At 40.3% G+C, this 117,941-nt stretch overlaps 1 protein-coding gene across 1 annotated transcript; it reads left to right on the top strand.

Moving 5' to 3' along the window:
• Window positions 1-35,724: 35,724 nt before the first annotated feature.
• Window positions 35,725-111,489, top strand: LOC146613021 (zinc finger E-box-binding homeobox 1-like). Its single transcript, XM_085377562.1, has 8 exons — window positions 35,725-35,793; window positions 86,701-86,886; window positions 101,323-101,475; window positions 102,471-102,673; window positions 103,033-103,159; window positions 104,453-106,248; window positions 108,461-108,638; window positions 110,265-111,489. Exons 1-8 carry the CDS (start codon window positions 35,736-35,738, stop codon window positions 110,969-110,971), a joined length of 3,408 nt encoding a protein of 1,135 aa, XP_085233688.1. The 5' UTR covers window positions 35,725-35,735; the 3' UTR covers window positions 110,972-111,489.
• Window positions 111,490-117,941: the final 6,452 nt, after the last annotated feature.

Below are 117,941 nucleotides of genomic sequence, written 5' to 3'. Positions count from 1 at the left end.
TCTTCACAGGTTTTAACTATGTGTTATGCACACGTCACATCGCAACTAGCTGCATCTTAAAATTTTGAGGGATTTTTATTTTTTTTCCCTAGAAAACTCTGTTGTATCTATGTCTACAAAACAAACCAAAATGTCAAGTTATGTATCATCCAATACAGTCATTGGTATCAAAGCTACATTAAAGCTAGTAAAGCTAGGTTCATGCTACAGCTGTTAAATCAGTCATTCCTAAAATGTGGGTCACAAAGGTATTCCAGGTGGTCCGCAGTAATAACAGATGTATAGTACATAGAGAAGTATGTACAGTTGCATATCTATATAAATTTATCTCTTTATATAAAGAGTTAAATAAAAGTGGAAATAGAAGGTTGTTAGTTTGTGATATTATTAATTACTCTGATCGAAATTTGCTGGCTTTTTATTAAAGTTTGTGTCCCAGTGGCCGGTGTGTCACCCTCAGGCCTCAATATTTGGCATATGAGTGGATAGAATTAGCAATTTATAGCCAACAACGAATGTAGGTTAGGTTTTTTGGATAAACCTTTCAAGGAAATACATCACTTTTTCTTGTATTTTAATTAAAGTGAATATTTAGGATTGGCTGGGCCTTGTGGGATTTTCTGGTTTTTAAGGGGCCGCAGCACTCTTGCCGTTGGGAATGACCGCTCTAAATGTTTATAGGAGACTAAACCTACCCCAGCTGATGATGGCAAGGGAGCACATTACACCCAAGATGTTTCTGTTGAGTCTGTTGAAGTCTCAGACATGATAACAACAGCACTTACAGCCAAGTAGCAATTAACCTCTCGCTGGATCACCTGGAGATAAAAGCATGCAGGTCCAGGGAGAACAGGTTAATGCACCAGCCAATCAGATGATTTTAAACCTGAACGTTCTTGCTCCGAGACGACAGTTCTAATCACTGCACCAGTGACACAGGATTGCATGTGTGAAAAGAAAAAAAACCCATTGTGGCATATTTAACCACTGCTGAACTTTCTATGCTAGATTATCTTATGGTAATCATGTGAAATTATTAGATAGTTACTGTAAACTGATTGAATGTTTTTCAGAAGAATCCCAATTAACAATTAAAAGAATTGTATTTCTGTTCCAGCTCCTTATTTGTCTGAAAAGATCAAAGATCATGCACTAAAACAATATATCCTACATAGGCACACAGATGCCCCCCCCTCCACACACACACACACACACACACACACACACACACACACACACACACACACACACACACACACACACACACATACAGGGTCACACCCCAGGCTGGCTTTAACAGGAAAAGCCAATCAATACAACACTGGCATTTTCTTCTCCATCAGCCTTGTGTGCATATGCGTGTGTTTGTGAATGTTTGGGTGTAGACTGAGAGGTCTGGAAATAATTAAGATAAGGGCGGGGGGGGGGGGGGGGGGGGGAGGCTGACAGACAAGAATCTCTTTGCTATATTTAGCTGAGTGAGGTATTCAGAGACAAGTCACTTCTTCTGTTGCTGCTGAGGTGATTTTTTTCTCTCTCTACCAACTGTATCAACAACTGTACCTGAAGTGATTCAATAGAGTTTCCATCATCGCACATAGGGAATACAGGTTCCCACAGACTCCTGCATTAAACAAATGAGCAGATGAGCTCAAACGTTACCCTCTGATACGACCTGAAGAGCTTAAAAAGTATCCCCAAAGTAAAGGTGTGTATTAATAGGGGCATCAGCTCTTTGATAGACAGCCACAGGGCCCTACCAGTCTAACACACATTGTTGTGTGATTAAACGTATTCTCATTTTATTTGTATGTTAAAAACATGGTAACTTGTGGCTTCTTTTGTGTAAGAAAAAGTGCATATATATTCTGAAAACATTTACAACAAAACCAGTGACCAACAGCCTGAAAAAAAGTTCAAGGAGAAAGTTTCAATACTCTCTTGGGTTTTTGCATTTCTGTTTTTGCTTTAATTGTTGCACTTTATGTATTTTTTCTTTATTCATTTGTATTAAAGATCATTTTTGCCTCTCTGCTTTGCATTTGTGTCCTTCCTCCAGCTATTTTTGACAAATCTGTTCTATTTTATTTACTGGAAAGGTTACTTGGCTTAACCACCATGTGTTATGGTAAGCCATAGATAATGTCATAGTGAAAAGCCCAAAAATGTAGCCCTCCTCCTCTGAAACATTTACACTCTACAAAACTGTCAAGTCCTGACTGGACCATTCAGGACTCTTTGTTTAGCATGAATAGAATAGAATAGAATAGAATTCAACTTTATTGTCATTGCACATGCACAGGTACAGGGCAAAGAAATGCAGTTTGCATCCATCCAGAAGTGCTTTAGTGATATAGATATATTACAATATATATTAGCAATAATATAGATATGTAAGTATATTACAGAAATGGGTCTATTATGGTATGTTATAATGTACATGGTATGAAGTATGTTGTGAATATTCTATAACTATAGGTATGTACAGGCTGTAGTGAGTACAAGCTATGTACAGGCTATGAACAGGATATAAATATGAAAAACTATACAGAATATGAAATAAATAACTTTACAGAATCTGGGATATACAGCTATACAGAAATGGGAACTATGCAAGTTGTAAACAGTTGTAGGATTAAAAATTATCGAATGTACAGAATGATTATTTACACAGAGCTATACAGTAGTGCAGTTAAGATAAGTGAGATATAATTCCTACAGAGGCTATATAAAGTGCTAGTGGTTGTGAGTGGTGGTTCAGTCCATGTTATTATTGTGTGTTTGAGGGTACAGTTGTCCATTGTGGGTGTGTGTGTATGTTCAGTCCATGTGTTAACGTGGGTCAGATGTCAGGAGGCAGAGTTCAGGAGTGTGACAGCTGTGGGGAAGAAGCTGTTCCGGTACCTGGTGGTCTTAGTCCGGAGGCTCCTGTAGCGCCTCCCAGAGGGCAGGAGGGTGAAGAGTCCATGTGATGGGTGACTGGGGTCTTTGATGATTTTCCCAGCCCTTTTCAGACACCGCTTCCTGTAGATGTCTTTTATGGCAGGAAGTGGTGCTCCGGCGATGCGCTGGGCAATTTTCATGACCCTCTGCAACGCCTTCCGGTCTGAGGCAGAGCAGTTCCCGTACCAAACTGTTATACAGTTGGTCAGGATGCTCTCGATGGTGCAACGATAGAAGTTCACCAGGATGTCTGAGGACAGGTGGTTCTTCCTCAGAGTCCTCAAGAAGAGGAGGCGCTGGTGAGCCTTCTTGACCAGCTTGGAGCAGTTGGTCGTCCAGATGAGATCCTCGGAGATGTGGACTCCCAGGAACTTGAAGCTGCTCACACGCTCCACAGCCGTCCCCTTAATGTGGATGGGTGGATGTGTTCTTATATGATTGTTTTTTGGGTTTTTTTTTTAAGAAGACATTTTATAGAGTAGGTAGAGTCTTTCATTATAATAGCCACACTGCTTCAGAAGGTTTAAATTCTCACCTCTAATTAAAAAACATTGATGTTGAACTGCACCGCAGTTGCTGCTGTCAGCCCTGGTGTCTCTTCCTCTCACTCATTTAAACCTTAAAAGAGTAAGCCTGCAGCTGCTACGCTGAACATCAACACAGCTACTGTAAAATGATTTGTGTAGTTCCATCCCAACAGTATTTTACTGAAACTTGGACTAAAATGTTTAGCTCCTACATTCCCAGTCCAGTCTTCCGCCCCCTCCAAGTAGTTTGCTGCAGGCATGCTGAGTTCACTCCTGAGTGTCCCTATAAACTGTAGGGACTCTTTTCTACCTAATTCAGCACAATTCTGGTCTTTTTTAAAAAGAGGTTGCAGGTATTGTAATACATCATTGCTATCAGATATTGTGCACAGCAAAGCATGTCTGAGTCTGTTTTGAGGAGCGGATCAACATGGAAATGGAGCGCCCTAAGGCATCATAACCGGCACATCGTAAAGACAGACAACTCCGCCTCAGCAGCGTTGAAACTGAATATAAAAGAAACTGAGTGAACAGGGAGAAGATGAAGTAAACAGAAAGAGGTTATGGAAAAGATGGGAAGACAAGAAGACAGGTAGAGCTTGAAGGAAGAAGGGGAAAACAGACAGAGGCAGAAAAAAAATGCAGACAGGCTGCAGCTCAACACCAAATCCAGGTAGAGTTCATGTGTTTTCCATCTGGGAAGAATTTTAGTGTTTCTACGGTATAAAGAACAATATACAGAAACAATAATAGTTAGATTATGTTTTCAAAATCATTGATTTGCAGACATGAATTTTTACCAGCTAATGAATGAGAAAAAGGTCAGGACCTCTTTCCAAGGCCCATTACAGCCCTATATGGTTTTTTTTAATTGGCTTTGAGAAACTGTTGTCGACACAGCCAGACAGAATTTAATTACATGATAGGTTGCTGGATACATTTCATTTCATTGTTAGTTCTGATTACTCAACTATATCCCCAAATTAATCTGTAAATTTGCAGCAAGTTTGCAAAAAAAAAAAAGAAAAAAAAAAAGGCCCACATACCTGTCTTTGCAATAGAGAAAGGTAGTGGAAAAACATTGAAAATAACTGCTGGAAAGAAGGTGAATATAGGAGATTTTCAATTTCCCAGTGAAAACATTAGTTTCCAGCCACACACTCACCTGGGAGCTGCAGGAAATGGGGAACGTTTCACATCAAGGCATGAGCCGAGAGTGGGGAATACAGCACAGGAAACGCAAAACTCAACCCCTTCCTGTCCAACTCTGAGTGTGTGTTAGTGTGTGCAAGTAAGGGAGAACAAGATTATATCATAACCATCACATTTCTGGGTCTTTGTGTGAATAAACTGTATGACTACGACATACATTTTAAACACATCTGTGCAAAAACAGAGTTCTTTTCTTTTTTTAATGTTTTCACCAAAAAATAAGAACCAACATGGTTGCACGCTCATATTTCATTCACCATTCACAAGGGCAACAGAGGCAGGTATAACGGGCCATTTAATCTACAGCACACAGCTGCATCTTTCTAATGACCTGGAGAGGGAGCTGTTCTGGTTGCAAAAGCAAACCTGCTTATGTAGAGTTGGATGGAAATACCCCCTTTGGTCCGTTTGAACTATGACCTCAATAAATTCTTTCCTCGGAAGTTCAAGGGTGTTATTTAATAAAATATTATGTTCATTTTGTAAATGATGGTCCTCATTAGAGTCAAAAAGGTAGATGAATATGGTTGGGCCTACCTTATGATGGAAAAGTTACTGTATGAGGGTGCATCATCCTTCAGTTTCACAGGTGCCTGCTCACACTGAGGCGTAAAAAAGGTACCGTAACACACCCCCAACCCCATACATTCGTTTGCAAACTTTTCTGTCCGCTAATGGGCAAAAATATCCGTTTTTGCAGCTTTATGATTTAATTTTGCGTTATGAAACATTGCAATATTTTATAGGCACTAGTGAAGACTTTTATTGCCAGTTTCTTTAAGTGTATGTTCCCTAATAAATACATGCAATGTAACTGGTGCATTTGGTAATTTTTTCCAACAATTACCATTTACCTCACCTGTTCTTTGGAGTCATCAAAGATTATACATTTCAAACAGGCTTCACGCACCTATAAATGTTTATAAAACCTCTGTGAGTCATCTAATCTTTTACACTGAGTAAGATCATATGGACTCATGAGGTTTCCATCCTAAGACAGCATTGTGCACATGTGCCAGTATGAGAGCTGCAGGTATCACATGCCTGTAGGAAAGAAAAACATAGACATGTGGCTTTAATGTGGAGCAGGCCCGGAGCAGGGACCTCCATGCAGCCTGAGACCTTGAAAACACACCTCAGGATAGAAATCAGCATGGCACACACACATTCCTCCAGCCAGATATTTCAGATATGCATTGTGGTTTGACTTCAGCTCTTACCTGCAAGAGGCTGAGAAATGCAGCCAACAGTGCACAGGTCCTTTAATGATTTCAATATGGTTTCATTCCCACTCTTTGAGTAGATCTGACCAGGGAAAATTGTTTTTGCAGACCTTGTAGGGCAATGAACAGGAATTCAAGCAATAGGAGCAAAATATCTAAAAGTCTACATCAAGATGCGCGATTGTGTGCTAACCCAACACTTTAAAATGAATACAAGGAATTATTTCCATCTGTTCGTCCCGAGGAACACTAGGATGCATGTTTGAAAGAGAAATGTTTGTCTCTGTCCCGAGAGAGATCTGCAGTTTTTCCTTGTCTGATCAAAACAGTAATTTAAGAAGTGACAGGACTCCATGGATGTCTGTGCTGTGAAACATACACAACAGGATTACAAGAGGAAGTTCTCACTTGAATAGAAAAAAAAAACTTTGATGAGACTGAGATTGTTCTGGATCAAGGATTCAACAAAATGATAACATGACAGCATCACATAGATCTGTTGGCTACACATCAATGATGGGAATCTCCTGTTCTGCTACATTCCGTGGTCGCTCTACTGGACTGAGATCTGGTAACTGTGAAAGCAATTTGAGTACATGGAACTCATCGTCATGTTTAAGGTCATGAAGGACATGATCAGCAGCAGTAATCATGTAGCCTGTGGTCAGCTGGTACTAAGCTCAAAGACTGTGAGGAGATATTTCCCAAGGGAAAAAAAACAAAACAAAAAAAACAGCCCCAACTCTAATCCCACTGATAGCGAGGAAGGATCCATGCTTTCATGTTGATTACTCCAAATTCTGATCGTACCATCTGAACATTGCAATAGAATTTGAGATATATCAGACAAGGCCATTTCCCCCCCCAACTTTATTTTCTGTTGTCCAATTTTGGTTACCCCATGTGAATCGAGCTCTTAATATCCTGTTCTTACACGATTGACACCCGGTCTTGCGTAGATGTACTCCATCTGTTTCAAGGTTCAACCTATTGTGCATTCAGAGACTCTCGTGCATAGCTTTTTTGTAATGAGTGGTTACTTAAGTTACTTTTCCTTCCTGATAGCTTAAAGCAGTGTGGCCTTTCTCTTTTGACCTCTAGTATCAACAAAGCATTTTTGCCACTCACTGGATATTTTCTTTTTCTGACATCTTCAAATGCCAGCATATCTGCAGTTTCTGAAATACTCTGACTAGAGCTGAGTTGGTGGATGTGACAGATTGCTTATGGTCAAAGTAAAGTGAGATAATCCAATCCAATTTTATTTATAAAGCACTTTAAAATACCCAGCACAGGAACAAAGTGCTGTACAGAAAATAAGTTAAAACAATAGAATAACAGAAAACAGCAAAATAAATAAATAAAACACATAAAACAAAATTAAAACAGCCCTATGTTAAAACAAAAACAAGATAAAACGGCATCAAATCACCTAAAAACAACTAAAATAAAAAACCAACATCTCACGTGGTGTCAAAGGCCAGGGTAAAGAGGTGGGTTTTCAAGAGTGACTTAAAAACAGATAAAGTGGCCTGTCTGATCTCTAAAGGAAGCTCGTTCCACAGTTTTGGAGCTGCTACAGCAAAAGCACGATCTCCTCTAAGTTTACGCCCAGTCCTGGGTATCTTCAGGAGCAGCTGATCAGCTGACCTGAGAGAGCGGGTGGGTGTATAAGGCTGTAGCAGCTCAGAGAGATAAGATGGAGCTAGGCCATGGAGAGCTTTAAAAGTAAATAAAAGAATTTTAAAATGAATCCTAAAAGAAATGGGCAGCCAGTGAAGTGAAGCTAAAGCAGGGGAAATGTGCTCAAACTTTCGAGTGCCTGTTAAAAGACGAGCTGCGGCATTTTGCACCCTCTGTAGATGACTAATATATAATGCACTGACCCCAATATAAAGTGCATTACAGTAATCCAGCCGAGTGCTAACAAAGGCATGGATCACTGTCTCAAAGTGCTGCCGTGAAAGAATTGGCTTTATTTTTGCCAGCTGCCTGAGGTGAAAGAAGCTAGATTTTACCACTGCCTTAATTTGATTATTAAACTTCAGATCACAGTCCACTTTGACCCCCAGGTTTGTGACAGTTGGCTTAACATACTGTGCCAGGGAATCTACATACACATTGGGGGTCTCAGTGGAGCTACCAAAAACCATCACCTCTGTCTTTTTATCATTGAATTTTAAAAAGTTAACAGACATCCAAGCCTTAATGTCATCGAGACACTGAAGTAATGGCTGTGTAAGGTATCTGCCTTTTTTCTTTAGAGGGACATAGATCTGACAGTCATCAGCATAAAAGTGGTAAGCAATGCCGTGCTTTCTCAGTACAGAACCAAGAGGAAGCAAATATAAAGAGAAGAGGAGGGGGCCTAGAACTGAGCCCTGTGGGACACCACACAAGAGGTGAGCGGAGGACGACACAGTCACAAGGCTGACACAAAAAGTTCGCCCCGTCAAGTAGGACCTGAACCACTCCAGTGCTGTGCCCCTAATGCCCACCCAGTGCTCCAAACGAGAGAATAAAATGTAATAAAAATTCAGTAAAAGGATGTTAAAAATAAATTGAATCTGCCACACAATAAGTTCATGTTGCACCTCAACATATAACAACTTGTGCATCACTTTGAAGTTAAAATGTTTGTGATGCAGTGCAGCTGATCCATAATCATTAAGTGAGGAGAATATATTATTTATTGGTTTCCTGAACTAATATTTCTAAGTTAGAATTTAATGGAAGACACACTCCTTTATTTCATAGCTAATCAAAATGTAATCAGGTCAGTACGGGCTACAACATCTAAAAGTTTAAGGATAAGCATTAGATTGTTTTGAGTCAGTTAGAGATGGTGCAGCACCTGCATCTGACTGGCAAATGTGGAATATAACAAAAAGACACTGAGAATGGATACAGTTGTTGCTATAAGTACACAACACAAGGTTAGGCATTAATATATTAAGAATTGTGGTCTTCAGCTGAATCTCCATACCATAATTTTAGTTTTGGTGTCCAGGAAACCAAGTGTTGCATACACAGAGAGTTTCTTTTAAAAACCTTAGCTTAAAGGCATGCTACACTTGGAAAATACTAATAAAATGCTCCAGAAGGCTGGAATGACTGAATCATTTTATGACCTGTGTCCCTTCAACAGCAAGGGACAAAGTGCTGCAGCACATTAAAAATCCATATAAATCCATATAAATCCATCCAAATATCCAGTGCAGTAGATGCTTTGACCCAGAAATAAGAGACATGGTCTTTTTCTACAGAAAGAAAAGTTTGTCCAATTTACAGCAGGTTTCGTTATATTCAGGGATTAAGTGTGATACAGCAATAAGTGCATGCAGTCAATTACAAAATAATGACCAGAAAAAAGCTTCAAAAAACAAAAAGAACCAAAGTTTGATGAGTGGAAGTTGGCCGTAAGAAGTTTGTTACAAGTTTAGGATGCCATCAAGGAAAGGTCACTGTGACTAAAGGTGAGTGTGCCTCGTATAACGGGAACAACCTACACTTAACTTTTACAGCATGCGCTCTGTCTTACCTCTTAAATTTTTCCTTGAGTCTTCAAAACATCTTCAGTCCAACCTTAATATGCATCTTTGCAGAGCTATAATTAAAAGTTTTCACATTGTAGAGTCTCATTCTTTGTTAGTTATCAAAGAAGCTCCAGTGGTGAAAAGTGCAGCTGCTAATGCCATTTTGCTGGCTGCAAAGACAGTTAATGAGGCACCTGTGCTCCTATAATATCTTAAATATTGACCTGAGAAGGTCACAATCACTCAGATTTGATTCTATGTGGTTAATCTAGCGACACACTGCCCCCTTAGCAGACAGACACTATCAATAGGGCAAATGATTATAATGTGACTGAGATGAACTTTGAACTTATCATTGGTCCAACAGGAATGACTGATTGATATCAGGTGTGGTTAACTGCACAGTGTTTGGGATTGTAGGATTTGATTAAAAGGGCATTTGGGAAGTGTGTGTGTAAGAAGGAGCAGGAAGCTACATGGTGGGACTGCATTCACCTTAGAGGAGGGTGTCGTTCGCAGCTGGTTAGGGCTGCTGTGAATGAAGGCAGATAATGAAGGGGTCAGTGTTCCTGTATTAGGATGGGAGGCTTGTTGCCTTGCTTAGTTAATGTAGGGCTCCGGGTAGTAATGCATATGGGGCGCCGTTTGTAAAGTGAAACATGCTGAAATTAACGGCAACATTTTTCCACAATTAGCTCAAAACCTTACAAAAACATGTTTTTTCAAGTCATTTTTTACATTATTTAGTAAAATATTTGTAACTTTTCATATTTAAAACACAATTTTAAATGTTAAATCTAAATATATTTAAATCTAAATATAATATTGTATTTAAAACTACATGTTAATTGTTAAATCTAAATGTTACAGGAAACTAAATATTTAGCTAACATGCAAATTTACTGTACGGCTCAACGGAAATACCAAAATAAAAGCTTTACAAAAACCTCCAGTGGAAAAGTGTGCCGGTAGTGGTCAGATTGTGTCTGCTCTCCAATGATGGTCACTTCTCACCACCATGAGCTGCTTCACTTCTTGCCTACCAGCACGTCCAGCAATTTAGCTAAAACATCAGAAGATCCGTTTTGTCAGCCATTCAAAGGTTCAGCAGTAGTGCACTCTCAGCAGCTGCAGTCTCCACTTCACTATTGCTGCAGCACATGTCCAGCGGCAAATTGATTGCTAACATGAAATCAATTTGCATGTTAGCTTTAGTTTCCTGTAACATTTAGATTTAAATATAATATTTAGATTTAACATTTAAAATCGTGTTTTAAATATGAAAACGGCGCCCCATAAATGCAAGATACCATCATCAATGCTCCTTACTAGGCCTCGTCTGCTGCTTCCAAAATGCTGTCCTTATGCATTAGCACTCAACACTTTTTTAATGTGGGAATTCATATCTCTGACCATTTTTTAGTAATGCTAGAAAATGCTAAAAACCTGGGGGCGAGGTCTTGCATTTAACCAGGCAGGCAACATGTCCATCCTCCCCAACCGCTATCTAACGTCTCCAGTTTAAAGTGTGACAGTTGTGAAATAAAGTGTGTTGTCATACACAAATTTCTTGTGACAGTGTTTTGTTTTCAGTTCTCTGACAGGTCGCTGATTGTTGCATTATGTTTTTGGTTAAAAAGCCTCCCTACTATTAGTGCCCATCGTCCCTTAGTTTCTCCGCCAGATACTCCCTTTGCTCAGCATGTCCTGTTTAAAAAAACAAGCTGGTCGAGACTGGAATTCTTCACCGACTGACGAATGACGCCTTTTTTTTTTCCTGTTAATGTGGTCGATGTTTAAAGCCTATAAGAGATTCAGTTTGATAAAAAAGTTCAACTCTGCTGCTCGAGTCCTCACTAAGACCAAAAAAGTGGACCACATCAGTCCAGTTCTGAGGTCTTTACACTGGCTGCCTGTCCGTCAGAAGATAGTTCTGATGCTGGTCTATAAAGCTCTGAATGGTTTAGGACCAAAATACATCAGTGACCTCCTGACCCAGTATGAACCTTCCAGATCCCTCAGGTCATCTGGATCTGTTTTTTTATCAGTTCCCAGAGTCAGAACCAGACACGGAGAAGCTGCATTCAGCTATTATGCTCCATATATCTGGAACAAACTCCCAGAAAGCCTCAGATCAGCTGAAACACTCAGTTTATTTAAATCCGGGTTGAAGACTCACCTGTTCTCAGCTGCATTTGAATAAAGCACCAAATCCGCACTGTTTTACTTTTAAGCTTGAATTTTGAAACTTACTCTTTTTTTTCCATTTTAAATCATGCTTTTTATTTGTTTCTGTTTTTTAATGTCTCTGTAAAGCACTTTGAATCACCTTGCTGTTGAATTGTGCTACATAAATAAACTTGTCTTGCCTTCAGATACTCTGATTGCGCCTCACCGTTTTTCCTGTGTTGGTTCAGCTAATGCTAGAATTTTTTTTACATTTGTATTTTTTAATAGCAGCAACCGAGCAGTTAAACTGTTAAATCTACCCTGTAAGACTGTTTCATACAGCTGTGTGAACACATCTTTTCAGGTATCTTGGCCGACTTTTTCACAATATACCCGCCCTATTATTTGCTCATCTCATAGCTGGCTCTATAATAGTAGTAGACAGCTTTGGCAGTCTGTAAAAAATAAGATACGGTTTAGCCAAACCTCCACAGTCTTATCGACCTGACAGCAGGGGAGAAATCCCCAGCATGTGAGAAAGTGTAGTAATCATGAAGTCACCTCCGATTTTATTCTCAAGCTCTTGGAGTTTGACCAATCGTTTCTTCCTCTTTCCAGAAAGTACGGCATCAGGTGAACACATATGTTCAAGTCATCCACTGACCTAACGTAGGTGTAAGGTTTCCTGCTGTTTGAAGCAAACACACACACACACACATTGAAGATTTCTCTCCATCCAGATGGAGATGATTAGTGTTTCTCCAGCCAGCAGGAAGTGAGCCATCATTTCAGGCTGACAGGTACATGGAAGGATCTCGCAGCTTTCTGCTCTGCCGTCCTGTTCGGACATCAGGTCTTTAATTCTTTACAGCATCCTGGCATTGACGCTGATCACATGGGTGATCAGCTGAAGGAGAACGGCTTGCTTTATGGAGTCATTTCTGAGAAGATAGGATGTAGTCCAGCTGAAGCAGCCTTTTTTTAAACACATTTATCTGAGCAGTTCACTCACAATTGCCAAGTTTTACATCCATCCAGATCCCCACATGCCAGTAAAACATAATCTTTTGCTGCTCTGTCAGTGAAGCAGTCAGGGGTTATAGCCTAACTTTTCCACACATTGTTCCATCAGGACAATGGATTTAGTTCACATAACATCATAAATTAAAGCTAGAACATGCCCAAATAGTAAAACTAGAACACTGACACGCAAGAAACTAAATGAACACTGGAAACAGATATCAGACACCTTTTGTACAGATACTTCTTCACACAGATTCACGCTTTGCCTCTCACACTCATGGTACACAGATTCTTACTTTACTCTACATGTTTCCTACAGTATTGCAAACAGATGAATATATTTGGCCTTCAGTGTCATTAAATCCAGCACAGCCAATGAGCACCAGAGGATGAATCTCAATGATTCAGTCATTCATATTTTCTATGTACCTAAACTCCTCCTTTAGATATTTTGTTATATTGATTTTATTAAGCTGTTTTTTACTTTTTGCTTTTGGGTTAATATATATTTTTATGTTATCTTATTATGGAAAATTACTTATTGTAATTACATAAATTATTGTATATGTTAATGTAATCCCTCAGTATCCAAAACCCACACAAACTAAAGTCATTAAAAAGTCTGGGCTTGAGTCTTATTTCGTACTTACTGCTGTGTGGCTCCACTTCTTAGAAAGTCAAAGCATTCATGTCCCGAGAGCAAAATACAAATACAAATTAAGGTAACAAAATCACTCTGTAGAAGTGCTGAGGAGGAGCTTTTGTTAATACTGCTGTGAAAGTTACTTAACTGAATTAACATCACAATGACCAATGCAATTTGAATCAGGTATAGTTACTACGAAAGTAATTTAAGGCAATAATCAAAATACTGGTTACATTTTTGGACATGCAGTTATAATGCAGTAATATTCAGTCTCTCAAATAAATTTCAATTTATTTATCTAAAAGGAACAGACCATATTGATGGACACATATCAATGTAAATATGATGATTGGATGAAAAGCAATTCTTCAAAGGCAGTGCAAGAGTACAATGGCTTGAAGGAGGTTTTCCTTTGGCTACGCAGGATCCATTTAGTTTACCTGTTTTAATTTGCACCTCGGCTCATCTGCCAGTAACATTGCGTTGCTCTAAGCAACCCGAGTCTGTAACGTGAAGTGTTTCTAACTGTTCAAATAAGCCCAGAAGTGTCCTATACAGGCTTTAAGTTTGTCCTCAGGTTTGACATTTTATCAATCAGTCTTGCAGGGATTGCCAGTATTTCCTTGTAATATGATATTCAAACTCTTCTCAGATGTCATGAGGACAATATTGTTCATATTGTTTATAAGACAAACCACATAAATCCTCAAAAGTTATCATATTTCACAAGTTACATTTCTTTGATCAAGGAACTAAAATAGTTACATTAGTAACTGCATGATTATTTTGACAGTTCGGGACACTCTTGACTGTTTGGGTCAGTAGTTCAGTGTGTTTGTATTCTACAGAGTGAAGCTTAATTTAAAAAAAAGGCAAATTAACTCACTGAGTACAATGTTATCATAACTTATATAGCGGAAGATATGAAGTAAAACATCAGTATTAATAACTCAGAGCTCATTTTTTAAACACAGCCAGTTGCTCACTTTGTAATGTAATGTTGAAATATAGGTTTATGAATCTAATCCATTCTCCTAAAAGCTCTTCTTCATGTAAATGAACTGATCTGCAGCAACATGTTGACACATATAATATTACTTCTGCAGTTTAGTTGTTGTTCTGTAATCATTAATTTTGTCACAGACACTCCTGTGGCCATTAGGCAATGTCATTAAGAGAAAAAATATAACAGAGCTGAACAGAAAGGAGAAAGAGGGAGAGGACATAGAAAAAAAATCATGAACAAGCAGAATGAGTCATTTAGCAAAGATGAGCAGTGTGTGTGTGTGTGTGTGTGTGTGTGTGTGTGTGTGTGTGTGTGTGTGTGTGTGTGCAGCGTAAACGCCAAATAATGTTTGTCACACCGGGTTAAGCAACTTCTAGCTTCCTTCCAAACATCTGACACCACAGATGGCTGAAAAAAACAGGTGGTGCACACACACTCACGCGCACATCCTCTTCAGGAGGTCACAGTTGTCTCTTTGTATTAATTTGCCCGTGAATGCCAGTGTAAGATACAACAAACCTAAGGCAGAAGATAGAAGTAAAAGAATGAAGTGGGCTGCTCCCTTCATTACAGTATGCTAATTAGAAACCAAACCATTTGCGTGAATTACCTCATTAATCTGCAAAATGGGAATCTCCACCTACAGTTTGTTTGGGCACTCGTGAGCTGTCAAGCGTGTGCACTTCTTCCTCACAGACACAGATTACCTTTTTCCACTTCTGTGCTCACAAGACTCAAAGTGGCAAACTGACCAGCAAGAAAGCAGTCAGAAGGAGGAGATATTACAAATGTCTGCTGCAGACAACTGTCGCAGGTGGAGGAGTGCTGCGTTATATGTAGAGGACACAGGCTCTCAGTGTGTTAAAGTGTAGCTAATGATATTTTAAGGCACCATCAGCTTCATAACAATGTCACAGTGTTCACAGATGAAGATGCTGGTGCGAAAATCAAATATATACCCGACCCTTTAGTGGGACTGCTGCAGTGCTGCACAACACGTGATTAACTAAAACCACTGCCAGGAGAAGTGAATGACATTGATCATCTCATCATATGTGCTATATAAATGTTATATACAATATAAATGTAAATGTTATATAAAATACATTTATATATCTGCAGATTTAAGTTTCTACAAAGCACTTGTCTGCAAAATAAGCAGAAATGGGTTAAACATGTTTTAGCTACTCTCATTTCATAAATACATAAGCTATCCCACACTCATGCAAATGCTGCTTTTGACCAAACATGTCTCATACGTGCAAGATTCGCTCCACATTCAGTGAGGTTATTACTTAAAAAATGTGAGAATTACATTTACAGTATGTAGGCCAGAATTGGACAAGCTGGTGTAACAGAGTTGTCTTTGGATGATGACATAAAGGTGTTTTTCTGTTTCTGTGCTAAATCCACAGTGTCCACAGTGCCAGAGGATTCAGCTCATAAATTAAATGCATCCTCTGCCCAGACAGTGCTGACACCACATGCAACTGTGGTGGAAAACATGAGGTGTACTAGAGACTGAATAAAATCTGAAAACAAACATCAGCTTTCTGTTTTGCAGACGGAGAAACAGCCACATCATCAGCTGGAAACTCAGGAAAAAGGCTTTAAAATCATGAACCAAATCTGAACCAAAAAACACTGTACCTTATTTCAGAGTTGTATAGCCTAACAACTACTAAGGCTGTCACGGGAGTGGAACGGACTCAGGCGCAGACTGAGGTAGCACAGTTCAACGACACTTTATTAATCACACTGGTGCACTATATACACGTGAAGGGGGGGGAAACACCAGGGTCCCGGGGATCACTTGGCTGGGGAGACACACTTCTTCGCACTCGCTCTGCTCCTCGTCCAAACAGTCTCCACACAAGCAGCTCAGCTCACTCTCCTACTCACGGGGTCCAGGGGTCACAAAAGGGCTGATCCAGGTAAACCTGTTTACACAGACGAGGGTAAGTCGAAGGCAAACACGGGAACAGTAGAATCGCAAGGAAGCCAGGCAATACTAACGAGAGTTACTCAATATTCCAGCGACGAACAGCTCAGAGCCCCAGCCTTAAGAGCCAGAGAACTGCAATCCGCTCGAGATCAGCTGCAGGTGCGTGGGCCAAGGGCAGGAGCCCAATCAGAGCTCCGCCCAGGCAGACAGGTAGGAGAGACAGAGTGAGAGAAAAACAACAAACACTTGTGGCCACACTGGGCTGGCCGGGGAGGCACAGGGACCATGACAAGGGCAGGTCACTGCTGACCTTCAGGGTTTCCACATTATGACCACACTTTTCCTCCATTGTCACCACCAGACTGATGTTTTTGGCCTTCAGTCACCTGTCTTGTCAGGCATTTGATTGATTGTCATGAAATTCAGTGCAGATGAATAATCGACAACAAAGGATGAATCTCAATGATTTTGGTGAAATATATAATTAATCCTATAAAATATGTCACCTTTCATAAACTTAAAGGTAATCAGTTTATCCTTCTTCTCCGTCTCTTTCTTCTTTTTCTTCTTCGACCGTTCCCTTTAGGGGTTACCACAGTGGCATCCATCTTGCTCTATCCCTAGCATCCTGCCTCTGTCACACCAATCCTCTGTCCCGCTTCACTACATCCATGAATCTTCCCTGTGGTCTTCCTCTTTTCTTCCTGCCCAGCAGCTCCATCTTCAAAACCTTTCAAAAATTAAAAATTTTGTGTTCACATTGTAAGCTTGTTACCATGACAATGACAGCATTTAGCTGCAATCAGGATTTTAGACTAAGGTTGAGAGCAATTTCCTATTCCAAAATTAATTGTTATATATGATAATATAATCCCTCAAAAAACAAACTAAGTCTTAAAGAGATCTGATTTGAGTCTCAAATTCAGGGCAGGATTTGAAAAGCTGCTAGTGTAACTGAATTGGATGTGTAGAAAAAAAAGTCTTCTGTTTAAAAGCTGATTATGGTTATGTCTTCTATTTCTCTACAAAATACAACTAAACACAGAAAATAAAGTTCTTCAATTTTTTAATGATATGCCAATTTTGGTTAGAACTAAAAAGAAAATTACACAAGTGCTTGTGGCATGCGCACATTTCTAACTGTGACTCACTGGGCCTCCACTCAGGATCATAGGGCAGCTAAAGCATTAATGTGATTGTTAACTTGTGGTAACAGTCAGCTATGGACTCCAGTGAAGCAAGTGAAAGAGCCAACTATTGCCTGTGAACCAGCACCTGTTATAAAAGTAACACAAGCGTACTTCCAGCTTGCAGTGTCCACTGTGTAAAGAAATGACAGTTAATGGGATCGGTGGAGGTGAAATCTGTGGAGGAGGTGAATTAAAATATTCAGATATGACTACAAAGAGTCACAGGAAGGTTTATCTGATACGGGACTGATGGTTCCACTCTGTGAATGGGTGGGTGGGGGAAAATTTTCTTCTTTGTGGTCACAGGGAACATTGCACCTGTAAAGAGAAAAGTGAATTCCATTAAATATCACATTTTGGATGTAAATGTCAAACAGTCACAAAAGTGAAACTGATAAGATTTTGACTTTAACAACAGGATGCTGATCCAAAGCAGACCTCTCAATCCTCCATGAACTTTTTCAGAAACACAAGCTTTTGGAGTCGATTTAGAAAGTCTGAAAACCCATAGTTAGATTTAAACAGGCTATGATAACAATTTAATTTAATAAATTGGCTTTACTGATTTTAGTTAACTAAATAAACTAAATCCAAATTTTCAAATAAACACTTTAATTAACCAAAATGAAAATGCACTGAATGACTGAATGAACTAACTGGGGTAAAATACAACATACTGGAAAACACTTTTGTCAAGTCTGTTAATACAAACAGCCTGAAGAAGAGATGACTGTGTTTAATAGCACCGGGATTTCCGACGAAGTGTCGAGTCATTACAGTAAGTTGTTGTGTTGAATGTGTTTTTCTAAACTGCTGAAATGTGACAAATACCACACGTATCATAATAACGAAAGCTAAAATGAATTCTGAAACCAGGTCTAGAAACTAACCAAAACTAAACTGAAATGAAAATGAAATTTAAAAGTAAATTGTAATATTAAAAAGAAGTACTGGAAAATATTACACTATAAAAACCTTGCAGAGATTACATGGAAGAGCAGCAAACTCTGTGTGTTTCACTGCAATCATGACACTGACTTCTTTTCATTAAAAAAATACAATTTTCTCATTTACCCACCATCACCTAAACATTTACACATCACTGTCCCTTATAATGCTAAAGTCACATGCAACATTTTTGGTTTGCAAAGGCCCGGTTTCCCTTTTCACCACAATCTGAATGATTAAAACGGCTGACCCAATCCTAGCCATGGTTCTTTTATGACTCTGTGTTTTTTTCTGTCCTGTAAGCCATCATTTGCCTATTTCATTAAAAATGCCAGTGTGAGACGAGCCTCTTAAAAGCCCCCAAAGTGCAATTATCTGCAAATTAAATATGCTGCCGTGCTATTATCACAGCCATTTCTTCTGCCTCTCTGCATCTCCATTCATAATTTAATCCTTTATGCACTTCCCCTGTTCTAGGTGTTGCCAGCACTCCCGGCAAGGTAGACAGAGAAGGGCAAAACAAAGCCAGGAGACATCCTGCAGGCCCGGAGATGGTGTCTGGCAATATTTTGGGTTAATTATGAGTTAAAGAGGTTGTTGGTCTTCTGGTGCTGTTTACATGTGGGTTGAGACTGAAACTAGAGAAAAAAGCTGGATGAAACAAAACACAAAGAGCAAAGGAGGACTTGCAAGCATTACTGTCTTTCCAGCTGAACTTTATAGAATTATTTCTCTACAACCAGACAGATACAACAGCATCAGCTTACATTTTATTAGCATTTCACTAGCTGGGCCCACATCCTCAATTTAGGTTTGACAGTGTTTTAGTAGGTAAAGGTGAATGTATGGACATGAATTGAGCTGTGGTTTGGGGAAGGCCTCGAAGGGGACTGGCGGCGGCTCCCGCACCTGGCAGATCTCCGTGTACTAAATAGAAGTGAAGAAGTTAAAGAACTGAAAACAGCTTGCAGAACTGGGGGAGCCTATGTAGATGACAACCGGAAGGAGCGTGTTTGGAGGCGTGGTCCCGCTCCTGAAATTCTGATGCATAATCTCCAATTGCCTTTTCAGCTATTATATGAGCCTACAAAGTGTACCTACCTGGCAGCGATAACTGCAGAGGCCAAATACAGTGCTAAACAATTTAGGTCCACGGTGATTTGCCCCTGGGGTAAAACTATTTAGAAGTCAGAGGTGTCTCTGCCACTCCAATGACAGTATTGTTCTTATTCATATCGTCATATAGTCAGTCATATTTTCAACTTTGTTGTATTCTTATTAAACACTTTATTACGACAGATGACTAGAAAGCACTATATTTCCAATTAAATGTTAGCAAATAAATAATGTTAGAGATGCAAACCACACATTTACATCCATTTACAATGTTTCTGTCTTCTGAGTTACATCTTCAGGGAGTGTTCATGTGACTTTATCGGTAAGAAGCTCATTTCCAAACTTATTCTGAAATATGACTGCACTGTGTCCACATGTAGAAGACTGTGTGTTAGAGCATTTATTAAGACTGACTGCAGTTCTGTAGGACAGCGGTCCCCAACCTTTTTTGCGCCACGGACCGGTTTATGTTGGGCAATATTTTCACGGACCGGCCTTCAATGTGTCGCAGATAAATACAACAAGATAAAAACAGTACCGGTACCAAAACAAAGAAGATTTATTCATAGCACACAGTAAAAGACCCAGGGAAACTGAGATTGCGATAAAAATAAAAAAAAAGAAGAAGATAAAAACCCTGAAAACCATAAATTTCACACCCGAGCCTCAACTCTCGTGGCCTGGTACCAAACGACTCACGGACCAGTACCGGTCCGTGGCCCGGGGGTTGGGGACCACCGCTAACATCTGATCTTGCTCTTTTTACATTAAGTGAAATTTGTTTTTTGTTTTGTTTTTTTTTTGTTGTTGTTTTTTAATCTAAACAAGTTCTGTGTGTTTAAGATTCAATTTCCTGTATTTTGCTGTGCACTAATGAACCATTGGAGAGCACTTCACTAGTAGAGCGAAAACACTGCAAACACAGAGGACTTCCTCAGAGATCCTGGTGAAAGATTCACTAAGAGCTCCTCATGACCACTTTGAATTTGAATTCTAAGTCATAATAAATCTTTTGAATACTTATTTTACTCGGAAGTGCAGAAAATCAACACAACAGAGAAGCTTGTGTGAGGGTCAGCTTTTATATTTAGCTTCCTCTGCATTTTAGATCTGGAGTCATGTTCCAGATTATTTTCTGAAAGTAAATCTTCATCTGCAGTAAGAGTTCATCACACACTGCTGGTGCTTTCACCCACTTTGAACGTGACCTGGAAGATTAAAGTGCTGTTCTAAACTTGAGAGGAGCTGTTGAGTGTAGTGTGTGTGTGTGTGTGTGTGTGTGGGGGGGGGGGTTTAAGAGGTTTGAATATTAAAGTCAGCCTTTATCACATCACGCTACATACCTGTCTGATGTGTGAGATATGAAGCCCCTTTCACTGACTATCAAGTGTCAGAATGAATTTTGGGCTGAGTGGAGAAAACACAGTGAGTCAGTTTGATCTCGACAAAGTGCAATTAGTGTCAAAACAGTGAGGAGTGGAGGCTAGATGGCTTCTGCTGATCTGAGGGTGATGGCAGGGCGAAGCTGAGAGCAGGGGGGGTGTTACCTCTGTGCTGATGAATCGTGCTCAGTGGATTCAAATACAGCAATTTAAGTGTGTTTACAGGTACCTATCAAGATCTAATGGGTGGAGGTAATGGAAATGACCCAAGCTGACTCTCTGTTGGTGAAAGCAATGTCAAAACTGTCTTAGCTTAGTTTGTACTGACAGATATAAACACTTCCTTTATAGAGCTGTACTTCTTCTATAACAGTCTTGGACAAGTTGTGTGTTATTTTGTGACATTTTAGCTTTCAGCATATAATTCATCGCCATGTACAGCTCGTCCCACACTTCAGTCCACACTGAATTATCTCAAGAACTATGAGATAGACTTTCACGAGATTTAGTGCAAACATTAATTGCTCCTAAATATTGTTCCTTGTGAGTCATAGCAACACGATCAGCTGACATGTAATGAAAGATTATTTACATTGACAATATGTTTGAATATGCAAATTATGTATTGTCCATTTTGAGTTAGCTTCCATACGTTTTCAGAACAATAGATGGTTAGCAAACTTTGCTGTGTCTGAAGAGTCTCGATTTCTGCTGACATTCGTGCTAATGTCAGAATTTGGCATAAACAACGTGACAGCATGGATTCCTCCTGCCTTGTATCAATGATTGAGACTGGTGCCTGGTGGTGGTGTGATGGTGTGGGGGGGATGTATTCTTGGCACATTTTGGGCCCCTTGGTACCAACTGAGCATTGTTTAAATGCCACAGCCTACCTCGGTATTGTTGGTGACCATGTCCTTCCCTTTTTGACCACAGTGTACCATCTTCTGATGACTGCCTCCAACTCAAATACACTCTCCAGCCACCAGATCTCAATCCAGTAGAGCACCTTTCAAGCTTTCATGTCTATACAGACCAAAATCTCTGAGAAATGCTTCTTTGCCAGAAATAAGTAAATCTATTCTAAAGGCAAAAAGGCCCCAACTGGTGAAGAGCACCTAATGAGTGAGCTAGTGAGTTAAACATGTGTATTGTAAATAGTCATTCAAATTAATAAAAAGGAAAAAAAGTGCAAAAATTTAACAGATATCACCATAAACAATCCTCAGTTAATAACACAGTTGGATTAGCCTGTAGCTGAATAATTTGTTAACATCTAGGTAGAAAGTGAGACTGAAAAGATGACTGGATTTTTTTTTTCACAATTCAGATTTGTAGAAAAAATCTAATCATTGACATTAGACTAAAACTAAGCCATAAAAGATTACAGGCACTTGATGTTTATTCATCTTGCAACAAGTGAGGTTACACCGCTGAAGTCAGCCAGTAATTCTATTTACTGCATCAATAATAAATCAGGATGTTCTTTCCTTTCTTTGAACCCTTTCCTTTCCTTCCAGTAAATGTGAAAGTGTGACAAGCAGAAAGTCTGACTTTCATCTTCAATAATATCAAGTGGGATGAGTCACAGAGTGTGTCTGAGCAGTGACTTATCTGCTCAGACACTGAGCGCTGCTTTCTGTACCGTCATAGACTGAGGCAGAGGCAGGGTGAGATCATTGCTGGGACCCTAAGGGATGACTTTGGAATAATATATTAACCTCCTGAATTCTGGGAGAAAAAATTAAAAGGAACAAATACACAGAAGCACAAACAAATGTACAAAAAAATAATAATTTAATGTGTCAGTGAAACGTGAAGAACCGAAGTCAGGGTAAAGATGTCACAGCTGTAATTCATTTCTATGGAAATTTCATAGATATGAGTGCATTTCACCAGAGTAAGTGGTTTAATTTGACATAGTTTTCATGCCTGTGTGCAAAGAGTATTTCATCTTCCCACGCATATGCCCACTGAGCTTATACTCAGTGTTAATGCAAGCTACTGCAGTGCAGCTGCGGCAAAAGGTCTAACATAGTGTGATTAAAATGCTGGCACAGGTGTCTTTGTGTACATTCATTGATATGGGACATTGCGCATTTGGACTCGGTAAAGACTTTACAATTAGATTGAAAATCACACAGCCAAGCGTTGACAGTGTGCCTTGTATATCACACTGGGAAACAGCTGGAAAATAGAGCCCCCTCCCAAAAAATCACTGTTATTAAGTGTTAAGGTTCCAAAGCGTTTTGTCAGGTGTAAAAGGTCATCAATCTGTTTGAACACATGAGTGGTTTTTCTTGTTCTAGCTGTAAATCTGCATGTGAATTTGACTGACTGTCTGGCTCTTGTAGTTAGCTCTGCAATGGACTGACAACCTGTCCAGATGTGCCCCATTTCACTCCCAGTATCAACTTGGTTAATTTCTAAACGGCCTGTAACACAACACCTCATTGGACAAGTGGTTAAAAATGGATGACAGATGGAAATTAATATATAATTCGCATGCAATTAAAAGATTAATATCGTTCTAAGCAATGACAACAAAGTTTTTTTTAACTTTTTGGCATTTTATTTTTATGGTGTCTTTTATGATAGCAGCATGCAGATTGGGGGGATGCGAGAATCTTGCTAGTTCTAAAATAAGTGGGAGGAGTTGACCTCTAAGCCGGCAGGATGGTGGGCAATGACTGGCCATTAGTTGAAGGACATTGCGGTTCATGGTCGAAACATCCAATTAAGGTTGGAAACCACCTGCTGATATCTTCACCTGGTTGAAAACTACAGTCACAAGCAAAGTTTTTGTGTTTCTACTTTCTCCTGTTTCCTCTGTTGCCGTGTCTTCATAATCATTTTTAGATTTGGACTACATGCATCATTGTTTATTTCCCACCTGGTCACTTCCTGTTTTATTTTGAAAGATTCTTGTGTGTCTTACCACAGTTTTACTTGTTGCTGCTTTATTCCCTTGCTTCAGTAGTTTCAACTGTATTTGATTCATTCATTCACTTGTTGCCCGTTCGCACCTGTGTCTCCGTTTACTCCTGCTTGTGGTCTGTGGTTGTTTCAGATCAGATTCCTTTTCTTACGTTTAATGTTTCTACTTTATTTCTGAATAACAGTCAAATAAAGGGTCACATTTTATTATATCACCTGGGTTGCTCTCCTGACTCCCTAGCAGGATGTTTTTCCATTGATCAGAACATCAGAATTTATCTGTACAATGACAGCTTGTACCGCTGACTGTGATCTATTGAGTGTTTTTCTATAGAGATGTTTCTAAACACATGGTTTGTGCATGTAGGCTTTTTATTTTATTATTTATTGGTAATGGTAATTGGTAAACCTGATAATTATAGAGAGACAGAGAAAGTGTAGAGGAGCTTAGGTTTCCCTGCACAAAGCTCAAAATGGCCACTTTCATAATAGGGTGGGCAGGACATTCAGCAAGAGCCTTTTGCTCCATATGGAGTCAGAAGGGCTTAATCACATGATTTCCATGTGTCCAGAGATGCGTGCTACAATAAATGAGGTCAGCCTCCAGGTATGGGCTTGAACAGCAGGCAGAGCCTCAGGATGAGCACTGCTTTACACACACACATGCAATGAACGCAAACTAATGCACATGTAAAGGCCCACACAGTGGCACGCTAATACGTGCACAAAAAACACAGACTGTCTGGCCCCAAAGAAAATGAAGTGATGCAAAATGACACGAGTCGCTCCCGCTTCCGCATGTGACTCATTACACTGGCTCTAAAGATTCACCATTATCTCTGCTGAGAGCAAGAAAACAGGCCAGGTTATCACCACACACATCACCTGAAGTGCACATGAGTCTATTGATCACCAGTGTGATGTGAGGAGGACAGGAAATGAATGTTGTGGTGTTGATGTACTGTGTGTGTGTGTGTGTGTGTGTGTGTGTGTGTGTGTGTGTGTGTGTGTGTGTGTGTGTGTTTGAGCAGCTGTGTGTATTTGTAACCACAAAGCTGCACTGATCCATTTTTCGCTGCCAGAGGGCAGAAAAGCACAAGAAGAGCACAACCCCAACACAGCATAAACAAATATGAGCAAGTTTTAAAGGTCTTAGCTAATGTGTTAGCAAACAATCAGCTCTTTTCACTGCAGACATGGAGCTTTAGTCTTAGTTATAATTTTAATTTTTGCTCCCTTACTCCTGAGAAAATTATCTGAATATCACCAACTATAGCTTTGAACTCTGCTGGTCTACTTGTGCAGTGCTGCACAAGTCCATGTACAATGAGCAAATTATAAGACAGCAGGCTCCTCCTCATGGGCTTGTAAAAGATTCCCCACCTTCCTACACAGAAGCTGGACTCTGAAACTAGAGAGAAGGTGAGAATGAGCAACAAGGATGTAGCTGTATATTTGGGTTTGTTTAGTGTCTTTGTCTTAAAGCTTTTAATCTCCCTGTGATCTGCCTGCGTCTTTCATCGTTTGTGGTTATTCTGTATCTCACACTAGTTTTTTTTTCCTGCTGCTCTGTGGTCATTTGGAGTCCTTGGTGCCTTCTTTTCTCTTTCTGATTGTTTTTGCAATATCTTTGGAGTCATTTTGTGTCTATTTCTGTTTGCTTGATTGGTTTTACAATAAGAAATGCTAATTTTAAACAGAGGCTTGTGTCTGGTAGGCCTTACCAGTAAATCTTCAGTGTGGGTGCACAGTGGTTTTATAGCAATGCCACCTAACACGCATTGTTTGCAGAACTGAAAGCACCAAACCCTTGCTAATTCATCCAACCACTAATTTTCTGCTGCTGACCAGATGAGTGTAAATTATGTAAATTATATGAGCTACTAAGGAGATGGTAGAGTCTTTAATAGCAAAAAAAACAGTGAATCATTCAATTTTAAAAGCATTAATGACTGAATTTAAGCATATGTTAAGATTTTATTTGTATTGTTGTGCAGGTAATGATGGCATTGTTGTTATCTAATATTTGGGGCATTTTAATAAGTAAATGATAATGAATAATAATAATAATAATAATGGATTGCATTTATATAGCACTTGTCAAGGCACCCAAAGCACTTTACAATTCCACTATTCATTCACTCTCACATTCACACACTGGTGGAGGCAAGCTACAGTTGTAGCCACAGCTGCCCTGGAGCAGACTGACAGAATTGGCCATTAGACACTCCCAGTTATGCTCCCAATAATAACATTTGTATAATACATCATTATTCGAGCTATCTTGTTGAAATGGAAAACAGGACCTGCTAAGCCTGCTAATATGCAGCCTATAAAACAAAATGGAAAAAGACCTACAAGTGGATTAAAGGTCTAAATTCAATTTTTACTTGGAGAAATTAATGCAAACATCTTCATTTTTATGTATTTGTGTTTGAATAAACTGTGTTTGTGTGTTTCAAGATATTGTGGCATCTGAACCCATTACTTGTTTTCCTGATGATGTTTAAACAGTTGTGACATTGATGGAAAATATACAATAGCACAAACATAAACTCTACACATGCACACACACACACCTGGGAGAGCACTCAGTAAACTGACCCTGGTTTACCTGTCTGTTGCCAAAACGCCCCTCAGACTTTGGCTTGTCAAACAAGCCCTTATCTCAGGTAACATGAGGAAATCTGACATGCGGGGGAGAAAAAATTTGAAACTCTTAACTGTTTCAGTCAATGAATGATCAATAAAATGATGTTTTCTATTTCATGGAAAGCAAGTAATGAAGCTTTAGAAATACCCCAGGTTCCCTTCAACAGATTAATGAATCACTGAAAACGACCATTACAGCCATATCGCTCAGTAAAGACATTTATTACAAGGTTATATCTCCACCGAGGCTTCAAGAGGAAGCCTTTAATTAACCTTGTCATAAAGTTAACGTTTCTCAGCAGCTAGTTCCCTTTATTTCACGTTCATGCCCTACTCTTCATTCATAATGTAATGCAGCTTTGTAGTCTTTACAGCTTATCCTAAATGGAAAGAGTGACCAAGAGAGAGGATGAATAATCTTTGTCTCTCCTCCTGCCATATAAACTCTGTGTGAGGACTTACCATTATCATCTCCCCAGCCACTCATCGAGACGAGTGATTTTTACTCACATCACTCATCATGACAGAAAAATTACATTATTCATCTTTTGGGCATGAAACCCCCTCAACAGTCCTGGACTGGAGGACAGTAGAGTCGAAGTTAATTGATTTCTTCTGAGGAAATGCTACATGTTTGGGTCGATTAACATATCAAAGACAGAGCTATGGCAAACCTTTGTCTTTTCTTACACTAACCTATGTACCACACATTAAAATAAAACATCAAGTAGTGAACAACAGACCTGCTTCAAAGATGAACCCTAAGAGGACCAACACGTGACATTAGAATAAAATAGATCTGGCATCAAAGGCACCAATGTAGGTTTATTGCACAATTTTAGCCCCCGTTGTGTTGGTGTCAGCTTTTAACATTACCATTGCATTAGCATTTCAAAAGTGCTCCACAACTTTTAACCTCACTTCACATGTTTCCATTATTCACCATTAAAACCATTAAGGTTGTGTGGTATATATATAATTACTGTTAAAATGATGGATGCAGGTGATCCAGGCTCTGGATTCAGACCTCTCTAAACACTTCATTCACACTTTCTGGTAGTTTATTTGTACATTTAAGCTCATCACACTGATCAGAGAAGATGCATCTTCAGACTTTCTTTTTGCAAGCAGCAGTCAAACAGAAAAAGTTTGTTTTGATTCAGATGGTGGATACATTGAGGCGCTCCGTGAGGGCCCGCTATAACACTGATAAGGATTTAAAAAAAAAAAAAAAAAACTTTGCATGATTCAAATGTACTCTAATAAAATCAAAGAATAAAAATATGGAGGTGGAACTGAGCAAAACAGGTCCACTTTAAACCTATACCAACTATTCATGCTTCAAAAAATCCATCTTACAGGTGAGGTAAACATGTCATTTTCTCCTTTATTAGGTTTTTTGCCTGCTACCTCCAAATCTGACTATGAATAAGCAAAACATCAGGACTGAATGAACTTCTAATATTTTTATTTAAAGTATACTTATGACTTTATTCATACCTGGAGTGTACAATCTTTTCCCCCTGACTATACCAGCTAAAGGGCAAATATTCCTAATCTATATTATTACCTCAGTGCAGAAAATTGTCCATGTGCAAACAGATGGTTAGTACTATAAGTGCTAACAGGTTTAGGCCTTAAATTCCTTGTATATCTCAGTGAGATCCACAGCCTCGTTAACCTTTAGCCTACCTGCAACCTGACAAAGGAAACTGCTGAGGAAGGAATAAAGAGAAGTTTAGCCTGAAGGGTGAAATATTCTTCAAAGAACGATGCTCACTAGTTCACTGGCTGACTTCGCGTTGAGAAGGATTTTCCAGCAATATATACATGAAGATGAGAAGAAGAAAAGCTCAAAATCCCTTTGAGCCCAATATTCATGCCAGTCCCAAATTAACATTGAATAATGGCATCCATATTCTCTTTTATTTTTCAGGCAGCAGGACATCAGTGGCCTGCAGAGACATTATGATGTAGCAGGGCAGGACTTCCTGGATAGCAGACAACTCTATACCAATTCACATCCCGCTAGTGGGACATTCTGTTGCTGATGTGGTAAAGGGTGTTTTAAACTGTTAAAAGGTTGAGTTCAAATTCGTTAGCAGATCAGCGTTCCATCAAAACTTGGTGTCTAGTTCCTCATACAGTAAGTAGTGATATTCTGACTTAAAATTTTCAATATGAGGCACAGATCTTACACATCTGACTTTCTTTCTTTTAAGAATTCATGTCAGGTAAAGAATCACCTCCTTCAATCTCAACAACCCAAGTTTTAAACAAAGGTCTGAAGAAATTTAGGAGGCTTTTTTGGACTTTGCAGTTCTCCCCCCAGAGGGTATTTCATCTTGATAATAAAGTACACTTTATTGATCCCCGTGGGGAAATCACTTGTTTTTCTCTGCATTTGACCCATTCACTCAGTGAAGCAGTGGGCAGCCACTAAGCAGGCGCCTGGGAAGCAGTGTGTAGGGACGGTACCTTGCTCAGGGGTATCTCAGGGTAGCCGTTCAGTGGATTCGAACCCCCAACCTTCCGATCATGGGGCGACCACTCTACCTACTGAGCTATCCCCTGCCTGCTAATCTTCCTACGCATACAGTGGGGCAAAAAAGTATTTAGTCAGCCACCGATTGTGCAAGTTCCCCCACCTAAAATGATGACAGAGGTCAGTAATTTGCACCAGAGGTACACTTCAACTGTGAGAGACAGAATGTGAAAAAAAAAAATCCATGAATCCACATGGTAGGATTTGTAAAGAATTTATTCGTAAATCAGGGTGGAAAATAAGTATTTGGTCAATAACAAAAATACAACTCAATACTTTGTAACATAACCTTTGTTGGCAATAACAGAGGTCAAACGTTTACTATAGGTCTTTACCAGGTTTGCACACACAGTAGCTGGTATTTTGGCCCATTCCTCCATGCAGATCTTCTCGAGAGCAGTGATGTTTTGGGGCTGTCGCCGAGCAACACGGACTTTCAACTCCCGCCACAGATTTTCTATGGGGTTGAGGTCTGGAGACTGGCTAGGCCACTCCAGGACTTTCAAATGCTTCTTACGGAGCCACTCCTTTGTTGCCCGGGCGGTGTGTTTTGGATCATTGTCATGTTGGAAGACCCAGCCTCGTTTCATCTTCAAAGTTCTCACTGATGGAAGGAGGTTTTGGCTCAAAATCTCACGATACATGGCCCCATTCATTCTGTCCTTAACACGGATCAGTCGTCCTATCCCCTTGGCAGAAAAACAGCCCCATAGCATGATGTTTCCACCCCCATGCTTCACAGTAGGTATGGTGTTCTTGGGATGCAACTCAGTATTCTTCTTCCTCCAAACACGACGAGTTGAGTTTATACCAAAAAGTTCTACTTTGGTTTCATCTGACCACGTGACATTCTCTCAATCCTCTGCTGTATCATCCATGTGCTCTCTGGCAAACTTCAGACGGGCCTGGACATGCACTGGCTTCAGCAGCGGAACACGTCTGGCACTGCGGGATTTGATTCCCTGCCGTTGTAGTGTGTTACTGATGGTGACCTTTGTTACTTTGGTCCCAGCTCTCTGCAGGTCATTCACCAGGTCCCCCCGTGTGGTTCTGGGATCTTTGCTCACCGTTCTCATGATCATTTTGACCCCACGGGATGAGATCTTGCGTGGAGCCCCAGATCGAGGGAGATTATCAGTGGTCTTGTATGTCTTCCATTTTCTGATGATTGCTCCCACAGTTGATTTTTTCACACCAAGCTGCTTGCCTATTGTAGATTCACTCTTCCCAGTCTGGTGCAGGTCTACAATACTTTTCCTGGTGTCCTTCGAAAGCTCTTTGGTCTTGGCCATGGCAGAGTTTGGAGTCTGACTGTTTGAGGCTGTGGACAGGTGTCTTTTATACAGATGATGAGTTCAAACAGGTGCCATTCATACAGGTAACGAGTGGGGGACAGAAAAGCTTCTTACAGAAAACGTTACAGGTCTGTGAGAGCCAGAGATTTTCCTTGTTTGAGGTGACCAAATACTTATTTTCCACCCTGATTTACGAATAAATTCTTTACAAATCCTACCATGTGAATTCATGGATTTTTTTTTCACATTCTGTCTCTCACAGTTGAAGTGTACCTCTGGTGCAAATTACTGACCTCTGTCATCATTTTAAGTGGGGGAACTTGCACAATCGGTGGCTGACTAAATACTTTTTTGCCCCACTGTATTTATCTTTGCCCATGAATCTAAAATGTTTGAAAGGCACAAGTATACTGTTTTTTAATTATTACAAATCCATTTGGATAATATTAAGGCTTAAATCAGAGACATGGTCACTTTCTTTGACATACAGCGCATGCTGATATTGGTGTCTGTAGCTGATTGTTGTCTGCCGAGCTTCACCTCTGCTAATTACATACACTGGAATGGATCTTTTTACCCTGTTCTCTTGGTGCATTTTGGAGCATGGAAGTCTAAGACAAATATTATGTCTACCATCAGTTTTGTGGAAAGATATAACATAGCATGCAATTGGTCTGTTACTTCAAAAATTAGCAGGCGTGTGTGTCCATTTATGGCACTTGTATACTTTATGCAGCTTCCATTATCTCATACCTTAGCATTTTACCATCTACTCTAAGTGTAGTGACTTCTGGCTTTACAAAAACCCAATATGACAAGTGCCATTAAATTGAGGCTTCACTCGAGAAAACTGATGTGATGGTGGCTACTTCCATCTTTTATACAGAGTCTATTATGATGTATTGTTCAGGGTTATGACAGCAAAACTGATGTAATGCAGACATTTTGATACACAACAGTAAAACATGTAAAAACTACATTTTCCTTTAGGTGCTTCTGAGTTTTTAGCTCATGGTTATACTAACATGCTTTACTGGAACACTCAGATTGACCCCATCCATTGTTAATGCTGCTAGTGTGGTTTTCCCACTATGACTAGTCACACTGTCCACTGTCCAAAGGCTCATATTGCCTCCCAATTTCACTGGTAGTTGCTTAATTTCCAGTTTGAGGAGATTAAGGCACTTCAGCAGGAAACTAAAGCTATTGAGACACATTTAGTCTGTAAAATGAACAAAAGGAAATGATACAAAGACTGATCACAAATTTGTAATCGCAAACTCAATCCTACACGTTCTGACAAACAATAAAAAAAAGTAAAATGTATTACGCACCCATCTAGTAAAAATATGCAGTGCATGACAGAAAGGGGCACTTTAAAAGGGGATTTGTAGTCACGTGAGATTTCCAACACTAAATACGTTCCACTAATACACAAGTCTTCATTATTGCACTGAATTTTGCTTATGTAATCTGAGGAGGTTTATTTTTACACAAGGACCCCAGGGCACACCTGAACACTTTTCTACAGTCTTTACAATACAGCTTTTCATATTTTACTCAAGTGATGCTTTAAGTAGTGGTTCATCAAATAAATACAGACATAGCAGCAAATTGAGTTATTTAACAGATGAAAAAGTATGACTTTCATACTCCGCAGTCATTCTCGACCACTATAATAGCCCTGCCTCTTTATCTGCTGCAGGGTTGTCAAGTACTGAATTGTATTTTGCATTCAGGGCAAAATCTCGACATTTACAAACATATCAGGCCAAATTAAAATAAAATAAGTTTATGGAAATGGAAATCCTTTCCTTATCTTCAGGCAACTAATTTACAAGAAACCTTCATTAAAACAAACAAACAAGCAAAGATTCTACTTTATTATAGCACATAGAAGATGTTGCTGTGAGCACTGAAGGTTAAGACTTCAGACTATCAAGTAACTGTGGTCTGTTGCAACTGCATATCAACTCTGTATTGTTCTGTTTTGATTGTTCTCGTGTTTAAATATTGTTTGTAATCGCTGTTTCCCTGTTATTCTCCTTCAGTCTAACTTGATCCACCGTTCTTCACACGCTGTCGGTACATCCAGAGGAACCTGACTAGTTGAGAAAGTCTCGGTGTTCAGCAGCACCTGGTATGTATGAACTGGAAACCTGATCGTCACCAGGTACAAGAATAGCTCGAGTGGACCTTAAAGGTCATTCCTCTGACCTGCTGCAAACTGTCTATGAACTTCTGTCTCTGCAGAGGAAAACCTTGCTCTACTTGCATTCAGCCATAATATTTCTTTTTCTTAGCTCACAGGTTTTGATTTTAATAACTAGTTGTTTTTAACTATAAGATGTTATAATTAATTAAATAAATAAATAACAAGCACATTAATTTGGGTTATGTTTACATAGTATTTTACTCTACATGTCTTGAAAGAAGATTACTATGACACTGTGCCAGGGTGTGGTTTGTGGCTCAGCTGCAGGGGAGGGCTGGAGCAGTGGGTTCAGGGTGCGGTGTCAGAGGAGGCTGACACACACCTGAGCTCCATCAACTGATCAAGGCTCTTCTATAAAAGATGTGCCGGGACCTGAGGTGGACAAGAGTGTGTGTGCTACAAACAGGGCAGCTGGAAAGTTGCACAGTGAAAAACAGAGCAAAAAAAGCGTGTACAACTGTAAATACTGTTGGTGTCGGGTCTGTCATTTCCACAGACACACAAGACAGTGAGAGGAGAGTCTTCTTTTAGTGTAAATAAATATGGAAGTGTATTTGAGTTTATATAAATAAGATACAAGAAGTGGTCACAAGAGGTGATGCAACGGAGTAAAACCCCATGAGTGTCCTCCCTTCGCCTCTCTTCATGCACTTGTCATAGGCTGACAGGAGCAAGAAAATCAGAAGAGATTAAATCAAAGTGCAAGAGTGCTTCTTCCTATGAGGTATTAACTTGCTGCCTTTAGGTGATAATCATTTGTCTTTCAAGAATAATATTCAAAAAAAATATTATTATTTTTATTTGTTAGGGACATTTTAAATCTACATTAAACATTTGGAGTGAAGCTTGGTGGGTTGCAAAGGGGCTTGCAGGTGCATAGCCCCTTTGCATAGCAACTGCAAGCCTGGTGAAGCAGGTTAATTGGCAGGTCCTTTGTGACTTTGTGTAGAAGGGTATGAGATGATTAATTCATGATATGGGCTGGCACTGAGATCAGATTAACTTTGCTGGCCTATGCTTTCCTTAGTAGTAGTACTAAATAAATACAATAAATAAATAAACCTTTGCCTAATAGTTATGTGTTCATCCCAAAGTCAAATAATCAAAATATCAAAATAAAAATATATTCCCTCATTTTTTATATTTTGTTACCATGCAGCCAGTCTTTTCTATCCTTCTATTTTTAGGTGGTCTTGAACAAAAGCTCACTAGAATAGTTTTTCTTTCCTCATTGGCTGCCATTTTTAGTTCAGTCCTTGCACCTGACTGTTTTCAGAGGAATCTCTGTTTTTGTATGTAAAGCACTTAACCTGTGGGATGAATCAGTGTAGTGTCTACAAATAACAGAAAATATAGCAAATAGCCAATTTTAAATTCTATCTTTAGCGATTTTTTTATTATCAGACTTGTCCCCGTTTCATGTAGTTGAATGTAAAGAAATGTCAACGATAACACAGTTTGGCAGACATAAAATAGTATACCTACAGCAACAAGGTGATTTCCAGAGAGCTATCAATGGAAAAATTGGCATATCCCGACATGGTAAGAAGTTTGTCCTTAAAAAAATCATTAGAAATTGCACAACTGGAAGACATAAGAAAAATTGAAAGTCTAAACAACTACCCATAGCAGATGAACAGTATCTGAAAGTTGTCTTCATTTGAAAATCTGAAAAAAGATGAAAAATACAGCAAAGACCTCACATGGAACCTCAGAGTTAAATCTGGTCCTTCATTTGATCCATCTACTTTTCTCTGAAGCATCATGAGAAATGCTCTGCAATACCATAAAACAGCAATTTCAGCATGAAAATAATCCCAAACACACTGTCAATGCACTAAAAGTATACCTGGATAGAAAAATACACAGTGGAACACTATCCTGAATCTCAATATTACAGAAGCACAGAATGAAACAAAAGGCAGCCGACAGAGAAGAACTCTGGATGTCCTTCAAGAACCCTGAAGAACTGATTTTAAAGACCACTTTAGGAAATTACAAGAAAGCTTAGCTGTGAAAGTTCAGGCACCACTGAAGAATAAAGGTGCTTGTTAGAATTGTAAAAACTCAGTTTTCATCTTATATACTGTATTCCAATGTATGTTTGCAGATATTTCAATGTTTTATTGCACTTATTTCCCATCATCCCACAGCACATTACTGTTTATATATAAATATGCACATGCAAATGACATTACTGAAAAAGTCTCAGTCTACTATATTCTAACATATAACACATGCACTTACAACATGCTTCATTTATTGATTAGACTATAGTTTGCTTTATTATCTAAATCTGCAGTGTAAGTACAGGTATCAAGCACATGCAATGAGCTAAAAAGTACAATATTTACCACTCGGCTACTTTATACATCACACTTCAACCACATCACATCTATTTAAGGACTTTAAGAACACGCTTTAAAAACACACACGCAAACTACACTGTTACAGTTAAAATTAAAAAGGTAAATTAGCTTCACCTCAACAACACTGTAGACTATTTATAATGACACAACAATGTAATATACAGTAAATTATGGCTTCTGTGTGTCTCTGATAACACTGACTACTAAAGCTGAATTTGAAACACTCAGGAACTTTGAGTACTAATTTGAACTTGAGTATTTCCATTATCACCTACTCCAGTGTAACTATCAATTGTAACTAATCAACAACAAATTTGCCACTTTGCTGATAAAGTGTGAAAACTGAAACCCAGCTGACTTCTTAATTAATCAATTAGTTCATGGCTTTGACTTGTATGTTTCCCAGTGTTCCTCCAGCACTTCTTATCAGTGACTTATTGACACCCCCCTTAGCTCTTCTGTGTCGCCACGTTTCTACTTTTCCACCTGCAGAGAAACACCTTACTGCTACACTTTTCAATCTCCCACTCAGCAGTCAGGTGGGTGGCACAGCCAGCGTGCGAGCAGGACCCACTCTGACACAGCAGCAGTGTTAGCAGCAGCAGCAGCTGAGCTCCCAGCTCGCCCATGTGCGGCCAGTAGGAGGGGCCATGTGCTGAGGTGTTTGAGAAGGTGATGCCGTAAAAGCGGGCAGTCTGTCGCAAACCAGGTGTTTCTGCGAGGAAGAAGGTGATGTCGTAAAGTGGATGGGAGGGGTGAGGAAGAGAGGAGGTGGGGGGAGGCGGGAGAGACAGGAGGAGGAGGAGGGAGGGAGGTGACTTGCGAGCCGCTGCGTTTCAGACTCAGCGAGAGGATCATGGCGGATGGCCCCAGGTGTAAGCGCAGAAAACAGGCGAACCCGAGGAGGAGCAGCGGTAAGTCCAAACTCTGCCGTAACCGCTGCTGGTCGAGGCAGGCGGGCTGTCGATGAGCTGTCCACCTCTTCTGGGGACTTTTGGAAGTTAGTTGGAGCACATTTCAGGGAGTTTTGGTCCGTATTAGTGCGTTCATATCCCAGTGTGGTGGTGTACCGTTATACCTGGCTGGCTTCTCTCTCTCCGCCTAGCGGTGCATGGGGCAAACCCGACTGAGTGAACCGTTATCTGCCTGCTAGAATAACCCGAGGAGCGCTTTTAGACTTGTTTGCATTTTCCACTTTGCTCTTTGTTTTTTCCACTTTTCTTTTTTTTTTGGTCAGTTTTGTAACGACGGCAGCACTTGGCGGCAGGTTGCGGGGCTTTCGCATAACAACGTGGCCCGCTGAGCGCAGCTTGTAGTTGAGAGTGTGAGCTTTTAGGGCGAGGTTGTTGCGGTGTTAGTTAGTTTCATGCTAACTTGCTGCTTGCTCGGCCCCCCTGACGGAGCTGGTGGTCGCTCTCTGTTGAAGATAACTTTACTTTATGGGTGTTGTTTTGATGGCCGGATGGTGGATCACGCTGTTGTGGTGGACTTATTTATTTATTTATTTTTGTGCTGCTCCGGTGATGGCAAAGACATGGGATGTTTATTTCAAGTCCACTTTACCCCTCCCTGCTCCAACTGCAAGTACACATGCTGTCTTACTTAAGGTAAGCGTGTATATTGTATTGTTTACTCTGCAGAAGTAGGTAGGTTTCGCGAGTTTATTTTCACGCGTGCATGCATTTAGTCTCCGTTTGAACCAGCGTACCTTTTATTCATTTAGCATTTTCTCCTTATTCGGCGTGCTTTTTCTCGATTCCCTCGCAGATTGCTTCAATTACACGTTTTCGACTTTTGCTTCTTTTACTGGTAAATTCGGGTTTGTTTACATGCCACAATACTGGAAATATATATTGTTTTTGCTGCTTTTTATGTATTAAAAGGAAATAATACGTAATTACCGGTTAGTGGTGTTTATACAGGATCGCGGGGATTTATCTCACATATCTCATTATGAAAACGATCTCATTCTTTTTACGAAGTAAAGAAAGTGTAAATAGAGTTTGGCTCCAAAGGACTGTCTAAATTTAACGTTATTACACCCACCTACATCCGGACTCCCTCATTGGCCAGTTCCTTACCTGTACTCTCCCCCTCTTTCGTTGCATCCACCAATAAAAAAAGTAAACCCATAAATATATATATTTTTGGGTACCGTTATGAGGCATGGTGTGTCTGTGAGCCGAGGGGCTGGAAAGCACCTTTTTTCCCCTCCTGCTGACGACACGACGGTGACTCTGCGCGTCTACACGGGAGCCATCATCATCATCACCATCATCATCATCATGTTTACCTGAACGCGGATAACGGGGCTGACCAATGGCCTATAAATAAACACAAATAACACCTGCGGCTCTCGACCGTTCACGGACCAGGATCTGCTCGCCGTTTCCTAAAAGCTCTGCGTGTCGTGAGGAGCCAGAAAAACCGCTCCAAATGTCAACTTGTGCAGGTAGACGTGATTATTTAAATATTTATTTCTGGTACTTCTCACCGTGTGCACCATGCCAGCTTCGAATGGTTGCTCGTCTCCCCTTTTTTTTAAACAACCCCTCTTTATTCTGGCGGTGTTTATGGCATCGACACGTTTTTCTGACCCACTTGAACATGATTTATCCCCCTTTTATGTATTTTTTGTGGGACCGGTTGCCTCGTTTGTTCGAGTGCACCCCCACAGCTCTCCGTGTGTGTGTCTGCTCTGGAAAATGAGCGGGGCATAAGGTGGCTATTCTTCCCCTATTCCTCACCATGTGCGATAACAGTGTTGATTATGTGGCTCACCGTCAAACCTCCCGTGTCCATCCATTGTGCTGATAGTTCGTTATACAATTTCCCGAGCAGTGCGCGGAAGGGAATGGCGGTCAGTACCATTACTGCAGTGAAGGCGGGGTTGCTGCTTTTTTTCTGGACCGGAGACAGCCAGGTACGCAAGGTGATGCAACACCTATAAAGGTGTATTTTCACCGATTTTCTCGTGGCGATCTCGGCGTTTAAGCCACGGTTTCTTGATGGGAATGCTTCTTAGCTCCTCATTTCTGTACATCCTCTAAAATTTGAGGTGAAACGAGCCTGTAACGGGAAAGGAGCGCATCCCGGTCCGTGTAATGGGGCGCACAATCAAGATGGCAAAAGGTGTTGTGATTCAGTGCGCAGCGCTTTCATGTGCTGCAGGTGAAACTCATCCGCCTTCTGCCTTTCGGTTCGTTTCCACCCTTCCTCTTTACACGTGTGTGTTTTCTTTTTCGTTTCCTGTTACCTTTTGATCCAGGTGGCACACACGATGTTTGTCCTCAGCTACCTCTTCGATTTTTAAAAGAGCTGATGTACCAAATATTAGCTTGTGCTAATGTACCATGACCTCCAACCAGTCGTCGTCACCGTGATGCGGCAACCAGCTGCTGATTTAATCAACTAAAGTCCCTGAAAAGCTTCTTTCTTTGTCACGTTAAAATGCTCACCTTACCTGATACTCATATAAATGGACCCTTTATAATTAAATAAAGCTGGATTACTTCCTCATCCTTGGTCTTGCAGGTGAATACTCAGGTTGCTTAGGTAATTTTAGCTAGATTTCACCTTTTAGATTTTACTCATTAAGGAGGATGACATCTTAATTAGGTATATGCTGATTCATTTTGTGATTAAATGCTTGTATATTTTCCCTATAAATTATCACATATTTACCAAAGATGCTTATTATAATTTCACTAATCCCCAGATAACATTTTCAAGTTGCTGACTTTGTAGAATTGCAGTGGTTTATGTTTTTTTTTTAATGTTGTGTACATATCAGAAATATATGTGGCCTTCTACAGTTATTGCATCAGGTAAGAATGAAAACAGAAGCACGTTGTTGATCGGTCAAATATGTATGTACAGGTTTTTGAGGAAGCAAGGAGATGATACACCTGTCAGATTCTGTCTGTTATGAATGTCCATTAGATGTCACTTACATCATCAGCTGTATTTATTTGATCGATTGGGTTCTGATTGCTTTATTAAGTCCCGGTCTACTTTATGTTTGGGAAGACAAGTAGATTTTTAGCATCCGTGCAACTGCTTTGTTATCACTTAGTCTGATTCTAGTGCAGAATCAGAGTAGGACAGAGCATTGTGTGTGACTCAGGTGTACCAAAGCTCCACTGCCACAAGTTTGATGTCTCTGTTTTGCAATAAACTGCCAGAAAAGCTGTAAGCTGTAAGTTTGTGTGTGTTTCTGACACATTAAACAATTTGCTACAGCTTTCCAATCCCATCACTAGCTTGTTAATTTTTTTTTAAACGCTGTAGATCAGCAAATGCTTAAAAATAATAACAATCTGTCAATTTTTGGTAAAGCACACGGTCTCTATACTACTGCAGCCCTATTGCTGTGCTCCACAAACAGTAGAGAGAGAACCTAGATTAAGCTTAAAAAGCAAAAGCAGTCATTTCAGATGCTGGAAATAGAGGCTGTTTACTTTTTTATTAATAATATTACCTAATCAACTAAAAGAATATGAGAATGGTTCTTCAATTAATCTTCTGTCAGTAGAACAATCAGGTAATTGTTTATAGCTCTGCTCCTAACAACTCACATTTGCCTGGGTCCAGTCTGCCTTGTTCCCTTTAATTAAGTTTTTATAATGAATCATAGCACATTTTACAGTTACACGTTAGAAGAATGACTGAAATCACTGATAGCTGTATTGTACATTATTAGCCTAATATCTGCTTTGTTTATGTTCTAAGGGCCCATTTATGACTTCATTTGTCTTCCTCTTGCTCAAAATCTCCAGTTTGATTTTTTGCATTTCTTTACTTTGGACAATTAGGTTTTACTGAACCAGAGCGCTTAACAAAAACATTAGCAGATCGTTATCAGATGGAGCAGGTAATCTGTCACTGATAGAAGTCAAGTTGGCGATGATAGCGATCTGCTTCCAGACCTTGTAATTTAAGCTAATCATTGACTGTGGTCTTTGCTGCAGTGCCTCCTCTGGAGCTAGTTAGGAACCAAAAGATAAAAAAACTACATAATTTGATTTGTCTTTGACTCATATTATTTATGTATGAGCAGCACAGAATGTCAGGTTTAACATCTTCACGTCTGGTTTTTGTCATTTTCTGGAGTTGTGCCTTTATCCATTAATAACAAGCCACATGGCAGTTTTCTTGAAAGAGCACTGGGTCTCATTTCCACTTGTCTCTGTGCTGTGATATTGTGCCACCCAACTTCAAATAGCATTGTTCTCGCCTATCTAAACAAACTAAACCCAACCTGTCTGGTTTTAATGATAGCTGGCAGAGAGCTTGCCTTCCTCTGGCTCTCAACATAAATGATTTTCCTGTGAACATGTCGATGCAAAAGCCAAGCAAAGACCTCCAGTAACCCTCATTTTTTTCCAAGATGAAGTTAATCTGTACATTTAGTGCACATAAAACAAATATACTATTTTTGAAGTATATAATACAGATGTCTGGCAGGAAAAAGAGCTCAAGCTAAAGTGTGAAGTTGTTTTTGCCATGCTAACTGTCTGCAGTACAACTGTAAATGGCAGGTGTGTGCCCTCCATGTGCCCTGCCTGTTGCTGCCGCTGCTTTGGTCACGGCTTCATCATCCAGCGCCTTTAAAGTGCTGCACTCTCAGCTGGGCTGTAATCTAACACTGCAATTTAGGGACTACAGGAATGCAGCCTGGTGTTAACATACCTTGACAGGATAAACACAGCGGCCTACTCCCAGGCTTGGATACTCATACTGTACGTAAAAGCGAGCCAGGACTCTGCCGTCACCACCGTCTGTACTCTGGAAGTGAGAGTTGTTCTCGGAGTGATTGCTGATGGGGTTGTTTTTGTTTAGGTTGCCATTTTGATTTCAGCTGTACCTCTATAATTGATGTTGTGCTAATGCAAATATTCTTATTCATAATCAATATTTAACTGGCAGATGTGCATTTGGAGAAATGACATGCAGCATTGCCAGTAGAATCAATGCTGCTGCAGTGACAGACAGATTTCAGTGACTCTTCTCAGTGACTGCTCTTTAATATCAGGTCAACAAAACAGACATTTCTTGGTGTGAATCAGTGAATGCTGGGCCTCTTTGATCAGGCTGCTGTTGTTTGATGTGTGGATGAATGGCATTTTCCTTCTCCCTCGTATTTATGAGCACTCCTCTCTAGTTGCCGTATTGCACTGTTAATGTCTTGCATGTTGTACCACCAAGCTTCGCCTGATTGTGAAAGGACCATAGCTGCTATTTAATTGAGCTTATTATCTGAAATCACTGCTTGATATTTCACTGTGCAGGACTGTATTTTTGGTGCAAAGCAACACAGAAAAGCTGCACACATACTTTCGTTACGGGAAGATGGGTTGCATATAAAAGTGGCAGCCTGTTTAATAGGTCTCTTTTATCTTTATGTCTGAACTATATTCTTGAGGTCACCCTCAGGTGCTCCAGTTGCAGCTGTCTTTCACACAGTCCCACAGAGTCATGTGAGGCCTCAGAGGTAATGCTGAACATTTATTTGCAAGCTAACACTGGCTGTTACACTCATTAGATTAGCTGGGTATCAAATGATTGACGTTATAATGGCTTATAATTGCATTTAGCAAATGGAATTACACAAAATCCAAGTTGTTTCTGTAATGCAACCCTGTATTTTTATCTGGACATGCTCTAGCCAATGCAGTTGTTGCATGTAAGGCTATTATTTTTAATATTACTTGAGTGTTATGTGAACACTTACTCGCACAGCCGCCTCTGCTGTTTGTGAGGGAGATGAGCGCTTCAGAGGGAAGTGGTCTGACTGGTATTAGAAGTGGTTGTGGTCAACATTAGCTGTTAATTGATCTATGGCCAGTGATCATTGAAGTTACTTTCTCCTTGTGCTAAAAAGCCTGAAGCTGTGTGTGTGTGTGTGTGTTTCCTTTGCACAAATGGGGCTATGGAATGACAAAGCACTACAGGATGTCTTTAGCCGCTCAGCTTTAGCCCCTCCCTATCGCTTTTTATGGTCCAGAGGGGGAGGTGCATCAGGGCTAACTGATGCTGCTGCTGTGACTAATTGAGCTCTGTGTGTGTGTGCATTGTGTATTGTGGGGATGTTAGCATCAAGGTGGGAAGCTGCTACTTTCCTCCAGGCTTTGCATGACAACACAGACTTGCTTGTTTGGATTTACATGCATTAACAAAGTGCCTGTGAGGGAACATCAGCGGTTCCCGCTGAATGCTGTTGCTTCAATTAGATGACGTGTGCTGATAAAGGCACCTTGACAGATCAGGCACGGAAAGTGAAGGCAGCCGACTCATTGTGGCCTAATCGAGGCGTGTGGATTAGATTTGAATGGCTGTTTAAGCTTTTAAGCTTTCTGAATTGTACAGTGTTTCTGTAGTGCTAGCTTTAAATCAGATAAAAGAGTCAGACAGTTCATTAGGTTGAAGTTTGTATGGTGTATCTGTTGGTAACAAATGTAAACATCAAAGTTAAATGTGAATACGTCGATGAGTTTATCACAGTCAGCAGGAGGAAACACAAATCACATCATGAAGGACGTCGGGACTAAAAGCTGCCAAATCATGTGGGGTTACCATCTTTGGTGAACCTTTCTGAACAAGAGAGCTGCTGAACGTAGCTCTTTCTATGAATTGGTAAATATAAAACAATCAAACAACAACAAAAACGGTAACACAGTCAGGTATTTGATAGCTATACTGTCAGTTTTCTTCATTTCAAGTCACTGTTACATTTATTGCTTTGGTTGTATTCATGTTTTATGCACATTAAAAAGCTGATCAGATACTATATTTGAACGAATGGCCCAAACAGGGAGTATTGGAAAGCTGATAGTTTTTAATGCTGTCTATCCGTGATCAGGTTAATAAAACACGAGTCCTTTTTGATAGATATCCAGCAGTGACTCATGTGCTCCACTTAGATTTGTAAAGTCAACACAGAAATCTGTTGAAGTAGTGCACCACGACCTTATCGAAAAGCAGAGCAGCTTCTCCACCTTTCAGCGGACGTTATTACCTCATCCTCTACATTTGTGTGTGACCAACATAAGAAACATTTTCTTTTGTAGCAGCTTCTTTTGATGCGTCGCATTCATGTTGCCTTACTGTACATGTGTGAAGGCTCTGAGGTAAACCCAATATAGCAGCAACAATCACAATCAACTTATTAGCTGTGCTGGCTTGACAGATGACTAAAAACATGACCCAGCCCAGCCGTGCCTGTTGTCATGCAGGTGTGAGCGCTTTGCCCCTGCAGCTCGTGAACACTCAACGTGAGACTTATTTTTAGTCACGGTGAAAAGGAAATGGTGCGGCGCCCTCTGATTTAACATGAAACTGAGAGAAACTAATTGTGTCATTCAGGCTGCAAAGAGCAGAGTTGTCTAAATAAAGATTTTTAAAAAAAAAGATGCAGGCAAATTCTGTGTCCTTCACGGCGAGGTCAGAGGTCAGTGGAGCAGCCCTCAAGCTGTGTTATAGCAGAAGGTACAGTACAAGATGCCGTATGCTGAGAGAAACTGTGCAGCGGTGACCAGAATGAGGATGCTCAGAGTTTCGGTGTTAATTTCTTTCTGTTCTGCATGAAGATTACAAGGAAGTAGTCAAATAAAAGGCTGTGAAAACTAAACTGTGCCTGTTTACTAATGTCATTTTAAAAGAGCTCGCTTTAAAATGTGATGACGTCTTTGTCCATTAAAACATGTTGTTTTGTAGGTGTCCATCATCATCACCACTGCGTTTCTGCATTAGCACTAAATAATACCTTTGTTCTGTTAGTTGCTACTGTAAAAGCTGCATTTACTTTAGCAGATTCTATATTTCTTTCAGTCATCCTGTGCTTCATGCTGCTGAAAAAAAGCAAGACTGTAGTCATTATTCTTCCCAGAAAACAAAATGTTTTGAGAGGCACCAGAAAGCTCATTTTCTGCCGTGTCATATTAAAATAAGATTATCGTTAGGCCAAATCCTTCTGACTTTACAGCGCCGTTAAAAATCGATGTTTTGAATACAAAGTTTGCTCTCTGCCACCTACGCTCTAAACAAAGCCAAATGTGGAACCAGAACTGAAAATTACCTCCAGTGCCACCAGTGCATAAAATCTCGGAGGAACTGCCAAACGTCTTACAGGTGGTCTAACCCGTTTTCACAATTAACACGCTTTGCTGTTGCCTTTTTTTGTTCCCTTTCTGCCACCTGAATATTCATGCATTCGAGAGGTTCCCCTAGCAGCTAAGACTTTAATCTGTACGGTGGGAGGGAGGCCGATCTTCTGCTGCTGCTGACCACCGCCTTAAAATAATGCATACGTGTTCATTTATAAGAGCGCTTTAATGCACTCAGATATTGAATGCATTAACTCTTTTGTGAGATTTTGTGGGTTATGTTTGTGTGTGTGTGTGTGTGCGCGTGCAGGCAAGTGTGTTCAAAAAGAAAGAGTCCCATTCAAAGTCCTGGGAGAGGGGGAGCACTCGTTTCGCACTCAGCCGGTGGGAAACTCCTCTCCTTCTTCTTTGGCGGTGGTACAATTTGCATACCCTGCCATCCTCCATTCTCTTTTCTTCTTCTGCCGGCGGAAAAGGAGAACAGAGGAAATCAGTGAACGCCGCCTCCAGGCAAAGTGCCGATCCGAGGGCGAGGGCGCCGTACAGTAGAGATTAAGTGGAGTGCCACCTGCCTGTGATAGGCTATACTCGCTTTGATTTACTGTTTAAAATTGGGACACTTCTCAAAGGTAAACCAAAAAGCGACAGGTGTGGGGAGGCTGGTGCAAAAAATGCACGCAGAGCTGAGAGCAGAGTAAAAGTGGAAATGAATAAACTAAAGTGCAGTAATGTGCACAGCAGTGGAATCATTAAAAGAATAAAACCTTAGTTCACTTCTGATCTCCACATTTGACACAATACAGAACTAAAGAGTTTTTCTTCTCTTACTACCACTGAGTCATAGCAGCAAGCTGAGCTGTAGTGACTGTTTGAGTAATGAGCTGGTCAGCTGACTAAACATTAGACATACACCAATGAATCAGGTTTTGTAATGCCAAATTTGCATTATGTATCTCCGCTCCAGAAGTGGAAAAATATATATTCTGCAAAATAAACGACTTTAAAGTTTTTAGTGCTGTCTGACAGTAACCTTTCAGACACCATTTTCTTTACTTCTTGCATCTGAAATGTGCTTCCCTTTGTGTTTCTTTGCTTATTTGAGAGCAAATGTGAGTATTTTTTTACTTTTGTCTGACGTCACTGTGATTAATTCCATTTCTGTTTTCATTCTTCATAGTAAGCCACTTCCATCCAAATCAAAAAAGGAAAACAATATGAAAAAAAATAACTGTAGGAGTAGGAGGGCGACGTCCTGGCAGTGCTTCTGGTCTCAGGAGACATAAATCAAGAGCAGTGGACAGGTGGGTTAGGAATGGCCCGACTCATTAAAGACACTCCTGAGACTCAGAGGAGTGTCCCAGCAGTCCTGCTGTGCTGCTGCTGGGACTGGAAGAAAGATTGGAGAAGAGATTGGAGGCAAAGCTGAGCGATTTATTCTCACCTTTCACACTGCTGCTTGAACACTTGCTGTGTTGACTCATAATTTTGAGTCTTCTTGTAGAAATGGGTGTTTTTAGGTTTATTGATATAACACATGTCTGCTCGATCAACAGAAAGTTAATTGGAAACTAAAAGACTCATGTTTGTTTTCTTTTTGTAACAAAAATGCATTTGACAGTTTAGACTTCTCAAATCCAGAATGAAAATGTCTCTTTTTGTGTCTTTTGATCTGTTGTTGGGACAAAAGAAGTTGCTTGCAGGACACATCTTTCATTGGTTCTGTTGCCTGTAGTTTTTGTGGTTAAGCTACTCTTTATTGTGGGGTTCACTCCCTTCCTTCACTTGCCACATAGGAGGCATAGAAGCTGAATAAGTTAGGAGAGAACAGAGGATTTGATTAGAGACGTGGATTGTGAACTCTGTCTCTCATCTGTTCTGTATCCCGTGGGCTTGATTTGCTGTCCGTGGAGCCAGCAGGATGATGTATGAAGCTTGTGAAAGCGAACACCAGAAGGTGGAACGCACCTCGCTTGCACACATGATCTGAAAGTCTATTCAAATCTATTAGACTGTCATTGTAGATTTAGATTAGTTTGTTGATGCAGGAGAACATTAAGCGCCGTTCTTTTTAAATTATGCAAGCAAATTCACAGTCGAGAGAAAGAGAGCGCTGGAGTGGCTGAAAGAAAGGGAGTGTTGTTATTGAATTACAGGTGATGGCTGCTAATTGGGCCCTCCAGAGATTGTGTGTGTGTGTATGTGTGAGGCTCTAGGGATGGAGGGTTGATGAAGCTGTTAGGGTAAAGTGCGGGGCCCCTGTGTGCTCCCTGAATGCTGTGCTTTAGAGTCTGTCCCGTCCCTGCGGAGGAGTGCTAATGGAGGCCACACAGCCCTCATGAATTACTCCCAGACTGGAAGGATGAAGGGCCGATGGAGCCGGAGGTGACGCTGCCGTAATTGAGGTGGCTTGCTGCGTGAGAAGATCGCACGGGTTTTGATGGGCTGTAGGCAAGAAGCAACACGTTTGTACTGAAGCTGTGACAATAACCACATTAGCACTCCACAGTGGTTCTTGGCAGGGTGTCAGCACTATCTGAAAGTCATACTCTGCAAGCATTTTATTTGAATATGTGTTTTTGCTGCTGTTATTGAATCACGCCGTGATAGCGACTCAGCCTATAGCGACTCTGTGACAGTTTTGCACAGATTTGGATTCTATTCCTGGCAGTAGCAGTGTTTGTGTCTTAATCTCCAAGTGCTTTGTGACAAATATAATTGAGGAATTTAATGAACTTCCTCTCGTCACACAGGCACACTGTAATTCCACACTCTTGGACCGCAGCTGCTATTTTTTTGTGCTACTTTGAAGCCTTGGGGAGCTTGGTGTGGTATCACGTGAAGCAGCTTGCCACCTCCAGACGTTTCTGGTAAGAGCGACCCTTCCCTGGCTCGTCAGAGCAAAAGAAGAACTGTCATCACCAGGTGTAGTCCAAAACTGGAATTCATCTGGAGGAGGAGACTAAGTTATATCGAAGATCAAAATAAAAGCAAGGGGATTTTCCACTAGCATACCAATTGTGGTAGTCATCGTTTTAACGGACTGATGAAAAAACAAAAAATTTAAAAAATGCAAAAATGACTCATCGAATGGTTGATAAATGTGCAAAATATTTCCTGGTTCGACCTTGTGGAGTAGAAGTGAGTAAAAATACTTTCAAATATATATATTTAGGGTTTAGGATTGAAGGTTGTCACCAAAGACACTTTTTAACATTAAGGGGCTTTTTTGATCAGCTTAAGCAGTAGTAACTCTCTCCAGATGCAATCAGTTAAATTCAATTTATTTATATAGCGCTAAATCACAACAACATTGGTGTCAAGGCGCATTATATTGTAAGGTAAGGATCCTAATTTTGCAGTGATTGGACCCTTCAGGAGCAGAAATGAGCGCTACAGGAATGAACAGAGAATAAACATGGACAAGAAAAAAAAGCCATGAATATCTTCGTGCAGCATCCATACTTGATGAGGACATTTGGCGATAGTAGTTTTTAATCAAACGGTGCTTAAAGTGTGATTTTGTGTCCCTCATTTGTGTCCCAGGCAGTAGCAGCTGAAATGTTTTGTATTTCATATCCTAGTAGATGTAGAGCTGAAACAATTTGTTCATCAGTTGGTTAACATGGAGCATATTCAGCTGCTCAGCTGTAAGGCTTTTCTTTGTTTCACAGGATATTCATTTTTGACATTTTATTGATCAAATTGATTCAGAAATTCAATTCAAAAGCAGCAGCTGTTGTCTAGTTTCATGGTTGAATATTAATTCATAAAAAACTACAGGTCATTGGAGTAAAAATCGTCTCCTTCCTGTTTTTACTGCTTTTATTCTTTGCTGGATTTATGGTTATTTCCCGTTCGCTTTGTTTTTTTTGGTGAGCATTCAGGATATATAGGACACAGTCTTCTCCGGTGCCGCTGAGAACGCCGCTGTGCTTACGCACTTATATTTCTGTTGATCAAAGCAGTTTTGGTGTCAGTGTTGCTGTTGCAGCGTGATTGCTGAGGTGTCAGCTGTTGAGTTGACAAGAGGTGGAGAGTGGAGCAGCGACAGCGCAGGCTTTCTCATCTTTTTGTTTGCGTGTTTGTGTTGCTGTCTCTCCGTGGGATTTTGGCTTGCTTTGCGTTCACATAAGAAGACACGTTTGAGAAGGCCACCTTCATTGGCTTTAGAGTCTATATGTACACTGCACTCTGTGTGCAAACATTAGAAAATAGCTTTGAAGATGGAAGCTGTTAGCCATAAACATACACGTAGGTGTGATTTTGTGGGGTGTTTGCTTATAAAAATGTGTCACTGTAGCAGGACCTCTGTGTCCTCCCAGTGTTTCCTCTCTAATTTTGCTGCAGTATATATTGGGCTCATTGCATAAAACTGTAGTGAGCCTAGGATTATTTTTGCAGAGGTGTCTCTTCTTAATGCTGGGAAGATGTAACCTTTACACCTGTTGATCATGTGTAATTTTCAGTGTGCGCTGTGAAGTATAAATATCAGATGTCAAACCACAAAAGCATTCAGAATAGGTTGCAGTTTATACGAACACTATTAATGTCTATCGAAAGCAACAGTTTTAGGTGGAAAATGAGGCGATATTTAGTTTTTGGATCAAGTTTGTAGACTATGTAAAACATTTCTTTTTTTTGCATTAAAAGTATACGATTTTAAAATTAATCTTAAAAATAGGCCATATTGCTTCAGATTAGCTGGTTTGGGTCCATGTATATGTACACCGTGTTTACTAATTCAAGCATTGTGACATTAGTCCAGTGAATGAGGTGGGAGGACTTATATTGTCAAGCAGCTGTGTGGGAAAGCAGTGCACCATTACAGGAATACTTGCCCCTGTAAAGCCTGAACTATGAATTAATTACCAGAAAATTCACATTTTTTGAAACTACAGTGTTTATTGAACCTTCTGAATAAAAAAAAAAAAGAAATATAATATCAATTTACATATGTGAGTTTTAACTTGTATCAACTTTTGCTACATCTGGCATCTGGCGATTTTAAAAGTAAGCAGTTTTACATTGCGTTAATCCATTAAATATTCCTATTGAAGTATCAGTAACAATCTTTCTTACTCTGGCAAAGATATTCTTGAAAAGTCACTTGTGGGTCACTGACTGACAGCAGCCATTTTGGATGACTCAATAGACCCTCTGCATGAATTACTGATCCCTGGTGGATTATCTGTGCACTGCATGTGTGTGATTGTAGGAATCAGGTTTTTCAGGAAAAAAGAAAATCATGCAGATAAAAAATGTAGAGGTCTCAATAACTGACATGTCAAGGTTGATGCACTTGTTACAGGATTCAAATGTATGTTCCCGTCTTGCTCTAGTAAAACCAGTATGTTGGGATGGCTCCACATCAGACTTTAGGGAGACTCTCCCGCTGTTAAAAGAAGAGAGGTTATTTCCCATTTCCAGCATGAAGAGCAAGTAACACAGCCTCTACCAGCCAGAGGACATCTGATGGTGGTTAACCTCTTTCATTCCAACCCTAACAAAAGTGACAATAGGTAAATAATATACTTTTGCTAACTTGAGAGTTGTTTTGTTTAAGAAAATCATTTTAAAAATTCTCCCAAAGCCTGGCGAGCTGCTGTGCTTGAACAGAAACTGTGCTTTAAATGATGGGTTTCCTCATACAGACTGTTACGGGAATATCAAACTGACAGCAAAATAAGTCGACACTTCTGATACCAGATTAGCTGCTGGCTTTTGGAAACTCAGCCCCTCTAGTCAATGGGTAAAAAGTTTAATTTCCTGCTTTCATCATGTACGAAACTTAAGCACAAGTCTGTCTGAGCTGCAGTTTCCCTTTTTGGGTTAGAGGTACGAGAGATTTGGCACAGGTGCAGCTCAGAGGCTGCAGCTTTCACGTCTTGACTTGATTTCATCAACACGGTTTGTTTTTCCTCTCTAGTCTCATGCAGCAGCCATCTTAATGTGAGCTCAGAGGTGCTTTGAGTTAATCTCACCAACCTTTAGTTAGTCTGCCTTCTCTAATTTGAAGAGGCAGAAAAGCCTTAGGAGAAACCCAAATACCACTTTTATAGGAAGCCATTATTAGTTTATTCTATTGAGCTCCATTATCTTTACTATGCTTAAATATATTTATATATGTATTTTACTTTTACTCTGACAAAACAACAGTTCAGATGTGTCACCGTGTTCACTGATCAATGTTAAGCCGGTTTTTCAGGCATTAAAGTTTGAGAAAATTATCGGCAGATTAATAAAAATTATTACTTTAAACACTGGTTTCATTTTCGGCTGGATGATGATTTGACTTGAAAAACGCTGCTCTATTGAAAAAGGGAAAACTGTTTATGTCACACTGCTTTCTCTCAGACTGAATCCACGTGAAGACATGTTCTGTTTTTATTTGTGTACATAAAACCCTCAGATTCGTCAAGCAACCCAGCACTGATATGCATCCAAACAACAGCTAAAAACAAGCGGAAACAAGGAAACTGAAGGATTTGCTGCCAGTGAACGTGTATGTGTGCTTTTGTGTGTGCGTGTGTGTGTACCCTTCCCAGCATGGCAGGTGTGCCTAGGCTTCAGCGCCATTACAAGTCTCATAAATACCACCTGACACCGTTACAGCAGGCAGGCTTCGATATAAAACTCTCCTCCTGTGGCGTGCAGCCCTTCAGCACAATTATATTATACCACACTTCAGGGGAAGAAAGCTAGACTCCTGCCCAGTACCTCTTAACAGACCGAGCTGGTCTGAGTAAACATGCTTTCTCTCAAGTAGAGTCTTCGGACTGTTTTTTCCCCTCATTTAAGGCAGAAACCTGTTTCTTTAAAATGGCCTCGTGAATTCATTAGACTTGACTTTTTTTGTTATTTTTAAAACAGGATGCTTCTTGAATTTGCAGTGTCCCCTGCCACACTTTCTTATTTTTAACTCCAACCCTGTCCAAAACACATACTTAACTTTACTGCACACACTTCCAGAAGCACTGTGTGTAAATCCCATCCAGCCGTGCTGAAGATCAACACTGTGCAGGCCTAGGTGTTTGGAATTTTTAAGTCTCTGAATCCATATACTGTTATAGAAATTCAAGTACATTATCAGTCAGAAGGTGTTATAATTATAAATATTTGTCTGGCATTCGCTTTACGCAGCTCCATCTCTGCACTGTTTGTCGCTCTGCTACCTCGCCTGGATGGCATTTCAGTCGAATGGCGTTCTGAATGCGCTTGACATTTTGTTAAACTGCGTTCGGAAGGTCCTGCCTGTCCCTGTGTTTTCCTTCCCCTCCTCCCTGCATTGTGCGACTGGGTAAACAGGCAGGCACTCACGCACACACACACAAACCTCACGTGTGTATCCTCACAGACTACCTATACATCTGGGGAGTTTGCTTTGTACGGCTGCAAGCTGAGGATTATGCCTTTGTCTTTACTGCCTGCCACGCACGGAACAGCTTTGAGTTGTTTATTTTTGATGTTTTCCCTAAACACACCTGTAAAAGAAAAGTAGGGTAGCATCTCATTATGCTCTCCGAACAAAGCAGTATTTTCCACAGGCTATACAGGGAGGATCACTGCTCAGTCCTTCCTGTGTTCAGACATTAGGAGCTGCAAATCGTAGGCGGAACTAAGTTTTAAAGCACCAAATACGACTTATTGATCTGCTTGTGTGTACAATAATAGATCATCTAAGACACTTGAAATGTTCTCAGACAGTGCTGTGAGAACTGAGCCTTTCGAATTTACACTAAACGCACACAATTGGAAACACTTTAATAAAGTACTTCCCATTCCATCTCCCTCCATCCGAGAGGTTCAGCTGAACTTGAAATCTAACAGTGGAAAGCATATGGGTGTCGTTGCCTTGCTTGATTTTACTAACACTCAAACATGAAGCTGTCCTCAGCAGTGCCAGCTTCTCTGGTGCCTGGGCACAGTCTCATCTCCCAGCTTGACACGCCCCTCGCTGACAGCCGTTCAAACAGAGCTAGCTAACCGTCCGGCATCCAGACGGCAGCGGCTGGTCTTCATTTAGTTTGGACAGAACTCCCATGCCAGGCGAGGCTACGTGCCAGATTGCTGCCTGCAGAGCTTGCAATGGCTGCTGCCAACTCCTGACATACAGTAGATGGGCGGTATTGTGCTGGCTGTGCCAAAAATACTCTGGGCTGATTAAGTAATATGATGTAAGATGGTGGGATGGTGTGAAGCAGCCTGCTGGATGTGAAAGATGGAGATATGGTTAGTAGGGAACGGATGATGGAGCTGGAGCTGCGTCCATTCTCCATCTGCGCTTTGATTATGAGATTAGGCTGCCGACTGGATACACCGACCCATTCACCAGGGCTTAATCTGCGAGGAAGGTGGGACTGTGCAATAACACAGATGGACTAGTACAGTAGCTAAAGTGAAAATGCATTGCTAGATGATATTTATATTATATTTTATATTTAAAATGTTCAAATTCAAATCTGTAAGAGTGGTTGCAGTTTGCAAAACAGGGTCTAGCTTTGTTTAATAATCACATTTAAGTAAAGATGAAAACTGCTTTTTTTTGCCAATGTACAGATGTTTAACTACACATTTAATCCCTGAGATATCTCATATAAAAATAATTGGTGCCGTCATCTGTTTGTCTGTCAGAGCAGCTCTGACTGGTGTTTACAGCACCATCTGCAGCATACGTAGAAGAATAGTATCACTGTTGAAGTCGAGTAAACTTTTTCACGGTAGGCTGATAACTAGTTGAACTCAGCTCATTTGCAACAAACCCCTGAATTAGCCAACTGCATGCTGATTAAGACTATCAGTAAATATATCAGGGGAAAAAAAAGATTTGAATTACCCTCCAAATATCCAGTAACAGTTGAACAAAGAACCAGGAACAGTGCACATTAATCAGCAGAACCGTAAAACTGCCCGTGTTAGCCAAATGCCTCATTTTCAACGCTTGTCCCCTGGCCAGATGTTAACCTAGCCATTTTAACAACCTCCTTATGTTACTCTACACTTAAGGAATTGGTACGAAGCTAAACAAACTCATTTCTCATCGAGAAGACTGGTTTCCAAAGGAAACATTTTGAGTGATGTTACCTTAACGTTGACCTTCATTTGCCCAGATATCTGAGGGCAGCGGTGTGATCCAAGAATATTTCTGACATGACAGCAATAGCCGTTTGTGCTTCGGCATGCTTACCCTGAAGCTGAGGCCAGTCCCACACAATGACTGTCTCAGTGTTAATCTGGGCGCTTAGTTTAGCGTAGTTTAGCCTAGTGAAGCACAGCACGGATACAGAAATTGCTTGCGGCAATACACCCCTCTACCCTAAAGGCTAGCTCTCACAGAGACACAGCTAAACACACAGATGTCATGTTTGCACATCATAGAGCTCAGATTTTGCTGATGCTAAGCAGCACTTTGTAACCAGCACAGTTCTCCGACCCATTTCCGAAGAAGTTTTGTGCCAGTGAGGGAGAGTGTGTGATTTGAATACTGAGCAGGTGAGAAGGAAAATGTTGGGAGAGCTAGTGGAGAGTACAAGATGACCACAGCAGTGCAGTGGTACCTGCTGGGGCATAAATCAGGCTCACAGATATTATTATGGATAAGATGGAAGTGTTTTTCCTGGTAAAACTCAGTGACCAATGTGAGGCAAGGAAGGACATGAATTATGAAGGCAGGACTTTTCCAAGTGTACAGACTAAAAGCAAGGTGAAGAGAAAAAAGATTTATGACTTAACTGTAAAATAAGATACTGAATATAAATACCTCATGATTCTTTTAGGCACCTGTGGTGAATCACACAGTGGAGGAGAAAATGTTCCTGTGCGTTGCGATATCAACTGTGCTACAAACTCATCAGCCAGTCAAGAATAGGGATGGGTATCGTTTAGGTTTTATCCGATACCGGTGCCAAACCGGTACTTTTGAAACGGTGCCGGAGCTTAAACGGTGCTCGAACCGGTGCTTAAAGAATGGAGAACACAAACTTTGTCCAAAAACCTCTCATGTTTTTATTTTTAGCATTCTCTTTTTTTCTGCAAAATGATAACCAAGTTAGCCTTTTCTGTTGATACAACATACCTCCTTGGGTTGGAACTGGTGCTTAAACAATGGAAAACACAAACTTTGTCCTAAAACCTCTCATGGTTTTTTTTTTCGTTTTTTTTTGTAAAAAGATAACAATGTTAGCCTTTTTTGCAGCTATAGGGCATATATGGTATCACTCTATCAAACAAGAAGACAGCCGCATGTAACTACGACGGTGTTTGCTAGTTCACCTTACATGCATTAATTTAATAGCGTGGTTAGCCTACTCAACGTAAATTACACACGAGCAAAATTAAGCTACTCACGTTGAAAAGAACGGCTGCTGCTGCCATCATCATCCGTCATCATTTCTGCTACACTGGCAGGGCTAGGGGCCAGGACTCTACTCTTCGGGTTCTTGGAGGATGTTGCTAACTCCGGGTCCGATAACAGGCACCACACCCGCAGTAGATGTGCTCGGTGTGAGGTCTTGCAGCAAGCTATCAAAAACGGTGCATTTCTCGGCTTTTAAAAAAATGCTATGCATCGCTAGGTGTTTCATCAGATTCGAGGTGTTACCTCCTTTGCACAGTATCACCTTAAAGCACTTGTTGCAGGCTGCTGAGTTTGCATCTTTTGCTTTGAAGTACAGCCAGACTTTGACCGCTTCGCCTTGGGCATTTTTAATCTGTAGCTCTGCTCTAAAAGAACGTACGTACCTGGGCCTGCCTACTATCCTTGGAAACGTAAAATGATTGTCTAGAATCCAAAGTGTATGACGTCTCAAGAAAAAAAAGCGCAGAAATAAAGCACCAAAATGTGCGCTGCTTTTCGGTCTGGTTACTACCGTTTATGTCAGATCCGGTGCCACATTATGGCACCGGATACCGGTACCCATTCCTAGTCAAGAATAGGTTTGGCAATATAAATATTTGCATTGCAGCATCTCCATGAGAACAGATGCTGGAGTTTTATTGATCAATGGTATGATTAGCTGCATGCTTCAGCAGTAGCTGGTTTGGCTATAGCTATAGGATATCCTTTGTCTTGCACCAGTAATACAATACCAAGGGCCTAATGGATATTAAAGTTGTCCCTCTATAAATTGGAAATGAACCACAGGCATGTCTTACAAAACGGAAGGCATGGATTTAAAAACAGGTCATTTTGCAGGTAACAGAGTCCTCCAGGTGGCACATGTTCAAGAAGCTGTCAACCGCAGTTTTTCCCATTATATTTAATGGTAATTATTACATTATAAATGTTTCTAATGCTGTGGCAGGCAGGGAGAAGAGTGCTATAGGCGATTGAAGACTTAATAGGTGAACCTATTTTGAGTGCGATAACCTGCAGCAGTCTTAAAGGAAAGGTCAGTGGAGACAGTATTAACATGTAAAGCAGAAACCAGCAGAAGTCAAGTGTTTTTCCATCCGTTGTGTTTTTACTTTCCAGTAGCCCTTTGTAGCTTTTCCAGACAGCTTCACATGAGGCCATAGATGATGGGCGGCTTGATTGAGAGGATATTAACCTTGCTGCACCTACCAGAGACTGAACAACCCCCCACTCACAGGGTAGAGTGACAGGAAAGATGGAAGCAAAAGAAAGGGGGCTGGGCTTTCTGTTAAAGGGTATAAGGAAGTACTGCACGGACAGTTTGAGGCACAATGAATTGCTCTTCTGGCACATGGAGGTTACAGGTCAGCAGCAGCTGCATAACTGCATCTCAGCTGGAAGAAGAAGAGATTTTCCATCAAGGACACTTAAGCAGGTTGGGTGTTTGAGGGGTTAAACCAGCTGTTTGGGTTTCTCCCAACAACATATCTCCACTCACAGTCCAATTCCTGATGGCTGTGCAAACTGGCAGACATAGTAAAGAGAGAGACGGAGCATGAAGAGAAAGCTGCAGGAGAAAGCTTGTTTCCAAAGAGCTAGTGAAAGTAGGAGCCAGTTGTGTTGTTGTACCAATGCATGTGCATAACAGAGCTTCATGCTTAACAGGCATTATGTACTTTTGTTGCGTTCCACATGCATTATTATCAGCATCAAATTCACAATGATTGTACAAAAGTACACTAAAAGAGTCGTTTGTGATCACTGTGGATGCAGACCTGCCTGAAAGTACAAAGATGAATATCTCATGATCAGGGCCAAGGAACAGTAAATGATGCACAAGAATAGAAAAATATTTTAATGTGTGGCTGGCTTTGGATTTTTTTTTCTCTTTTGTTTCGAGCTGGCAGAATTGCTCCACGGGAATTTTTTTTTCCGTTTTCATTCTTCTCCTGAATCCCTGCTGAGTCACACGTAATATTGTTGTTGTGTATTTGAGTTGTTGTAGTTTTCAGTTACAAATCACGTATACTATTATACAAGCTATTGATTGAGTCTTTCTTTAAATTCATTCCAACACACGGACTCATCGAGACCTGCGCAATCAGTATTCTGCTTCTCCCAGCTGCGATGTGATGAACCGCTCTACAAATACTCCTCTTTTTGGAGTCTTTCGTTTCGGTTTTATTGTCATGGAAACGAGGACTGAAATGTGATTAGCTGTCGAAAGTGGCAGAAAAGTTTCACCTGACTTTACTGACACGATTCATCACTCTATTGTTCTCAGGGTGAATCCAGAGGTTGAGAGTCAGACACAAAAATTTGAAAAACACCGTGGGGTGAAACTACTGGGTCAAACACTAATGCTGAGCCTCGAATACACAGCGATGACCTAGATTTACTCTCACCAGTATCTGTCACTCCAGCAGAACAACAGAGGCTCCTACGGGATTGCAAAAACAAAGGACAAGTCCAGGGTACCTTCAATTCTTTATGAATGTGTCGTCTGCTACACAGCTGCCGGTTTGTTGTGTGTTTTGCTGATCATAATGCGGCAGCTGTATGGAAGGGAAACTGTTGGATAGGCACATTTCATGAATCTGAGGCTGGAAAATAATAAAGTAGAGGACTTCCTCTTCATATGCACCAGAGGCTGCATTACAGAAAGGTCCTATGACAAGTTAAGGTCATTCAGATACTCAAATCATTTCATTTCAGTGAATAAAGACTTTTATTCACAGTGTTTTGTCTTAACAATAACCTAATGTTAGGAAGAGTATGTTACCTATAATACTGCTGGCCAAAAAACATTAAGAGAAAAGATCTTTATCCTCCGGAACGAAATGAGTGAGTGTGAGACCTCGGGATAGGAATCGTCCAGTGCACTGGAACAGCACGTGTCCAGGCTTATCAATTGCTTTTATCAGTTCTGACATGTTTTTCTGGCACACTGGAAAACATGCAAGCCTCTGTTTTACTGTTTCTGCACTGTGCTCAGACTCAGAGGTAATGAAACAATTAAATCAGTGCCAAAACCTGTGTGGGCCTAACTCTTTACAAACACAAAATTGATCAGGAATCGATTTGGGATTCGATAACGAATCTGGCCCTAGTTCCAAGACAGAATAATTGCTAATGGATTGAAAGAAGCACTACCTACCAGGGGCGTCTGGTTAATGTATATAACCTGTGGCAATGGTGTAGTTCATCAGGTGCTGCGGGAGGTAAATTTCCCCTTTTATGTTTTTAAATCCAGACCTATGTGCTTTATCACGGTAATGAGTGCTACTATGATCAAATCTGTACCACACACCCTTAGTGTCTGTGCAGCTTGCTAAAGGGAGGAATACCTTTGTGACTCTCTTCACAAAGATGAGGGTTTTGTCTCCACTTCTCTACTTCTGTATTTTTTCTGAAACCAATTATCCGACTTCACATCACCAGCGTTCGTCAGGGTTGCGGAGGTGAGAAAGCAGGCTGAGTTTAAATTTTTTAGTGTTTGTGCACTTTTCATGTGCACATCCCTGAGCAATGCTATCAATGTCTCTCTGGGGAAACTAACTGGAAACATGCTATTATCCCCAAAAAATGTAGGCTTCATCATGTCTGTCTACTCTTTATGACAGGCGGTCTTTCACTCTGCTTTTGAGTGCAGCTATTTCGATCAGATATAAACACGTCTGACATCACTGGACAGCATGTCTCAGAAACTACTTCTGGCAGAGCATGAACTGGCTTTTAGTCACTACATCCTACTCTTGCTACATTTGCTTTGTTTGAAAGCACATGTACTCTTTGGATCAGTCGATGGTAGCTGTGTAGAGAAATTTTGGCCAATGTGGTGGGAGCAATAAAACAGGAGCGCTGTAGAAAGCCTGTGTATCATCCTCTGGCCGAGTGCATCCCTGCTGTTCAGTACATGCCAGCTTGATGTTTTCATTAGTACTAAAGTAAATACACATGGTCCCGGCTTAATGTTTGAAATTGTAATTCAATCTATGCTTAGGAATATTATCATTTCAACATTGTGACATTTGTGGGTGTCTTTCCAGCTCGTTTTGGCAGACGAACCCGACTGCTTGGGCTGGAATAAAAAAAAAAAAACTCATGTAATGCAACAGTGTAAATTACATCTGTGCCGGTGCCACTGGGGAAGATTCCCCGGCGTCTGCTGGAAGATAGACTGATTTATATTCAAATGAATGGATTCAGCTCCAGCTCAACGAATTTCTGAATTTTAACCGCAAGCTAGCTGCCCTGCTTTCTTTTTTTCCTCAGTGAGTGTCATGTGGCTAAAGGCCATGCGCTTAGTTTCTCCACCCTCCCCAACACACTAACCTGTCCTGTCTCCTCCTCCTCCTCCTGCAGCCTCCTCCTCCTTCCATGAGATGGCCTCTGCATGCTTTATCACTGGTCGTTTCCAGTCAGTGGACGGCAACGGCTGGGTAGCGACCTTTCCGACCTCTTTAGAGCGAATGGACACTGTGTGGCTCTGAGCTTGGCTGCGTCGTCTTCTTTCTGGCCTCTGGTCTTACACTAAAACGAGGCTGCTCATTGGGGGGTGGCAGAAGCTGTTGGTAACCATCAGCATGGTGGTCACCATCTGCACTTCATCAATGAGTGCACTCAGTTAATAGTACTTAATATGTTTCAAATGTTTTTTATTGTATTGTAATTTCTCTACTAAGCAATGAAAGCTAAATGAGTGTGCTATTCATTAGTAAGAAAACCTACAAACAGCTACAAACAAGGAGGAAAGGTTTTTCATGCAGATTCAAGTCTTTAATATACAGAAATCACCAACTAAGAAGTAAAACTACTTAATTATCGACACTGAAATGAAGATTATTTAACACAATTAGGCTAATCATAAATTTGTTGAACTTAAAAACAAATTAAAAAATAGAGACAAGACAAGACAAAACAGTTACATCACTGCAACACAGAAGCATTTTAACATAAATGTTGACATCAAAACTGTAATTTAAAGTCACATTTGATTAGCAATAAGTATTCAGTTCTGCGTGCAAGTGACACTTTTTTGTGCTAAGTGAAGAAATCTGATTTGTAGTCATTAAATTAAATAAGATAAGATAAGATAAGATAGAACTTTATTAATCCCTCGGGTGGGTTCCTCTGGGAAATTCGATTTCCAAAAAAGCACAGCACCGACAGAAGTTACAGAGTTATACACACACACATATATATAAATACAGAGACAATATAAATAAAATATACGAAGGGGATAAATAGAATAAATAGGAATAAAAATAAAAATACAAGTGAATTGCACATTTCAAGTATTGAGTCTATTGCACCGTTGACTATTTACAAAAGTATTGCACAAAAGGTATTGCACAGTGAGGTGAAGAGGCACTACAGCTTAGTTGTTCCCTCCTTTGTCTCATTTGTAATCCACTGCGTCCTGCTGCAGACGGTCGGTGACTGCGAAGTCCTGGGAAAGGACTGACCTCATTACCTCACAAGAAGGTCTTGTCAGTGCATCAAGCAGATAATCAAATAATCAAGTCTGGCCTAATTTGTCACCCGTATTGATCTGATGGTGCAGGGATCGGCAGAACACACGAAAAAAAATGATTTAAATGCTGATTCACTACTGAAAGATTGTCCTCGACATCCCTTATGTCCTTTGCTATTTCATCTAAACAGGGCTTATTGCTGCACCTTTCTACACCGGGTAAGCAAGATATAAATGTTGGACAGCAGTAATATGCTGGGTGGTTTTGCTCAAAGCGAGGCCTCTGTATTCCCTGACCTTCTCCTGCTCTGGGTGCCAAGGCTCATCAGCTCTGACGAATAATTAGCCTCAGCTCTGGAACTGTGTTTTCAGTAAACTCGTGGACTGGTATCTCCAGCTTGGGTTCGCTATGAGGAAACTATTTATCTGTCAGTCTGGTGGTCATACTTGTGTTATATTGTAGAGGGGGTTTTCTGGGTGAGTCAGGTTTTTATAGACAGAGTGTAGTGGAGAGGTGAGAGACTTGCAGCTCTCCAAGGAGCACAAAGCAAAAGAACGAGTATCATGATTCAGTATCATATTGTCATACCGACACATTAGTGTCTGGCACTGTTGACAGATTTTATTATCACATCCGGCTTGTTTTTCCAGAATCATTTCTTTTCCCAAGTAACAGGAGGAATTTTTCCCTAAAATCTAATACCGTAATACATTTTTAACGACTCAGCATGAAGAACGGTTGAGAAAAAATGTGCTGGGAGCTAAATGGAGCCAAGCCTGCAAGATAGTTCAGGCAAGTAACTCGAACTGTGCTGTGCCAAACACACTTACATGCTTCACCCCAGGAATACACTGTGATGTCTCAGATGCAGATTCGATTCCTTTGAAGAGAATCAAATCTAACCAGGAGCATTTCTACCTTTGGTCTTTTATTTTGGAAGTTGACTGGTTTCTCTATGCAGTTCCTGTTCCTGTGTGTGACTTCCTGCCAAGGTCTACTGACACAAATAGACCTGCCCCTATTTTTAAAGGTGATGCAGAGTGGAGAGGTGCTTCTAGTACGCTGAAATTGCAGCCATCATTTTGAATAGGAGTGGTTTCAGTTGCTATATTGGACCCTAAAATGATCTGTCACCTAAAGGCGCTGGCGGATATTTAGTCATCATACATCATCACATATACTATATTTGTGTATATAATAATGAGCTCAGAGGATAGAAACCAAACTAATTAGAATCTACTCCTGCATTAGTTATTTTCACGCTTGAGTTGTCTGAACAGAATATAGTTTCTTTTTTAATATAAGACATTTAAGAACATATGTCACCTGATTCAGCATGTGATTGATCAACAATGCTTGTGCCGAGGCCTGTTCATTAACACTTTGTGTTGCCTTCTGGGGTGTTTTCAGGAATCCAGACGCCTCCAAAAACGAGTTAAACCAGGGAGAGCAGAGACTGCAATATGACATTCTATATCAAAGGTTATAATGGCTTTTAACAAGCAAGTTGTTTAAATTTGCCACATTAAACTGCACACTGCACTAAAGTGGAGGATGAGCCTTAACTCGCAGGCTATAAACGGTAATATAAAATGAAGAAGCAGCTTTCTGTAAGGAACCGGTTTACTGCAGGTCATGCAGCTCATGCACCGCGGTATATTTGTGCTCATAATAAAATCAAAGAGTCACAGGCAGGTGATGTATGCATGATGTATAGCCTGCCATGAGCCTGAGCACTGTGAACGAGCATGCGCACACACGAGTCGTTTAACAGACCAAAAAGATTTAATGTCTTAGCCTCAGATCTCACGTCTGCCAAAGTGGAGACCTACATAAAATGGAATTACATAAAGAAAGAGAGAAGAAAGGAAAGTGCTAGTATGGCAGTTTTTCTTGCCATAGGCGCGCGCACACACACACACACACACACACACACACACACACACACACACACACACACACACACACACACACACGTCTCCTCCCTCTCCCTCAGTAGCAGCTGGGTTTCTTAGGTAAATTCAATCAGTTGCTCCCCGGTTGCTCTGGCTCTCATGCGGCCCCTATCATGGAAACTCAAGCTATCAGATTGATTTTCGCTCTCACAGTCGGCTTCCCCTCTGTTCTGCCTAGTGTATCAGGGATGGTCTGACTATTTGAGTAGATCCAGCAGAGCTGAAAGTCTTAGAAGCAGGTAACTTGGGGTCTGCCTGCAGAAGTCATTAGAGCCCCTGCTTATCATCACTATTATTTTCGACTTATCTCACTTCCTACCATGTAGTAAGTCTGCATAGTCAGTCAGTCTTTCTGTGGCAGTGACAGCGGATGCTGTATGTGAGGGTTTCTCAGAGTAAAGCTTATGTAACCCCCCTTCTCTTTTATTCCCACGGGTGTGCTTCATAGACTACTAGAAAACAGGGTCAGAGCGCCTCCTCTTAATCGCTTATTCTTGGCCAAGCAGCCTTGAGACACCACACACACACACACGTCTTCTTGAGCTATTTTCTGCCTGACTTCAGGTCCTGCCCTCAACCCTGTCCTCCAACTAAACCTCCGGATTAAGAAGACGATTAAAGAGATATTTCACCAAAATTCAATGTCTTGTTTCGCAGGCTGAATGTCAGACTAAAGGGTCAGGCAGCATCACTCTGATCAGTTTTATATCCTCTTACTCATAGGTGGGTGATTGTAGCAGAGACCCTATCAGCTACAATGTTTGTCCTAAATAGTATTTTTAAAGGTGTCCTGAGACTTTAGTATAGGGACCTATAGTGGTGTCCCAGTGTTAGTCAGGCTGAGCTGAGAAGCTGTTCGGCTTATAAGAAGAAAAAAAAAATCCCAGCTTACTTGAAACAGCTTAATTGTTTTGATAATCTCAAATGGACAGATTTTCTTGAATTCCCAGACCTTTTGTGCTCGGTGGTAATTTTTGCTGTTGTTTTTTGTCTCGAGTTAAATGTCAAAAATGTAATGTTTAAAATCATGTGTTTAAAAGGAAAAAATAATGGGTTTCAAGGCAGATCTGGGGCATGTAGGACACATTTAATTTAAAAAAATGTAAACGGCTTTTATTTTAGAATAAAAATAATTGTTAGTCCTGTTATGTGAAGTCAGATATCAGAAAGCTGTCCAATTTGCAAAAAAAGGAGGGCTTTTATCTACACATTTCACTTTTCGCGGATGATTTACAAAAGGCCTGTATTTTTTTACAGAGCACATTTTGACATGTCAGAGTAAGAAAAGTACAGATGTTAACAATGAAATTATTGTAACACTGTCATGGCTTACTGGGACACTTGTTAAAGTTTTTTGTAACTCCTGTTATGACAAGTCAGAATGTCTGCTGTGAAAAAAGGCCTTTAAACAGGAAGAAATCCTCCCTGGAAGAGGCAGAAACTGGTTTCTGTACCCCATTAATAATGAATTAAGTAGATTGGCTCATCAAGATGAACAGGAGGCCGAAGCCAGAATTACACAAGCTCATGTCTTATCAATATGTATGTTGTGTCTAAATAATTTACCAGAAGTGTTTGTGTCCCCAATTTTAGTCCACTGTTGAAAGTAATTCTGAAAAATGTAAGAAATCAGATTAGCAAAGCAGAAGTTACTTTGATAGACAGACACTGATCAGTTCTAGTTCCCTTAAGAACTTTGTGCTTTTCCTGTTTACTGATGTATATTAGTGAAACCACATGAAAACATAGAAATCTCGGTTGCTAGATAAGGACTTCTGTTGTAAAATATAACGTACATTATTCTCTGGTCTACTTGTCTTTTTCTGGCCCACTCTTTAAAACTGTCAGAAAAAAGTAAGAAGTGACCTTCCTGGAGCCTGAGGGGAAATTTTCATCTTGTAGCTGACTAAATACAAAAACTTAAAAAAATATTTTATTTAAATGATAAAAAAAGAAGCTATAAATCATATAACTTGACAAGCTGTGACGATTATTGGAGCAGTGGCTGATTAATCAGCTTGTTTCAGCTCTGCTGTGGTGCTTCACACAAACACATTTGGAAATGTGCCGTTTTTTCAGTTCGTTCAGTCTTTTGCTTCATATTTAACAACTTTCAACTTCTATATTTTTCATCTCAATTAGCAAACTGAAGTGAACTGTGTCTTTAGATAACATAAAAGATGAAGCCAACTTCCTGGTCTGACCTGCATCTTTTCCACTGGTCAGCAGGGGGCGACTCCTCTGGTTGCAAAAACACTTCTGATTGTATTGATATTAGGGCTGCACGATTTTGCATAAAATGAGAATCACGATTTTTTGGCTTAGAATTGAGATCACGATTCTCTCACGATTTTCTTTTCCAGTATAAATATTTATTGCACTTATTAACTGCACATCAACTTCGTAACAGTTGAGACTGAACATAAAAACAATAAATAAACATAAAAACAACAAATGTCTCACGTTTTGTGGTTGCCGCAAAATGTTGTACTGCTTGAAATTCCGTCTCCACCGTTGCTCGACACTGCGTGCATAGAGCAAGAAGTGCAACAATAGAAAAATAGTTGCGGGACAGCACTGTGTAGCGTTTGTCTAGGGTGTTGATCATTTTCCTGAATCCCTCGTTTTGCACAGTGTTGATGGGAGCCATATCTTTGGTCAGGTGATAAGTGATAGCCTCCGTAATTTCTTTGTGCCTGCGGGAGTTCGACATAGGGGAGCGCTGTATAAGGTTCCCGTTATTGATGTTTGGGTGGTTGACGGGGACGGTCACTTTCTCGTCATCCCTGACGTGCTCTCCGTTGTTTTTTCCCTGCTAATTTTAGCATCACACGGCACAGCTTCTGTATCACGTGGTATAAGGCTCCGCCCTTGTCATTTGTTGAGCAGGAAGAGTGAGCGCTTGTTTTCATGCAGAGTACGTCCCGGATCAAAATCGTCGTCGTCTTTTTTTTTCTTTTTTTTTCTTTTTTTTTTTAAAATCGTTGTCATTTGGAAATGAGATCGCACATAAGTATGAACGATTAATCGTGCAGCCCTAATTGATATGTATGTGAAAATGGCTGTAAACTGTCTTGGTGCTACCTCGGAAAGTAGTTTACTGATAACTTAACGCATTCAGTCATAATGTTGCAGGTCGTATTGACTAAACCTAACCTTTATTAGAATAAGAAGTAAGAATTATCCAGGGTATGTCAACTGACTTGTGAGTGACAAGTCGTTAGTCAATGAGTGTGTGAGATTCAAAGCTTCATAACAGTATCTCTCTAACCACATGGCTACAGCCATCTTTTATACTATGTTATGCTATGTTAAATAGACCTTTTGTTGTAACCTCACTACATTTAGTCAGAATTCATCTTGATGAAAGTGATTTCCTCTCCTTCCCCTGGACATTTTGGGATGTTGACATTTTTGTGACATTTTCTGGACTGAACAATTGAATGAAAATGTTGCTGCAGCTATCTCATTAGTTGTGACCTTGTTAGCCTATGTCTGATCTCATCACTGATTTAATTGCCACACAAGAGGTAAAACCCACTGAGTTCAGTGTACAAACAGTAGCTGTATGCAATAAATCACCTATGATAGATTACTGTATGAAACCATTTAATCCAGGTGTAGAGCTGGTATGGATGGCCTTCTGGCAAGGGAAGATTAGTGAGTGTGTGTGCCTCCTGATGCAGCAGATTAATGCATGTACTGTAGTATTAAATTAGATTTAAGCTCTCCGCTGCAGCCTCTGTAGTGAAGAAGAAGGGAAACGCCCTGCCAGAGAGGTTGTATGAGTGAGCACTCGTGTGTGTTTGTGTGTGTTAAAATAGAGAAAGTGTATGCACATGTGTGTGGGAGGTGGGAAATTTGAGTGAGTATGACAATGCAGGTTATATGTTGGATGACCTGCCTCATCTCTCGCTCACTTTACTTCTCATGCACAAACACACGCCAACAGGCTGCAGGCTGTTAGGTACTCATTGTTTTGAAGTGAGTACTCTTGTTTCTCCTCCCATGCATTTAAAAGAACTGGACCGGCAGCAGGGAGTTTCCAGCATGTGAGAAATCAGTCTGTGAGAGCTGAAAACAATTACACATGCTCATCTGTAGCTCTTGGTTTTTGGTGTCATACGGTGCCTTTGTATGATTAATGAATCGATTTACTAATAAATCGATACCGTTGTTTTACAGCATATCAGACTGTGTTTTTGTGAATGGATCCTGGTCATTGATCGTATTTTGAAAGAACTTAAACCATCTTCAACTTCTTAGCTTCTTATGGAAGCAAAGGCAGAATTGAGGGATGTCATCAGAGTGGATGGATAGTTTCATCAACACAAGGAATTTTACCTAAACCATATCAAGTAATGTGACATTACTGCCAGTGGAATGGACCCTGATCATGGACTGCATATAAAAGATGAGCACAGCCCCCATGACATCTTGGGGGCTGTGACAGCATTTGAATTTTTTAAGATAAAGACAGACGTTACCATATTTGGTTAGCATACTGCAGCTGTAAGCTATGTTGGTGCATCACACAGACATACAAACCCAATTACAAGTGTGACATACTAGATTTTTACTCATCAAAACAGAAGCATAGCCTCTTTGTCATTACAGCCCATTACATTTATATTACATTTATACTGCGATGTTTAAGACTGCACTGAAACAACAAAAATAGAAGAGAGGATCAGCTGGGAAGCTGTTAGCAAGCATGATATTAGATTATGTTTTGTAAAGCCACGGACCAGTCCAATACAGTGGGTAGGCACTGAAGCTTAGCCTGAGCCAGACTGGAAATCTGCAACAAAGAGACAAGAGAAAATACAGTATATTTGTCAGCTTTCATATCAGATTCAGTCACATTAATGAGTTTATGATGGAACAGCAAGTGAGATTTAGGTGCAAAGTTTAATTTAATTTTGAGAAAGGGGGAGCATTGTTGTTGCTTTGCTACCTGCAGATAGATATGCTGAAGTATCATTGTCACTGAAGCAGAAGACTGAAAACAACAGTAGAAATGTCCCAGAGATGTAATCATCAATTATTACTTCTTTCCGAATTTAGGATTGAAAAAGAAAAGGAGCAAAATGTCAGTTTGGTGTTCTTGTGCAGTTAAAAGTACCTGGACAGCATTTCTAAAAGCTCTGGCCTGGATCTAGTTTGCCCAACTCATCTCCATAATACACAGTCCTGCAGATACTTTATTCGCTTCGTTGTTACATCAGTTAAACCAAAATGTTGATGCCTTGTGTGGCTAAAAGAACAGAAAGCAGCCGCTGATTTAAGGAATGAAGGCAGAGCAGAGCTGAGAGTAGAGGACTGGGTATATAGAGGAAGACTCGAGGGGGGAGGTACTAAGGTAAACAGGAAGTGACCACTCACCACGCAAACCCCCCACTTCCCAATATGTCGCTTCCTGAATGTGAAGGGCTGCTTATTGTAAGCGCGTTCAGGTTACATTTGTCACAAATGGTGAATGCGCACCTCTGTAGCAAAAGTGTGAGTTGGTTGGAGTGTGGTGTGTGATGTGTAGGTCAAAGCTGTGTTTATACTGTATTGGAGTCAATTCCCAATCCTGTCATATTAGCGTGTGACCCAGTTGTTGTCATGGTGAGTTAAATCCTGCTGATTGTACACCCGTCAAACAGTCTGGACTCTGAGTTTGTTAGGCAGGCAGCGGTAAGCTAGTATGGCAGGTGAATGTCAGGCACGCATCTAGGCTGTGGATCACTTTTTACCAACTTACTGGCTCAGTGGGACTTGGGGCAAATCTCAAAATCCAGCTTTGCTTTCACTGTGAAGCTGCACTTACAAAAGCACAGTTTCTTTTGTCTTGCATCCCCCCCGTAGGATCAGAGGTCAGAAGGCCGGGTCACATGCAGAGAAACGCCTTCAGTCTGGCGTCAGAAAAGACTTTTTAGTTGAAAACCTTCAGTTATTAAGCGTATTGTTTCACCTCTCTATGTGACACATTCACACGAGAAGAGAGTTTGATTTGACGGTGAGGAACAGGCTCTTTGTGCTTTCCTGCACCATTAATTCAACTGTTGTTTATCTTCAGTGGCTATTTCACTACCCAATCCCAGACTCCCAAAGTTCTCAAAGTATTCTCAAAATATAAAAAAAATACATTAAAATAATGTAAAATAATCATTTTTATTTTAAACAGAAATAATACTTTTGAGCTTCCTTATTTAGAAACATTAAAGAGATGCTAAAGCTTCTGCTTCAGGTCATTTATAGTAATTTATTTAACCTATTTACATAGGTTGGTATACTTTTTAAATAATTATTTTGTTTATTATTTGCATGCATCAGTGGAAGGCTATTGAATGAAGATATTTGCCCAAAACATACACAATAAGAGAAGAGTCAACAAGCACATAGGCCACGTTTTATTGTGTTGATATAAACTGTATTTATGTTTACTTTGATCTTTAAAAGTGTTTCCCGGTCTAGTGTAGATACTCTGTCTCTTCTAGGGTCTTCTGCCTTTTTTGCAGTGCAGTCTTATGATCATCTAACTGTTGCTTAATATGTTTCGGCTCCTACTCCAAAAGGATCAGCTCGGGGCTGTTGGTATTGTTTGGAGAATGTGACTCAGCAGAACACTGTGGCAGGGTTAATTGCAAATTGCAAAAAATAAATTTTCAATACGTTTGATGACATTGATGGTGCACAGCTGTCAGTTTTGAGGTGGATTTGATTGGACCAAATAGCTCTGTGTCATAACATGGAACACTTTATTAAGTGTTTTTAAATAGACAGTTTTATTCTGAAAATAAATGGAAATTTCTATTAAAGAAACATTCCAAATATGCTTTTTACACTGTATGGACATCATAGTTATTGCCTTTTTGCGGTTTGTGAAATGTCCTTTAAATAGCAACACTAGTTCTCAGGCGGTTTCCATCTGAGTTGCGTCATTAGGTTTGCCGGTTCCACATTTTGAAGCATTCTTGGTAAAACAAGAAGATGACTTGCTGTTGTTGACTCTGGCCTTCTGTAAACAGAGTGCTTGTTTACTGCTTTTTTTTTTTTACTTGTTGATTTCATTTTTTTTAAAGCTAATCTGACCTAACAGTGACACTCAGACACAGATTGCTCAAATGACATTCTCGACTTGAAGCCTCACTTTAGGGAGACTGATGAGACTGGAAGACTTTTATCTGAAAATCTTTCTCCAGAGCAGCTTCAGTGCATACCTCATCACCCATTAGTGTTGATATGACTCACCGATGAACTGTACTTGATTAGACAGATTATGATGTAGAGCAGAGGTGCAGTCAAACTGCTGGTTTTTCCAGGCAGCTATAGCAGCACTGAGATCTGAGCTGAGAATGTTACGTAATGCCCCGGTGCACTGCCACCCCCTGTGGAGCATGACTCATTACACACATACACTGCAGAAATTCAGCATGTACCACTGGGCAGCTCATTAGCCTGATGCATATTAAAATTCATGATTTGATCATTCACATTTGTCATCATTTCATTTTATTTGTATCATTTATTTGTGTTATTTATGTACGGTTGTGTTGGTGTATATATGTAATGCACGTATACCGCCCAGTGATTTATTCCACAGCTACCCTAAATTAAAAATATTGGTAATTACCAAAATCCAACAGTAAGCACAAGCTTTTTAATCATAATTATATTTGTTATGCTAAAATATAATTATTGTTGTTGTCAATGAATTTTCTAATTTAGTGTTTAAAAAAAAAAAAAAGGCAGAACAGAAAAATTTATTTTAGTGGTTTCATTAATTTCTGACTTCTCAGAGGAGTCCAGCTCAGTGGATTTAGTTTGTTATTTACTTAAATAATAGCACAAGAGCAATGTAACTTTTGGTTTCTACTGGGTTTACATATGTTAGCATGTTTTGTTCTTCTGCTGTGTTTGCTGTGTCTGACAAACAGCTTCTAGGTACATTACCAACACCTCCTGGCAGTAGTAGTGTATTGCACCAGGTGGCAGTAAAAACAAATACAAATCTTTATTTTAAGATAAAGACATATATTAATCACTCTTATAGCTGGCATGCACTGGACAAAAAAAAAGTATAACAACTAATACTACTTGTCCTCGGTAACTGCTTTCTGTGTGCACATCCCAAGTTAGTTAGGTATAGTTAGATATATAGTTGTGCCTGTGATTCCTAAACAGTCAATGTACTTTTGTTAAACCTGTTAAATTAAAGCTAAACATCTGCACTTCATTCACAACTTGATTGTTTGCACGCTACCACAGTGGATTTGAAATCAGCGGCAAACTTACAAAAATAATTTCATTGTCTGAATACTTAAATGTAACTGTAGACACAGATGATGACCCAAAAAGATTTATTTGTGCTCGATGTTCCAGTTGTCCATGTTTTGAATTTTACACTTATAATCACACGGTCTGAATCTGCCTGGGCCAATTTAATCAGCCACATTTGTTTATATCTACATTTTAATATTTCTTTACATATATATTTGTCAGATAAATGCACATAGTGGACTGAAAGACTATTTTTATTTGTTTATTTATTTTAACCAGTAAGTGAAACTTTTGAGATTTAGAATATCCTTTATCATTATCCTGTTAGCCTCTGTTTTCTTCTGAGGCCAAGATAGCTCTTATTAAATTACCATATTTTTTGATAAAGAGTGATAAAGTAATAAAGGGGAGCTCCCAGAAAAAAATCAAAAAACCCCAGGGCCTTCTTGGTGTGAGGACTAATCAAAAACTGAGTCACCAGTTTAATTTATCTCACTGCTCACCACCCCAAATATGGAATTGTGTTCAAGCACAACAATATTAAACCATTTTAAACAAATGTATTAATACGTTTCTTAACTACTAAAGTCCTCCAATGCTTTATTTAAATTACGATCATGTGTTGCTTCCGTCAGTCACTAGTGAGACCATACTTTACAATAAATGGTAGCTTCAGAGGGAAATGACATCACCCATGGTTTGTACCACAGAAGCCACCCAACATCATCTCGGAAGATTACGGGATTAAGGTATAAGAGTCACTCGAGGTCTGTATGTGTCTTCTTTATGAAGAGTGTGCAAGTTTTCTAAATGCCAAATATTAAAAATGCACTCTGAAAAAACGGTAACGTGGTTACGATTAGAGTTATGAATCATTTGTTATGGCTAAACTTGTTATTTGGGAATTTATCTCTCTTGTGAGTTTGTACCTCTTGTATGATTAATGTGAATGTTAGAATTTGATTGTGGTCGAGTACTTGACTTTTTTTTTTAAAAGGCTTTTTCCGATATGACATTGGATTTTAAGCTCCGTCCTCTAGTTTGCTGTTAGAACATGGTGCAGTTGACTGATAACAGCACTGCGAGTTTTCTGTTATTGGATATGATGTATTACACTTTTCATTTCCACATGAATTATGGGAGCTGTAGGAGCTGTATACTCAGGTACATATAATCAGTTTTGTCAGGAGCTTAATGGATCACAGTGATAATGAGAAACTTTGGTTGGACACAAAGTAATGGTTGACCATTGACTGCTATTTTTACCAATAATAAGGACAGACTATGCATCTTATAATATAACACTGCATTATTTTTTTTACTTTTTTTTTTTTTTTTACGTTTTTTCATTGGTCAATTTTTTTCATATTGTACTAATTTAACAGTTAAAAGGACTAACATCCCATACCAAGGTTTCTTCATGGATTAAATCTCCTTACGCATCCTAATTTCCTCAAACGTTCTAAAACAGAATCTCATAGCCACACAACCAAAGCATTTCTACGTGCTTTAGACCTCTGCTGTGACACTGAAATGTGAATTTCTCATAGATTTTCCTTTGCCTCCAGAGTGCAATGAAACTTTTAAAATCATTCGCTCATACTTCACACTCATGGAGCTGTGCTAAAAAGTCTACCTTGTAAAGAGGATCCTTGATCTCAGTGGGACTAACCTAGATTCGTGATGATTCTCTCACTCAGAAAGACAAGAAGAGGTAGATCAGGTAGTCAACTCTCACTCCCTCACTCTCTGAACATTTTCAGTAACCTGCTAAGACTGTAATGGTAAATAATAGATAAAAACTGGTACTTTCCTTTTTTATGCATTCATTAAGTTGTCTGGTCTGTGGCGAGATATTGTGTCCATCATTAAATACTGAAATTAATTTTGAGGTTTTGATTATATATGTTACAAACCAGATTTGTACTGTTGCAGACACATTTCTTTCTCTACTGGTCAGATATCTTGAAAACTGTACTAGAGAGAGCTAGTGCTATTTCCAAGGTGAAGGAAGGTCACATCAAATACTGATTTGATTTAGCTGTTTTCCATTTACTGCACTTTGTATGACGTTAACTACAGCTTTTGCCAACAGCACGCACAACCTGAATCATAGGTCTTTTTCTCTGTTATATTGTAAGGACTTAGCATTAGGGTCCTGAGAAGATGCTAGCATTTTCTAGCATATACTTTTTAAGTTGGGGTGTCGCACGTCCCTACACAGGCCAGAAACAACCCTCTAAGTTGTTCACTCAGGTTTACTGGATGGTTTGTGGATTGTGCAGAGAAAGAGGGTATTATTTTGGACATATATCACCATAAACCATAATTGTGTTGCAAGTTCATGATATATCATCAAGAATGGAGAGTGTTCGTAGAACATGAATCTTAACAAAGACATAACCAATAATCTGCCATACCACACCAAAATAAGAGAGGATAGGCTGATGTGATCTTCAGTAAAAGTTTTTGCAATGACAGAAGACTGATTTAATTTTCAATTAAGTTGAGGCTGGTGATCATCTGTTTTGTTCTCTGAAGATATGTAAATATTTTTTTAATTTACTTGTATTTTATGGAACATGTAGAAGTCTTTTTCTTGTAGGTTACGCAATAGTTTTACTGGTACAACCCACTTGAGATTGCGTCACACTGAACTTTTTTGGCTTCTGAAATGGAGAATGCTAGAAAAAGTTTGAGAACCACTGGGTTAGAAGATGCCATGCTATACAGAGCCCAGCCATCATTACTTTAGCTTATCATAAAGACCGAAAGCACATGTAATAGATATGCAATAGTTTATACAATAGTAAGTAGTAAATTGAGAATTCAGAATCATGCAAATGTCATTTTATGGATATGTTAAAGGAAGATAGTGCACATGACTTATTTGGTTCAGTGTGAAATTAGATTTAGGACACAGTGTCAGAAAAGTAGCCGTTTACCAAAACTAGTCAAGCCTTCTAAATATGAGCTCAGCCTATATCCCATTTAAAGTCCCAGGCTGTTCTCTCTGTGTAAGCTGTAGGCCTTGTGCAGAATACAGAGGTCAGGCAGCTTTTCTTTACTTCGTGCTTACTGAGGAACCAACCCTTCAAAGAAAGAGAAAAAGGTCTGCTTGAGCACCTGGGCAGTGCAGGAAGCAGCTGGACAGTCCTGATTACTCTGTGGACACACACATAGACGTTCTCATGCACAGTTCTCAATGCAGGTTAGCCCTCAGTGACTTATAGAGATTCACTGGATGGTTATTAATCACACCCAAGCCCTTAAAGGTTGCCTCCCTCTCTCTGTCACAGTAATAAACACACATACACGAACATACACGTGGCAGATGCTCTATCTCTTTTGGGGGGAGGAGGGTGGGAGAGTCCCTGGCTTGTGACTTACATTGCTGGCTGGAGCCAGAGGGGCTTTCCTGAGTATGTGTGTGGAGCTGCTGCGTTTAGAGTTGTACAGCGCATGCTTCTCCAGAGGTTGTCAGCTGTGTTAAAGCAAGGTGGGCATGGAAACTCGCCGTTGTGTGCCAGGGAAATAAGCGACCGCACCTCACCTCCATCTGTCTGTGTCGATGACGCAGCCACAGTCTTACCTCATGATGCCCGTCTTTAACAGAAACTTCAGGGACATGACTCAGTGCTACATAGTTAACTACTTCCAGTCATAAAGTGATGACTGTTTTGTCTTTGCTATAACCACTTTTTAGCCTGGAAAGCCCTTATAGGCATGCAGCATGCTGAAAACCAGACAAATCACTTCATGTTCATTCTTTTCAGTAAACAATGTCAGGAAAATAACAACCTCTTTTCAGCAAGAGTTGATGGGATTTATAGAAATGGTACCTTATAAATGATACAAGTAGCATTTTTTTTCTTCTATTCAGTCTTTCCTTTGCTGCAGATTCCATTGCTGAAATGTTATGGCTATAAATTGTTGCAAAATAAAGTGAAATATTGGCAGTTAGCCCAAAGCTTAGCTTGGTTTATTCTACCAGCAGTCCAAAAATGGCAACTTTTACTGCTTGGTCAAGCAATAAAAGTTGTTCCTTATGCTAGAAGTGTTGCTGGAGCTTCAGTCTGTCTAGATTTTATGTTCCTCTTCGTGCATCTTGGAAGTTAAGTGTAACCATGCCAGAAACCTGTACTCTGAGCAAACTTGCTGCTCAAATACCAGGATTTGTAGAAACAAAGTAGTACTTGGAGTCCTATAGAAGTCTGTGGGAAAACAGCTTTGTGGCTTCACCTCTGTGATAGGGCTGAACGATATATCGCATTTGCGATAATATCGCGACATGATCAAGTGCAATTTTCTAACCGCAAAGGCTGCGATTATACTGCGATTATAAGGCTGTCCAAATTACTACCATATCCCAGAATTCATAGCGCGGCCCAGCCAAACTCCAGTTTCCAGCAATGGCGGCCGCTACTAAGTTTTAAAATTACTCATACTAATCTTTCTGGGTCACAAAATAAACTTTTAACATATTTTCAGGCGAGAAAGTAGTTGTGTAAACATCAAATATCTGCTCGGTTTATCAAGATATCCCATATTTGCAAAAGTGCTTCGACGTTTTCAGAGGCGTCTGCTACCCACCAGCTCGACAGCTAGCCGGGAGCTCGAGGGTTACTGATGCGGCCGAGAACGGCACAACTCCCGGCACATCATTTTCAGATCACCGCGGAGTTTCGCTGCTCGGGTTAAACGTAATATATAAGTCACTTAGACAACCTAAAAACGTTATTGTTGGGCTTTTTTCAGTGTTTTGTTTGTTCGTGAGTAAATCGGTTTGGCTGAGATTAAAGTTATTAGATTAGATTATTAATCCCCCGGGTGGGTTCCTCCTTGGTTTTCACACAGCTGACTAAACGTCAAACAGAAAACTTATTAAACAGAAGTATGAGACAGTTGAGAATTTACACCAGTGTCTGGTTATATTTTAGATAGCAAGAAGCAGACGGCCGAGTTTATTAAACTCCACCGAGACAGCGGTGACGCTAATCAGAAGGCTAGACCGTCCAATTTCACGCCTTTAAACTTTAAAGGCGTGTTTGTGTGTGTGTTTATACAATTGCTATTATGTTTGCACTTTATGTGTAATGTTACTGACTGCAGAGATCAGTAAGATGTGTGTATTTTTTATTTATTAGTTTTATTTATTTAATATTATTTTTTAATTGAATGACTGTCTAGTAGTTCACAGATGTCGAAAAACTGAGTGTGGTAAAGCCACTGATTTTTTTTATGTATATTTCTGCAATCTGCACATTGTACTGACTTTCATTTTAATGTTTACACCAGGGTTCCTTGTCAGCACTTTATGCTCAGATGTTTGTAAGCTAAAAATAAACTATTGTGTATGTTCAAATATACTGTTGTGATAGAAGAAGTTAAATAAAAATGTCAGTCATCAATTCATGCATCACCTCATGTCATCATAACAGAGGTCTGTCTTCCAGGAAAGAACAGTTTAAAATTAATGTAATATAGTATTGGCCATACTATATGATGTATTGCTTGTCTTTGTTTAATAATACAGAAGACAAAGACCTTAAAAAATAATCGCATATCGCATCGCAATCGCAATATTGGGGCAAAAAAAATCGCAATTAGATTATTTTCCATAATCGTTCAGCCCTACTCTGTGAACACTTTTCTGCTGAGCTCAGATACTTGTTTTGAATTCTACTGAATAAAAAAAAAGTCTTGGCCGTTTGACTCTGTTTCAAACAGGAGGATTATCTGTGGTACTTTCATTGGCTAGCAACTCTTGAATGTCAGACCTGCCCCTTATTGTCATATCCGTTCTTTTGCAACCAAGATGGCGGCGGCAGAATCGCTCATCTCGAGGCTTCAGAACAGGATTTCAGAAAGCAGTGGATGATTTCATGATAGCTACGTGCATCTGTTATGCGGTCTAATCTTTTATAGCAGGGGTCGGATGATTGGACAAAAATAATCAGCTATCAGATTACAGTCTGGTCCATCACGATTTGTGGGCTGTCTTTTTTGGGGGGGTTTTTGCCTGATTTTCGTATTTGCATTTGCTAATTTGTTGCTGCCTCAAGAACTTAATTCAGTAAGTAATTTATCAACAGCAACGCCTGAATAGTGCACCAAGGCGTGTTTCCTTTTTGTTGTGGTGAGCTGGAGGATACTGTTGAGCTTCTCATTATGAATGACTAGCATTGCTGTGGAGATAAAATAACAGAGATGACAAGATAGGTGTGCATGCTAGGATCTTGGCAGGCCAGCTGCATGTTGCAGCTTTCCAACACACGCCACTGAATGTTATAAATTATGAACCCTGAGTATTTATTGGAAAAAAATAATTTTATATAGGTATCTTCTATGTCATCGTCATTTAGAGTTTAAATATAGATTGTCTCTCACATAAACTACCATAGTTGTCGACTACAAAGGAAAGAAAATGTGTGACTACACCTTTAAGTGGGCTGCCTCTCTCTGCAGCTGCTCACCATGTTAAAGTCTGGTCACATCTAGTAGCAGACAGGCAGCTTTAGTGATGTACACTCCTCTTTGGCTGTCTCACACACACACACACACACACACACACACACACACACACACACACACACACACACACACAGTGGGGTAATTGTCTGTTAGAGGTTTGGCAAAGATCCCAAGCTGCACAGCTGCACTGGGTCAATACACACACACACATGCACACACACCCACCAAGCAAACTAGCTGCGGTTTTGTCACAGTGTGATGTTTTGCTCACACATCTTTCTTTAGTTGGGACTTTTTTAAAAAGTGATTTTTTTTTTCATTCATCCCCAGTAGTACTTGCTCAGGTGGAGTCTTTAGTCATGTGTTGACAATAATGAGTAATATATTAGTATTCAACTTAAATATATGCCAAGACACATTGATTCATTTGTTTAGCTACGGGAAGATCTAAAGACGGAGTGGGTCAGTCAGTTTATGACTGTTCCAGACTCAAATGTTTTGGGGTCTGCGATTTTGTGGGCTTCAGTGACCGTTTAAACCAATAAAGATATGGTGTCTGGTAACCTCTGTACAAACGATCCTTTGGATTTTTCTCTAGTATCATCATGAGGTTGATGTGTGTGGTTTTAGTGAAACTGATCAAAGTTTTTTACAGACATTCATGTCCCCTCAGAATGAATTGTAATATGTAACAGTAGCCTTCTCCTAGAAAAATGACCTCACAGGTCAATCGAGCAAGCTTTTATTACAACCTCTAATTTAGTTTTAGCATTAATTGACAGCTAGTGGCTGTGTGAATACGTGCAAGTACAATGAGCTCTGATGTCATCACCTTTAGACTTTAGTAACCTAGAAAATGGGAATTTCTCATAGTTGTTTAACAGCACGAGGAGGGATTTTCACCTGCAGTAGAACTCGAGTAAATTTTCTCTAATCCTAACTTAGTAATCAAACTTATACCAGCCAAACAGCGAGTGAAAACGAAAATAAATTGAGTGAAACTGAAACTGAAGAATAGCTTCAGACATGAGTCAGGCATGATTGTACATTTACAGTGGAAATGACCCTATTTATCATATCAGAAGTCCTTACAATAGTTATTTCAGGAAGGATCATTTAATTAGAGGACTTGTTAAACAACTTAACTTAGTTAGTACAGCCTCACATACATGCACATACTTATATAGTACTGATAAATAGCATAGTACTGATAAATCACATATGCAGACTGATAGTAATCTATTTCTAGCTTTTGCTCTCCCTCCCCCCTTCTGTCCCTGCACAGCAGCTGACCTTTAACCCAGATACCAGACCATGTGGTCCACTTCGGATTATGTTGTGGTGTGTCAGGCCAACGTGATTTCCTCTCCATGGTCACGTGTCTTGATGTGGGTTTGGCTGCCTGATGCTAAAACTGAGGAAATCAGTTGCCTTGCTGATCACTCAGTGAACCGTTGATGATTTTTGCTTTGCGTATGGTTTTCCGTAAAGCAAATGTTGGGAGAAATTTTTCATTTACTATTTTTTCAGTTGCTGAACGATAAATAGAAGGCTTTGTGTAGAGGGCAGTAGCTGCAGAGGTGACAGTGAGGGAAATTGTGTATTTATAGTAGTGATTTCTTAGAGCAGCTGTTTGTTCTTAAAGTCTATTATTTATTGATGTTTTTAACCACCAGTTCAATTCTTATTTCAAAGATGTTTTTTTTTTAAATTTCAGTGAGAATACCTCTTTAAATGGATAAATAATTTAAAACTGCAAACATAAATTCCAAGATATTGTAAATTCCAACCTGTGACATGTTGTTTCCGCATCTTTGTGTGTGCCAGCAGAGTGCTATTGAAATTAAACCTGGTCTTTTTATTCAGTGGTGGCACGCAGCCCTTGCTGTTATTGAATATAGGCCATAATATCAATATATGACTCTTAACCTGTTTCATATATATCTTACAACAATGTGTAAGCTTAGAAAATGTGCTTGAATAAGGTGAGAAAGGATGAAAACCTTTCACTTGCTCTCCACAGTTTTATTACCTATTTATTAATTCACTGATGTTAACCTAAGCTGAATCATATGGTACATAAAGTTGATATTTTAAGTAAAATATGTGGCCTTTCATAAAGAAAAATGATTTCAATCATGAACAGAAAAAAAGCAGGAAAAATGCATGTATTTTTGTGCTAGTTTTTAAACTCAAACTGGCAGAAAAAAAATCAGAAAAAAACATTAGTTTGGAGTAGTAATGAAGGAGCCTGTTATGAAACAGATTTAATCAGAGAGATGGATGGCAGGAAGGGAGGAATGCTTTTGTCTAGACTTTTCTCTTCCTCTCTTAGCCGGCCTCTCCTCTTCACAGAGCTCCAGATGGGGGATTAACAGTTCACTTGACGCATTGTCATGATGATGTGGACAGGTCTCTGTGTCTCTCTCTTTCTCCTACACAATAACCCTCTCTGGCTTACCTATTATGTTTTTGTCTGTCCTGCTCTGCTCAGTGCTGCCCCCTGTCTGTTGACTTTGTAACAAAACTATGTAAAATACAGCAGAGGAGGAACAGGGTCTGCAAGAATTATGAGTCTCAGGATCATTTGTATTCAGGGTGTGCTCCGCTCAGCTGCTGTTTGGTTATAGGTTTTCATTAAGGTGTCTTCAGAGCAATAGTTGGACCACAGCGAATTTCAACATTGCATAAGGATGTAAACGTCTCAAATCACAAATCCTTAAACTAATCATATTTAACCACACACATCATGCTCATATCTGCTTAACAGATGAGTTTGTGATTAAATCTCATGGTGAAAGGGGGGGGGCAGATTTAGGGTGCTGAGTTCAGCTTTCTAAGTGCAGAGTTGTACCTCCTTTAAAGTTTGTTGTGTTCTTATTTCGTCTTGGTAAATACCCAAAAATTATTTGGGCAACCAGGGAAAAGTGTATTAAAGTGTACCTTAATTACATGAAATGAGACATGTCTGTTACGGCAGCACTTCGAGACGGTACCTGACAGAGAGGGTGTTTTTCTTTTTTTTTTTAATTTTTATCAGTGCAATTAAATGAAGCTCTCAATTTACCGGTCGATCTACGTCCCTACCCTCACCTATGGCCACGAGCTGTGGGTAGTGACCGAAAGAACGAGATCGCGGATACAAGCGGCAGAAATGAGCTTCCTCCGAAGGGTGGCTGGCCTCTCCCTTAGAGATAGGGTGAGAAGTTCGGCCATCCGGGAGGGGCTCAGAGTAGAGCAGCTGCTGCTCCACATCGAAAGGAGCCAGCTGAGGTGGTTCGGGCATCTGACAAGGATGCCCCCTGGGCGCCTCCTGGGTGAGGTGTTCCAGGCATGTCCCACCGGGAGGAGGCCCCGGGGCAGACCCAGGACACGCTGGAGAGATTATATCTCTCGGCTGGCCTGGGAACGCCTTGGTGTTCCCCCGGATAAGCTGGAGGAGGTGGCTGGGGAGAGGGAGGTCTGGGCCTCTTTGCTTAGGCTGCTGCCCCCGCGACCCGGCCCCGGACAAAGCGGATGAAGATGGATGGATGGATGGATGGAATTAAATGAACGTGGAGAAGATCACTCCTCTCCATATCAGGGATGTGCACTGAGAACTACTCGACTTTTCTGTCAGCTGTATTTTATTTGATCCCCTCCCACCTCAAACCGCTCTCACTTGACTGTGAGAGTGTTGCAGACTTGTGACAGTGTAGCTTTATCTGACAGAGTGTGCACTGGATCTCATTTACATTCATTTGCATCCGTTTTCTATTTCTGTTGTTTAATGGTGATTGTGAAACAGTCACCATTAAACAAGCACAAGTGCTCCCCTTCTGGCAGTAATAATGAATTACATTCTCCCAGAGGTGCACACATAGCCACGATGGAGCCACAGAAGGAGCCCTGCGTGGGGTTTAACCTTACTGTGACCTAGCATTGCTCATCACTGAGTTAGCATGCTAACTAGACACCAGAAACAAAGTACAGAGTGAGATTTAGGAATGCAGTTTAAGAAACTACATTTTCATCTGCTAATGCACATGATTTGTCACCTTCACTATCGTGCTCCCAAGATTAATTCTGTTAAATTCAACACGCTGACTAAAATCCAGGAAAAAAGAATTTATGTGTGTGATGCTTAAGCAGTTTTATCAGGGGCTCAGCTGCTCGCGCTTCCCTCCAGCCAGTTCTGTTAAGAATTCCAAACCATTTTGCAACAGGCAGCCTCTGGTGTGTAGGAAAGAAGAAGTGCTTTCTATTATCGGAACTGTCACAAGCCTGCCTGGTTAATAATGTGACTTTTTGTTTAAATGAAGAGAGACACAGTTTGTTGACTTTTTATGTAGGAACTTGCTGCCTACGGTGGTGTGTTTACGCTGAATGCCTGCGGTGTGGTACTTAAACACATTATTAATCTGCATCTAGCCAAACCACAGTGGTTCACCTAAAATACCATTAAGGTTTTTGGTCACACTGTATAAGACTAATCATATTTTGATGCTAAGATTAGTTTAAATGACAACAATGTGTTTAAAGTTGCTGAGTTTGAGGTCAGGAAAGAAAGCATTATTTTTATAAGACTGAGCAGCAAGACAGCAAGTAGCTAAACCGACATTTTTTTTATCAATAATTTGAAATTTGGTAACAGTTTTGTCTGTTTAACTTGGACGACCGATAAAAAAAATCTTTTAGGACCAAAGAGCTAGACCTGCATTGACATGCTAATAACTGCAGTGTCTTGAGTGGCCACTAGAGGCTGGTCCAGTCAGTCCCGATAGACTCCTAATGTCCACCTTAACAGCATTAAAAATGTATTTGTGCTGTTGGTACCTTTTGGAGCATTTTACTTGCATTATCTCACAAATAATATATCCTCATGTCCAGTATGAGGTATATCCATGAAGCTTTTGCTTTGGTCTTTTACTTCATTTTTCACCCCACCGTCTTGTCACAAGTCCTCAACCATTGGTCAACGTCCATGTTTTATATACTGTTGCTGCGTAGAGTCTCCGTCTTTAAAAAAATGTATTTATTATTTAAAGAGTTTAATTTCTATTGTTTGCCCACTCAAGGTTTATAGGGATTTTAAGAAGTATTTAGTTAAATTACTTATTTACCAATTAAGTTACTTTTCTGACACAGTAATTAGATAAGTATTTTAGATACAATATTGACTAAGTAATTAGTAATTAATTACTTTTTTAAAGTAACTTACCCAACACTGCTATAGCCACACAATAGTGACACACAGCTTAACTGACCACCCAAACACTAAAAAAAACTCAGTGATAAGTCGAACACAGGAAATGGGCACTGCAGTTTATTTATAAACAGCTTCAATGAATTTTAACAGTGATCACTTTCACACTTTGATGCTTTCACTATCCAGAAGCCATTTCCCACAGAATAACCGGTCGCGACAGATGGCCGCCCTCCCTGAGCCTAGTTTAAAAGGAGCTTTTTTTCTCCCTGCTGTTGGAGTGTTTGCTCATAGCAGATCACTGGATCATTTGGTTTTTCTCTTTTTTGAACAAAGATACAAATCCGTGTATACATACAAAGCTCCAGCTTGCATGTTGAGTCCAAACATGGGTGTTTGGGTTTTAGACTATTGGTCAGATAGATATGTCTATAAATCTTTTACTAAGTGTTTGGGAGACTAACGCGAAGATTTAAATAATTACAGATATAGTTGAGGTCACCAGCTTCATCACAGTGTACAGATGAGATATTTATTCATTTTTGTTGTTGCTCTGCTCATCACAGATACATGATGCCATATGAAAATTATTCCTGTATTGCTTTTTAACATAAACACATTCAAGGATTTCTAACACCAACCTTTAAAATGTTTCGAGTACTCGTATTTCCATCATTTGATTGGTGTTACATCATAAACTGAAGCCCCAGCAAATGTTTTTTATGACTCTCCAGCCTCTTACATCGATCCAGACAGGCATCGACCTCACACCATAAACACACAGACAGGGCTTTGCATTCACAGCTCTGCTCGTCTGCCTGGAGCAGTGACTGAATTGTCTCCAGAAAGCACCACCTCACTTCTTGAGGGGTGGTGTTGGAGTCTCTGTGTGTTTAAATAAAGTGTGTGAGCTCAGTAGGTGTCATAGGCTAAATGTAGGTGGGTTTCAGTAGGTGTGTGTGATCTGGTGTGCAGTGTTTGCATGCAAAGAGGTATGAGGTAACGGCACAACCTGAACTATACATGTAGAGCTTGTCTTGTGGTTGAAGACGTGCGTGCATTTTTTATGTGTGTGTGTGTGCACCTGTCACCTGTGAACAAACAGCCCGAGCTCTTCTCCTCATTAGGCGTCTTCAGCACCTCTGCAGAGACGTACATCTTCCCTGTGGAGCGCACACACTTACACGCAGTTTTATTCACTTATATACACACTCTCGTGTGCTCGCTCGCGCTCGTTTGTGTTTTCATGCTGACAGTTAAAAAGCCACTGCAGCATATTTTGCTCATCATCACTTACTTGTATGCATCCGTGTCTCGAGCATCTACAGCTTTGTGCTAAATCCCCCCCGCACACTTCTCGCTCTTAAGTTCATTCAGATCGGTCCAGTTGGTCCATTTTTCACACCAAGCTTCCATTAAGAAGTCGTATCCTACAGACAAACTCAGTGACTGCAGCGCAGTGTGAAATAGATTTGCTTTCAGAGGCTGGTAAACAAGTGATTATTTTTACCCTCGGCTGCCATTTGTCCTTTTTTAATATCGTCTCCTCGTATTTGGAGATGAAAATTGCACGTGCATAAAGTCAATGGTTTATTTTTGTTGATGCAGGTTTTAGGGCAGCAACGATTTTGAGGATCAGATTTCAGGATTTAAAGATTAAGATATGATAATATGGTCTATTAAAAAGGTTTTTGCAGTGTTCACAGAGAGAAGGCACTAAAACCAACATTTGTGGCTCAAATAAGATACATTTGTTTTGTCACATTTAATACAAACATGTTCAAAATAATGGATTTCTTTCTGTATTCAGTGGGCATTGACATTTTATTGTGTTTTATGTTAGCAGTGTGGGGACATCTCATTGACATAATGCTTTCCCTAGCCGCTTACCCTAACCCTAATCATCAAAAATGAATGCCTAACCCTTACCCTAAACCTAACCATAACCTAATTGTAACTAAAACCGCATTTTGAGCCTCAAAAATGCCTTCAAACTTGTGGGGACTGGGATTTTGGTCCTCATAAGGCCTGTCGGTTCCCACGAATATAGTAAACTTCCAATTTTTGGTCCCCACAAAGATGTTAATACCCGTCCACATATACACACACACACACACACACACACACTCACACACACAGTCATTTCACTTATGAATGCGTTTCACAGATTTTACAGGCTTAACTTGAAGGTCAAAATATTACAGTCAGTGCTTTCCTGGAAAAACAAGTCAGGTGCTGCTAGAGCTGGGCGATAGAACGATAACGATATGTATCGCGATATAACTTTTACTCGATAGAGAAATTAAGCTATCGCGATAGACCTCGCCGCTCTTGTCATCTTAAAAAAAAAAAAAAAAAAAAAAAAAAAAAAAGTCAGCCAAATTCAGTAGCGCAGAGCCGAACCAATCACAGCCGCAGCGTCACGTCGTGTGACTTGTTACGTACAGCACAAGTGCCAAGCCGCACGTGTGTTTGTTTGGGAAGCAGCCAGCGGGTAATGGAGCCAGCGCGTAATGGAGGAAATGAGTGTGCCGACTAGAAAAATCAACCGAGCGTGACCGAAGAGAAAACAGATGATGGTTCCAACGCCGGAGAGATTGTCGAACGGAAGAGCCATAGAAGTTCCGTAGTGTGAAGGTATTTCGGCTATTTCAAGTCTGACAAAAAACAGAGTAGCGTGCACTGTAAATTGTGCCGAAAACAAGTCTGGAAATACAATAAACTGGTGCATGCGTCACACTGTGCGCCACGTTATTGTTTCGGTGAAATGAATTTCTACAATACCGTTACTGTTAATTCTACTCTCTGCAGTGTTTAAATGCTTACATATACACACAGTTACTGTCCCTCCACACATACGACTCGGTTCTGCTTCTATGCCCCAGCTTTGTTTACTTTTTCCCACCGAGGCTTCTAGACTTCTGATTGGCCAACATTTCTGCACGGTTAGGAATCTAGCGCCACCTGCTGCTTTGGCATGTTCATAGCAGCGTTTTCCTTCATTTCTGCCTTTATGTGTGGACGGGATTCTTTTTTAAAACGAAAACGGAAAATCTCCGTTTTCAAAAATACCCGTGTACGTGTGGACGTAGCCTCAGTCTCTGACTGGAAGCGCTAATTCGTCATTCGGCTTTTGTCAGACTAAAGTAACTGTTAAAACTGTTTGAAAAGCTCAGCTATACAACAAGGAGAGATTGAGAATTTCCTTTTAGTTCTCAGTTTATTTGATATTGACAAAAGTTAGTCAGTTTTGTCTGTTCTTCTGTAAAACAAACTAAGATTTATTTTTAGAATTAATATTTTGTTTCTAAGTGGAATTGACAATTTAGTAGTCTGTTTCGTTTGTTCTATTTTGAAACTTAAACGCTTTAGCGGCTGCCTTTTGTGTAGTTTGCAATATTTGCCTTTATTTATCTGAAAAAGTCTCATGTTCCTTAAGTACATCTACCCTGTTGAACTTATGAGAAATAAATATTTAAATCAAAACAAGCTGCTGATTATTTCACATTTTACTTGTGAGCAACGGCACATTTAAATCTTACAAATATAGTTATTTGGCTTATATCGTGATAGATATCGTTATCGCCTGAAATGAAAAAAACATATCGTGATATGAAAAAATCTCATATCGCCCAGCTCTAGGTGCTGCTATAGCTTACCTGGTTGAGCAGGTGACCCACATACACTGAGGCAGAGAGGCTGCAGGGGCCAGGGTTTGATTTTGCCTCAGACAGTTTCCTGCATGCGAGTCCCCCTTGTTCCCTCCCTTGTGTCTAATTCAATAAATGCTAAAAACAAAAGAGTGAACAGACAAGAAAATACAGCATATTCTTCAGAGGCAGAGTCAGGGTTTCATATCAGGGAGTGATGCGTTTCCTGCTGGATAGCAGGGTTAAGCTGGGCATACACTGTGTGATTTTTTTCAGTCGCGTTAACCAGCTTCTGCTCAAACTGCACGATTGACTCGCGGGGGTTAGAAGTTCGTAGGTCACGATGCAGGGTCTCACACTATACGGCCCGATGCTCTGATGCGACCTGAGTGCTCACACTGTGCGTCCATAAAATGAAGGTTATAACAGAAATTCTGTCGCTCGCTCTCCCTCTCTGTCTTTCACTCACACAGACACGCACACCACCACCATCAACTTTGCTAAATTGCTAATGAAAAACATTGATCAGGCAGCAGTCTAGATCCAGCTATTTTCACGGTTGTTGTGGTCGTGATAATTTTGTGAGGCCACATGGAAAAGGCTCGGATGAGCTTGCCATAGTTCTACAAGTTGTGCCTCCATCGCTTGTGTCCAGATCACACGCTGCACTGCCGTGCTACTCCGTCTTTTTCGCTGACATTTGTGTTTGCGCGTGCGCAGTGTGAGAAGCTGCGCTGACAGCCTCACGACGGTCGCGAGGGTTTGAAATCCCCTGCGACCAAGCGATTGATGATTGGGAGCTGGTCGTGAGGTGTTAATCGATTCTCGTTACCCCACGTATACTACACGATGCACGACGCACGATGAAGGCCAAAATCGGGCCGATCGCCAAAACGGTCGCACGACTCAAAAATCGGCTCAAAATGGGCCAAAAATCGCAGTGTAAGCCCAGCATTATGTATATACAGGATCACAGGTGCTTGCAGTACAAATGAAGTAGATGATTTAATGTCAGCATGGCCTGTTATGTATTTTTGCAACATACATTTCAACTTTCTGTTTTGTTACACACAAACTAGAAGCATAAGTTGAATTCAAGAAGTTTCTTTTATGATGTGAAATGTACGAATGGGAGACATTAAGGGGGCACATAGAGGCTTTTTCCCCATGCAGCTCAGATGCTAATCACACTGAAGTTAATTGCCTTTATTCTGTTCACCACATGTGAATCAAACACTGATTACAGCAACAGGGTGCTGGCTTTTCAGTGCTGGGGTTGAGAACGAGTTGTTTATGTGGTTATCAAGTGGTTAGATCATTTCAAAACACTAAATCTTTTTTTTTTCCTTCCTTGCAGTGACAAACTTCAACAATGGCTTGGAGGCCAGCTCAGACTCCGATGACGAGGACAAGCTACACATTGTGGAGGAGGACAGCCTGCAGGAGCCTGAGGTTACAGATGCTGATGGAACCACATCGCTGGACAGCCATGACCATGACGCCACCGTAACAGTATTACCCCACAACGGGTCCTGGAATGGAGGTGAGGCACGAGCCATGAGGAATGTGTGTTTAGCACAGCAACAGGTGCTTTTCAGGGTGTTTTCACACCTGCAGTGTTTAGTTTCTTTGAATCAAACTCTGGTGCGGACCAAAACAACTGCATCGAGACCTTTTGGAGGATGTGGCGGAGGATGTAGGTGTAGCGGTTCTTTAATAATGTGAATGTGATCTGAACCAGCTACCACATGTACGTCGCAAGTTTAAGGTAAAAAACTTCCTGTAGCTTTGTATGCTTTGTTTTTTGCGATGCAGAAAGGTATTATATATCTGTACGGGCTAAAATAGCTCTAAGATTAATATAAGTTCTCCACCTTATTTCTGTTTACTTTTGTTGCTCTGACCCCAGACACATCTGGCCAGTGAGCGCACTGAACATTCTCACGTGGTTTGTAGTGACGCATTTTTGTTTGCTTAGAGTTTATTTGGGTTTTAGAAGCCAAATGATGGGGAAAAGCTGGAAAAAAGTTATAAACTGATTCGGACTAGAGTAAACAAACTATTAGTATGTAGGTGAGATTAAACACAGGTACCAGGTCCAAAGTGTTTCTAGGAGCCAATCTTGCCACTTAGCAGCCATCTTCAAAAACCTCTGATTAGATAATTTAGATAATACATTAAAAAACCTTTTATTTCATTGGTCACTGCATTTTTTTCAGTTCACTCTCTGATTGGCATTTCTTTCTCTCATAATTTCTCTGTTTATATTTATATATCTTAAGACTAGGCCTTTAAGACTGATCTTATTATCTTTTAATCTGGGACAGTTTCCTGGGCATGCTTGCGCTTTCTTAGCATCTCATCCAGGAGATGCTCGCTACACCCACGGGCTTATACAAGCTGTTTCCACACAGATGTGTAGCACTTCACGGGAAATACGTTAGACGTTTACTCAGCTGTATCTTGGTAAGAGTAGTTCATGGTGGTTTCAGTATAATTCTCTGTAATTCATGCAGCCTTTCTGCAGAATTGAATCAACAAATATTGACCCCAAATGCCTTGAAGTCAATTATCACACTGGAGGGTAACAGCCAGTATTTTTCACAAAAATGTCCTTAGGGCTGGCATGTGTAATTTGTCCTTATTGCTGTTGTAAGTGAAGCTTAAAAGGTGCATTAATACAGCAACGGGTCCGCTCAGTACTCATATTTATGTAATCAAGTGTTGGCTTCTGTGTTTCAGGAGATACTGTATATTAGCGCAGGTGGGGAGATTACCCACCCAACTGTTAGCAAGTAAATCCAAATCAGAGCAGCAGTAGCGTTATGTTCACTGACTTTGTTGTGGATCATTGTGGAGAAGAACTGTACTAACTTAAGCACATACGTAGTGCTTTTATTGAATTAAGTGATCTGAAGGGGGCACACACATGAACACAGGAACCAAGCAACCTGCATGCGGTGCTGGTGGGTGTAAAATCTGGAGGCATGAGTCAGCTGAACACGATCACAGCTCAGTGTGGTGTGCCTTTTTCAGATCAGAAGAGAAGTAAAGAGTAGTAAAGAGTAACCAGAAACCAAGAATTTATAGCAGCGAGAGAGAGGATGCAAATGAGGAAAGAGATATATAAATAAGGAGGGGAAGTAAGCTCGTCTGAGGAATAGACATGTTTCTGTAACGCCCTCATTAATCCTTAATCTAGCCGGCAGTCTTGCAGAGGTTTCTCTCTATAATCTCCAGTTCTCACATCCAGCAAACTTTAATAAATCCCATCTACTCCCTAACTGGCAAAGATTCCTTTTAATAATACAATGCTCTGCCTAAGGGCGGTTCTTTACATGCAGTTTATGCTGCATCTTCTGTGCTTGAACATTTTTGTCAGTGCCAGTAATACTTAAAGCAACATCTTATTCCTACATTTTTCTGTAACCTTACCTTACCTTCTGTAAGATTGACCCTTTGCGTTTTAACATTTTCACTTATTAACTTGTTACGTATAATACAGATAAGTGGTAACCATTTCCATATGCTGCTTTACACACGGCATGCCGCATAGTGTAAACACAGTAGATGCTCACATGTGATTTCAGCTGAGATTAAAGTGACGGCTGGTGAAGCGAGACTCAGAGGGAAACTCTAACCCAGTCGGAGATTTTCAGAATGTTTTGCTATGCTGATAAATGGTGTTGATTGCAAGTAGATCAATTGTAAATGGTAAATGGCCTGCATTTGTATAGCGCTTTACTCAGTCCTTAAGGACCCCAAAGCGCTTTACACTACATTCAGTCATTCACCCATTCACACACACATTCACACACACATTCACACACTGGCAATGGCAAGCTACATTGTAGCCACAGCTGCCCTGGGGCGCACTGACAGAGGCGAGGCGCCACCAGGCCCTCTGACCACCACCAGTAGGCAAACATGGGGTAGTCTCTTGCCCAGGGATATTTGGCATGCAGCCAACCAATGTGGTAATAATATTAGGGATGAGTTTTCAGATGTTTAATCAGTCATTTCTTGAAGAAAGTCTGCTGTATTTCAAGCTTTGCACATCAACTTGTTCTTTGCTTTAGCATCTAAAATGTGGAAAATACCTAAAAAAAAAAACCCTATGAGGGTTTTTAGGTCTACCGGCCAATCTAGTGAGTTGTGAGAATTTCAGGTTAACTGTCCAAAATAATCTAGGGAGCTTGGAAAGAAAAGCGACTGGACTGGAGTGTGATGTGTGTTTGTATGGATCTTAATGTAATTAACTAACAGAAGTTCAAAGCAACAAGCAACTATATAAAATATAAACTTTACCGCTCTGTGCATTCAATCACAAGATTACAATTTCCTGCAGCATTATTCTCTTGTGTTGTTTGGAACTGTGTTGGGTTTTTCTGTTTCTGTTTTTTCTTTTCTTTATAGATCTGATAATGTCTCTGATTGGAGTTGGTGGCGCTCGGGGATATTTTTTTGCAGAAGGATCATATGACCTGTGAAATGCCCCGTTTTATGTGAGCACGCACAGAGCCTGAGGCAGAAATTCCGGTTTAGAAAAGGACGTTAATAACCACCACCGTCATACCCATTATCTCCAACTGGGGTTTCAAGTTTTTTAATCCAGCAAAGGGAAAGAAAACCTGGTTGTGTTGAGCTTTGTTCATAGAATACCCCTCAGAACAGCAACTAAGCTCAAAAAAAGTGTTTTATGGAGCACAGGCACACCGGGACCAAGTGTTGCTGATTGTTACAAGCTACACATCGTCTCCAATTCCTACAAGAATAGCATCAGCACAAACAAGGAGCTGTACTGGCACATTTTCAACCATTTTCTAGTAGTACTAACAAAGAAGATCCTTACTTACTAACCTTTGTGCCATCTCATTTTGACAGATGCAAAATAAATTCTGTCAGTGTGTATTTAATGCTTTTTTTTTTAGCTTAAGTGATCAAATCTTGAAATCTGAGCAGATTCATGCATTTTTTGCTTGAAAACAGACTGTGTCCTTGGACTGCACCTTGAAATCAGAATAGAATAGAATTCAACTTTATTGTCATTGCACATGCACAGGTACAGGGCAACGAAATGCAGTTTGCATCCATCCAGAAGTGCTTTAGTGATATAGATATATTACAATATATATTAGCAATAGTATAGATATGTAAGTATATTACAGAAATGGTATATTACAAAAATCAAATAGAAATGGTGCAAATATGCACCTGTAACTGCATGCAGAGACCTTAAATGTTACACCTTGCAGTTTTGTAATTAGCCTTGGAGAGATACATTGAATTTTACCTTTACGGACATAGGTGGATTTTTATGGTACCATTGTTTCTGACGGTATACAACCCACATGTACAAGCTAACCAATCAGCATGAGAGCCTGTGTTGCAGATCTGCATGCGTTTTTCCTACCTTTTTAAATCACAGAGCCTGTGTCCACTAGGTATCCATCACACAATCTGATCTGTTCCAATATTGAGGTTGTACTCCCAAGATTTTATTAGCACCATCTTGCAGTGTGACATGTAGAAAGACAGCCATATTGCTGATAGAGCCCAGTTGTATAAGACTGTTTGTCTGTACATCTCATCTCTCTCTTTGATCGGATTAGTTCATCCTCCTCCAAGCCTCGGGGAACGCCCGTTCGCCCGCCACAGCCAGATGTTCTGCTCTTTCTGTCTCGCACTTGTAGGTCAGCCTGTATGACACCACATCCTAAAGGCTAATCTAACTATGACACACACACACATCCACCAACACATCCACTCTCTCCTCCCTCTGAATCGAATTTCTCCCTCTCTATTCTTCTTTGATAAAACACAGAGACAAGCTTCATCATCATTCCTTGTCATCTTTCTCCTCTGACTGGTGTCTGACTGCTTATCTGTTCTCCAAACAATAAGTGCTCACTGACAGGTGACATGCCAGAAACATCTTGAATTTCTTTCTGGTGACAAAATGTACATTAAAATGTAAAAAAGAGCATTTTTTTTAATATCCTCTCTTGTCATCACTGTGTGTCTATAAATTAGATAAACACTAGACGTAGTGTAAGTGAAAGCCCCGCCCACTGGAGGGGAAAAGAGTTGTTAACAGATATGCTGCAGAGTGCTAAAATACTAATAACATGTTTCAAGGTGGCTCAAAATATTAGTGATGTTCACATATTAGGCTACGTTCACACTGCAGGCGAAAGCGCATCAAATCCAACTTTTTTGACCCTATGCGACCCATACCCGATCATGGTATGACAGTTTGAACAGTACAAATCCGATATTTTCAAATATCACTTTGGTATGTGGTACTGAATCTGATACATATCTGATGTTTCAGAAAATGACTGCTGTTTGAATGGTCATGTCGCATTAAATCCGTCTTTTACGTCACTGACAGACGGCAATTATCAGCGCCGGAGAAGACATCGCGAACGCTTCCTGGTCATCCAGTGAAACTGTTGGGAAGACAACGTTGGAGAAACGTGAACATTTTATTTGTACTGTATAATCGGCAGATTCTGACAGAAATTTCCAACTATCCTTTGAAGCACCGCTCTTCTCTAAAACAGCAATAAGGATCATTATTAGGCCATTAGGCTTACATAACTTAAAGCAAAATTGGGAAACGTAAAGTCCGAAACAAGTCTTTATATTAAGGCCATCAGTCAAACAATACTGTTTGTTCTGGGTCGAAACAGAGCGCGTTGTGTGTGACGTCTTCTTTTGCGCATGCGGGCCGCTTTGAGGGGTCACACAAGAGCGCGTTTGCTGTCACATTTTATTTGTAGTGTGAACAAGCAGACAAAAAAATCGGATTTGAGCATTAAGACCTGCAGTGTGAACGTAGCCTTAGATTTGTCAGTGACAACATTTAGCTTAAGCTAAATAGACAGTCAGGATCTCAGTGTTCTTCCTGCTGATGTGTCACACCTTTCAGTCAGGACTGCTGGAGTAAAGGAAGAAGAATTTTATTTCTTAATTATATTTTAAAGTATGAATCTGTTCCTTCCACATGCATACGAGGACAGCATGAGGCAAGGAGAGATCAGCAAGACCCGCACAGTACAGAGGATATGACACTAGTGACAACAGACATTAACCATGTCAGATACAGCATAAAAAGAAGAGTTGCGATGGTGGTGGGTTGCTAAGTGGCTTGCAGATGCATAGCAAATGTGTGCAGGCAACAACGCCACGTTCCTCATGTCAGACTTTAACAGGCTCTGTCTGTAGGCTCTTGCAGTTGACCCTTTGCTGCATTAATATTCATTAGGAAAGACCAAATTATATAATCACTTAATTCTAATTTAAATATTGTGCTCATTTACATAAATGAATAATTGATTGAATATTATAAAATCAGCTTATCGCTTCAGTTCTACAGTGCTATTTCTATAATTCAAACAACATAAAAACAAGAGATTTGGTTTATATATTAGTGAAATAACAGCTTAATGAGTTCCCTCATTAACACTGCTGACATGGTGTGTGACTGTGTGGAGTTGAGTCAGCTGAACTGCTTGTTGTTTCCCTTTGCAGACAGGGTTTTTGTGCGCTGCACGTCCGCTGGGAACCGCGGAACAGGTTTAGTCATATCATGATGATTCACATCTGATGCAGTCAACAGTTTTGGACCTAAAGTTGCTCATCCATCAACTTCCTGCCGTCCTTCTTCCTACTCCGAAGTTCTGAAGTTTTACCAGCTGCAGGAAGCGCAGACAGAAATAGACTTTCTAGAGACTTTGTGTTTATTTTATTTTTTTAATTGGTTTCCACTCCACGTTCAGGCAGCATGGTAAAGCTCTTTAAAACTCTTTAAACCTCCAGATACCCCGAAGTAAGTACGTTTGCAGGATCAGCGCTTACCCGTGCTCGCACACTTTCAAAAACACACCTCAGGATCCAAACAAAACAGCAAAAGTGTCACAAGCTTTAACGAGCAGAAGCAGAACCAACTCTGCATTCAACAGCCGAAGTTGATTGGCTTGTGTTTACGCCGATTCTCAATGCCCTTTTAATCCTTGATTCCTCTCAAACAGCTCAGCCTACGCAAGCATCTGCCTTCATCTCGACAGCAGTTAGTTACAGCCAAGCAGGAAATACTAAAACCATGGAGACGGCGAGAATGTGACACTCAGAGATATTGCTCTCAAGGCTTGTTTCATTGTTCCTGAATAAAGCCTTACATGGTGTGAGCAGTGCTCATGAGTGCTGCTCACACCATGCTTTATTTCTCTCCCTCTTTCTCTCAGCTCTATCCTTTCTCCTCTGTACTCACTACTTTTCTGCAGTCACTGATCCCTTCTCATTTCTTTGTATTTTTCTGCCAGGCTTTCGTCTTGCTTTCTCTTGCTTTTGTTTCCCTTCTTTTTCGGCTGAGTATCCAACTACAGATATTGTAGGAAAGCCTCCCCACAGTGTTTGAAGTGATAGGTGGTGCTCTGACTTTGGATATTATTAATTATCCATGGAGGTTTTCCTACGCTTGTTGTTGTTCAGTAAACCTCAACTTTTTGGGACAAGCTAAAACTTCTAAGCCTTATTCTCACAATAAACTAGCACGTCAGGTGAAATAATACATTCACTTATTAGCCTGACATCAGAATAGTACATATGATTGTACACCCAGACTACATAGCAAAGTTTAGTAGGTTTGGACTGTTCTTATACAGCAGTTTTCCACTCAAATACTACTACAAGTCACGTTTATACAGGGCTGAATAGTCACTGTCTATCTAACTGTCACACATATACTCAGACAGCCCACTCTACCTCCTGACCTGCAGCATGTATATTTATTTAAACAGGTCTGCATCAAATATTCACAGTAGTGCAGGGTTTGATTGGTATTTTAGAGGGCTTTACAGAGAATAATGATGGAAATACATGTGATACTGTTAGCACTGGGCCTGACTTTAAAATTTCCAGGCATACACATTTGTGTTTCTTTCTTTTTTTAAATTTTTTTTTTTTCATGATCACCAGCTTTGACTGTGAGCACAGAAGCAGCACGCACCTTTGTATTCAAAGCTTCTGTTTGAAAAGGGCAGCCAATCAGAGTGATTTCATTTATTTATTAATTTCTGCTAATAAAAAGGTGTGTTTGGTTAGCTAAAACGACTTTTTTAAAATACCTAGATTTGTACACTTTTCTTAATAAAATCGAACTTTTTTCATAGCTTTAGATAAACACTTTGATTAAAGATTGCAATGTGAGAAAAATATGCAGTGCTGAGCAGAGAGAGACTTCATTTATTGACTGAATGTTCTGTTTTTTTCACCTTTGACCGGTCCTGTCAGGTGCCTTTTTGTTGTAATAAGGTAGGATGGTGAACTTGTATATGTAGTTATGCACTAATTCTCTTGACTTCACAGTAAGAAGAGTTTTAAATAGAATAAATGTGCCATTAACAATTACATTTTACATCTTAAAAATGCTCAGTTTGCAAAACCTTGACAGTTTAAACAAGGAAAGCATCAGCAGAGGTGGTGATAGTAGTAGTAGTAGTAGTAGTATGTTCTTTGGGGTCTTGATATAAATGTATAATATAACGAATTGAATTGACTCGTGCTTTCACGGCAGTACTTGTTATTTTTCAACTGCACCTGCGATAGAAAGCAGCCTGTTCACTCCTTTAGAAAAACATTAACAAACCAGGAAGGAGTTACATATTTAGTGTGTGCAGAGGAGCTCTGACGGTGTTGGAGGGAAGTCATGGAAAAGTCATGAAATGTTGCAGCGCTGTAAGGCCACGGTGGGAACCCTTCAAAGGCTTTGCGTGATATTTTTGGATAGTCTGACTTTGAGTCCTTTCTTTCCTCCCCGTCTGAGGCGAAAGGAGAAAGAACGGAGAGCAGCTGGTGTTGAATTGGTCCTCTGGTGAGAGATTAGTGTGCGCTACTCCCCCTGCAGTCTAGGCCGCACTGCAGCTCCAATCCATCCTGCCTTATAAATTCACCATGGACTCACAGTGACAGGTTCTGGCAAGGTATACGAGTGCTGTGTGCAGAGAGTGCATGTGCCTGTGAATAACTCGGCTGGTGTAAGTATGCAAGTGTATGTGTGTGTTTGCGTGTGTGCGAACCACATGATTTCCTGTTTTCATTCCATTCTGATATTCCACATGTGTGTGTTGCAGGGTCCTGGTTGTCATTACAGCATGTATGTTTTTTGTGAGGCATTAAGAGTAATTGTAGAGTGTGGTGGGAAAATATGCAGAGAGGTGTATCAAGTGAGGGGGGGATTGGAACGAAGGGGTGATGGAGGGAAATAAAGTAAGTGAAGGAGGGAGGGAGATGAAGTTAGATTAAAGAAATTGTGGGGAGGGGAGAGGTTGAGGAAACAAGCAGTTGGTAACGTGGTTGAAGAGAAGGAAGAGGAAGAGACAAAGACAGAAAGGGAGAGGAGGAAGCTAATTTAAAAAGAAAACATGACAGCAATGCAGCCAAGTGTAGTGAGCTGAAAATAGAACATGTTTGTTTCTTCTTTTTTGAATGGCAAACGAACAAAGAATAGTATTGCAGCTTAAACCTTTTTAATCCGTAAACATGTGTCTGTTAATCAAGTAGTCGTTTAACAGAAAGTGACATCCTTTCTCAATTAAATCTTTAAGACCTGCAACTTTCTGCAGCTTAGGGACAGTTGGAAATAATCTTATTGTGGCTGTAAAGTTCTCTAAATAATGACTCAGTAAATAAGTAGTCTCAGCTTGCTAAACCTGCCATTTTCCAAACTGTTGTTCGCTTACTCTTTAGCGGGGTCTTTATTTTTGGTAACCTCTGCAAAACGGTTTCAGCCAGAGCCAAATGAAAATACCCAACACTGCACTGCATTTTGTTAACTACCGCCACGAATAGGGGTTCAGCATAGAGCGATATATTTGTTCATCAAATGATCGGAAATAAGATTCTGCCACATATGTTATCAGACTTGTTGCCTTTGCGGTAGGTGGACACATGCTTACATGCATAAGAACGATGCACAAGTCGTTTATGGAAGCTGTGACACTTTTGACTGTTTAATAGTTGAACAATTAGAAAACTGTGAATTGCATCTGATGAATACAACACATTAATCCGGCAGGAACTCGTCAGCTGTTGCAGTCAACCTTGACACAGTATTATAGTAAAAGCCCCCAAAATCATCATGGAAATGGCTTAATGGAGCTGCATTGTGTAACTAGAAGTATTTATGTTTAAAATCAGAGTCAGAGTCGACCTGTGTCCTTGATTTTACTGACACAAAGGTCTGCAGTCAGTCAAGGTCAGCATTTTCACATTCATCCCTGCACTTTCCTAAATGGAGACTGTTTTCAAAGAGCTCGGCTTTCAAATGCCAGGGGGCCAAAATGTGTTTTTAGCTTGCTTAGTGAGGGCATATTCTAGAACGGATTTAAGAGACTCCTCTGCTCTGCTCTTCTTGAAGTCTTTTTCATGTTTTCCTTTTAGTTGAGGTTTCTTTTTTTTCGAGGAGTGAAGTTTTTCCCTTTTTTCATTGAAGAGTTTAAAGACAGACGATGCTGAATGCTGTACATGTTAGTGAGCTACATAAATAAACTGAAGGAAGGACTAAGATAAGGAGAAAATGACGATATAAGAGGCTATAAGAGAAAGGAATGAGCAAAGAGAGGTGGGGAAGGAAGCTTGAAGGGTAGATGAGCGAGTCTCAGAGGGGGAAAAGAGATTTGGAAAGCTTTTGGATGAGATCATGGGAAGTAAAGATCTGTGTGTTTAATATGAGGCTTAACAGGGCTCGGCCTGGGCCCGCCTATTCTTTATAAAGGCGTACACACACACACAGTTCAGCATAGACCCCTCCTTTCTTTTTCTTTTTATGACTGGTTCTGTGATTGCAGATCCTGCTGACTACACACACACGCAGCTGCACCTGTCCCTGACACGGCTCAGCAGGAAGAGGCGTGGCCTTTCCTGCTGATTCTGCCTGCATTTAAAATACTTGAGCACCATGACTACACTGGTCACAGTTTCACCTCACTGCTTTCTCTTATCAGTGTTTTTATACTCAGAAAGTGAAGTAAGCGCTCTGCCTAAGTTCCTCTTCTACACTTGTTATGATATTTGCACTTAGCACAGCATCCGATCTGATCAAGGGAAGAGCGGCAAGAGTCTTTGTCTCAGAGGGATGAAATCCTGCTTAGAGCAATATGCACACAAAAAATGCTGTAACTGCAAAAAATCAAGAATAAAACCCTGACTGAGCTCTAAAATAAAGAAAATCACTGTATACTGTACAGTATATACTATGCATCCATTTATCAGTGCACTGCTCAAAGGAATATTCAGCCACACACATTCATGCATTTGTATCTTGCCTAAAGTTATTCTACATGCTGACTGTAGAAGTCAGGAATCAAACAACTGGCTATTTAAATGAGTAGATAATCTGCTTATTATGCATGCCTTAACATTAGACTCACTTTCACCACTCTACCAGTTTTACAGAGGAGTTTAGTGTACTTGAACAAGTAAATCAGATGGGGCTGGGGGTTAGTGGAAAAATAAATCATGCCATCAGCATTATCTCAGATTGGTGTTGAGACTTCAATTACTTAACGGGGACCTTGTGTTATAAACAGGCGGTGCAGTGTTACTCTGTTTCTTCTGCAGTCTGAAGTGTTATCTGCATGGCTGTCTAGTTTAACTGTATGCTGTGAATGATCGTGGATGGAAAAAATAAGACGAGTGTTGGAAAATGCGTCACAGTCTTCGCATATTTAAGAAAAAAAGGCAAAAAAAAAATAGGAATGAGGAAGCCTTTGATCCTAAACTGATTTCTTCAATTAAGTGGCTTGGCCTTCTTTGCCATTTCTTTGATGGTGCTCTGCAAACATTTGAAGTAACAGGTAACAGCAAATTATTACTTGCATTCAGGTCACCATCTTTTCAAAATGCATTTGATTAGGGCTGGGCGATATGACCCAAAATTCATATCTCGATATTTTTTAGCTGGATGGCGATATAAGATATATATCTCGATTTTTTTTTAAGCCATAAAGTAAGAACAAAAAGAGAGTTCTTAGTCAAAGCTGTGTCCCAGATGTCACACAGGCACTTTTATTAACATACAGCACAGATGTACATGAAAAATTACTCAAAATTAAATTATGAGCATTCATTAAATAATAATGCTCCATAAATAAAAGAAAACAAGGTTGTTTTTGTGCTAAACAAAGAGCTCACAATTGTGCAGTCAAAATGTAAACTAAAAGACGCTGAGCGTAATAACAAAGACAGACAGATTTCACAGCTGCTCTGTTCCCAAGTTTTACTGTGTGACTGACAGCCTGGAGTTTGAAATCCACTTCATAACCACGTCTCTTACAGGTGCCATTTATGGTCCTTATACACACACAATACGGTAATATTACGTTGATGCACAGTACGTATCACTCCGCGAAGCTCCTCGGTAGCCGTAATGCGCCGACAATCTATCAAGCGGTGCAGCTCCGTAGCTTACCAAAGTCGTACTAAAACATTTTTTGACAGATTGCTGAGCGCCGTGTACCACATAAAATCGGTTCGCGGCCATCAAGCACAACCAGAATTCATACATAAGGCGCGCTATCAACTTTTGAGAGAATGAAAGGATTTTAGGGTTAGCGCTGTTAGCTCGTTAGCGCGGTTAGCTCGTTAGCACGTTGACGCCGTCCAGCCCCACGCATGGGGCGATGCGCAGTAACTCGTTAACGGAGATTTGCCGTGTCCGTCTTGTCGCTGCCTGCACGTGAAGCGATGGGGTAGGAGGGGGAGTTGTCTTCAGTGAAGGCGAGGCGGAGTAACGTTGCGTAGAGACAAAAGTGGACGAAAGAGAGGCAAACTTGCGGCTCCACAACTATAATTATAACGTAACATAGACTATATCGATATAAAGGATATTGTCACATCTTATATCTCGTATAAAAATATATCGATATGTTTTAAAAACTCGATATATCGCCCAGCTCTACATTTGATATAAAATTGCACGCAGTGCTTTTTTGAAGCACTTGTAGATGCCAAGTTTGCCTGAGCATATTCATTGCTATCTGTTTTGTTCCATGTCGGCTACATAAGGTTAATTTGAATAGAGGAGTGTGTTTGGTTTAATGAGAGGGAGTGTTTGGGTAGAGGACAGACTGTCAGTGTGGTGCCACTGTTACGTCCCTGACTCATTTCCCTCTGAAGTGCCACGTTTGAATCACGCCCAGGGCTGTAATTATTCTTTGTAAGGCTCATTATGGTTGCAGGGAAACATACTGTCTGTGTCTGTGCAGCAAACCAGCTGTTCCAAGTGAACTCAAACATCGCTAACAGTTCAGCTGGCTGTAGCTATAGATGATTAAAGATGTATGAATATTAGCAGGTATGTAGGAAGCAAGGGTTTCTGTTTTTAATATTGTCCTAAGTAACATGACAGTACAGCATCACAGTACAGTTTGGTCTGTCTAATATTTGGCTCCAAATTAATTTTTAAAAGTTCAGTATAATAAGGTTTGATTTTATTTCATCTTAGCGAACAGTATGTGCTGGGACTTTGTAGTAGAGTGTTAATTCTAATTACTTCAAATGTGTTTAGTTTATTTTTCCAATATTTAAATATGATAACATTTACAGAGGTTCATGCTGTATGTTTGGTCAGCATTACAGTCGCGTGGCTCAGTTTTTCACTGGTCTGCATACTCACGTCAGAGCTTTCTAATTATGTCCTTACTGCTTCTATATTAATTAGGAGGGTAAGAAGCTATCAAGTGCTTCTAATCAAATGCTCTTGATTAACGGATCATCAGCAAGTGTGACCACTTTGGATACAAGCAGATGTTTTAGCAGTTTGCTGGTCTGAAGCAAATTCATGCCAATGTCAAGATGCAAATAAACAGCAAAAAGCCCAAGAGCTATGTGGCAGACATTGACATCAACCATGCTAACTGAGGTCTGCAAAGTTCTTGACTGTACGGTTAGAGAAACATGAATGTGTATGCTTTTTTGGAGGTTTGCCAAGAGAAAGCCATCCCCTTCTCGTTTACGTTTGCAAAGTTGCATGTGAACAGACCACTCCTGGAACAGTGTCCTTTGGATATACAAGCCCAAGATGGAGATATTTGGCCTGAATGTACAGTGCCACATTGATGAAAGTCAAACACAGCATATCAGCACAAACATCTCATACCAACTGTCAAACACAGTGGTGATCATTTAGGGTGGTTTTACAGCCACGGGACTTCAGCCCCAGCAGTCATTGAGTCAACTCTGTGTACCAAAGAATTCTAGAGCCAAATGTGAGCTCTGTCCAGCAGCTAAAGCTTGGATGAAACTGGGTCATGCAACAGGATGGTCTTATGTACACTACATCGTAATGGCTGAAAAAGAAAAGAATCAAGGGACTCAAAACTCAACCTGAATGATGTAGCAGGAACTTATGAGACCTGTGCATAAACAAATGCCCACAAACCTCAATGAACTGAAGGAATGTTGTAAAAAAGAGTGGGCCCAAATTCCTCCACAATGACGAGAGAGACTGATAAAGTCATACAATAAATGATCCCTTCAAGTTACTGCTGCTAAAACAAGCTGCTCCATAGTTTTCCACAGCATTGTAGCTACAACTTCCCAAATTCAGAATCTTCTGATTTTAGGGATCTCTGAACATTGTTAGCAGAACTAGTCCAGGTTTCTTTAAGAATAATGTTCGGCAGCTATGCCATTTTTAAATTGCCCAACAAATGTTTTTTGAGAATACAAAGTGCACAACGATAGCTCAAGTGATGAGCCCGTTATCAAATCATTTACAAGTTATATGGCGCCCTCTAGTGGTGGTACTTCAAGCATTAGCTCATAGAAGGGATTCCTCACAGAGAAAATAAGTCGTTTAAAATGATTTAAACACAAAGTCATTCAGTCTGTCTGTATCTGTAGTGCTGTCCGTGGTGGATAATTGGGTTCTTTGTATACAGCAACACTAACCTTTGTGCATTTGTGTTTTTAGTGAAGGAGGAGTGTGCATCAGAGGAAGAAGAGGAGGTGGAGAAGGATGCTCTAGTGGAGGAGATTCTCCAGCAGGGAGACACAGCCATCATCTATCCTGAAGCCCCCGAGGACGAGCAGAGTCCGACAGAGACGGGAGGAGCCGATGAAAACGGTAACACGCCAACATCACATATTATACTGAATGTCATGATGCAGATGTTCAGGTATTACTATTGCTGTGTCAAAATTTCAAATTCTTTGATGTCAAGCACTACAAATTTCCAACTTCTTCCTGCTCAGCATTCTGGAGTTCATAGCATGCTATACTCAGCTTAGTACTCACTTCAGAAGTGAGCAGTAAATAAGTGGGATTGTGAATTGTTTGAAAAGCTGACAGGTAAACTAGTTGTTGGGGTGGATAACAAACGGCTGCATTTTCAGAGCTTTTATTTCAAACACTGAAGATCTCAGAACACATTTTCTTGATAATGGACCTCTGAGGTTATAATAAAAGATACAATCAGAAAAGTGAGATATTGTCACACAAATCTGCCATTTACAGTTGAGACACTAAGGTTCAAACTCCAAAGTATAACCACTAAACTCAAGTGTTGAGTGCTCCACTAGCAGCTGGTGAAGTTGAGGATAAAGTTGAGATAGCACAGGTCAAAGAACATTAATTACTTGGAGGAAGCTCTGAATGTTCTGGAGCACAAGAAAGGCATAAATGCTGAAATAATAACAGTAGCTGGCTTGTTATAGCTTTAAGGAAGATTTAAGGGCAAAGACAATAGTAAAACTTATACAGTCTAGAGAGGTTTTATGAAGGGCAGGTTATTCTCAGGCCTTCATACAGAGAGTGGGGAAACTATGTTGTTTATATCCAAAATATTTAGCTTATGTGTTGGACTTAACACAAAAAATGTTTGGGAAAACCAGAGGTAGATGCACAGGAATGTCACTTTTTCCTTCCATCCAGCTGGCTAGTTACTGTATGGAGAGTTGTGGATGCTGGAGAGCAAAGTTAAGGAAATGAGCTAACCAACATCAGAAAGGTGTAGGAGGAGGAGGAGCTGTTAGACTGTCCGACATGCTCTTCATATGAAGTGTAAGAAAAAAAAAAAATCATCATCTATCATCCACGTTTCCCTTTTTCTTCCACCACAGGAACACCTGATTCTTTTTCCCAGTTGCACACTTGCCCCTACTGCTCCCGGGGCTACAAACGCAACGCCTCACTGAAGGAACACATCAAGTATCGCCACGAGACCAGTGAGGATAACTACAGCTGCTCGCACTGCAGCTACACCTTTACCTATCGCTCGCAGCTGGAGAGGCACATGAGCCACCACAGGGGCTCCAGAGAGCAGGTAACACCTCTTAGCATGAGAACCGAAGACGCAATGCGCCAAACTAAGAGCGAAATCAGGTCTGATACGTGAAACTGTTACCCAGACTCAAATCTCTGCCTCAGGATCACTAGGATGAACATTTTGTCATGTTGTTCAACTTTAATTCACTGATATTTCTTTTTCGGTTTTAAAATTTTGTGCACTTTGATTTATTATGCAAGCAAAAACACGTCCCCAGTGCTCCTTTCAAACCTTCGAGCTACAGTTTTCAAAAATGTTAAAGCTTTCACACAGAATTCCTATGAAATATTCATCTGATATTAAAAGAACTGAACGACACAGAAAAATAATAGAGACCTTCTTCTTTTCTGACTCAGCGTCACGTTTCGCAGTCAACAGGAGGATCGGTAGGAACAGGTGGAACTCGAAAGTTCAAGTGTACCGAGTGTTCCAAGGCCTTCAAATACAAACACCACCTGAAGGAGCACCTGCGCATTCACAGCGGTGAGCTGCTGCACACATGCACAGTCTGCTACAACCTGTGTAGCTGTTCCAAACTGCAGGCCTCTAATCATCGAACATTTGTCTGCAATTACTGCATTTACAACTGACTAATAATTTTCATTAAATGTACACATTAACCGACTGAAAATTTTAGGTTGTTTTTTCGTTCGTGTATTTAATTGGCACTGTGTATGTTAATGGACACCAGATTTCAGGTGTTCCATTAAAGCTGGTTAATATAGAGCATTTCCTTAGTGCACTTGGTAAGCTATGTCAATAACATAAGGCCTGGATGCCAGAATTGGCTCAGAATGGGCTGCTGGACGGCTTTGGAAAACATGTAGGAGGACAAACAAGTTTTACAGCTTTCCCTGCTGATAAAGTTCCCCCACAGCCATATATACTACAAAGAAAATATTTAAGTAAGAGTTAAACAGTTAAATTACAGAAAAATTTAGTTAAAAAAAAGACCATTTTCATCAATCAACCAAATCTTTATGTTTTATAAATACAGGACAGCCTGGGCAGTGAATTTCATTGTGTAGAAAAACTGAGAAGTGGTGTTAAAATTGCACTTCTTTATCTTATATTAAGATATCTCAGGGGTTACATGTGTAGTTAAACGTCTTTACATTGACAGAAAGTGACGTTTCACTCGTCCGGCCCACTTAAGATCAGAGTGGGCTGTGTGTGGGCCTCGATGAGTTTGGCATCCCTGCTGTAGACACACTAATGCAGTTTGTCCAAATATGACATCATGAGGCCTCTAGTGCAAAATTGGTCAGTACATTTTTTTTAATAAAGTCTCATAAAAGTGCTTGTTTTATCAGTCGGGGGCTTTAAAGCTTTTTTGAATCTGTGCTGCTGTTTAACGCTTTTTACCCCATCCCTGTTTCTTCAAAAGGGAACATAGGAATGTGTTTTGATGAATTGATCTAGTTAAATGAAGGTTGCACTGACCTACTGCATCATCTTTTGCTACAGATTGGTAATGGGTGTCCACTCCAGTTGCCATACCAAAGGAAGTTTAAATGCCCTGCTTTCCTTAAAGAAGGAAGTTAATACCCTTTACATATAACAAGTATTTTTAAATGGTTTTATGGCCGGAGTGACCAAACTCTGTTTTTCTGCTGTAATGAATCAATTTGTCAATTCTGTAAGTTGGGCTCAGTATCAAATCCCAACACTTTTCAAAATAAGTTACTAAAAATTTGAATTGTTTTTGGTTTTTCATGTTTCGAATCTTCTCTTTGAAAGTTTTGTCATTTCTTTCTCGCTCTCTGATACTTTTAGGTGAGAAACCATACGAATGCTCAAACTGCAAGAAGCGGTTCTCCCACTCAGGCTCCTACAGCTCGCACATCAGTAGCAAAAAGTGTGTGGGTGCTACACCCCCCAACGGTGTTGCTCGAACATCGATTAAGTCCCCCCCAGCCCCTGCACAGACGAGACCTGTTGTGATCGCTCCAGCTCGTGTGGTTCTTAAAGACAAGACTGAAAGCAAACCCCTCCAGGAGCAGCTGCCTGTCACCCAGATCAAATCAGAACCTGTGGAAATTGAGTGCAAGCCTGTGACGGCGGCACCGGCAACTTCAGCCGGCAGTAACGGCGTGGTGAACGGAGGAACAGCACAGCCGATTGTGGTCCCAGCTGCAACCCTGCCTCAGGGTGTGGCTATGGTTGTACCAACAGTAGGTCTGATGTCACCCATCAGTATCAATCTTAATGACTTGCAGAATGTGCTCAAGGTGGCGATGGATGGAAATGTGCTCAGGCAGGTGCTGGGTTCAGCCAATGGGGTGGTGACGCAGGGGAAGCAGGGAATTGTGGTCCAGCAGCCGCAGCAACAGATCATCAGCCTTCCTGCCTTCGTGGATCACGACGGTACCACGAAGATCATCATCAACTACAGCATTAGCCCTGCTGCTGCCACAACTGCCACCGCCCAGCCTACACCGCTTGTTGTCAAAAATAACCCTACTCTGCCTCCCACTATCACGACTGTGGATGCTGCAGCTCCCACTCCAACCACAACAACTAAACCCCAAACCCAAGAGGCGGCCGACCTTACGATTATCAAGAAAGAACCGGAAACAGTCCCCATCGCAGATGTGGAGAAGGAGGCATCCACGCAGACAGAAAAGGCAACCGATAAAACTTCAGAAGCAGCTCAGAAGCCAAAGCCCAACAGCACCAGTACATGTTTACTTTGCGATGACTGTCCTGACAATCTGGAGGCGCTGCATCTCCTCCAGCATCGCAAAGCAGCCAACGGAGAGGCCGTCGACTCTGCTGCTTTGGACCCGTCTTTCGCCGCCTTGCTAAACGAGGCAGGGGTGACCCTGGAGGAGCCGCCTGTCGTCGATCTCCTCTCACTTCTTAAGACATACTTTGCCTCCAACGCCAATCCCAGTGATGAGGAGCTGACAAAGATCTCAGAGTCTGTCAGTATCCCAGTGGATGTGGTTAGAAAGTGGTTTATGAAGATGAACTCGGGGAAAAGTGTGAGCAAGCGCCACAATGATGCAACCGCAGTTTCTAAAGACACTGAAGCCACAAATTCCAGCTCAGAGGTCACTGTGAATCAGAATGAAAAGGAAGAAGAAGACAATACAATCAAGGAGGTATCCAACAAAGCCTCGTCAGACTCTCGCAGCGCCTCCCCATCAGACTCTGAATCACTCAACAACGAGGACCTTGTCATCGTTAAAAGTGAACCAGAAGACCCGGAAGCTTCTGACTCCCAGGCGGAACCTCTGGACCTCTCTCTTCCTAAACAGATCGCAACAGAATCGGAAAACAAAATGACTACACCTCCCGCCAAGCAGCAAGAACAGCCTCTGAACCTGACCTGCTTAAGGAAGGAGGAGCTCGAGGGTCGAACCATCTATGTGACCACACCTCAGACCGGAAGACCTGTTAACATCGTCACTGCCGCACAGCTTCCTACCTTAGTTGCCATCGCTGGTCAGGGCTGCCTCAACACCACCACGAAGCGCACCATCCTCATCCCCCAGCTCACATATACCTACGCCACTACAGCTGGCAACGCCACTGGAGCAAAGACTGTTGTTCTCAATGGTCATAAGGTTAGTAATGCAAAACAGTTACTTCTTTTTTATTTATACAATGTGATTATTTTTTCTTATTATAAAAGGTTTTATATCTTTTATTTGATCACTGTGTGATCACCAGTCACCAGGAACTAGCAACTCAAATGAATGGATTTGAATTAATTTGCTTGTGCTGAATAACTGAGAAAGAACTGAAACTTTTCAAGTCACATTATGAAAGTACTTTGAGAGCGAGACATAGCTGCTTGTGTAGTCTGTCATCCAACATCAGAATAAATGGGAAGCTGATCATTGCGGCGAGTGATAACAAAGTTATATGTAAAAAAAGTTAGCAAGAGGTTTCTAATTAGAGCTCTGTTTGATTCCCTAAAGTGAATGGTTGTCATGCACGCCTACTTTGAAGTACTGAAGCAAAGAGTATGTGTCTATTTGTACCGAGACAAATTCAGTACCTGGAGAGTCGACTATACATAAGTCTTAATTACAAAAAAACCCCAAAAACACTGAAGTGGAAGAGGTATAAAAACCTTGTTGTTGCAGCTTGCAGTTTTTATTGGTTAGTTAGTTCTTCAAATTTCTATACGACTTTCCCAGGGCCTAACTTGACACTGCACTATTTGTTTTATGTAACTAAAATTTTCCCCTTTAACTGGAAATTTAAGAAAAGGAGAAAATTCTCACTTTTGACCAGTCCAGAATTGATTATTGCAATGACTATTTCTTTTTTTAATCAAGTTTCTTTGCCGGGAGTGAGGGTTGTTTCCTTTTACACTGAAACAAACTACTTACAAACTAAGCATCTATAGATTACTGGAAAGACTAACATGCTACCTTTAGGTGCATTTTGCTGTGGAAAGTACCAGAGTTAACCCAAAATAAAAAGCATCCTGTTAGTGTCAGTCCTTCAACACAAAAAAACTGAAGAAATGTGCGTCAAGAGAAATAGAAAATTCCAAAAGCCTGAGACATGCTGAGTTCAGCAGTCAAAGTGAGAATCGGTAGTCAAGCCACAAAGCAGTCATAAAAGTCTGCAAGAAGCCATTATATGCTATATAAGAAACGGCAACAAACATTAGTTACTTGAGCTGGAGCCAGTCAGAGTCAGAATGTACCAGACATCGTTAGCATTGCGGTTGCCACTTACGATGACCTGAAGTCATTATTTTACCAGTAATGACTCATTAGTTTTTAGGTAATTCTCTGATTCCATTAACTTGAACTGTTCATATCTACTTCACCAATACCATTAGCTCAGTTTCAATCGATGGCAGTAGCCCCGTGAACTCATTAAACATTTCAATAACATCCTGTCCTCGTTACATGTGATGACTTTGTAGAACACCCAAACTGCCTTTGAGTAATACGATATCCTCAAACCAAATTTACTTAAACATGAAACCTCGTGTCTGTGGAGCTGCTGATAGAAACCATCTGGACAGTGCACCGCAGCATGAATTTCATCAGTAGATGTGGGTCGAACTATCCAGTTCAGTTCAGTTTTATTTATATAGCACCAAATCACAACAGCAGTCGCTTCAAGGCACTTTATTTTGTAACGTAAAGACGCTAATATAATAGAGAGAAAATGTCCAAAATCAAACGACCCCCTGTGAGTGAGCACATGGCAACAGTGGAGGGGATAAACTCCCTTTTAAGAGGAAAAATCTCCAACAGAACCACGCTCAGGGCCAAGCAGCCATTGACTTAAATTAGCAAAGGGGAGACAGCTCAGTTAATCCAGCATTAGTTAATCTATATCTTTAAACCTTAATGATTATCCAGATGATTGAGTTAGGGGGGGACGAGTTCTTATGAAGGGAAAAACTATCCAAAGAGCTCAAATACGAGGCTGTTATATGTGCAGGGCTGTAAACATGCATTTTAAATGTGAGTCTTAAGGTATCGACTTGCTTTTGTAGCCAGCCTATAGTGTCACCTAGAGGATTTTTTATGTTTGCACTCGGGTCTTAGCTTCACATTTCCACCCATGATTGTTGCTGCTTAATTCTCAGTAAGTTAGAGTATTCACACTAGGAGAATTATCTACCTCTAAAGTGAAGAGCTTCACTGCAGGCTCTCAGGAAAACATTTTCAAGAACAACTCAGTCAAAGAATGAGCTCTTCACATACCTGTCACACAATATTTATGGTGAAATTGCTTTCCTGAAGGGTAGGATGGGAGAGTAAATAATGTGACTCCGACATACTGTAATTCTGTTTACAACAGGAGAAGCGTTTGGAGAGCAGCTCTGAGGGTGTTTCCACAGTGGAGGAGCAGAACGACTCAGATTCAGCCGTGGCGATGAAGAAGCGGCGGCTAGAAAATGGCGTCTACCCCTGTGATCTTTGTTCCAAGGTCTTCCAGAAGGGTAGCTCCCTGCTCAGGCACAAATATGAACACACAGGTACGTCTTGTTTAAGTGAATTTTTCAGCTTTAGTCTATTAAGCAGGATTTCTGTTACTTCTCAAAAGAGTTCTACTTTTGAAGGCTGTGTTTTTACGTGTGACATCATCCCTCGTTAACTACGCGGTACTCTGAGACTTTTATGGGACACCTGGCCTGTAAATGTCCCAGTTGTCATCAGTGCTTATAGACACGTAACTCGTGCGGTGAATTAAAAAGGATATTTTCCTAGTAGCTCCAGGTAGCATCATATTGGCAGTGGTTTTATTCAAATCTGTTAGCGGTTATCTTTACTCTGCACTACTGTGTTTTGGTTCAGCCTTGACATCCACTTTAAAAAAAGGAAAGAAAAGAGAAAGAAAGAAAACATCCTTATCCTTCAAATTTGCTGTACTCTTATAACATATGAGCTTTGTTAGTGAGATTTTCTTTTGGCAGGGGATGTTAAAAACTATTAAATGCTATACTCTAAAGACACTTTAAAGTCTGTTCCATAAAAGCCTCTGATAATGTGTGGCTTTGATCATTTTGTATGGGTATGTCAGCAATTACTTTTCCAGGTGCTGAGAGTTCTGAATACTTAAAACAAACATTGGCTCCCAAGCTTTTTTTGCTTTTTAACAATTTAAACTTCTGATTCCCTGATTTGAGCAAATTAAATATATATATATATATATTTGTGTAATTCTCCCAATGGATTGTAAAGTATCAGGTTATTTTTTCATAGTTAATTGTTTTGCCTTTAGGCGTTTTGTTGTATTTCCAAAATGTTTTTGCTAGAACAAACTCTGATATTTAGTATAATATGGCTCCCAATGAAGAAATGCTAGAAATATTCACATTTTTGGAACTGGCGCTAGTAAATCTTAAAGTTAAACATTCAGTTGTTTGGGAAATAAAGCAGCAGTTTCTGTCTGTTTTTAATTTAAAGGTACAATGCATATAATTAACATGAGCCCTTAGGTTCATCATGTAAATGAACTAGATTTAGTCATGCATGTTAATCTTTATCTGTAGTGCATCTGGAGATTGATGGCAGTGACAGCCACTGCCAGCAGCTGTCTGCTTCCCTCACTGCAGAGTACCTTTAATGCATCTGGGTTTGTGTTAAAGAGACCTGTGATTCGGCTGCAGTCTTATTTACCTGTCCAGTGTAAACCTCAGATAGGCCTGCACTGCTGCTGGTACAAGGACAGTGAAGTGGACAAACAAACTTGTGTGAAATCTTTATTGTTATATTCATGCTGACAAAGAGACCGATGTTTAGCTACGGTAACAAATCTCTATTCTGTATCACCTAATTATTATAGTTACAAACGCATTCATTTATTTATGCTATTTTAATTATATTTATGTAATATTTGAATTGTTCAAACCTGCTTATGTTTATTTGAATGAACACGCAAGCTTGATTGATGGCAGGGCATGTTTATTTATATAGTGCATTTCATTACAAGTATAAAAGCGTGCCACAGGCAGTGAAACAACAAAATAATAAATAATAATAAAACAAATCAAACCAAAATAAGGAACACTTGCTTTGAATATTTTTTTCTATACTCTGTTACACTTAATGCAGGCAAAGAAGCACAGTTCCTCTCTAACTCGCTCTGGTTTCATCCGCAGGAAAACGACCCCACGAGTGCAACGTCTGCAAGAAGGCTTTCAAACACAAACACCACCTGATCGAACACTCGAGGCTGCACTCCGGTGAGAAACCTTACCAGTGCGACAAGTGCGGGAAGCGTTTCTCTCACTCAGGCTCGTACTCCCAGCATATGAATCACCGCTACTCCTATTGCAAGAAGGATGGGCCAAACTCGGGCTCCGGCTCGGGGCCACCCAGGGATCAGTCAGAGCTCGGCAGCCCAAGCGGCAGACTGCAGTCAGACAGCCGGACCACGACCCCGCCCTCCCAAATGGACTCAGACGAGAGGGAGAGTGAGGAAGAGGAAGACGAGGCCATCTGCATGGACGACATACGGGTGGTGCAGGTGGACGACGGCGAGTGCGAGATCTACGAGGGTAACTTTGACGACGATGATGAGGAGGACGAGGGAGAGGAATTAGCAGAGGAAGAGGCGACAGCAGAAGAAGAAGAGACTGAAAAAGAGAAGGAGCAGGAGGAGTTTGCCTGTGACGTAGTAGAAGTGGAGCTGGGAGATGACCACGTGGAGGACGCCGAGATGGAGGAAAGAACCGAAGAAAAGGAGGAATCAGCAAGTGTGGATGCAGAGAAAGCGGCAGACTGTGAAGTCAATACAGACAGCAGCATCAGGGACGGGACAGGAAACACCGAAACAACAGAGGAAGCGGTGACAGACACCAAATGAAGGAAGAATATTCTTCGGGACAGTTTGAGTGTGTCGGTTATTGAAGTCGGGTAATCTTAGACAAAAACCACATCTTGCCATCAGAAGAAAGTCACGGCAGTTGCCTGATCTTAACGGTCCACTACTGTGTACAAAAACCCAGGTGTGCCTGAACTTGAAAAAAGAAAAAAAGAAATAGAAAAAAAGAAAAAACGTGACTTTTTCTTTGTGAAAATGAAATATCAGTGTTTAAAATTGTTTATAGAAGTACAGATTTTAAAGTAGAACTCACCCATCAACTCATTAGACTTGTTACTGAGACATCCCAGGTTGCTTTGTTGTTTCTTTTCATTCAATCAGTGTTAACTAATCGTGTTCTTGTTTGAAAACCTTTTAACCTTTAAAGATGAGAAAGATTTCTATACCTTTTTATTGCCAATGAAGTTTCCTAAAATCAGTATTTTATTGAGTTCTACGAACAAAAACCTCTGCACTACAGTATTCCTGGTTTACCTATGGATACATGCCTCATGCATTGTATGCCCTTCAGTGTTATATATGTACACTAGCTAGCGAAATGTTGTTTGTGTTAGTGTTACTCTTTGCTAGCTAGCATTACTGTTGATTTCAGTTTGACTGTTAGCCTTAAGGAAAACAAAGTATTCTTGGGGAGGGTTGGGGGGTGGGATGGGGAGTCCGGGATGAGAATGCGGCTTCTGTACGCCATAACCAAATTTGTCCTATCAGGGAAGGCAGAGTCACAACCTCAAAGCCAGCATGGCGCGCCTTTGTTTTGCTGCTCAGCACTGCCCGAACGGGTGGAGTCTCCAGGTGAAGACATAAAAGCAGACTCCGACCTCGTGGCTCGGCTGTGGATCCAAAACAGACGCGCCTGTTCTTACCAAGCTTCTCCTTATTTTGGTTGACTTTAGTTCTCAGCGAGTGTTTCAGTATTATCGGCTTATATATGAAGTCAAACTGTACGTGAAGGATCGGGGCTTTTTTTCCTGCTCCACCCCAATGCCTCCAGCCTTATGCAAGACCTGTGTGCTGTTAAAAGTGCCATTGAACAGTGTTATTATTTTTTTTCCTCACACATGTAGCCAGTATTATGTCCCTCTGTTACTTACACAGGAGCCATGTTGACTAATGTTTGTTGACTTGCACAGAACAGCAGATTTGTCACAGCAACAAAGAAGGACACTTGAGAAACAGTATTTGGGCTGTTTTGTCTGTAAAAAGACAGACCCCTTGTCCAAATAGCCCACTTGGGGGTGACGTCTTGTTTTATTTTATCTGCCAAACTAAAAGCTAGAATTATTTAGTTTACAATGATTGTTTTTCAAAAAGACAAGTTAAAGCCAGAGAATGTTTAGCACTTTTCTATCAGTAAATTAAATCTACAGGCATGTCTAAAAGTTCTGCTTTTGTTCCTGGTACTTAAAATTGCATATTTGCTCTTGACTAAAACTTTTTTGTTATGAATTACTAACTCATCAGTATCCAATGGCTGCAGCTTGTAGGTCCAAAGTCTGAGGTTTAGAGCAATGTTTTTAAAATGCCTTCTAATGTAAGATAATCAGTTTCCAACTTTCGAACTGCATAAATCCAAATTTTTAAGAACCCCTCAACACTCAAACTCAGTAATGTGCCTCACCAGGTCGGCTCAGGAAGAGATAAACCAGACCAAACCCACAAAAGTTTAAAGTATAAAACAATGATAGAGAGACTCAGTAAGTTAGTCTCACTTGTGCACTTATTATTTTCAGATGACGATTAAAAGAAACAAATTCATTGTGGCAAGCTGTCCCGCACTTGAGGTAACAAGTGTTAGTGAATGTGGTCTCTGTTGAAGAGTTTTGCTTTGGTTTTACCAGACAGTGTTTATAGTATTAATCTGTTTTACTTTTTTTTTGTTTTAAAACTATGTCCTCTGTATGTTTTTGTCAACAATGGCAGTATTAGAACCCTTTCCACAGATTAAAAAAAATATACCTGTTTAGTTTTTAGAAGACTTTTTTATATTTATGTGTCTTATTTTTATATTTTCTTTTATGGTTATTTATTACACATTGTAGTGTACATTACTGTAGTTTGAATTGATACAATAATATATTTTAGTATGAAAAATAATCTCGAGACAAACAAAAAAAAAAAAATCCCAAAATGTGGTTCTGGGAAATGAAGTTTGTTTTAACAAAAAATGAAAAAAAGAAAGACATTAAAGGAAAAAAACCCTAAAAATATAAAACATGTATTCTGTAAACTTGACTTCTGTTTTAAGCTAAAAAGAAAAAGAAAAAAAAAACAGGAATGAAGTGACAAATAGAAACTGTTACATGTGCATCCGCTCTTTGCGTCGTTATAAAGCTACTGAATTCTAAAACTTTTTAAAAGCATGAGTCGTCGCCGTTTAAATGAAGGATCTTGTTATGAAGACGTTACTCCTCCCCTTTTTAAATTTCTTTTTATTTTGAAGCCAAATTTCCAACGTCCCGTCACCCTGTTTTCCGTTCTGTGCCAACTTGTTCCATTGTACTGTTGAAGGCTGCATATTGTTTGTCCTCTCCGCACCCTTTGTAAATCCACTGTCTTTTTGTATTGTTTTTATTTTAGGTTTGCTCCATTTCTATGACTCCCCATCACAATAAAATGTAAGACAGCAATTCAAACTGACTGGATTGTTTTGTTAGTCATCTGATGGAAATTTTCTGTAAGGTCGTTTCCTCAGGTTTCAAGTAACACTGGAGGTCTTTCCATCTATAAATATATCAAAAAAAGAAAAAAAAATGCAAAGTGCAAATATTTCTATGAATATTTATATAAATATATGAATATAAGTCATGTGTTTATCAAGCAGCTACTGAGATGATCTGAACAGTAAAAGAGACAACAGACTTCCCTCATAATGATGAAAAAGAAAACTTTTTTTTCATGTACATTAAAAGGTGAGAATTTAATATTTCAGTATATCAGTGTTATTCAAACTTTTTTTGTAGAATATGAATCAAAATAAGGGACTGAACACATAAGCTCAGCAGAAAAGTCTGCTGAAGCATTAAGATAAGACAAGAAAGCCCTTTTCCCATAGACTTTGAACGGAAATGTTTTTTGCAGCCACATCTATCGCCATCTGCTGGCCTTCAGATAGGATGCAGGTTCAAGGCTTCTGACCTGGAAGCTTCATCCATATTGTAATACTGTATAGTAGAGGCACAAAATCATGCCTGATATATTTTGAGGAATGATATGAGTGGGAAAAGTCCAAAAATGACACTCCATTACTTTATGTATGCAAGAGGACTTAAAGCTACTTAAATCTTCTTTTACACGCATGTTATCAATCCACATCAGAGTTTATAGTTCAGCTGCAAGAACTCAATCAACTCATTACAGACTCAGGTATCTAACGACTTGATAGACAGTAAAATGCTGAGCATACGAATAATCTTGGAGTAAAGAAGACATTCAGAATTTATTCACATACCGCTGTAATCAATCACATGTAACTGGGATAATAAGTAAGCCACTTATACAAGTGTGGATGCTTTAAACGTCACTGTCATCTAACCTAAAAGTGGTAGTAGAAGACATCCTGTAACTTTTGAATCGAGCTATCTGCAAAGAGATGTTTTAATGTATAACGTATGTAAAACAAAAAAAGTAATGTAATAGTTTTTGGCACCGATTCAAAACAGAGTAAAATACTAAAAATGAGAGAGTTTTTTCCGTTTTGTTTGGATATCCTAAATCTAAATGAAGACGTATCACCAGGTGGCGCTGTGAGACCAGGAAACATTTTTACAATGCCAGAAAGCCCACAGGGCTGCAGACCACAATATCTCCTGAGATCAGCCATTCATAAACTATTGAACCATTATTATTAAAAATCATCATGTGTCCTTTGAGTGGTAAGAAGAATTGCAATCTATGAGTATGAATCCATGCAATCTAGCAATTATCTTACTCACCCATGAGCAAATGACAGATTATATGCATGGCTGGTTCCAGCTTTAATGTGCAATTAGAGGGGAAATATGCAGTGGGGATTATGAGGACGCAAAGCAACAAAAAGAGTTTTCTAACAGCATTTTGAAAGCTTGAAGAGGATGATTAGACAGCATATAAGCAGCTGTTATTAGACAAACCTCCCCCAGTATCCAGGTTATTATGAAAATAAACACTAATAATAGACTTTTACTCCAAGTGTGCACTTTTAGTTATAAATGGAGTTAATCAAGCTTTTATAAATATTCGTGACACAGCCGATTGTTGCTCTTACTGTTGTTCAGTTGCTGTGTGGATCATGAGGGGAGTCAAAACTAAGCAGCAGTTGTTCTATATTCAGAGTCCATTTTTTGTAGGAACTAGTGATTTCACATCAGACATGACATAACAACAGAGAGGGGGGGATGCAAGATGGAAGTTGATGTGGTGAAGCAACCTTGTGATTAAATCTGATGCTTGCTTTTTGCTTTGTGGGGTTTTTTTTTGTAAGCTTGTTTGCAAATGGAAACATAATCAGCCTGACATATAGACGAGTTTCCTGGGTTTGGGTTGTTGTCAGGATTTGGAAACACATACAGTGTTTACATACACATACCTTATTATTACCAAGGATTTCAGCAGTTTAGTGAACCAGAGGTTTGATTTGGTACCCTATGCCAGGGGTGTCTAATCCAGGCCTCAAAGGCCAGTGTCCTGCAGGTTTTAGACGTGTCCTCGATCCAACACAGCTGATTTAAATGGCTAAATTACCTCCTCAAAATGTTTTGCAGTTCTTCAGAGGCCTGGTAATGAACTAATTATTTGATTCAGGTGTGTTGACCCAGGGTGATATCTAACACCTGCAGGACACCGGCCCTTGAGGTAGACACCCCTGTCCTATTTCTCTTTCTTTGTGCTCATTAATGCATGTCTGATTTAGTTTAATTAATTTTTATTAAGACTTTGCCTTTTTTGTTGTTGTTGTTGTTTCTTCTTCAATCATTTTGTATCTCTGGTTTTATTCATTTCCAACAGTTAGCATGAAGCATTTCAGATCTCTCTGAAGCCGTTTTTCATCCTTTTGTCGTTATTTTCCTCAGTTTTTTGTTGATTCACACCTTTTCTTTTTTAGGTTGTTTGTGCATTAGCATCACTTTTTTAGCTTGTCTGTGTGTGTTTCTCTCTTTGGTTAAGTCCATCACTTTTTGTCTTTGTAGTTTTGCATCTTGTTGTGGTTATTTTATGTCACTTTTGGTTGCTTTCTGCAATTTTATAAACATTTTGAAATGTCTTTACAAGCCCAAATTCAGATAAGCGGCACACATCCATCCACCAATCACAGAAGGCATTTTGTATTTGTCAGAGGTAACAGCTGCCGTTACATTAAATTACAACCAGTAGGTGGCAGTAGAGGACTTGCCTGCCGTGGTTGGTTTATAGTTCTGGTTTGTTAAAAATCAGTGAGGGCAATAGCGGAACAAAAGCTAAAATGTTTTTCATCTTAAGGGAAAATTGCTGCCTTAGAGGTCAATGAGGTAAGCCTGATACTTGTATATGTTTAATCAGGATGGAGGTGGACCCCTGCCTGGTGGCTTGGATCTCCGACTACCTCACCGACAGACCACAGTACGTCAGGCTGAAGGACATCACGTCTGACACAGTGGTCAGCAGCACAGGAGCACCACAGGGAACTGTGCTGTCCCCTCTTCTCTTCACCCTGTACACCTCTGACTTCTGCTACAACTCTGAATTATGCCATATTCAGAAGTTTGCAGATGACACGGCCATCATGGGGTGTATCTGGGATGATCAGGAAGAGGAGTACAGAAGTCTGGTGAGGAACTTTGTCGCATGGAGTCACACAAACCACCTGCAACTCAACACCTCAAAGACTAAGGAACTGGTTGTGGACTTCGGGAGGTCCAGAGAAGGTCCACTGCCAGTTCAGATAGAGGGGGAGGAGGTGGAGGTGGTCAACAAGTACAAGTACCTCGGGCTGTGGATGGACAATAAACTGGACTGGTCATGCAACACGGAGCACCTGTATAAAAAAGCCCAAAGCCGACTGTACTTCCTCAGGAGGCTGAGGTCTTTTAACATCTGCAGGAAGCTCCTGAGGATGTTTTACCAGTCAGTGGTTGCTGGAGTACTTTTCTATGCTGTGGTGTGCTGGGGGAGCAGCACAGCAAAGAGGGACTCATCCAGGCTGGAGAAACTGATCAGGAAGGCTAGCTCTGTGGTCGGCATGAAGCTGGACACTCTGGTGACAGTGGCAGAGAAAAGGACATTAAAGAAACTGATGGACATTATGGACAATGCTGGGCATCCTCTGCACACGGCCATTAACAACCAGAAGAGTCTGTTCAGTGACAGGTTGCTTCTCCCCAAGACAAGAACTAACAGACTTAAAAACTCCTTTGTCCCACACGCCATCAAACTGTTTAACTCCTCTCTGGAGGGGAGAGGGAGGGGAAACAGGAGGACAAAGGAGGGAACAACTAAGCTGTAGTGCCTCTTCACCTCACTGTACAATACCTTGTGCAATACTTTTTGTAAATAGTCAACAGTGCAATAGACTCAATACTTGAAATGTGCAATTCACTTGTATTTTTATTTTTTATTCCTATTTATTCTATTTATCCCCTTTATATATTTTATTTATATTTGTCTCTGTATTTATATATGTGTGTGTGTGTGTGTGTGTATGTATATATATACACACACACACACACACACACACACACACACACACACACACACACACACACACACACACACACACACACATATATATATATATACATATATATATATATATATACATATATATATATATATGTATATATATGTATATATATGTGTATATATATATGTGTATATATATATGTATATATATGTGTATATATATATGTATATATGTGTATATATATATGTATATATGTGTATATATATATATATATATATATATACACATATATATATATATATATATATACACATATAT

Source organism: Diplotaxodon limnothrissa, linkage group LG18, assembly GCF_057381915.1.
Source record: "Diplotaxodon limnothrissa isolate DT_005_m linkage group LG18, D_limnothrissa_male_GT1.1, whole genome shotgun sequence".
NCBI lineage: Eukaryota > Metazoa > Chordata > Actinopteri > Cichliformes > Cichlidae > Diplotaxodon > Diplotaxodon limnothrissa.
Note: the sequence above shows the minus strand (reverse complement) of the source record. Positions and strands in the feature narration are given on the sequence as shown.

Bases quoted from the DNA above. Each gene is read 5' to 3' on its own strand.
- LOC146613021 (XM_085377562.1), top strand. From the start codon at position 35,736: ATGGCGGATGGCCCCAGGTGTAAGCGCAGAAAACAGGCGAACCCGAGG. The intron at 86,887-101,322 runs GTGAGGCACGAG...TTGTGTTTTTAG, and splicing joins CAACGGGTCCTGGAATGGAG to TGAAGGAGGAGTGTGCATCA. The intron at 102,674-103,032 runs GTAACACCTCTT...TTTCTGACTCAG, and splicing joins ACAGGGGCTCCAGAGAGCAG to CGTCACGTTTCGCAGTCAAC.